Source organism: Elgaria multicarinata, chromosome 7 (assembly GCF_023053635.1).
Source record: "Elgaria multicarinata webbii isolate HBS135686 ecotype San Diego chromosome 7, rElgMul1.1.pri, whole genome shotgun sequence".
NCBI classification, from domain to species: Eukaryota; Metazoa; Chordata; class Lepidosauria; order Squamata; family Anguidae; genus Elgaria; species Elgaria multicarinata.
Window position 1 is genome coordinate 30,295,068 of NC_086177.1, and position 144,179 is coordinate 30,439,246.

General features: G+C 43.9%; 3 protein-coding genes across 4 annotated transcripts in view; 1 reads left to right on the forward strand and 2 right to left on the reverse strand.

The window, feature by feature from the left end:
• Positions 1-41,763: 41,763 nt before the first annotated feature.
• DUSP22 (dual specificity phosphatase 22) lies at positions 41,764-93,606 on the reverse strand. The gene is given in 8 exon segments (XM_063129757.1): positions 41,764-43,283; positions 43,286-43,436; positions 48,604-48,775; positions 54,483-54,557; positions 60,669-60,718; positions 72,362-72,444; positions 81,698-81,731; positions 93,262-93,606. Coding segments are annotated over 8 exon segments (639 nt in total). The 5' UTR covers positions 93,283-93,606; the 3' UTR covers positions 41,764-43,230.
• A 22,247-nt stretch (positions 93,607-115,853) lies between these two features.
• LOC134401053 (small ribosomal subunit protein eS25-like) lies at positions 115,854-116,275 on the reverse strand. Its single transcript, XM_063129758.1, has one exon. The coding sequence runs from the start codon at positions 116,266-116,268 to the stop codon at positions 115,897-115,899; it is 372 nt and encodes a 123-aa protein (XP_062985828.1). The 5' UTR covers positions 116,269-116,275; the 3' UTR covers positions 115,854-115,896.
• An 18,783-nt stretch (positions 116,276-135,058) lies between these two features.
• The window catches only part of NQO2 (N-ribosyldihydronicotinamide:quinone dehydrogenase 2), a 10,108-nt gene continuing 987 nt past the window's right edge, over positions 135,059-144,179 (forward strand). Inside the window, exons 1-7 of one of the 2 annotated variants that reach the window (XM_063129759.1) lie at positions 135,086-135,137; positions 136,254-136,329; positions 136,590-136,628; positions 137,004-137,168; positions 138,615-138,745; positions 140,442-140,555; positions 142,155-142,256. In XM_063129759.1, the coding sequence (XP_062985829.1) occupies positions 136,622-136,628; positions 137,004-137,168; positions 138,615-138,745; positions 140,442-140,555; positions 142,155-142,256 (519 nt within the window). In that variant the 5' untranslated portion in view covers positions 135,086-135,137; positions 136,254-136,329; positions 136,590-136,621. Of the gene's footprint in view, positions 135,138-136,253; positions 136,330-136,589; positions 136,629-137,003; positions 137,169-138,614; positions 138,746-140,441; positions 140,556-142,154; positions 142,257-144,179 lie in introns of both variants that reach the window. The other variant, XM_063129760.1, reaches the window with a different exon arrangement.

Genomic DNA, 144,179 nt, shown 5'->3' on the forward strand with positions numbered 1-144,179 from the left:
GAGAGACCACCACCTCCCTAGGTAACTGGTTCCATTGTCGTACTGCTCTAACAGTCAGGAAGTTTTTTCTAGCTTCCTGAGCCCATTATTCCAATATTAGCCTAACTTAAGTCTCATTCATGTCAATGGATCTGCTTTAAGTAGGACTAACAGTGGATAGAACTCAACTTTATTGAGGGTAAGAGCGCAATCCTATGCATGCTTCAACAGAAAAAAATGTCCTGCAACACCCAGCATTCCCCAGCCAGCATGTTACAGTACTTCTTTTTTTCAGTCTAAACATGTGTAGGATTGCGCCCTAACTTTGTATTGCTCCAAGCCTGTTGGCAACATGGCAAACTGTCAGGTAGCACAGAACTTTTTTCCCAACTCTGAAGGAGAGTTCTCTGCAGCTGAAAAACTTGCTTCCGGGCCAATTAACATAGCCCACTTATTTTTAAAAGGATCTTTATATCCCTCTTCTGAGACCAAGAGGACAACCCCTCTCTTACCCAAAGCTGCAGTCCTAGACATACTTGCAAAGGAGGAAGCCCCTTTTAACTCTGGAGTAAACGGGATTAAAGTGGGAGCAGCACATTAAGGCCTAGCGCGATGCTATGCATGTTGATTCGGAAGCAAACCCCACGGTGTTGCAGCATTGAAGTGCAATTCTATGCATATGCACTCAAAAGGGTTCCACTGGAACTGACTCCCTCCTTAAGTGTGTTTAGGATTGCAGTCACTGGGTTGTACCCATCGTTATTCTCAAATTACGTCTCGTTCATTTCAATGGGTCTACTCTATGTAGGACTAACATTGGGTGGAACCCGTAGCTTTTCTTTTCTAATAGTGAAGTGTGTGTGTGAGAGAGAGAGTTTAGGAATAGAGAAAAGAGCAGATTGATCCTCTCATTTTGTGTGCATCAATTCAAGGGCTAAACATGCTCCCGACAAATGTCCACACTGAAATCTGATTTTGGGCTCAAGAGGAAACGCGGCTTGCGGCTTGTCGCCGAAACGTGACAGTAGGCAGAGAGAAAAAGGAAGCTGGGGAGCGTGGGGGGGGGGGTATCTAACCAGAGGATTTAATTTCTGCAGCCTGCGGAGAGTTATGATGTGAGATCGAGAGAAGCCGAACTTGCGCAGGCTTCAGCTGCAGAAACCGCCGCCGAGGGTTCCTGGCTTTCCATTCCTAAGCCTTCTTCTCCCGCCCCTACTTTTGCAAAGAGAGAAACCAAAAAGAGGAAAAACGTACCAAGAGAGAAGAGCCGCCTCTCGAGACATCCTCCCTCTTCCCCGCCAGCCCCAGGACCGGAGAGCACGGGCAGGGCAGAGGGCGGCGACCACACACTTCAACAGCTGCCCTTTGGCCCACGTCTCTCTGCCTTCCCCCCACGCGGCGCGATCTTCCCCCGCGTAATACTAACCAGCTCACTTCATTCATAAAAATAAAACATAATCGGCAGCCAAAAGCGACGTTGCTACTAGGCTCGCGAAGGAAGGGGGAAGTGAGCGCGCAGGTCGAGAAAAGCACTCAGCCTGCTCGAAGGGCTGCGGGAGGAAGCGAAGGATATTTTAGGACACACTCTTAGGTAGGATCCACCCGGCAGTTAAGCCGAAGCAGGCCGGGGGGACCTCGATTCATAAGTGCTACGCGAGTTTAGTACCCTGCGTGGAAACCAATGGGGCATTTCTTGGTAAATCGTCTATATTATAAGTTGCCTCCAATGGGCTGTATCCAATATCCCATTCATTCCAATGGATCGACTCTTAAGTCAAACTAACACTGGATGCAACCTGATGAATGAATCTCTTCCGTATATGGCACCAGGTATACCCTGGCGCGGGGAGCAAGTCCTATCGAACCCAGTGAGGCTTACTTCTGAGTAGACCTGTATAGGACTGCACTGTTAGAGGCGTTCCAATGAACGCTTACTCGGAAGTAAGTCCCCCGGTCTTCAAGGGGGCTGACTCACAAGCCAGGGGAAAGTAATATGGCCTCTCTCCCCTCATTTTATTCTTTTTAACCACATGAAGCTGAGAGATGGAGACCGGCCCAACCAAGTTCGACCAGCCAGCCGAGGATTCGAACTCATCTCCCTTAAGTCCTAGCTCCAGGACTCGAACTATTACACCGGACTGCCTCTCCTCCTGCACTGCAAAGGTGGGAGCGGCGGTTCAAATCGGAGCTCAAAGGAAGGAGTCGACCTTCACCTTAGCTAGATGGTGCCGCGTGTCAGTTTCGAGGGCGAACTTGCGCCGGCGGGATTCCGCGCCTTCGCGAGTCGCCACCGCGCTCCCGATCCCCGCTTGGGATCCCTCCCGCGAAAGCACAGCAGTCACACCGCCCTCTTGCAGCCACGATCCTACGCACGTTTACTCCCCTTCGGCTCCAGCTGGACTTGCCGCCGGGTAAGGACGCAGACAACCGCTGCCCCCATTCACCACCCGAGCGGAAGACCTGTTTATTTCCCAAAAGAGCATATTTGACAGGGGGGGAGGGGGGAAGCGGCTATCACTTACCGGGCTCCAGGCAATTGAGCAGACTGGAGAAAAGAAAAGAAAAACTTCTTTTTTTTCTTTTCTGCCTGTCCCCATCATCCCTCACCGACCCCTTTGTCCTCCCACGCAACCCCCAGAAAGGATGAATTTCTGATCTCTCCCACCCCCCACAACTCACCTCCCCGAAAGTGTAGGATGTGTCTGGGCGACGGGGCCGGCGGGGTGTGTGTGTCACTTACCTCCCTCAATCTGTCGGTCTCTTTGTCTGTCTGTCTCTGTCTCCCTTCCAGAGCTTAATGAGCGCCGCGCTGGCGATTTAGGAAAAGGGAGGGCGCGTGTGTGGAGCCAATTTCAAACAGTGAAATAACTGAGCAGCGAGGGACCAAGAGAAAGGGGAACTTTCTTTTATGATCCCCGGTTGAGCACCCGGGCGGCGTGGGGGCGGGGCGTGGGGCGGGGCCACGCGGGTGCCTCGCCGCTCGACTGGCGGGGAGGGGGGGATTGCGTGTGCGTGGAAGAGAGAGGTTAGCTGGGTTGGAAAACACTTGCCAGGAACTCTGAAGCGAGAGGCCGGTTCTGATCAAACAGACAGGGAAATCCCGGCTCCATTCAGAGACCTGCATGTCTTAAATTAACTGTACAAGAATAGGGATCACGTATTCACGCCTACAGGATGCCTCCTCTAATCGGAAGCCTCCTCGTTTATCCGTATAGGATATGATACGCTATTACATTGTTGGTTTATCTCAATGTTTATACCCGCCTTTTGTCTTCTTGCAAGAAACCCGAGGCGGCTTACATGCTCCCCTCTCCCCATCCTCTCCGTTTTAATCCTCAGAACAACCCTGCGAGGTAGGTTAGGCTGAGAATCAGTGACTGGCCCGAAGCCACCCAGTGGGGATTCTAAACCGAATCTCCTGAGTCCAGCACTCTGACCACTCTACCACACTGCCTCTGAGTATATATAAATCTCTCTCTCTCTCTCTCTCTCTCTCACACACACACACACACACACACACAAACCCACACGTCTTCTGTGCCATAGGGTGGCTGCTCCGTAGTGCGCACGTTAGGGGGCGTACCAGCATCAGGGGATGCCCAGGAAGGCGAGGGACCTACTTACCCCAATCTCCTCCCAGAAATGAATGGAGCCAGGGATGTTTCGGACCCCTCCCTCGGCTCTAAATCCCCTGATGCTTCTTCATTACCTGATGCCCCCCTGTGTCACATGATGATGGCGAACTTATCCGGGGACCAACGCAGATAGAACTTGGACGAAATGATGCTAGAGTTGACTGTGGAGTAAGTTCTCACCATCAGTTGCCGCCCCCCACCTGGTGCGCAGGAATCCGGTGGAGGTAGAGAAACGCAGAGCGAGACTCTGGCCACAGCTAGACCTAAGGTTTATCCTGGGATCCTCCAGGGTTCACCCCTGCCTGAGCACTGGATCCCCTGTGTGTCACCTAGATGAACAGGTTTGACCCCTGGACGATCCAGGGAGAAATCTTAGGTCTAGCTATGGCCACGGAGGTGCGGAACTAGTGTTTCCTCAGCAGTGAAAGGAAAGCACTCTGCATATGGCCAGTGGAACCTCCCCCCCCCACTTTTTGGCTATGACTTTTCATCTTACAGGGATGAACCCCGACATTGATAACCAGTAACAAGGCTAAAGAAAACCCTTGTTTCTCTTTTTGGGCTAACGTATACATTACATTATTTACACTTTTAAAAGGGAGGGGGGCTTAAACTGGCCACGTTTGTTTTCAAAATAAAAATCCTCCGCCCTGCCCTGCTCCTGATCTAGATATGGTCCTCACCAGTTTCCTGCTGAAAGTTACTTTCTCCCAGCCCCTCTATTCACTACTCTCACTGGGATTCTCTTTTGGCCAGCTAGAAATGTCCAGATGATTTGGGGGGAATATGTGTGGGTTTTGTTTTGTTTGTAATCACCTACACATTCTGCATAAATCAACCCGAAAAAAATTGGGTTGTATCTGTTAGTCCTACTTAGTGTAGACCAATTGAAATGAATGGGGTTTAAGTTAGACTACCATTTACATCCCATTACACCAGCATCCTGAGGATTCCTCCAAATTCTACCCACCTCACAATCCTGCCCTGAAAGAGCTTAGGACTTTCATTGTGTCTTTAAGTGCTCTGATGACCTTCAGTAGAATTAGGTATGTCAAGTTCTACATAGGATCGGGCTGGTAGAACACCTTCTTTTGGTTGGAACATGACCAAAATGATGAATTAGGGAGCAATCCTATGCATATATGCTGGGAAATGCTGAGAGTTGTAGGACTTTTCTCTCTCTGCCTAAACATGCATAGGATGGCACTCTTAGGCTCTCTGGACCAAACCCATAAGGGCAGTTTTCTCCCACTAGGGAAATACTCATATCCATTCCAAGTTGTCCCTCCAGTCTGTTCAAAAAAGTTTGGTGAAGAGGAGATCAACAATGGGGTGAAGCTGGTCTTTAATTTTAACAAGAGCCTGTTTTTTAGTGTGGTTTTATTAAAAAGGTGATTGATTGGAATTAAGAGCAGCACTGACCTATGCTGGGTACAAGTCTCTGCAAGCGTTGGAGGCTGAACCACGTGCTCCAGATTTTGAACTGAATCAGTCACGCAACAAACACACCTATTGATTCTCTGTGTGTGCATGTGTGTGTTCTCTTATGATCTGCACAATCTACAACCCCAGGATTGCTAGGAAGAAACGACTCATGCACTCATCTGCATATATGCAAAGTTGGACCCAGCACAAGTGACTTGCATTCTTTTCAAGCCAGCCAAGTCAACTTTTCCAAGGCGGTCCCTCTGACATTGGGCAGGGATATGCAAAAAGAAAAAAAAGGGGTGGGGGGAGAGAGTGACGGAGGTTCCTCGGGGCTGCTGACCCAGTTCAAGATCAGAATTTGAAAGTCACTGGTGCGCGCACAGAGAGTGGTGTAGTGGTACATTTTGAAGTGTGGGGACTCATAATGACATCATGACAGGCACGCCCCCCCCCCCCAGGGACAGTCCAAAAATTCAGGCAGCTGTGTTGATTCACATCAACAAACCAGTTCCAGCAGTTTTCATCTCCACCTTTGGTAAAGCTAATGAGCCTTAAATGTCCATTCAGGATCAAGCCACCCCAAAATACTTTGCATCATAAGAGGGGATAATATATTGCTGCTGGGAAAAGTCACTCCCCTCCACCCTCTCACTGTGAGGATTGTAAGTAAACTCAGAAGGAATAGGGAATTTTGGGGGCGGGGTATGTGTGTGAGGGAGATGATGTGAGCATCCCTACTAATAAAAAAGTGCCATTGCTATGTCCCTGTGAGCCCTGGCTCTACTACACCACTACGCTGTGGATGGGGCTGAAGAGCAGGGAGGAGAAGGCATGGGATTCCGCAAAGCACATCATGTGGCCTGGCCAAAGATTAGCACAGTCCTGGGTGTTGGAAGAATTCAAGAAAAGGAATGGCTCCCAGCATAGGCAGACTGTGCCCATCCCTGAGTATCCGGAAACAGCATCCGCACACCTGAGAGCAGGTTCCTTCATTGTATGTCCTCCGGTTGCATGTGAGATGTCTTATTAAACAGTGGTGTCATGGTCAGTTTGGCAATGTGGGCAGTCATCATGACCAGCCCCCTAGCCTCAAGCAGAGTCCAAAAATGCAGGCAGCTGTTTTGATCCATAGCAACAGGCCAGTTCTAGCCATTTTCATCCTCACTAGGAGCAGGTCTTTCATCGCTAATGGGTTTTAATAATCTATTCAAGACCAGGGCCACCACCACCACCACCACCACACACAAATACTTGGCATTACAAGAGGGAGAAGCTCACAACTATACATAGTTGCTGTGGAAATTCCTCTTCCCCCCACTACCCTGTAGCTACTGAGCAGATTGCAGCTAAGTTCAGTGGGAATCGGGAATTCTGAGTGGAGTGGCAGATGATGTGAGCATCCGTATGCATCAAAACCTGCAGGCAATGCATCCCTGTGAGCCCTGGTTCCACTACAATGCTGCTTTCAGAGGAGTCAATTGACATGTTCAGCTGATGGTTATGGAGCACAAGTTTCTGGGTCCTTACCTTCAAAGCTTTCCATAACACACACACACACACACACACACACACACACACACACGGTTATCTCTCCGTCCTTATATCCTGATAAGTTCTTGCCCATGATCTTTACTCTTTTAGCTCCACCAGCAGAAGCCATCTGAAGATCTCCTCCTGTTCTCTCAAAAGATTCTGCCTTTCCCCCCCTTGCTGCCCCATAGGCTTGGAAGTACCTCTTGGAACACCTACATGATGCCACATCATTCACTGCCTTCAAATCCATTATCAAGACCCACTCCTAAGAAGCCTTTGGGCTCAACCCCCTAGTTCCCATGTTCTACTGCAGGCGTGTTGAACCTTTTTCAGTTCGAGGGCCAAATTCCATTCCAGAGCCCTCAGGGGCCGCATTCCACTGGTGGGCGGAACTGAAAGCAAAAGGGGCAAGGCCTAAATCATGGAACCAGGTTGGGGCAGACTGTGCTATCATTATTGTCACCTTTCCATTCATGTGAGCACACCTGCAAGTGTGCTCACATGAAGGCTCCAGATCTTTCCATACAGGATCTGTATCTGCAGTGGGATTTTTTCTTTAAGGTCTGGTCCATACAGGCATTTTCTTTCCTAAATAGTGTTATCCCGTTGCAACAAGGAAGAGTCCTGTTCACAGTTGCTGTGAATGTAATGTATTTTTTTAAAAAAATATGTATTTTTTATTTTATAATGAAATGCATTTAATATTTTAATTACATTTAATTTTACTTTACAAAATTATACCCCTTCCTTTCCTTGAAAATCCAAGGCAGCTATTTACATTTGTATCTTTCCTTCCTTTCATCATGGAAGTGATAATGATGAAAGGACATGGGGGTCCTAAGCAATCTCCCATCCAGGCACCGATCAGAGGGAGACCTGCTGCTTTCAGCATGGCCAGTGCATTATGCTGCAACTGTTTAGAGATTGATTTCAACATAACAGCATATATAGATAGATAGATAGATAGATAGATAGATAGACAGATAGATAGATAGATAGATCATCATTATCAGCAGCAGCAGCAGCATTTGCCGTAAGACAACGGTGTTGAACCTTTTTCAGCCCAAGAACCAGGTTCCATTCCAAAGAAGCTCTGGAGGACTACATTCCAGTGGTAGGTGTGTCTGGAACCAAAAGGGGTGGGGCCAAAGGTGAAAGGGGCAGGGACAATATATATATAAAAGTACCAGGATATTTTAGCTTGAAGTTCTAACTGCCAGCAACTAAGCCTTAGGAGAGCCACTTCAACCTTTTAGATTGGGGGTGGTGGAATTGCACATAAGACAGGAAACCACCAAAGATTCAGTGGTCAGGTGAAATTTGGACCCTGGGCTTGAGTTTCTTCACTCCTGCCTTGACATCATGCCCTGGGGATTAAACAAAAATGATTAACCCTGTAATTCAGCAGTTTTCCTCAGTGCATTTGGTCACTGCAGTAGAAAAAAAAGAAATGTTTACCTAGGGGCTCATCTACACCAAGCAGGATATTCCACTATGAAAGTGGTATATAAGAGGCAGGAGCCACACTACTGCTTTATAATGATATTGAAGTGCACTGACAACTGTTGGGGCCCATTGACACATACTACTGCTTTCATACTGCTTTCATAGCGTTACATCCTGCTTGGTGTAGATGTGTCAATGGGCCCCAAAAGTTGTCAGTGCACTTCAATACCGCTATAAAGCAGTAGTGTGGCTCCTGCCTTTTCTATACCACTTTCATAGTGGAATATCCTGCTTGGTGTAGATGAGCCCTTGATGAGCAATTATGGTTGCACTTGAAGGGCATCATAAATTGCACTGACGTTGCATCTTAACCCAGAATGTTATGCTGATTCACTAATGGTGAGAGTGTAATGAGTGTTTGACCGAGGAGAAAGGCATCTTGGCCCATCACAGAAGACAGTTGCATTACCTGTTAACAGATAGCAGTAAAAATCATCCCACCCACAAACCAAAGGGAGATAGCTGCATGCTTGGGAAACAAAGATTTACAGAAACATATAAAAACTTTTTAAAATAAATAAATAAAAACCTTAAGAGAATATCTGTTATTAGGTGGATTAAAAATAGGGATGTGCTCCGCTCCGATTAGAAGCGGAGAATCAGAAGCGAATTGGCCTGCTCAGCCTTGCCCAGAGGCAGAGTAGAAGCGGATCGGGGACCTGTAGAAGCATGGCGAAGAGAAGCGCCCATACACGGAGCGCTTCTCTTTTCGCGGACCGATCCGATCGCCATTTTGAAAAATTTCGCCCATAGGATTACATTGTGGAAAAGAATAGAGGATAACTGTGTTGTTTTTTAAGCTATCTTTCTGAAAATTCTTGTGCTCAGAGAGTCGTGGATGGGGGTCATTTTGAGACTACTCTCAGCTCTCTGCGTGGTGCAGGTCGCGCGCTAGAATTTTTGGGAAAATTGGGTAAAACAGCAGGAAAATGTACCTTTTTTGAAGGGCTGAGGGGCAGAGTCAACTCCCGATCATGATCACATGATCCCAAAGTTGGAGGAGGGGATAGGCAAAACAGGTAACTTGGGATTTTGGGAACTTCTCTTTCTTAGTCTGAACGGACTTTTCCCAGTGTTTTTTAAAACAGTAGCCCCACCAAATGCACAAACACAACCTGAAATCATATACTAAGCCAATAATAAGAGATAGAAAAAGCACAGCACTGCTACCCACCCTAACTTTGGGGAACAACTGAATAGATGTGGTGCAAGGGGATGAGCTCCCCTAGGGCATGGACGTGCCCTGTGCACTCTCCTGTCCTTGGAGGGCCATCAGAGCCCTCCAAAGGTAAATCTGAGAATGCCTATCATGAGTTGAAGTGATCGTTTGCTTCTTAAAGACTTGTACCTAGACAGGACCAGTCAAATTGGCAGATGATTCCCCCTCCTCTTGGGCATGTCCACTCCCCTCTTACTGGTAAAAGACAGATATAGCCTTTTAAAAAAATTCTTCTTGTTGTTTATTCAGCAACACTGCTGCTTTTAATTCCACCCCTCCTTTGTTTATTTATTTATTTATTTATTTATTTATTTATTCCATTTTATATGCATTACTGGCTTTGAAACTATCCTTGGCTCACTTCCTTGTGCCCCCAGAAATGTCTGCTGCCTGCCTGCCTTCCCTCCCTCCTCCCCTGCCCACCTCGCAGGGATGGTTTTTGTGTGTCTTGCTTTGACTCAGGGGAGAAGTCCTTCCTGTGCTCAAGTTCCAAATCAATGTGAAAGCCTGGAGCCGTTTTTCCTCCTGGGACAATATCCCACTTCTAGGCCTCTGGACCCTCTGCCAGATGTTCTGTATATTTATGTCCTAGGGATAGATGCATAAAGCTATAGAACAGAACCACGTCCCTGCACTGACCCCCTCTTGGTTGTGGCTGGTAAAACCTGGAGCGAGTTAAGAATGGTGAAAGAGCTTTAAGGATACCGTGGCTGCAAAATCCCAAGTTGTCACGTCTTTATTGATTATTTATTTATTTGAAGCATTTAACGCATGCTCCTCAGCCAGAAAAGGTGCCCGGAATACCTTACATACAATTCAGATAAGCAAGATAGTGCCTGCCTACAGGTTTTAAATCTTAAAAGACACGACACAAAAGGAAAAAGGGATGAGGAGGGATGAGTCAGAAGGCAGCTGTGCGGTACCCTGAAAGAGCAATGGAAGACCGACCTGCTTTCCTTCTGTGCTTTTCCTGAGTAAATCTAGCCTCCTTCCCAAATGCCTGCGACACCAGGGAAGAGCTGAGTCAACTGCGTGTTTTAAAAATGGTGCACAAAGATGAGCTGAATTCTGAGACTTGTAAGACCTGGAGGCAGAAAGGGAGCAAAATGTATCCACCACGTTTGCCTCACCTGTTCTACCTGTGGCAGGACCCTGTAGCTCCTCCTGCCTCTGACTCTTCGAGCATATATCCCTAAGAGCTAGGCACGTCCTTCCTTTTGAGATTCTGGGCCTACCCCGTTCTCTCTTCCTATGAAATTGCGATGCGGGTGCAGTCTGGCCTCCTGGCCGGCTTTCCAGGACTCCAGCCTCTCGCTCTCTTTTGGGGAGAAGCGGATTGCTGTGATTTGTTTACAAAATCCGTTAAACACTTCCCCCCCCCCACCTCCGCCCCCTTGGTCAACCAGGGCTCATAACAGCTGAAGGAAAGGCATCCTAATACATATCCATAAAGCTACATCGATAAAAACAGTGCACGTACAATTTAAATCATTTAATTTCTTGATTCCTAAAGGACATTCCAAAAGTCTCGCCTTCTCTGAAACATTTTGGTTGCCCGGCCCTGCTGAATCAAGCCTCTCCCCGTGGAAGCCAGGACTGTTATGCTGGGACTTGCCCCATTGTCCATTGTTGGGGGGTGGGGGTGGCTCCAGGGCCACAGAGCCCTGGATTTTAGCCCCCAGGGCCAGCTGTAGCGGTTCCATTGAACCTAAGAGAAGAGCGCATTTTACTCATTGGCGAAGGGGCGGGGGGCGGGGGGCGGGGGAAGCCCTCTGCACATTCTCAACCATGCTCTCATTCTTGTTTGAACTCCAGGCAGTGATGACTAGAAACTTGATTGGGCTTTTCTAGTTGGGGCTGGCACTCCTTAGAGAGCTGCTTTCTAGAGCTCCGAGGCGCTTGCCCAGTGCCGTGGCAGAACGGGTCAGTGGGTAAAGCTACAGGGGAACACTTTTCTTTTTCCTTTTCCTTTCCTTTCCTTTTTCCTAAAGCTTTTAAAACTTGATTTTGTTCTGACTTTATACTGTTAGTTTTACCCTACCCTGTGCCTGTTTACCCTACCCTGTGCCTGTTTGCATTCTCTTCCCCTCCTTATTGTTTTACTATGATTCTATTAGATTGTAAGCCTATGCGGCAGGGTCTTGCTATTTACTGTTTTACTCTGTACAGCACCATGTACACTGATGGTGCTATATAAATAAATAAATAATAATAATAATAATAATAATAATAATAATAATAATTTTTCAAGTATGGAAGAAGATTCATATTTAAGTTTAACTCTACTCCCCAATTCATGGCATGTTGGGATTTCCTTTGAAATGGGCCCATTGAGCTGTCTGCAGATACTGGGGTGTCCGACTTTCATAAATTCCCCAAAAATCCGGGGATGATGGGATTGGCTTGAAACTTGGCATCCATGTGGACACATGGGTAAGCCGTCATGGGACCGAAAGTGAGGTTTCTGACATGCAAATTGACGTAGTTGTAAAATGGGACTTGATTTGGGGTGAGTTAAAAGGTTAGAGCCCCGCCAAAAATCAGGGAATAATGGGATTGCCTTGAGTCTTGGCATGCATGTGTATCCCTGGATAAGCTATCATGGTGCTGAGTTTGAGGTTTCTAATGTGCAAATTGACGGAGCTATCGAAAGGGGTGTGAATGGGGTGCCCGGTTTTCAAAAATCCCCCCAAAATCAGGGGATGATGGGATTGGCTTGAAACTTGGCGTGTGTGTGTATACATCCATGAGGTGTCATGGTGTCAAACTTGAGGTTTCTAACTTTAACAGAAAAAAAGTTGTATACTTTTTTAGCTTTCAATGCAAGCCTATGGAGGGGAAAAACGGAGCTCCGATCCGGATCCGGAGCTCCGCAGCGGAGCGGAGCGGACATAGGCAGAGCGGGGGCGGAGCGGAGCGGCCCGATCCACAAATCGTGGATCTGGAAGAGAAGCGGAGCGGGGGGTCCGTGCACACCCCTAATTAAAAATATTATCTATCTATCTATCTATCTATCTATCTATCTATCTATCTATCTATCCATCCATCTAATCTAATCTATCTATTAAGGTATCATGTTTAGCTTTTAGATAAATACTTCAGGTGAACTCTTTATGGCACTGAATTAGCTTTATACAACAACAGCAACTATAACATATATTTATATTTATATAGTACGTTTCAAGGTTATTTCAGTAATCCTTGCAAAATGCTGTAAAATTGGCCACTGTTATTATTCCCAAACTGCAAACAGGACCAATCATAAATCCAAACTCTGTCTCATTTTGTTCATGTACCCGTGACAACTGTAGACTATAGCAGAGCCTTCCACAACCTGGTGCCTGCCAGAAGTGTTGGACTACCCATTGTCCCCAGCCGACATGGCTATTGCTGGGGCTGATGGGCATTGTAGTCCAATGCATCCAGAGGGTGTGATACTGTGTAATAGTAAACTGAGAGGCTGAGTGCCTATCAGTCTGAAAGCAAAAGCGGGGCACCCAAAAAGAAGGGTATGGTTTTTACACATTTTTTTACACATTTGGGGAACTCCCTAGATATGCAGAATTACAGAAGTGTATACATTAAAAGTAATAGAAATGTTTTAATGCATCAAACAATTCTACAAGGCCTTCTAGGGTTGAGGGCATAAAAATAAGAACATTTTGAGTAACTCATCTCAACATCTGGAGAGGCAACATCCAGGTTCACATTGAACAGCAAAGTCAGGGATTCCTGTCTTTTCAGCTAGCTCTTGTTTGTGGGAATGAAGAAAATGCTGCTGTCCAGTTATAGATATGCTAAAATCCTGGATTTCACAATTGTTTTCTATGGGCAGCTCTCACTTTCACCCTGGGGTGAAAAAATGTGTTTGGCTGAATGTGGGCTTTCCTACATGAGGCATTTATCGTGCATTCATAATTCCCTACTCACAGTTGTTTCTGTGTTCTTTAGATGATGTTGTGACCCTCCATTTTCACTTCTGTGTCTCAGGGAAATTTTTGATTTGAAAAAAAAAAATCAGGGGAAATGTGACATTTAATTGTGAAAGCAGAAGACATTGCCATTTTCTCTTGTGTATTTGCACTATTCTGCTATATCACAGTGCCACCTAGAGATTATGTAGTGGAAAAGCAGAAAAGGAAACACTCTTTGTGCAGTGCTTGGATCTCAGTTCTGTGACAAAACTGGAAATAGATTTTTGTGAACCGCCCAGGGAGCTCCGGTTATTGGGCGGTATAGAAATGTAATAAATAAATAAATAAATAAATAAATAAATAAATAAATAAATGAATGAATAAATAGATGCAGGGGATTAACAGCCTTGTGTAGAAAAGCCCTGTGTGAGTCTATGGAATTACTCTATGGCTGAGAACAGTTGAGACTAGGAATGTACAGATTTTGTTAAATCTGTTCCATCACTGTTTCATGGATTGTCAGGTGTCTTTCATTCCAGAGCTGACCTCGCAATAAGAGTCCACTGGCAAGAGCGGTCTGGAGCTTATCTTTTTCTTCAGCCTTGCAACCTGCTTGTTCTCACTCTGGCTCAGACAATGGTTGGGGTGAAAAGCTGCCCCTGCCTCTTTGCTTCCTGGCTCTCTGCCTGTCAAGGCAGCAGGTGGTGCCAGTGATGAGAAAAGGGATGCGGAGCAAGGGCAGCTGGTGACAATGGCAGTGAGAAGGTAGAGTCACTGAAGGAGGAAGTCCATGGAAGGTGTCTTGCCCAAGAGCCTCAGAACCCTGGAGCTGGCCCCATTCACACATTCAGACGAGAGTCATCAAAAGGTAAGGAAGTGAGTGGCAGGAAAGCAAGTGATATGCATGTGTGTGCTTGCGTGCGAATGGACCCCTTATTTGTGGGGCTAAGCTGGGGCAGCTAGAGCAAATATAGCCCTTTTGCAAGTAGGCCATTCTCCATTCCTAATGCCTTAAACCTGAGAAATATTGAGCTATTCTTTCAGATGCACACTGATTTGGGCTCCCATGTGAAAGCTGTTATAAGCAGTCATCTTAAGCATTGCCATTTCTGGGAAATGGCTATAGGGTTTTTTCCCCCCTATCCAGCACAGGCGAACCAGCACGGGTAAGCCACAGGCATAAAAGTGGAGTGCACTAAATGTGTGGTCCGCTGCATAGGTCCTAGTAATTTCAACAGGACTTACTCCCACCTAGATGTTTATAAGACTACAGCCTGAACGATTTAAGGGCCTTTTGAGGGGTGGGGATGAGAGAGAAAGAGATGACTTTAGTAAGATTTTGGTGTTATTGTTTCTTGGTTGAACTCTGAATGCAGGAAAGCCCATTTTCCTTTCTTGTAACCATTCTGTTAACCACTTACAATTTTACACCTCTTTGAAGGTCACTCCCAGGGCTTGCCAGAAATACTTACATTTCTTCTAAACTCAGACTTTCAGAGCTGGAGATGCTGGTGGGAAAGAGAGGCAAGACCTCCTCCCCACTTAGCTCTCCCTCCCTGCTTGAATAACTAAACCACAGGCACCCATTCAGGAGGTGTCACTTTCCCTATCACTCCAAGGGGGAGCCACACCTCCTGAGTTTGTTCTGGTCTTCACCGTTCTTAAAGGCACAGGCATTCCACCTGGAATAAAGCCGCGAATCTGGCTTCCAATCTAAAGTTCTTTCATTGTTCATTTTAAAGTTGATTGGTGCTGGAGGTGGTAGCTCTCCAGGTTCATCTTATAACTGCCTTTATTGGTGTTTCAGTATGGAAGGGGGTTGGAAGCTAATTCCTTTTCGTACAGGCTTTTTGCTTCTCCAGCATTTTCTCTTTTAGGAGTGCCACCTTTTTGTTTCTGGCTGGTCTCTTTTGCTTTTAACAGTGTTTGGAAACACAGAAATGCAACCAGTGCACTGTGGCCTTTCCCAGAACAGAGATGCATTGATGGGGGAATGTGGCCTGTTGAATTTCTGCCTGCCACACGTAGCTTTTAAAGGCATAGATACTACAGAAGTGGTAACTTTACTTAAAGCACACTTGAATCACATGGTTTGGCTCCCCCACCCCGGCACGATTGGTTCTCTGCAAGCTGGGAACTACATAGATGTACATATTAAACTCATTTATTTATTTAAAATCTTATCTCTTATTTATCATCATCTTCATCAACATCATCATCTTTCCTTTCCTCCTAGGAGATCATGGTTCTTCCCAGCCCTTTTATCTTCACAACAACCCTGTGAGGTAGGCTAGGCTGAAAGATAGTGACTGGCCCAAGGCACCCAGGGATCTTCATGGCTGAGGGGGATTTGAACCTGCATTTCCCGTCCTAGTCTAATTCTCTAACCACTACATCACACTCTACTGCAGCTATCACAACTATTAAAGTGGAGGGGTGGGGTGGGGGTTCTCAATCCTTTCCCCTTTGTGCCTCTTTCCTACTGCCAATCATCTTCCTCTGTCACCAGAGCTCATATGTTTTCCCTAGAGAGGGTAAAAGCAGAGTGGACATTTTTAGGTGAAAAAGAGCATAGGCAGGAAAGGGTGAAGAATAAGCTTCTCTCTTGAAAAAGAAGCATAGAAGCACTCATAATGACTGGGGGGGGGATCTACACTATTGCTTTTAAAGCGCTTTAAAGCACTTTGAAAACGTTTTGAAAACTGTATATGCAGTGTGTCCTGGGCCCCAACAGTTGTCAAAACTGTTCTAAAGCGCTTTAAAGCAGTAGTGTAGATCCCCCCCTGGGTTTGCACAACACACTAATCCTCACTCTGTGCTTGAGTGTGGGTTGCTGTTGAACCATGGGTTATTTGTGGAACTGTGGGCTAAAGTGTTGTCTGAACCCAGGACATTTTCCAAAGGGTGACTTGTTGACCATGTAGCGTGGGTTATTTTTCTATAACACACCACCTTGAAAATGCATGGATTGTTATTGGGTTGTTCAGGCTGGTTAACAAGCCACCCTACAGAAAATGTCCTGAGTTCTGAGAACACGCCAACCTATGGTCCAACAAACAATTCACAGATCAACAACAATCCACACTCAACCACTGAGTGAGGGTTAGTGTGTTGTGTGAACAGCCCCCAAAATGTGTACCTTAAGAGAGCAATCCTATACATCAGCCTTCTTCAACCTGGTGCCTTTCAGATGTGTTGGGCTGCAACTCCCAGTATAATCCAGTACTTCTGAGAAGACATGTATAGGATTAGGCAGTAAAGGACACAAGGGCCCTGTTCTAAATTATTTCTAGCACCCATATGCTTTACTCCAAATCACAGAGTCATCTCTGTGCCAATTTAAGTCTTTTTGGCAACCAGGAAGCAAGCTGGGTCTATGTAACTGTGCATATATACTATGATGCAGACAGAAGTTCAAATGGAAAGATGTTGAAGACCTAAAGTGCCTAAAATTTAATAAACACTGTTTCAGCTTAAAACAGAAGACTGCTCCTACCTGCAGGCTTACAATCTAAAAGATGTGACATAAAGAGAAGGGAAGAGAAAAGCAAGCAAACTCAGGCACCCACCAGTTCTTAAAGTTTTGAGAAACGTAACAGAAAGAGCCTGCCTCATTGGCTTTCTCTCTTTCTGTAGCTTTATTTAGGGGGGCTACATATTCGGCATCCACCAAGTCAAACTGCACCAAAAACACTTCAACCACAACCGGCCACATTCTGCAACCTGAATCAGCATGGTCATCATCATCAATGCAAGGCCCACCTCCATGTAAGGCCCCTGTAAATGGATTTGCACCTAAATGGGGCTGCACCGCTTGTTGCTCACTAAGCCAAATGCACAGGCAAGTCCGCTTGGGGTCTTGATCAACTTTTATCGCCTGTCTAAGACCACAAAAAGAAAAGCTACCTGACAGGCTGATCATGAGTGGCTGGTTCTCTCTCTCTCTCTCTCTGTTGCAGTTTTAACTGTTGTGATGAAGAGGGAATTCCATCAGGTGCTGCATGCATAAAAATGACACCTGCTGAAATTCCCTTTTCTATACAACTGTTAAAGATACAGGAGCCCTGTGCTCCTTTCCATATGGTCACCCTATGCAGCAGCCACCCATCCATGCACTCACAATGGCTTCCAGAGGCTGGTAGGTCTGGTCTTCCACCCAAGGCATGCTGTGAGTTGTAGGCATAAGCCTAGTTTTTTTATTATTACATTCTTTAAAAGTACTTAAAACCCAAGAATTCCTGCTTTTAGATTTTTCTGGTACATTGTTCAGCCAGACCTATCTGTGTGCCAAATTTCAAGTTTCTAACTCATCTGGAAGTGGGTAAACATTTCTGGGCATACTTCCCACACACATACTTTCAGCTTCATAGGTAGAGATGCGTGAAACCCCTATGTAAATTTCCCCAGGGGTTTTGACCTCCTACCTATTTGGCAGCTGTGAATTTCCTTTGAAATTTGGGTGAGTTCAGGATAGTTTGTCTACTTTCTTTAGATCAGCCTTTCCAAAACTTGTGCCCTCCAGCTATTTCGGACTTCAACTTTCATAAGCCCTAGCCAGCCTGGCCAATAGTCATGAAAAAGAACATAAAAAGAGCCATGTTGGATCAGACCAAGGATCCATCTAGTCCAGCACTCTGTTCACACAGTGGCCAATCAACTGTCTATGGGAAACCACAATCTAGGCATGAGTGCAACAGCACCCTCTCACCCATGTTCCTCAACATACTGCCTTGGATACTGGAAGTAGCATAAACATCTCTGGACAAGTAGTCACTGATACCCTCCTCCAGGAATTTGTCTAACCCCCTTTTAAAGACATCCAAACTGGTGGCAATGAAATTCTTGTGGTAGTGAATTCCTTAGTTTAACTATGCACTGCATGAAGAAGTACTCCCTTTTAGCTCTCCCACCAATCACCTGCATGGGATGACCCCAGTTCCAGGATAATGAGATGGGGAGGAAAATGTCTCCCTATCCACATTTTCCACACTTCTTTCATGTCTTCCCTTACTCACCTTTTTCTGGGAGTTGTAGTCCAAAACATCTGGAGAGCACTCAGTTGGAGAAGATTGCAGTTTTATCCCAATTGGACTGTTAGGGCTTCTCATCAAAGAATCCTGGGATCCAGTGGTGTAGTGGAGCCAGGGTTCACAGGGCTAAAGTGCCAGGACTTTTTGATGGGGAGGGATGAGGACATCATTTGCCATTCCACTCAGACTTTTCTGTTCCTTCTGAGCTTCGTTGCAGTCCTCACAGTAGCTGGGGGAAGGTGGGTTTTCCCAGTGACAGTATATTGTGTGAGTTATCTCTGTGGTAATGCAAAGTATTTGGTGGCAGCTTGATCTTGCATGGGCAGATAAAACCCATTTAGGTTTGCACAAGACCTGCCCCTGATGGAGATAAAAACTACTAGAAGCAGTTTGGGGATCAAATGTTTCTCCTTCATGCTGGAAAAAGAAACTCCTGGGGGGAAAATGAGTTGGTGGTCTTAGGCTGTTTGGAGATATGTTGTAAACCTCTCTTTCCCTTTCTCATGCAATCTCAGGTCTCTCCAGCCAAAGTCAATCACTACACCAACCACTACCCTTTGCCAGCTCACTATTCCATTACTGTCAGCTGAGCCTAATAAACTGGGTATTATGCTGTGTACTGCTGCTCTCTCTAGTGTCTGTCTGTGCAATACACAACTCTCTCTCTCTCTCTCTCTCTCTCTCTCTCTCTCTCTCTCTCTCTCTCTCTCTCTCACACACACACACACACACACACACACACACACACACACACACACACACACAGTGATCCACATAATTGCCTGCCCTTTGGACTCTCTTTGGGGGCATGGCTATGAGGGCTGTAATGAAGAGTGCCTGCACACCAAAATTTACAATTACACCACTGCTGGGAACCAGAGTTTGGTGAGATGGGGATAATGTTTTGAGATTGGTAGCTGTCAAATGCCCCTCATGGTACTATGCTTCCCAGGACTCCCTAGCAAGAAAGAATGATCATTTTCAGATTTATAGTCAAGATAAATCTGAGTCACTCTCACGGGGACTGATTGAATAATATTCATGACATTACCAAGGAGGAAACAGTTTTCCCCAACACACATAAACAGGAATGGTGCAGGAGTGAGCATGGTTGGGCAGCTGCCGAGGGCCTATATCCTAGCAGGGGCCCACTGACAAGAACCCCCTGGATTTGCTCCTTCTCTTCACCATTGCAACTTGCTTGTTCACCTGCCTCTTGGTCTGGCCCAGACAACGATGTTAAAGCAGACTGTAAGAGCAGTAGGACAATGGAACTAGTTGCCTAGGGAGGTGGTGGGCTCTCTCATACTAGAGGCCTTCAAGAGGCAGCTGGATAGCCATCTGTCGGGGATGCTTTAAGGTGGATTCCTGCATTGAGCAGGGGGTTGGACTTGATGGCCTTACAGGCCCTTCCAATTCTACTATTCCATGATTCTATGTTGGTGAGATGGAAGAGTAGTATTCCCCCTGAAGGAGGGGCCCCGTGGAGGGTGCCCTGCCCCAAAGCCCTGAAGAACCTGGAGTCGGCACACTGATACAATACCCACCTTTCTGAAAGAGGTTGTTTCTTTATTTTCCTTTTAAAAAGAAAAAACCAAAACAGTGGGATTGGATTCAGATGGAGGCGTGTGTCACTTGACTGGCCAACCTCTCTCCATGGCAGCTACTCCAAACAACATAAAATGTTACAATAGAGAGTTAGGAGATCCTGCTGAAATGTTACATAGAGCAGTGGTCTTCAACTGGTCCAGACCCTAGACCCACCTCAGACTCCCAACCTGCCACATGGGACCCACTTTTCACAATTGCCCAACATAGTGGCAACAGCTTTGCCGCAATATGGACTGATATCACGACTCACTTTTGGGTCTTGACCCGCTGGTTGAAGACCACTAATGTAGAGATTTGGGGGATCCTGAGAGTTGGCGGTGAGCTATGTTTCAGAAGGGAGGGGAATGTTTCAGAAGGAAGGTCTCTGGGAAGGGAGGCACCATCTGTAAAAGAATCCCTGCCATTCACAGAAGGCAGATCTGGACCCAACCCGAGGTCTGTGGGATGAACATCTTCACATTTCTATGCCTGTATATTGAAGTGGGGAAGAGGAAGGGGTGAACTCAAGCAAAGCTAACTATCCACTCACAGTCTTCCCTGCCAATGTCCTGCCACACCCCAACAACAATAAAGAGTGACTTGTTTTGATTTGTTCAGTTACTTTTGAAATGCACACGTACATTCCACAGTAAAAGTATGGTTAGCGAGCATCTGGAAATTCCCTGAAATGTTGAAATAAGCCAAATATGTCTGCTTTAAGAGATGGTAAATAGCACCTGGAGACCTTTAGAATATCTCGCCCCTCCCCCCTTTTATCAAGTTTATGAAAGTTACATACAATCTGGAAATTATTAATATTTACAAGAGTTCTTTTGTGTGTGCATGCACTGATGATATTCCTTATGATTTGGATCCTAGCTAAGAGTTGTATCCAGTGGGTTGAATCCAATGCTTGCCTAACTGAAGAACCATTCATTTCAAGGGGTCTGCTCCAAGTAGGGCTGACATTGGATAGTTCAGTGGAATCGTCCCCTCAGCAGAGTATCACTCACAGGAGTTTCCTGCCAGCAGAAGCGGGGAGCAATTTTCACCAGTTCTCCCCCTCCTGCATCCCCTTGCACCTGCCAATCTGTGCCACAGTAGGGGGGCAGTCACAGGGGGGCACAGAGGGAAAGGAACTTCCTCCAGCAGAAGCTTTCATTGGGTTGAAGGCCTTTCCATGGAGGGAAGGAGCTCCTCTGTTTGAGGAAGGAATTCAGGAACCAATCCTATATTTTTTCTAAACTTAAAAATAGAGATGGTTATATTAATATTTAAATAGAATGAAAAATAAAGGATGAAGGTAGATTCCACAGCACCCTTAATCAGGATTAATCAGGCATCCACACATTGCCTTGCCAACTCACCTGGGGCGAGTTCACAAAGTCTTCTGGTGAGCAGGACACTAGGATTCCTACCCCGGAGGTCTCATTTCCACTGCATTTTTCGAGTAGGTCTGAGCAGCAGGAGCGACTCCCATGGTTGCGTACCTTCTCCATAGGCTGTGCAAATGATCCTGCCTCTCTCCCAAGCCCTGAGTGACTACCAGAGGCCACAGGGGAGGGGAGGGGATTGGTGGCATCCACAAATAATGGCTGGCTACATCTGTGGAGCCTTGCTCATAACTGATTTAAGTCAGGAAGACGTACATTTGATTTGCAGTTTTTGTTATATAGAAAGATATGAGGCAGAACTGTGTATTCGCACCTCCTGTAGTAGAAGATTGCCGGGGGGCATGAGCCCAAATCATAGGGTTTCAACGTGGGATGCTTTGGTCTTGTGGCTGCCTGACACATAGTATTCACAAAGCATTTCCGTACTGCATTTCACATGCTGACATACAGTGATTCCATCAACAGAAGCTTGTGCAGGTGAGTGTTTTTATCCCATTATCGCAGTTAGAGAGGCTAAGGCTGAGCTACTTTGGGGTTTTGGTTGAGGCACAATTTAATTGAACAGCGAACTTCCCCTCTTACAGTCCCAGGCACCGTGGAATACCAGATTTTTTTTTCTGTTAGAAATACTGTTTCTTGAATATTATGCCTCATTCAGGGCTTCCCCACCTACACAATCCCCAGGGGGCTGAGGGAAGTTCTTGAGCTGCAGAAAAGAAACCTACATACATTTCTTTGCATGCATTGCTGTTGGTTTTAAACGTGTGTGTTTTTAATTTGCTGGCTCATTGTTATGTTTATTTGCTGACCTACTTTTATTTTTTATTGGTTACTGATTTATTGTTTCATATCATTATGATGGATCCAACCTTCCCCACCCCCTTTCTAAAAATGTCTCTGAACAAAGGACATGGCTAAAGAGCTATGGACACCACAATCTGCATTTCTACCGTTCCTCTAAACCTCTCCCCAAAACTCAGCCTCACACTGCAGAAATCACCTGGAAGATGCATAACAAGGTCCTCCCAAGCTACTGATTGATTAGTTTGAATTTCCCTCTCTAGGAGCAGCCCAGACCCTGTAAGGAATACCCTTCGTTGTGAAAGCAACTTTTTCTTTGTCTCTAACTGGCTGCCAAAAAGGCAAGACAAGACTAAACCCTGCATGGATGAAGTGACCAACCTGACCTATGCCACCAAGACCTGGGTGGACGAGCCAGGAGGAGTTGGATCTGTCTCATCTCTCTCCATCTGGGTACATAGCGCAATACCAACATCAGCTGAACATTCAGGGGTGAGTGGTTCTGCCATCAATCTCCCTCACCAGGAGACCAGTCCACTCAAGTGCCAGGTTTGAACATTTGTACCTGCTATTGGGCTGAAAAGACAGATGAAGGATTCTGCTGATGTACTGTGCACCCTGCTGCCCATTTTCTGGGGTTAAAAAGGTTCTGGGGTTAAAAAGGACCAAATTTACACCCATCAGTCTCCCTAACTGAGCTCGTTGACGAGGTCTCTGCTGTGGTGTTAGGGAAACCCAGGACAATAGATCTGGGGATGTCAACATTCATGTGAAGGCTGCTTTAGGAGGATCGGCTTGGGACTTCACGGTTGCCAAGACAACCATTGAGCTGTCGCAACTTGTGGTGGGCCCAACGCATTCTGCAGACATACTCTTCACCTGGTGTTTTTGTCTGACTATGAAACTGGAGCTCTGGAATTAGGGGTGGTGGTGGTGGTCTCTGTGACCCCATTGTCAAAGTCTGGCCAGTTCTTGGTGATATTTAGATTGACAGTGTCCATAACCCTCCAAAGGGATGGTGGACCAGTTAACATGGTCCAGCCTTGGAGACCAATGAAATCTAAAGGATGCCTGAATGCATTCAGGGGAGTTTCCAGTTGACATGGCTGGTGGGCACTCCTGCCAAAGCCCTGGTCTTGGAATGGTGAGATGGAACAGGCTATTTACATGATTGTTCCCAAGTGTTCTTTCCAGGGCTTTTGAGCCCAACCAACTCCTGATTTACCAGGCAATTTCTGGCAATGAAAGAAGCCAGACAATGATTAAAATGCAGTCGGCACCAATGACGAAACACAAGTGAGAGCACATTCTTATCGTGCCTACTTTGTGGTGGGAGTGGCAGCAAAGCAATTCTTTCTTTGCCTCTGTTGCATCCTTGAGCAGTCATCTAGCAGAGCTTTCCTGGGAGCTGAATGGGTTACTAAAATCTGCCCTTGCTGGGGTAGAAGTTGGGATCCTCAGTGGCCTGTTGAGACAAACTTACATTTTGGAGAGAAAGTCACTCATATTGAAATTAGGGCTGTATACGGACCCCCGGAACCGCTTCGTGCCCTGATCCAGAACTTTCCGATTGGGCCGATCCACTTCGGGTCTATCCGACCCTCCCTCGCTCTGCTCCGCGGAGCGAGATCCAGAGAGGCGGATTGAGATTTCTCCCCTTCTCTACTTACTTGCCTCTGTGGTGGGTGGCGGAGGCAGGTAAGTGGGGAAGGGGGGGCAAAATGGGCCCCGAATAAGCTCCCCTACCCCCTAACCTGGCTCTGCCGCTGTCACTGTACGGACAGCGGTGGTGGCGCCAGGTAAGCCCCCTCGCCCCCACTTACATGCCTCCATCGCGGTCCAGTGCAGGCTTCAACTGAGGGCCAGGCCTCAAACCAGAAGAGCAGGCCACAGAAGAGCAGTACCTTCTCTGTTGTGGCACCCTGTTTGTGAAAAACCCTCCCTATAGAAGTGCCATTGGAGCTGACTCTGCAGGCCTTTTGGTGCCAGTCAAAACTTTTCTGTTTGTCTGGGCTTTTTAAGTCAGTTACAGCAAAATCCTATGCATGTTTAGACAGAAAAAAGTCCTACAACTCCCAGCATTCCCCACCCAGCATGGGGTGTAGGACTTTTTTCCGTCTAAATATGCTTAAGATTGTACCCTTAGTCTGTCCTATTGGTTTTTTTTTTTTACTGCCTTACCAAAAATGTTTTATAATTATATTTTACTGTTTTTATTGTATTTTGTGGTTGTATGGCCAGTTTTGGTGGTACACATTGTCAACTGCCTTGATATCTATTCAACGAAGGAAGATTTATAAATATCTTAATAAATGATATGAACAAACAACGGCACCGCTCCCTAACCTAATTCCATCTCTATTCCGTAATGGTGGCCATTTGCTGCAAGGCCATTTTCGTCACTGGCTCTCCTATGCTCTCTAGCATTTCTTCTTCTCTCTGTGGACCCTTGCAGGCATGGATAGTAATGCTTTAATTTAAACAGAAAAAACAAAAATGATGAAATTGACACTAATCATGTCAGTTTCACCAGAGATGAGAAAAAGGGGCTTTGGTGAAATTGAGGAGGATTTCCCCAAACCCGTCGGTTTCACCAGAGCAGCAGGGTGAGATGATTGAAATGGCAATGGAGCAGAAAGGAGTGATTACTCACAGTCAGACTGTCAACAATCATATGATTATGGGATTGCATCATACATTTCCAGAGTAGCAGGTCAGTATGTGGGCCAGTATGGGGGAATTTCCTTTCCCAGAACTCCTACTGGGAAGAACTCCTACTAGCTTCATTGCCTGCCAGTCCAGGTCCGGGCCCGATTCAAAGTGCTGGTATTAACATTTAAAGCCCTAAACAGCTTGGGGCCAGGCTATCTGAAGGAACACCTCCTCCCATATATACCTGCCTGGACCCTATGGTCATCCTCAGGGGTCCTTCTCCGTGAGCCCCTGCCAAAGGAAGTGAGGCAGGTGGCTACCAGGAGGAGGGCCTTCTCTACTGTGGCACCCCGGCTGTGGAATGAGCGCCCTAAGGAGATTCACTTGACACCTACATTATATGCTTTTAGACTCCAGGTGAAGACTTTTTTATTCTCCCAGCATTTTAACAGTCTATAAATAAATTTTAACTTGTTGTTTTAAATTCGTAATTTTGCACTGCTGCTGTTTTTATCTGGTTGAGCTTTTATATTGTATTTTATATTATGGTTTTATACTGTTGTTTTATACTTTGAATGTTTTTAATTTTTGTGAACCGCCCAGAGAGCTCCGGCTATTGGGTAGTATAGAAATGTAATAAATAAATAAATAATACATATAGGGTTTCTTATTTCCAGCAATGTGCATATACCAGGGCCTAAGGAATTCTCTGCCACTCAATATTTCAGGCCTTAGCTATTCACTCCACAGAAAGACTTCAAATTCGGCGCGAACTAATGAGGCAGCTGATTGGTGCAAAATCAGGAAATTGGCCAATCATGTTGACCTACCCTCAAAGCTCTGCCCACATGTCAAAATCCGATTTAACTCCCCCAAAGACACATAGCCATAATGCGATGCAAACTCGGACATGATCTAAAAGTTGCAGTAAAACGCAAATGCAAAGGTGTGCATTATCGCAGTTAAAACCTGGCACTGCAGCAAATGGAGAGCCGCGTCATGTAACCTAAGACGTGAATATGTGCATTTGGGTCGGGGTAAACAAGCCGTATAGACAAGCCCCAAATGACTGACAGTTGAAGAAAGGGGTGGAGCTAGAAGGGGCAGGGCCAGTGGGAGAAGTCTAGAGGGGCCAGATTGGAACCCCAGGCAGGGTGGATTTGATCCACAGACATGAGGGTCAGCACCTCTTTTTAAATGAACAAGCCACTCTAGGAAGAGGTGAATGACAATTGCATCATGTAGGATCATCTGGCCTTTCCAGAAAGCAGCAAGATCATCAGACAGATTATGGATGCTATTAAAGGACAGAAGATTATCATTCTATTATTATATATAACACTTGGGTTTTGTTTTTAACTGTAGATATTGCTGAGGAAGTGGTAGGTAGCAGGATTTGGATTTTCCTGCTCAGGTTTCAAAATATCTTGGCCCTGTTCTGTATGGCTTGTCCCTGAAGTGAACAGCCACCATACCATGGTGGTTTTACCACTTTGCCTCTTGACCAAAATCTCCCCTTGGTCCAAGCTGCACCCTTCTGTATTTGTGAGAACACTTACCAGAAGAAAGAAGTCAAAGTCAATTAGGAAACAGAAGTTCACCCAGGAGTGGGTGGTGTGATTTTCATAAAAGAATATCTGAAGAACCCAGCCCCTGAAGGAGTAAATCCATTCCACAAGAGACCACCACAGTTGTCCAAAATCGAAAATGATGACTCACTGTTCTCAACAGCTATTGGGGGAAAGGCACATTTGTTCACAAACTGCCAAGAGGGGCCCATATGTACAAACCTAATGTCACATTTTAATAACAGGCTTCACATTTCAGTAATATTTTCATCAGACTTGCAGGATGTTGAAATGTATTTTGCAAAAAGCATTTTTAAATACTTGATTGCACTTGTATAACTTCAAGGAGATCAATCAAGTTTACATGGGGCTATTCCATTATTATTATTATTATTATTGTTGTTGTTATTATTATTATTATTATTATTATTATTATTATTTCTTAGTCACTGTCTCTTTAAAAAAGACTCATGGTGATTTACAACATGATTAAAACATAAAAGATTTAAACAGCTAAAAACAATTTCCACAAAGATACCAAGATCACAGAAACAGGGGCTGGAGCATCTCCCCTATGAGGGAAGGTTACATCAACTGGGGTTGTTTAGCTAAGAAAAAAGGAAGGTAAGGGGAGACAAGATAGATGTGTACAAGATTATACATGGTATGAAGAATGTGGAAAGGGAGACATTTTTCTCCCTCTCTCAACATATTATAACCCGGAGTCATCCCATGAAGCTGATTGGTGGGAGATCTGGGACAAATAAGAGGAAGTACTTCTTCACACAGCGCATAGTTAAATTATGGAACTCACTACCACAAGATGTAGTGATGGCCACCAATCTGGATGGCTTTAAAAGGGGGTTGGATAAATTCCTGGAGGCAAAGGCTACTAGCCTTTGGCTACTAGCCCTGATGGTTGGGTGCTATCTCCAGTATTCGAGGCAGTAAGCCTGTGTGCACCAGTTGCTGGGGAACATGGGTGGGAAAGTGCTGTTGCACCATGCCCTGCTTGTTCATCCCTGGCCGATGGCTGGTTGGCCACTATGTGAACAGAGTGCTGGACTAGATGGACCCTTGGTCTGATCCAGCAGGGCTCTTCTTATGTTCTTAACTAAAACATCAGTGACAATGAAATAATTCAATTGATGGATTAAAAAGTCCATCATATGCCTGCAGTAAAGGGAGGTCTGGTGTCAAAAAGATGACAATGTTAACATATTATCCTTTCAACAACCTTATAAAATAGGTTGGGTTGACAGGTGGTGATTTGTCCAAGGCTATCCAGTGAGTTTTAGGGTACTTTGAACCTAATGAGCTCTAATCATAGGTATTTGACAGCTCATTTCTGTCTAAGAAGCAAGCCCCATTGTGTTCAGTAGGACTTACACCCTCAAGTATCAAGGTCCCAAACCATTTAGGGCTTTAAACATCATAGCCAACGCCTTGAATTCTGACCGGAAGAGTATATGGTTTTTACATGATGTTCCAGTCAGCAGTCTAACTGCTGCATTTTGCACTAGCTGCAACTTCTGAGTCATTTTCAAGGGCAGCAACAAGGGCAATATGAGAGAAACAGCTGGAATAAAGACTGGTGCTATTTGTCTCATCAATGCCATACAAGATTTTCTGCTCAGCTCCCATAACATCGGCTTGTATATCATCAGGAGCCCCTTTTGCAAGTCGTTTTCAGCCTGGGTCTGCTGGTAGAATAACACATTGGAAAACCCGCAAGGCTGCTATCAAAAAATACCTGCCTTGTGTTGAACTTCACTTATCATGGCTAGTTGAAAGTAACATGTGTCATGATTTGGGATGGGTGAGACGTTCTTTCCAGATCATTTCGATCAGAATTTGTGAAGATTTGCACATTTCTTCATATCAGGGTCAGAAAAGAGTTGAGATACAGAATAATGGGCTCAAGTTACAGGAAGTCAGATTCCAGCTGGACATCAGGAAAAACTTCCTGACTGTTAGAGCAGTATGACAATGGAACCAGTTACCTAGGGAAGTGGTGGGCTCTCCCACACTAGAGGCCTTCAAGAGGCAGCTGGACAGCCATCTGACAAGTATGCTTTAGGGTGGATTCCTGCACTGAGCAGGGGGTTGGACTTGATGGCCTTATAGGCCCCTTCCAACCCTACTATTCTATGATTCTATGATATCATCATCATCTTCATCTTCTTCTTCTTCATCATCATCATCATCATCTTCCTGTAAACTGCCCAGAGAGCTCTGGCTATGGGGGCAGTATATAAGTGTAATAAATAAATAAATAAATAATCTTGAGGAATGTGGGAGAAAAGTAAACTGACAGATTTGTCCATCCAGACAGGAGGCGCTGAATGCAGAGCTCTTAAAAACCTAGGTTTGAACCCCAATCTATTCAGTCATGTTGGTGCTTACCTAGGGTTGCCACCTCTTTTTTTCTGACAGGCTCCACAGCAGGCAGGGGCAACATGGTCCTCTCCATGCTGGGAATTGCTGAACTAAATTTGCCCAGAGGAGATGGGAGAGAATTTAATTACAGATGGTGTTTGAGAAGAATGATCACATTACTTCATATTTGGGACAAAAAGAACTTGAGGTGTTTTTTTTTTTTTTTAAATGCATGTGGGAGAAACCAAAACTGACAGGTTTGTTCCATCTTTGTCATGATATCCTCATTGCAACATGATTCTTTGCTCAACCAGTGGTAATTCCTAATGAAGGCCAGTGGCTGGAAACAGTTCAGGGTTGATTCAGCTGGGCAATCTGGTGCCCTTCATAATTTTTTGGACTGCTATGATCCTTGACCATCGGCCATGCTGTCTGGGGCTGATGGGGATTGTGATGCAAGCTGAACTCATTATGGAGGGAAAGGGGAGACTCCATGGCATTTTTGACAGCAGCCCAATGTTTTCTGTATCATCATCATCATCATCATCATCATCATCATCATCATCAGGAATAAAGTCAGCGTATGTGTAGGAATAATTGTTAGATGCAGGAAAAGACCGTCTGAAAGAGGCAGTAGTGAGACCACTCCTGAAGAAAACTTCCTTGGACCCGGAAAATTTTAGTAATTACAGGCCGGTAGCAAATGTTCCATTCCTGGGCAAGGTCCTTGAGTGGGTGGTGGCGGGACAGCTCCAGACACTTTTGGATGAGACTGATTATCTGGATCCATTTCAGTCGGGTTTCAGGCCTGGTTTTGGCACGGAAACAGCCTTGGTCGCCCTGTATGATGACCTATGTCGGGAGAAAGACAGGGGGAGTGTAACTCTGTTGATTCTCCTTGATCTCTCAGCGGCTTTCGATACCATTGACCATGGTATCCTTCTGGAACGTCTGGCTGAGCTGGGAGTGGAGGGCACTGCATTGCAGTGGTTCCGCTCCTACTTAGCAGGATGGCTCCAGAAGGTGGTGCTTGGGGGACATTGCTCGGCCCCGTGGACTCTTCGGTATGGGGTTCCACAGGGGTCGGTCTTGTCCCCCATGCTGTTTAACATGTACATGAAACCGTTGGGTGTGGTCATCCGGAGTTTTGGAGTGCGCTGTCATCAGTACGCTGATGACACGCAGCTCTTCTGCTCCTTTTCAACTTCATCTGGGGGGGATCTACAATACTGCTTTAAAGCGCTTTATAACAGTTTTGACAACTGTTGGGGCCTAGGACACACTGCATATACAGGTTTCAAAACGTTTTCAAAGTGCTTTAAAGCGCTTTAAAAGCAATAGTGTAGATCCCCCCCAGGTGTGGCTGTGGATATGCTGAACCGGTGCTTGGCTGCGACAATGGACTGGATGAGGGCTAATAAACTGAAACTCAATCCAGACAAGACTGAGATGCTGCTGGTGGGTGGTTCCTCTGATCGGATGGGGGGTGTTCAACCGGTTCTGGATGGGGTTGCACTCCCCCTGAAGGAGCAGGTTCGTAGCTTGGGGGTTCTCCTAGAACCATCTTTGTCACTTGAGGCACAGGTGGCCTCGGTGGCACGGAGTGCCTTCTACCAACTTCGGTTGGTGGCCCAGCTACGCCCCTATCTGGACAGGGATAACCTAGCTTCAGTTGTCCATACTTTGGTAACTTCCAAATTAGATTACTGCAACACCCTCTACATGGGGCAGCTCTTGAAGACGGTCCGGAAACTGCAGCTTGTGCAAAATGCGGCAGCCAGATTGATAGCTGGAACAGGAAGATTTGAGCATATAACACCGATTCTGGCCCGCTTGCATTGGCTGCCTATATGTTTCCGAGCCCAATTCAAGGTGCTGGTTTTAACCTATAAAGCCCTACATGGCTTGGGACCGCAATACCTGATGGAACGCCTCTCCCGACATGAACCTACCCGTACAGTGCGCTCAACATCTAAGGTCCTCCTCCGAGTGCCTACTCCGAGGGAAGCTCGGAGGATGGCAACAAGGGAGAGGGCCTTCTCAGTGGTGGCCCCCCGACTGCGGAATGATCTTCCCGATAAGGCTCGCCTGGCGCCAACGTTGTTATCTTTTCGGCGCCAGGTCAAGACCTTTCTCTTCTCCCAGGCATTTTAACAGCATTTTAACAGCATTTAATAACGTTAAATTTGTTTTAATGGACCCCAGAATTGTTGTTTTAAATGAATACTGTTGTTGTTTTTATACTGTTTTTATGTTTTTTAAAATTTTTGTATACTTTTAATGTTTACTATTTTTAATTGTTGTAAACCGCCCAGAGAGCTTCGGCTGGGGGGCGGTATATAAATGTAATAAAAATAAATAAATAAATAAATAAATAAATAAATAAATGAAATGAAGCAATTTGTGGTTGAAGATTGCAGCTTAATGTGGTTCCGTATAAATTGTTGTCTTTTGTCACCGGTCTGTTCCTACATTAATACCAAAAGGTTTCCTTTTTCAGATGCATCATAGACATCTCTACAGTTGCCAGTTGTTACTGGTCCTTCTCCCTTGCAGAAATTAAGCAGGAGAAGCTTTTCCAGTCACAGTGTCACAGGAGTATGGAACCTCTTACATATTCAGTTTTAGAGAAGGGCTGCATTCCAGTAGTGGGTGGGTGATGGATCAAAGTCAAAAAGGGCAGGGCCAAAATAACAGCATAGTTTAGCTTAAAGTGCTTATTGCCAGTAACTTAGTCTCAGGGAAAGCATTTCAACCATTTCGACTGGTGGTAAAACTGCACAGAAGCCAGGACATCACACCAATTGGGAGTCAAAGAAAAGGGGGTAAGGCCAGCAGAAGGCGCCATTGACACCTGGGGACCCTCAGAAGGCCGAATTGGGACCCAGTGCAGGTGGGATGTAAGCTGCAGGCCTGAAGGTCAACACCTGTGCTGTATGACCATGCCAGGGGAACCTATGACTGCTTACATTTTCCCATGTTGGCAGCTAAGAAGGGGTGATATGTTAAAAACAACAACAATCCTAAAAGGAATCAGCACAGATCAAACTGGATTTGCAACCATGGATTTGCCATTTGGCTTTTGTTTACACTACCTACAGCCATTTCCAAGAGGACTGCAGGTTGTTTATTGGAAAGTAAATTCCACTAAACCTCTGTGGAACAGTTGAGGCATCTTTGAGTCAACATGTTTCGGATCAGGTTTAAGGTGGCCACTTATGTATCACCAAAAAAGAGGAAATGCATCACCAAAAAAGGACAGTGTTTTGCATATAATTTGCATAGGCAAGTTTTGAAATAGTTATTGTTTAAATAGAAATACAGTACATCTCACCATAGTGCAGAAGACTGACCAGCAGACTTGCTTGCCTGCCTAGCCTGCTCTGCAGGTGCTCACTGTTGATGGGCAATAGGTCTTCTGGTTCATTGTCTCTAACTTGGAATGGGACAGGACAGCCCTCTGGCAGCCCCTTCAAATACAGGACTGGACATATGGCTAGGCATGTCGGAATCAAATGAGTTTGATTTTCTATGAATCCGACCCTGGTATTCTGCAGTGGACCAGCTTTTCCTGAGTTGCACGGATGCCACAGACAGTTTTTAGTTTAGTTTTTTTACTTTGTGGAATTTTATTCAAATTTAGTCATAGAAACACACACACACACTCACACCAGCTGAAAAAGCAAATTTCCCCCGTAGGCTAAAGCTTGAAAATGCACATTTAGGGAGAATTTGTGCATTTTCACAAGTGCGTATTTGCACAAATGTGAATTTGTGCAAATTTGGGAAATTGTGGAAAAATCACTTCTGTCAATGAGCAGACGATGGAACAAAAGTCACCTGGCAATCTGTGAAATGCAGGCAGAACAGATTTTACAAAAGCTATACATCCCTAGACATGGTCACCCTAATTAGAAACATCCATCTTTGGTATCTTCAAGAAAAACTCACCCATTCTGAATGCCACTGTCTGGAAAAGGTTCCATGTAGTTAAAAAAGCTGCTAACCTAAACAACAGCAGATGTCTGATAATTTGTCAACTTGGATAGGAATATCAGAAGTTGCCTTGCCTTCCATGAAGTCAAACCAATGGTCCACCTAAGCTGGGTATTCTGTCAGCATTCCTCCGGGCTTTCTGGCAGGGGTCTTTCCTAGTCCTACCCGGAATAGCTAAGGCATGTGCCCTACCACTGATCTGCAGCTCTCCTCACAAAACTCTATGCCAAGCCTAGTTGCATCACTGGGGGGCAATTCTGGGCAGGGTCACAGCACATAGGGAGGGATGACCTTCCCATCCCCAGCTGTGACCCTCCCCCCACCCAATCTTCCCCACTGATGCTGCAATTAGTCTTGGGAAAAGCCCACCATTGGCTTCAGTGGCAGGCTGCATTCCACCTGAATTGCTGCAGGCACGGTGAGGAGGGGAGGCTGCGGGCCAGATAGAGAGGCTCTATGGCAAGGGTGGGAAGCCAGTTTTAGATGGCGGAAAGGGGGGGCTGAATTGCCTCCCATTGAGCCTTCCATGAGTCAGAAGATGTCAATAGGCATGTCCCTCCATGAGCCAGAAGATGCCCACTGACAACATCACTCCACCCATTTGAAGGAATACAAGGAGGACCTGCAGGCCAGAATGGGAACCTCCATAGGCTAGTTGAGGTCTGTGGGTTGGAATTTCCTCTCCCATGTGTCCTATGATGCTATGTTATCACCATAGTATGTTGCAAACAAATGCCCTTTAACATGTGCAGTCTGATTCAATGCATGTTTATCCTGAATTCACTGAAATGAGCATGCAGAAGGTTGCAGCCTTAAAGAGGAATACTAATACTAAGGGAATCTCTCTCTCTCTCTCTCTCTCTCTCTCTCTCACACACACACACACACACACACACACAGAGAGAGAGAGAGAGAGAGAGAGAGAGAGAGAGAGAGAGAGAGAGAGAACACTCCAAAAATCTGGCACCCTCATTCCCTGTGAAAGCCCTTTTGAAATTTATAAACAGTTGTAAGATTAGTAACCTGGCCCACGGTTTGAGCATTACAGAAGGAAATACATGAGTAGGTTCTGAACATATTATTACATTTCTCTGACAGTTAATTTTGACCCACAATTTCCCCCCTCCAACTAGCAGCTGCAACGACTGTTGACAGCTGATAGAATTGTAACTGCATCTCATTAGCTCCAAAAGCAAATCACCTTTGTCTTTTCATAAAGAAAAATGCCACTGAACGCCTGGTTGCTCACTGAGAACAGGAAGGACACTTGAAAGCTTGAGCTAAGAGCATGGCTGAGTGCTTCTCTTGTAATATATATTTTTTGCAACTATATATTTATTGATTTGTTGTTTTTTTTAAAATAAAGAGAATAACAAGAGAAACAAAGAGCCAAAGTACAATTAAGAAGGGCGGAAATATTGCATTAGACAAACAGTGAGAAACAGTGGAAGCAATCAATTTTATTTTATTTTTTTATATTTATGTCCCATCTTTTTCCCCTCCAATGAATGAAAAGCACCATACATATTCCTCTTCCTCTCCAGTTTATCTGCACAACAACAACCCTATAAGGTAGGTTGGGCTGAGAATCTGTGACTAGTTCAAAGTCACCCAGGGGGTTTTGATGGCTGAGTGAGGACTAGAACCCAGATCTCCCAACTCCCACTCCAACACTCTAGGCACTACACTACACTGGCTCTCAACTGATAAAGAAGTGAAATGAAGATGTAACGTCCTGGTATTGGAGCCCTATTTTAAGAAAGTGAAGAAATAATGATCTATCAAGTTGTCTGTAAGGTGTTCATTAATTGTTATTTATTTAGTACATTGCTAGCACCTACGTGAGTTCCATGATGGAAAAGAGATATGAATCTCTTTTCTATCATGGAACTTACGCAGGTGCTACAGTTACATGGAGTTCACAGATAATCTCCCATCATTCTACAGCCAAGGAAATTATGAGAGTTTTGTGGAACACCAAGATGATCAGGCAAATCACTCAACAGGACAATCCCAGACAATATCCAACTCTTCTATCATTGTGTAACTTTTATTTGAAAGCTTTTGACCACAGTTCTCAGGCAGGCAAGATGACCACACATGGACTAATGTCTGTTATGCAAATAGGCTGCATTTTTACAGAGCTCATATACCAGCCTCCCCCAACATGGTTCCCTCCAGATGTACCCCACCCATTGACCATGCTGGCTGGGAATGGTGGGAGTTGTAGTCCAACACATTTGGAGGACACCACATTAGGGAAGGCTGTCATCTACCAACAATTGAGTTAGCAACCTTGTAAGTCACTTTCTCCCTTCATGCATTAACTAATAGATTTCACGGTGGTATTCTTGACTCCTGCTTGGGGCAAGTTTTCCACTCCCTTAAGTCATTTCCCCAAGTTTCCTGTGGGATGCGCGTATGCACAGACACACACTCCCCATCCCTAGGCCATAGAATTGCCAACTTACCAGAAAAAGCATGCACCTGTACCATTGACAGCAGTTTGAATTTCAGACATCAAGAGGTGAAGCCTATCACAGCATGCTGATAAATATGGCCACCTGTTAATGCCCACATATCAAGCTGCTGTTAAAAGTACAGCTACAGGAATAGGTTGAAAAATTGGCAACCCTAAAGACCAGATGCAAAATTGAATAGGGTTCCTGTGCCTTTAACAGTGGTGTAGAAGAGGGAATTTCCTCATGTGCAATATTTTCACCTCTGCATGATGAGCTACACCGGCCAAATATTTTCCACTGCTGACTATAAGAGTTAGAGTAGTAATCAGGCATCTGATCACCCAAGGTAAGATTTTTATACCAAGGCTGTAATCCACAACTTCTAGGGTTGCTAACATCTCTATATTTCCTAATCCTCTGCCCAACACAAAATGGTCAAGGATCCCTTTCCTCTAGCCCCTCAAAGAGGCTCTACAATAGACACAAGATGACCACATCATTGGGCGTGGTTCTCCTTGGCCACACCTGATGGTGGAGTTCACCTCTGTACATCAGCCTTCCCCAACCTGCTGCCTTCCAGATATTTGGAGCTACAAACCCCACCATCCCCAGCCAGCACTGCCATTGACCATGCTGATGGGAGTTGCAGTCCAACTCATCTGGAGGGCAGCAGGTTGGTGACAGTTGCTGCTGTATATCAAGGGTGTTGAACCTGTAGCTGGCAGGCCAAATCCAGGCCTGGGGGATTCCCGAGGTGGCCCCACTCTCTTCCCCGACCCACCCGACTGCCATTCATTTGGTGGTTTCCCAGCTTTTGAGCAGTTTTCCCCCCGTTCTAAAAGGTTGAAAAAATGACTCCTAAGGTTTAGTTACTGGCAGTGAGAGCTTTAAGCTACAAGATGCTAGTATTCTTTTCTGTATTTTGGCCCCACCCCTTCTACCTTGGGTCCCGCCCACCACTGGAATGCAGCCCCCCAAGAGCTTCCTCAAAACTGAATTTGGCCCTTGAGCTGAAAGGGATTCAACACCCTGGCTGAACATCAACGTGCAAGAGAGCTTTCACTAGGGAATCCAGGTGCAAAAAAGGACAAGGCTCTTGCACCTGGACTGAATGTGCAGAAGGGGGATTTCACAGCAGCTGCAGCTCTCCCCACCCGCCCACTCCCTGCATGACAAGTTTTGTTCACCTAATATTTCCTCTTCTACACAATTAAAAACGTACAAGGCAAGCCACACTGTCCTTTGCGCCTGGTTTCCCAAGAGACCTAGGGGCTGTCTAAATGTCGTCTTTGCCCCAGGATTGCTCCAAATCCACACACCGTTGGTTATATGATGCAGCTGCCGATTTGGAGCCACCCTGGGGCACAGAGTCGAAGATGTGCAGCAGAAAAGTCAGGTACTTACCCTGACCTTTCATGCCTGAGCGAGGTCAGCGTGGGTCTTCTGCTGTCTGTCCTAACTCTGGCGCTGCGCCGGAGGTGTTCTTGGGCAGAAGGTGACCTCCTATGGGTTGCCAGAAGCCATGGAAGGCGACAGCCCCGACACATCTAATGGCTGCCTGAAAGCCCGCACTGCCTCCCTCAGTGGGGATTATTCGCAGCGATACTGCAAGGTTTAGCGGCGGAGTGATGCCAACTCAGCACTGTGAAAGCAGCCCCCTAGTTCCCCCACATGTAAAGTCAAGGTGTTGTTGCCGTTTTACTGCTCACTGCTCCAGGACTTAACAACGGCTTGATCTCCAGCCATTAGCACGTGACGTCCCTAAGTTATTTCAATGCTGTGAAAAATTCACTGTGCTGATTTCTCCTGAAAAGCCACAAGAGCAGGCTAGGCCCCTTTCCCTTGGTAATTTGGCAACCTTACTTAGGTCAGTTTGAACGCTGAAGCATCTTGGTCCACTCACACTCTAAATCTAAACACAGATTTTTGAGGCGTGCGTGGGGTGAAGTCTTCTTGGGTTTGGTGTAATTAGTGTGCCAAACACAAGGTTTTGGGGACCCCCTCAATGCCCCCCTCCCTCAGTGAGTCTACCTTCTCGCTGCCATTGCTCCTCATCCTCTTTTTCATTACCATTGCTACCACTTGCTTGTCTGGCACAGGCAGGGGCAGTTTCTCGCCATCCCTGTTCTCTGGGTCAGAGCAAGAGGCAGCTGAGAAAGCAGATGGAAGTGCTGAAGAGGAGGAGGAGGGCCTCTAGGGGGATCTTGTGACTTAGCCCCTACTGGGGTGTGTTGGCCCTTGACAATTGCCCCACCGTGCCTCTTTGATGCCAGTCTGACTTGAGGGTTATTACCCTAATTCTCCAATTCCAAGTATGGAATGGGCAATTCAAAATAATAATGATACAGCTTTTCAAGGATAACTAATATCAGTTCTAAAATCTTCCCTCCCAAAACGAATTCTGTACTAATAGAAACCTATATAAAGCACACCGAGGAGGGCCAGGATCTCTTCTTGATCATCCCAGAGTACAGGACACAGAATAATGGGCTCAAGTTATAGGGAGCCAGATTCCGGCTGGACAGCAGGAAAAACTTCCTGACTGTTAGAGCAGTACAACAATGGAACCAGTTACCTAGGGAAGTGGTGGGCTCTCCCACACTAGAAGCATTCAAGAGGCAGCTGGACAACCATCTGTCAGGGATGCTTTAGGGTGGATTCCTGCATTGTGCAGGGGGTTGGACTCGATGGCCTAATAGGCCCTGTCCAACTCTACTATTCTTTGATTCTAAGATTCTACAACAACAAAAAGTCTCATGACACTCAGAAGACTACTCCATTTAATAATTAGTTTGTTCGTATTTAAGGTGCCATGAGACGACTTTTGTTGTTTTGGCTGCAACGGAATAATCCAGTTACACCCCATCACCACCCGTAACTATATAAGTTACATGTTTTACCATCCATATATAAAGAGGGAAAATATTTTCAAAATGGAGATGTGCTTGCATTGGTAGCTATGCTTTTTGCGTTTCTGACGTACTCTTTTGCAGATGCCCACACTTGCTGGCAGCTCAGTATTATGCAATGCTTTTGCTGCAGCGGGTGTACAAAGGTCTCCTTGTACTGCCTTCATTTAATAAAACACTCATGTACGGATCTTACTGTTCTCCCGTCTTCTACAGTCATACAGAGGAAGCTGTTGGAGGTGGGGTGGGAAACCAAGACAGCCACTGGGGGGCCTCCACAAGCTGTGATTGGAAAAAAACCTAAACTCACACTCTCGGAGCTACGCTTGCGGTTTGTGGAAGCTTCGCTTCAGATGGCAATAGTGCCTCGGGGCTTGGCAGTACTTTGAACTGAATGGCAATTGTGGTATAACGATCATGTTGAAGTATCTAGACAGACAAGGAACTGTCACAGAGACACACCAGCACCACCATCCAAGGCCTTAACAGTTGGGAGACTGATGATGCAACTGATTGAAAGCAAATTCGTAGAGAAGGTGCAATGTTACTTTATTTATTTATTTATTTATTATATTTATATCCCGCCTTTTTCCTCCAAGGAACCCAAGGCGGCGTACATAACCCTCCTCATCCTCTCCGTTTTATCCTCACAACAACAGCCCTGTGAGGTAGGTTGGGCTGAGAGTCTGTGACTGGCCCCAAGTCACCCAGTGGGTTTCCATGGCTGAGTGGGGAGTAGAACCCGGATCTCCCAACTCCCAGTCCAGCACTTTAGCCACTACACCACACTGGCTTAACTGGAATGATTAAGGGTGGTTGGGAAGGAGAATGTGCACATTATTACTAACAATAGCATTAAGTACATTTATATCCAACCACTTTGGCCCTCCCCTCATAATCCAAGGTGTTTCCCACCACCACCACCATCATTTATTGTCACAGCAACCCTGTGAGGTTCGTTAGGATGAGAGATATTGACAAGCTCAAAGTCACACAATGAACATCATGTCTGAGTGGGGATTTGAACCTGGGTCTCCTCCATCCTGGACTGGCATTCTAATGGAGACTTTCTCAGCCTGGCACATTCCAGATGGCTTGGTCTACGACTCCCATTTGTGCCAGCCACCACAGCCACCATGGTGCTTTGAATGGCAGGAGTTGTGAGGGAGGCTGCTCTAATTGCTAAGCCATGCTGGCTCTCATGATGTACACCTTCTTCTCAAGAACAACCTGATGAAGTTAACATTCTCTCTCCCTCCAAATTGGGAATAAAAACATCCTCCAAACAATTGAGATCCATGTATTTCTTTTCCCATTTCTGTCCCACCTTTTGATTCACAAGGATTCCCTCAAGGCTCCTATAGCCACATAAATTCAAATGGAAATTATTATGGTCCTATAAATACACACACACACACACCATTCCTAAGAGGTGCAAATTCAACAATACAATGGGTGACTTTGAATACCCCCCTAATCATCCCCCATGAAACCTCAACACCAGCAATATGATAGGGAGCAAAGGTATTTTTCATCCATTTTCTGATTTTATTTTATTTTTAAAAAAGCTGGCCTTCCAGAGGAAAGCCAAAAAGGCACTGTTCTGCTCAGACACTTACCTAGCCTCCAATGGGAGCAGCACCCAGGGCGAGACATTTGTAGACCACAAAATGGAGTTTAGAATAAGAAACTGTGGACAAAATGAGTACGGTCTAGTCAACTTAAGGCACAACCCTATACATGTTTAGACAGGAAAAAAAGGCCTGGCTGGGACATGCTGGGTGTCATAGGCCTTTTTTCTGACTGAACATGCATAGGATCGCACCCTTAAACACTGAAGTCCCATTGATTTCTATGGGAGACTTACAGTAAGTCCCACTGAACTCAATGGGAGTTACTCCCAGATAAGCATGTATTGCTGCCTTTCCCAACCTGGTGCCCTCCTGATGTATCGGACTCAAACTCCCGTAATCCCCCAGCCAGTTTCTGGGATGAGAATTGTAGTCCAACATACATGGAGGGCATCAGGTTGAGAAAGGCCAAGATACAGGATTCCACCCTTAAGCACAGTGTGGTTAAAAATAAAATAAAATACGCAACTCCTAATTGTTGACAGGGGAGTGGGATTAACCTTCCATTACCTTGCACTTTCTGTTAATTTAGCCCAGCAACTGATCCTTATTCATCCTAGGGTGTTGGATATCCCATAGTCTAGTCGAAACCTTGACAACCAAAGCCAGTTAGTTGACTTTGAACCACCACCATCAACCCTGACAGAAGCCGAGAGCTGTCTGGTGGCTGAGAGGACGTGAGAGGAAATAGGAGCGTGTGGAAGTTTTGAGTGTAGGCCTGAAGCGGCCAACGTCTGTGAGCTTTCTTTTTCCGTCATGTTCCTTACCTAGGATGACTACCATGGTCATCTTGAATGACTCGTTGACCCAGCTCCTGTTTGAATCATTTTGTCTCTTCACTTTGTTTTTATGACGCATGGTTTGTCACACAAGATGGGTGAGCCTTTGGTCTGAAGGGAAATGCAGATTTATGGGTTTCTTTGTATGTTCACGCACGTACACTTGCTATCCCCCCCTACTTTTGAAGAATCACACTTTAGATGTGATTAGGCTTCTGAATGGTTTTGAAACCTGGAGCAGATTCACTGCCCCACTGACATGACAGCCACCAGCCTCAACTGGTCTTATATTTTCAAAAGTCAGACTATTGGGCCACCCTTGTCCATAGCTGCTTTGACCCCCAGATACCTCCAAAGTTTGGATCTGGGTGGCCACAGAATGGGCTGAATCCAGTCATGCTTAGAGAAGACCTCTTAAAATTAGTGGGATTCAAAGGGGACGGAGTCTGCTTTTAAATCTGACAAAATCTGGATCCAACCCTGTCATCTTAAAGGGGGAGTTCCAGAAACCCACAACACACGTGCCACCAGGAGAGGCAACACCGCTCTTCTCAGATTTCAATGTCGTGTAGAAAAAGGGAAAGGGAGTAGAAACCTTCATGTCATATTAACCAAGCAGTAGCGCTACTGAGAAACCTAGCAGTGTTCTTTGTATCCCTAGTCTCAGAAACCACCTGCTTGTGCTTCTTTCTCTCTTCCTCCTTTCCCCTTTGGCTGTTGTTTCCTAGCAAACCCAGGCTGCAATGCTTAAAGCATATGTTTTAGATTACAGCTCCCATAATCCCTGACCATTGGCCATGCTGAACGACAATAGGAGCTATAGTTTGAAACACTGAGTAGACATGAGGTTACCTGCCCCTGGCTTTTTGGATGCCAGACCAGAAACGGATGACATTTTGAAACAAAATGAGTCGCGTGCAGAGAGAGCAGGCATGTTGAGGACATGGGACGCAGCGTTCACAAGATCACATGGGAATTATGTGCAAGATACTTGACTTTCAGGAAAAGTCATTCAAAAACTGCAATAACTACCGCTTCTTCCAGAAGAGCTGCCATGCTCTTCTGTGAACCGCCCAGAGAGCTCCCCTGCTGGGCTATTGGAAGGATTACTGAGATAATGTATGAATTCTTAACAATTTTTAAGGAACTCTAGTCCCTCTGCTCTTTAGAAGGGACTTCCCCCATCACTTGGACTTTAGTAGAGAATTTGCGATTGCCAGTATGATTCAGGATGGTTGGTGTTCTCTAGAGCATGAGTCACAGCTCACAGGCCAGTTTGACTGCTGTGCATTTATCCAAACTCTGAAATATTCTATTCAAGTTGGTCATTCAACAGCATCCCAAAAAACAACTTGGTGTCAACCACGTCAATTTTAATCAGAAAATGTGACAACATAAACACTGGACGTTTCATTTATATGTACGTATATAAAAAAGACCTGAAGTTTTGATTGAATATATTCAATTGGGGAAGGCAATCACAGGTGAAACATCATCAAGATGATTAGTATATAAGAAAGCTTCCCTGCCCTTAGTAGTAGTGCAAGAATAACTTTTTTAAATATAATTATAGAACATCCATTATAAATGCATTTTAGTCTTTAAATACATACATTTGTGATATACTTTGAAATCCCTCCACTCTCCAACCATAAAAAATAATCTGAATGAACATCTCTGAGACAAAAGCCAGTACAATAAATACTGATAAAGTTATCTGTAATACTTATGCTCCACTCTCGAATAAAATATACAACTCTATTCGCTATATATTCCAAGAGAATTTTTTTACACAATCATTTAAAGAAGGGGATACATGTGAGAACTAGAGCTTTTCTATTGCTGAAGAGAGAAGCTGCTTTTTACAGTGCACAATAGCTTGCCTCTTCGGACACACGACTAGCTGCGTTGAAACCAAAGCTCCACTTGAGCGCAAGTTCTGCCTGATGCACACATTTCCCTACTATAGGGCTGATTGTGTCCCCTCCTGTCCCCCACAAACACAAAGATTCAGAAACTTTGAAAAGTGCAGCTGTGCCAAACCCTGGGTATGTGGTCAACCTGAAGAATAGGCATAAGTATAAAATAATTTGGCATTTCAACAGTCAGAAAGTGGCATGGTCTTTACACAGCCATTGGAAGAGAAAGCGGTTTTAGTGTTCACACAGTAAAGCCAATGTCAAATGCAAGGGTGACACCCAAGTTAAGGAGTCTGGAGTCCTGCTCCTCTCACACTGAGAGACATGCTTACTAAGAGAACCAAGACATTCCATCATGGAGCTATGAAATACAAAACACATCCTCTTTGTGCATGTGCAGGAGGAGGTAAAAGCAAGTTACCCTGCTGAGTCATTGGCTGCATTTGGACATCATCATAAACTTTGGCTTATTGTGATAGGTCTGAATTTACATGAGCCTTTGACTCACATGTCTCCCCCAACCCCAGCTCCAGCAAGTCCATAAGGAGTATGAAAGCTTCTGCTTCCATCGCTGATCAACTGTGGCTTGTTATATTATCCAAATCAGACAGAAACCTGGTCAATCTTACCCATGGTTGTTTGAAACAAGCCAACTTCAAACCATGGTTATGAACCTAGTTTGGTTCAAACAAGCACAGTTAAGATTAACCACAGATTAGGGTTCAGATACAATGTTAAACTGTGGTTAATTGAAAATGGAAGCAAAAGCTCCTGGTCTTCTCATGGCTGTGCTGGAGGGGAGGAGTACATGAGCCATAAGCTCCCCAAGAGTCATCACAGTCATGATAAACCATGGTTTGGCATGATGTCTGAATGCAGCCTCTTAAAAGTTAAGTATTCTTGTTTTCATCCATGGAACGGCGTATTAGTGGCCCTTATGGAGGAGCAGTCATTGACAAGGAGGCCACGGAGGCAAAGTTATCATCCCACTGCCTTCCTGAAGTATTCGACTGAGCTGCTGCATGTGCTTTGTACTTCTGCAGAAGGTTTTGAGCTTCTTGTTCATCTTGCAAAGGGTTTTCACCATACTCTGCTCTAAGCCACTCTCTGAACTAGAAATGTTAAAAAAAGAAAAGGCCGGGGGGTGGGGGGAGAGACAAAGCAAAATGTTTAAACATATCTGGGACAAACATAGTTGATGTAACAAGGTTGCTACAGTCAAATTGCAACCACAACCATGAGTTAGTCCAATGAATCTTTAAATACTCTATTAAAATCTATTTTTATCTACATAATCTATTAAAAATCTTGTGGCCAGCTAATTGCCCCCACCCTGCCCTACACAGACACAGACACAGACACTCTAATTAATCTGGCAGATTTTGTTTTTAGAAAAAAACTTAGAACGTTTTTTTTAAAAAAAAATACAATTATAAAACAAATAAGAATAGAATGTACATAGAAACCTGCCTTCTATCAAGTTGGACCATTGACCATCTATGCTCAATGTTGTGGCAGAGGAGTTCTTGGCTTCGAGCCAGGAGACTTTCCCACCTCTATCTGAAGAGGCCAGGGATTGAACCGGGGACCTTCTGCATGTAAAGGATCTGCTCTGCCACTGAGCTATGATCCTTGCTCATATAAAAACAGCATGGCCAATGCCATCTTAAAAGAGGAATCCCCTCCTGTGACAGTGAGAGGTGGGAGAAGGCCTCTTCTACAAGGATGCCTCCTGCAACACACCGTGAATAATTTTTAAAAGAGTGTGAAGAACGTGTGATGCTCCGGATGTCATTGGACTACAACTCCCATCATCCCTGACCATTGGTCATGCTGGCTAGGGCTGATGAGAGTTGCAGCCCAACAACATCTTGAGGGTTACACATTCCCTACCCTGCTCTAAAAAAAAAGCCTTGCAGCAAATGCAAATGTATGCACATTTAAAGAATTTACAAACTAGTATGATTAATCATTAAGGTTTTTTTTTAAAAAAGGCAACAGTTGTAGTAAATAAATGGTTTGAAATCCCAATTAGCATCCCACATACACATAGCAGGGTGGCCCAATCATTAGTCACAGTGGCCCCGTTCAGAAGACACCTTAAACCATGGCTTTAATCATAGTGGTTAAGCCAGAAAGCCAGGCTGTGTTCAGAAGACACCTTAAACCATGGCTTTAACTACGGTGAATAAAGCAAAAAGCCTTATTCACTGTGGTTAAAGCCATGGTTTAAGGTGTCTTCTGAACACAACCTGGCTTTCATGGCTTTTACCATAGTTTAAGGTGTCTTCTGAACACAACCTGGCATTCATTTATTTATTTTATTTTATTACATTTATATACCGCCCCACAGCCGAAGCTCTCTGGGTGGTTTCATGGCTTTAACCACGGTTTAAGGTGCCTTCTGAACACAGCCTGGGCCCAGTGAGACAGCTTGCTCAGGCAGCAGGTTGGGAAATGCGGCAGGGTGAGGCTGTCTCCTACTCCCTGCCTCACTCCAAGAAAGCTGTCAGGTATTAGTGGAGCACCATTGTTTTCTCCTCAGCTGAGCTCTTCATATGGCGAGTGGAGCCAGAAAGAAGCCTGAGCTGTAGGCGGACCAGCTCCCCTGGGTGGCTCATTCCTGCTCTCTGTTACGGCACCAAATGGGCTCTCAAAGAAACAACAATAATCATTTAAAATGACAACACGCTAGGAAGTAAAAAGTCTTCAGTTTTCTTGAAAGGGGGGGGATCCTGTTTTAAATGGTTGTGAGGGAAGAAAAGGTTGCCAAAATGAAGAATGGGAGTTTAGGCCTGTTTGTTTCCTCCTGCCTTTAAAAACAAAGGTGCCCTTCCTTCTCAGCAAAGTAGGTAAAAACAAACAATCCCGAAAACCCCCAAGTGTATTTGTTGTCCCCTAGCGGTTGGGATTTAAACAGGTTTGCAATGTGGTAATTAGGGAAATTTGGCATAGGGGGTACAAGTAATCAGTTCAGTACTTTTTCTACTGAGCCAGTAGAAAATCCAGTACATTTTCTACAGTTGTGGCCCAAATGCCCTATCCCTTCCCTCATCACCTCAAAAAAAAAAGAAAGAAAAGAAAAAAGAAAAGAAAATTAAAAAAAAAGGTGTTAAAGGTGTTGAGCGCAGTGTTTGGTTAGATTCATGTCAGAGTTAGGGTTAGGGTCAGGTATTGTGATGCCAAGCCATGTGTAAGGCTTTATAGGTTAAAACCAGCACGTTGAATTGGGATCAGAAACGTATAGGCAGCCAATGCAAGCGGGCCAGAGTTGGTCTTATATGGTCAAACTTTCTGGTCCCTGTTATCAATCTGGCCGCTGCATTTTGCACAAGCTGCAGCTTCTGAACCGTTTTCAAAAACCATGTTTAGGACTACAGCCAACATTTATAGGATTTAAAAATTAGATGGCAATATCGTATATCAATGACAGAATAGTATAAAGCTTTTGTACTACTGAGCGTTAAGAGTGAAGGCAGCAGCTTCGCTCTCTCAGAGCTGTTCCCTACTAGGACGCCCAAACCTGCAGCGATAGTGGCTTACTTGTTGTGGGAGGCAGACACAAGCCTTGCCGTATGTCCTTTAAATAAAACTAACAGGAAATAGCTCCCTTTGTGGGACCGGGAGAAGGGATAGCGCACATCCTCTGAAGGGAGGAAAAATCATATAAAAAAAGAAAATAGTTCTGAAATGGCTAAACACAGCTGAGAGAGAGAGAAAGCTTGAAGTAGGGCCCCCTGTTACCACTTTTCAGGGACTACAGGAGAACTCAGAGCAGCAGACAGTACTAAGGGAAATGCAAACTAAAAGCAAAATAAACTTTTATAAAACTGTCCAAAACACTAGTGGGTGAAGACACAGGTTAAATGGTGTTTCTTCATAAGTGATATTTTTAACGCCACCTAATTCAGCCTCCCACAACCTGGTGGCCTCCAGATGTTTTAGATTAAAACTCCCATCACCCCCAAGTATGCTGGCTGGGGCTGATGGGACATATAATCCAAAGCATCTAGGGGTGGAGAAGGCTGGTCCAGTAGATGCCAATGACTTTGGGACACTTACGCAGAGGTGCTACTTGGAGGTTGCGGGGCGGAAGAGTGGAGATCAGGGCATCAGAACCCTAAAACACACCTAAGACGCAATCCTATGCATGTTTAGGCAGAAAAATGTCCTATTACTCCCAGCTTGCTTAAGCTAGCATGGCTGGCTAGGGAATGTTGGGAGTTGTGATAGGTTCTTTTTCTGCCTAAGCATACATAGCATTACACCCTTACTCCCTATTAAGTCCCAATGAATTTAGAGCAGGAGTGCAGGCTGGGGTGGGGGGAGGGGCAAATCCGTCCATCCAGGGTTGCCCAGCTGGCCATACCCCTTTCCCCCAACCACCAATCTTTTGGTGGTTTCCCAGCAGTTCCCCCTCCCCACATCCTAAATGTTTTAAAAGCCTCTCCTAAGGCTTCATTACTGGCGGTAAGAGCTTTAAGCTAAAATATGCTGGGATCTTTTGGCTCCGCCCATTCTGCCTTTGGCATCCCACTACTGAAATGCAGCCCCTAAAATGAAATTCAACACCTCTTAGAGGAACTTACTTCTGATTGGGTAGAAGTTAGGATTGCACTTTTAGCCACAACACCGCAGGGTTGTTGGGAGGACTTGGTTTCCCTGAAACCGGGGCTCAATTCAGAGGCGAATCATATGGATCCCCCTAGACAAAGAGTTATGGGGCCACCCTCATGTGCTTGAACAGGGTTACCCAATCTGGTGCCTGCCAGATGCGTTGGATGAAAACTCCCATCAACACCACGCTGGCTGGGAATGATGGGAGTTGTAGTACAACCCCCATGAAGGACGCCAGGTTGAGGAAGCGTGTGCTAGAATATCCTTCTGAAAATTAACATGCACTTTTCTATGAAAGCTGCAGAGACTCACCTCCTACAGGGCATTAAATACACACTGCCCATGTAGGCTATGTTCTTTCTAAAATCCATTTGCATTGACGCAAGGGCTATTTGCCGTTTCAACTCAGACCTACCAGATCTGAAATGACTGTCGGGATTCAAATTAAGGAGGGAGACAACCGAGCTGGAAATTCCCTCCGCTCTCTATTATGTCAGTTATATTCCCATTTGCCCTAGATCTCAATATGCTGGGGAATGTTAAGCTTTTGAGAAACAAGTATTTAGAGTTGAAAAACATATTGCTGCAAATACGGCAGCAGCTTCATACTCACCAAACACATTCTAACAAAACCCATTTTCTCTCTTTTTAAAAAGAGCAAGACCAGGGAATAAACAGACACTGGGTTGGGTCCAGGCGTAGTCATACTTAGAGTAGACCCATTGATATCATTGGGACTGAAGGAGGTCTGCTCAAAGAATGACTAAATCTGGATCTAACATTGAGTCCAATGCAAATACATAGAGCTACCCAAAATGTGTTGATGAACAGAAAAGAAACACACATATATGGTATGACTTCACTTTCGAAATATGGCTTCGAGAACTTGTGAAAGATCAGATGCTCAGTATGGCCAAATAGGACCAAAAAATGACACTGGAAGAAATGGCAAATTCGAAGAAGTGTGTGTATTCATTCATTCATATCTGCTTCTGACAAGGGACATGTAAAGGATACTTCTCTTGGCGTTTTCCAGGCACCTTCTAGTTTGTTTGTTTTTCTTCAGATATTTTTAATTTAATAATAATAATAATAATAATAATAATAATAATAATAATAATAATAATAATAAACAAACAACTGGGAGACTGGTCTGCTGCAAAGTGAAATGCTGTCTTCCAGCAACATCTTTATTTGGGTTCCAAACAGTGTTTTGGAGCTCAGACCCCTCCACTGCCTTGTTCTTGGGCAAGTTACTTTTCTTTTGAGTCTCACCAGTTTGCCTCCCAGAAAATGAGTGTAAAGTGCTTGGCCATGCTCACCATGGCAGCCATTTTGTGAGAGCACCCATAACACTTTCATAAAATTCCAGATGTGGTTCCTGATACAAAAAGTTTGGGGACTCCTGCTATGGAGCACCTACAGTTTTTCATGGTTTAGCTCCTGCTCAGACAGAGTCAAGTTAGACAATAAACAACTGGGAATGCATGGTTCCAATCAGGATCAGGGACTTGTGCTCTTACTTGCAAATAAAAAAAGAGAGGCGAAGCTCAATGCTACATATTTAACTTATCATGGAGCTTAGCCTTTTAAAACTCCTGTTTCCTTGGTACAGGATTATTTCTGCTTTGAATGGAGTCGTTCAAGGGTCAAATAACTTACATGAGCAACATCATTTTTCTCAAACTCTTCTAGCTGCCGCTGGAAGCCCGCATTTGGATTGGCACATGATCGTGATGCTCGTACCATGGACAGCGCATCCTCCCAGCCAAAATCAGTGATCGTCATTACGTAGGCCACAACCAAGGTTGCACTCCTGGAAACTCCAGCAAGGCTGCATCACCACCCAAATGCAAACAGAAAGAGCAAAACAAGTTGTAAGCTACCGTGAACACTTCTACTTGGCATAAAAGAAGCAGAAAAACAAACAAAAATAAACAACATTAAATGTCATGCATGAATTAGCAAATTTCAAAATATGGCGCAAGAACAGAAGAGCATAAGAAAAGCCATGCTGGATCGGACCAAGGGACCATCTAGGCCAGCATTCTGTTCACACAGTGGCCAACCAGATGCCCATGGGAAACCCACAAGCAGGACATGAGTGCAGCAGCACCCTCCCACCCATGTTCACCAGCAACTGATGTACATAGGCACACTGCTACTGGAGGTAGCACATAGCTAGCAAGACTAGTAACTACTGATGATAGCCTTATCCCTATTTGTCTAACCCACTTTTAAAGCCATCCAAATTGATGGCCATCACTACGTCTTAGTAGGGAATTCTGTAGTTTAACTATGCGCTGTGTGAAGTACTTCCTTTTAGCTGTCCTAGATCTCCCACCAATCGCCTTCATAGGATGAGCCGAGGGCTGAGAGAGGGAGAAAAATGTCTCCCTGTTCACTTCCTCCACTTTCCACTTTCTCCATTATGTACACCTCTATCGTGTTTCCCCTTACTTGCCTTTTTTCCAAGCTAAGGCTCAGTATTCCTTACGTACTACTGAGTGGCAAACTATTCCCTTAAAAGCTGGACAATGTCTACTAGCTGGAAGGAAGCAAAGCAGTTACTGAAATACCAATTCTTACATTACATTCCCATTTTTTTTTTCTGCAGTGGTCCAGTTCTTATACAAAAGATGATAATAATCCAGATGAAGAGTAACATCTGTCAACTATAATAACCAGGAGTGTCACGAAATAGAAATGCAACCATTTCAATACACAGCAAGACATCAATCACATGAGAGGAATTTAATGATTTGGGCTCAGACAAATTGTAAAGCACAGGAATCAGAATTTACACATTTACCGAGGAATTATGATCCGAGCAAAACATATTCTACAGTTTCTGATTTCTTTTCCTTTTAACTAATTATCTCTAAACGGGCATAATGCTCTTTGCTTTAGTATCAGTTATTAGTAAATGTTGCTTTACATGATAGGATTGCTCCTCGGTGATCAGAGGCATCCAATCATCCAATGCAGGGTGGGAGGAACAGCAGAAGTGGTCTTTACCTCCCCATCTTCTCGCCCTGCAGATTTCGCTAAATGGGCTTTATATGCCATCTAGCAAGGGCACTTCAGACGGGGAAGAAAGGAGGCTGGAAGACACTTAGGATAAGTTGTATCTTGGACTCTCTAGTCTCCTCCCCTCCCCACCCACCGGAATGCCCCCTTTCCCCCCTCTCCAAGGTTGATTTTCCAACCTTGGGGAAGCAGCCAAAGTAGTTCGCTCCATGATGATCACAAGGAGGCAGGGGAGCGGGTTGGACCTCCAACTCCCGCTTCCAAGGATGGAGGGCTGTCTCCCAGCCTGGAAGGATTTTATGCGAGATTCCTATACTCCCAGGGACCTTACCACTGCTCTCTAAAGCTATTGTTTGCTTTAGTAGACTTGCCAGGCGTCAGAGGAGTTTGACCTGAACATTGCCTCAGCAATTCTCTCTTCCGTCCACCCCACTTTTTAAATCTCCATGCGAAAAGAAAATGTTTATACATCCAGTGCTAGAAAGAAAACGTATGTACCTCCTACCCAAGTGTAGTTGTCCAGACATAGTGGTGGTGCACCTGCTCTTGAGGCCAAATGCAAATACAACATTCAAGTTGCTAGTTATTTATCCCTGATTTACATCCCAAGAATCCAACTTCCCTGCTGGTTAACAGTATTACATGTTAACATCCATCTCAGTCTCTCCCAACTTAGTGGCCTCCAGGTGTGTTGGACCACAATGTCCATCCCCAAGGAGCATAGTATGATGGAATTGGAGTCCCGCATATCTAGAGGTTACCCGACTGGGAGAAGCTGATCTTTATAGTGAAAGGGCAAATGTCTGTGCAGAAGGGCACAAGATAGCAGAGAAAAAAACATTTACCGTTCATATATACATATATATATTTATCTTTCCCCTGCAGAAAATTCAAGGGCTGTGCAAGCCTTGGCCTTGGAAAGTTGAGGCATCAGTGGCCATTTTTTGTCAGAACTGCCATTTTAAAGCGCAGCCCTAAGACTCCGTAATGGGGAAAGAGCCTACAACTCCAGAACGGTGGGCATTCGTGGTCTCACCGCTGCTGCGAGCGCCTGCCTGCCAGCATGATCACCCGCCCACCAGTGTGATCCAGGATGCGCTACTCCCTGGAGGGGTCACTGCACGTTCTGTGAGCGCGCCACAGCCGCCTCCTTCCCCCAAGAACTGAGTACTTCTGAAAAAGGCTCGGCTACCAGCTCTCAGAGGAAGCAGGAGGCAACGGGGCACTTGCAGAACATGTGGCGACTCCTCCAGGAATCGCGCCAGTGGGCAGGCAATCGTGCCGGCAGCAACAGCAAGGCCACGAGTACCTGCTGTTCCCGGGGCCCCCAAGGTAGTGCATGCTGGAAGTTGTTTTCTCCATTATTGGGTCCTACAGCTGTGCTTTAAAATGGCAGTTCCATCATAAAATGGTGGTGTCACGACACGCTCACCTTGAGACTCCTTTTTACCTTTTTCTTTAAAGGATCCCAACTATAAACGCAGTGAGTATACAGCTGCCCACACTGTGGATTAATCTTCCTTTCTGTTCCCACCTCTGGGCCCCTCCTTTTACTCTCCCACTGGTTCTGCGATTCTCTGACCCCTTTTTGGTCTCACAACAACTGGCTTGACACCTTGTGCACTTTTCTAGTTACCTTTTACTTAAAAGGTACTTAAAAGAATCCCATCCAGTGTGAAACAAAATAACTTTTATTTAACAAGAATTTCATGCATTTTATCAAGCTTGTGGTTTCATTTGTTTCAGTACTTGGTTTTTACAATAAAGATGTCATGTATCTTTGCTTACTCTACCCTCTAAAGTTCTATTACAACTCCTCCTGCTCCCCTCTAATTCCCAAAACAATAAACTGCAAACCCTACATTAATCTATCCTCTTCAGCAGACTGACCCCGACTCTCTTCGACTACCAACTACTAACTGATTTTTAACTGTCATTCCCCTTCACACACTCAAATCCAACAGCCAATAAGCATTCACTCCAACATTCCATTCACTCACTCCCCCTCCCAACAGAATTAACTACTTACCAGCCTTATCATATGAAGTCTAAACAGCATCTAGGTAACAGATATATAGCATACAACAGTGAAACATCACAGGTGGTTCCATCATAAAATTACCACTGAGGCCTCGAATTTCCGAATCCAAGGCTTGCACAGTCCCAGAAAACTGTCCACTTCATAAGTCCATTAGTAACAGTGAATGGATGCCAATTGCAAATACAATATTAGGCTGCTTCGTAGGAACATATGAAGCTGCCTTATACCAAGTCAGACCCTTGACTGGTCCATCTAGCCCGGTATTGTCAACACTGACTGGCAGCGACTTCCCAGGGTTTCAGCCAGTTTTTCCTGCCCTACCTGGAGATGTCTGGGATTGAACCTGACACCTTCCACATGCAAAGCAGGTGCTCTACCACTGAGCCATGGCCCCTTAAGTGGAGGCTGGTGGCTCCAAGGTCAGTGGGGCAGTGAATCAGCTTTAGGTTTCAGTCAGAACCAATCAGAACTCTAAAGGTGTGAAGTAACTTGGACAGCTCCTTTACAGTTCTGATGGGTTCTAACTGAAACCCGGAGCAAAATCACCACCCCGCTGACACAGCAGCCACCAGCCTCCATTGGGCAACTTGCAGTTTCAGGTTGTAGATAAGTGGTTGTCAACATATCATGTGTCAATAGTTTTAGTACCTTTGTGTGTTTTTTCTTAAATTTAAACATGGCCTTGTAGGCCCCCTTCCAACTCTGCTATTCTATGATTCTATATGCTATTGTGTGTGGTTTTTTAACTAGTATTCCGATTAAAGAATTTCTATATGATATTTAAATCACATTAAATGTGATTTAATTTTCTTCCTCGAATATTTCAGGTCAAATGTTTTATGAAAGCTTTGTTGTTTACTAAATAAACGTAAAATAAACATGCCAAAATTGATCACTCTCTGGAGCATCACAAAATCATCTGATGCACACTGGAAGTTTTCTTATGCAAATTTAATTTGCATAGGGAATGTTCTGGAAATTTTCCCAGAAAACACAATCATGCTATCGAGCTGTTAAGCCATGTTCAATTAATGCGTAAAGATGAGGAGGATAAAGCGAGACTAGGCCCACTGCACACCACTCACCAAGCACGTTAGTGGGACGGTGCAGCTGGACATGCATAGATGTTCCATGGGATATGGAACCATGTGCAGCCAGAGTTCCAAATTGCATGGAGCACCTATGCATGGAAGCAAGTCCATGGCTGGCAGTGGCAAGGTTGAAAGGGGTGTTTCCTGTCAAGACTGCAAAGCAACCTAGTAGAGCAAAATGTTTCTTCATTCCGGCCTGTGCTTGGCTCAGAACAATGCTTCAAGCCAAGCAGTTTCAGGCTTTGCCAGCTGACCAAAGCTTAATTATGAGGATGGCCATAAACCCCTAGCAGATAAGCCCAGCAATAAACCCATCAAGGCCAGGAAAGGAGGGAGGGCGAGGCGAGGCACAGCCAGGCTGTATGCAGGGCTCGGAAGTTTACCAGTTCCACGAAGTAAAGTCACTGAGGCAGAGAAGAGTCCTTTTCCAGTCCAGGGTCCCAAAATCCAAGGAAGTCAATGTGTATAGGTAAGGGCAAGGCCCAGGGTCTAGAATCAGGCTGAGGAGGTCCAGCGTATAGTTATGTATCTTCCACCCTGGCCTGTGAATTCCAGCTTTTAACTTCAGCATCCTGGAGCAGCTGCTGGTAATTAGTCCCCCATCTTCTGGAAGGGTTTTGTTTTAAACAGACCGACACTCGCCTCCGTTGCTCTTTTACATCAAGCCTCCTTCGCTCTGCAGGGTTCAGCGGGAGTTGGTCCTCTGAATCCGACAGAGGGGCTGCAGCAGATCATTATCCAGCAGTGAGGGCTCTGGAGCGGTTTCTGTGCTAGACCCCTCACCCGGATCTGCAACCTGCCATTCCTCTCCATCCGAGGAAGGCATCACACACAGGCTAAATGGAGATGGATATTTCGCATCAGGCTGAGCAGCTTGCTTCTTCTCTTTCTGTCATGATTCCTGCCGACCCAGAAGCTTTGCTCCTCCTTTGCCCAACAGTGGAAGCAACGCCTGCAGCTTTCGCCTCTTTTATTAGCTGTCTTTGGCAAACTGAAGTGAAAGCTGGTCATTGTAGCCGTGTGACCATTGCTGGAGCTGTGTCCCCAAAACATCACCTTTGCCCCCGTGACATCTCCTATCATTCCTTCTATTTTGGATGTTTAGAGGGGAGTGTAGATCCTTAATGTAGCCATCCACCCACAAGAGGGAGGTTATCAGCAGGTCTGGGAGAACCTCAAGACTTGCAGAAGTCTTCCCACACCAAAAAAAAACCACCTTTAGAGGGGGAATGGGACTAAGTATTTTGGAAAAGGGCATGCCTGTCTGAGGGGGACACTGAACAGGACAATTCCAGACTGCAATATTTCGTTGCAGTTTCCACTTGAAGGCCAAACATTTCCATACAGAAAACAGGAATGATCAAGTTTAGAATACGTACCAGTGAACAAGACAGCTCTCACCAATAAGCCGGCACTCATGGATAAATTCAATGCTCTCTTTGAAATGTCTGGCCCTAAAAAGAAAAGAAGAAAAAAAGAGACCTGATATAATAAAAGTAAAGACTACAGGATTCTGGTTTAAGAAATTACTTAATTTGCCTTCTGAAATTTAGAAGTTGGAAAAGACACTTAACAGTCATCAAGTATTGTCTTGTAAATACACATAAATATTTGGTTGGCAACTAAGACATACTGGATAATACAACATCGGGATTTCACACCACATGGCCCTTGTGTGAGTTTATTAAAGCCACCGGGTTCAATGCTGGGACTGAAGATGCACTTGTACATGAAACAAAAGAGGCACAGGCTAAAATTTAAACAGAATAGCTAAGACAATGCAAGTATATTCCATAACCCCCAGACTCTGAAATGAAGAGCAGGGCTCATCCCACACACAAATGTGGCAAAATACACCCGGAAGAAAAGAAATCACCATGAGGCATTGGAGGCTGTGAGCTCTGATGTCACTGGGGTGGTGAATCGGCTCTGGGTTTCAGTCTGAAGTCTTAAAGAGCTATCCAAGCACTGTACATAGCTCCTTCAGAGTTCTGACTGAAACTACATCGCCCCAATGACATCAGAGCCACCAGCCTCCACTGCCATGAGGTAGTCTAGGGAACAGCTTAAACCCACAATCCTATGTAACTTTACCTCAGAGTAAGCCCCACTGAACACAATGGGCCTTACTTCTAAGTATTCACGCATAACATTGTCCTGTAAGTAATATAAGCTTGAAGACAACCACTAGCCTGGCTGCCTCTGGTAAAAACTGGTTTAAGCCACACAAATAAAGCAAGGAAACTTCACAAAAGTCTCATCTCTTTCTTCGGGGTCATCTACACCAAGCAGGATACTCTGGTATGAAAGCGGTATATAAAAGGCAGGAACCACACTACTGCTTTATAGAGGTATTGAAGTGCACTGCAGGATTTACACTACTGCTTTGAAGTGCACTGACAACTGTTGGGGCCCATGACACATCTACACCAAGCAGGATATAACACTATGAAAGCGGTATATGGCAAGTGTCATGGGCCCCAACAGTTCTCAGTGCACTTCAATGCCACTATAAAGCAGTAGTGTGGCTCCTGCTTGGTGTAGATGAGCCCTTCTTTAGACTAGAAGTGGTCAATCTATGGCTTTGGCATAATTTTAAAAACATGTGCTGCAATTTGTATTTAGTGTTTCCCCGAGTCAGGTGTGTTGAATCTCTCTCCGCCTGAGGGCTGAATTCGACAGGGGCCGCATTCCAGTGGTGGGTGGAGCTGAAACCAAAGGGGACTGGGTGAAGGGCAAAAGGGATGGAGCGAAAAATACCAGCAGGACTTAGCTTAAAGCTCTTATTGCCAGTAACTCAGTCTTAGGAGGGGGTAATTACTGCAACCATTTAGAACAGGGGGAAATCTGCACACCAGCTGGGAAACCACACAACAAATAGTGGTTGGTGGGCAGGGCCGGCGCTGCCATAGAGGCAGCTCAGGCGACGGCCTAGAGCGCCAAGCAAAGGAGGGCGCCGAACAGCGTGCCCGGAAGCCACTTTCCTAGAGCAGCTTCCAGGCACGCTGTTCCGAAGGGGCCTCCCCCCAACCCCAGCGTCCTGGCTTCGAAGCCAGCGCCCATCCGGAAGCCGCTCCTGGCTTCGAAGCCAGGACCCTGGGGTGGGGGGTGGGGCGGCGGCTTCAGAACGGCACTCCTGCCTAGGGCGCAAAATAGTCTGGCACCAGCCCTATTGGTGGGCAAGAGGTGTGTCCATCTGGAAAAAACCCTGAAGAGCCAGAGTGGAACCCCAAGTAGGCTGGACATAGCCCTCAGGCCCCAGGTTCTACACTTCTCCCCTAAGTCATAGTATTAGTTGCTCATTTGAAGCTGCTCCTCACACACTTTTGGGGGCATTTCATCTATGCCCACCCCAAGATGGATAAAATATGCACCACTAGAGAAAATGGCTATAACAGCTTTCAGAGTGTAAACTTCCTAAGCCTTACATCTTGTCAGGCCAGATTCCAGTTCGCTTGCTAGTGCTGGGCCGAATCCCATCTCCTATTTTTCGGGAATTTTCTCTTGCCCTGTGAAAGAGGCACTGTTTTTTCTGCCTCTTTCACAGGGATGGGTGAAATTTGGAGAATTTTTCTCCTTGGGGAAGGGGACAGGGCTTCCACATACCTTTTTTTAAGTGCAGCTGATGGGCTTAAAAACCCAAAAAAACCACTCCCCTTCTTCCAGCATTTAGATGAGCCCAGCAGTTCTTAGTGAATGCCTTTTGGTGACCATGTGACCTCTCCCTCTCCAATAAATATCCAGTAAGCACTCCTGGGCTCCTGAAAATGCTAAGGGTATTTAAAAAAAGAATGAATGGAAGGAAGGAAGGAAGGAAGGTTGGAAGGAAGACCCCGCAACAACTGGCTACTTTTAAAAAGGTATGTGGAAAACCTGTTCCCCTCCCCAACGAGAAACATCCAGCCTCTTTCGACCAAGTTTTCATCCCCCCCCCCCAAATACTGAAAAAGGAATGGTCAAAATTTTCAGCACAGCACTATTTCTAGCCTTTGGGCTCTAATTGACAAATGTAACTAGCCATTTTGCCTGGTTGAAGGGCAACTTCATGTCAGCTTTCTGGGTAATTTACATGCTGGCAACTCATTCAGTAATCAGTTCAAGAGGTCATAAGCAAGATGCATGAGAAATTAGGGATTACATCACAATTACATTGATATTTTTCACTGTTTTGACGTCTCTCTCCAAATCCCCAGATGATCTCAGTCAGCAACTTGATGTGGATGTTATCTGTATAATGATGGACAAGATAGAGCCTTCAGGAAACAGTACAGCTCAGCTATTGCAGGGCACACCAGCCGTGAGCAGCAGTGCTTTCTGGAAGAGACCATCCAGGTGGGAATGGAGCTGTTGAAGCACACCACTGCAATCCCATCCAGTGTCAGGCTTTGCCACTTCAGAAGGATGCCATAGTCAAGAGTTATCAATGGCTACTAGTCTTGATGGCTGTGTGCTACCTCCAGCATCAGAGGCTGTAAGCCTATATATACCAGTTGTAGGGAAACATGGGTGGCAGGTGCAGTTGCACCATGTCCTGCTTGTGGGTTCCTGGTCAACAGCTGGTTGACCACTGTGAGAACAGTGTGCTGGACTAGATGGACCCTTGGTCTTATCCAGCATAGCTTTACATTCTAATTGTATTAAAGGCTGCTGAGAGGTCCAGGAGAATTAACAGTGTCACACTTCTCCCACCTTTCCACCAGAATCAGGACAACTAAAACAATTTCAGTGCCAAACCCAAACCAGAAACCAGATTGAAATGGATCCAGATCATCACTGTTATCATCCACTTGAGCATCTTGCCCAATAGGGACCAGACAATAGGATGGACCAAGGGAGCTAGAGAAGCCTTTTTCAGGAAGGGCTTCATGGATGCTTAATTCATGGCAGCTGGAACCATCCCCTCTCACAATGAGGCATTCGACAAATATAGGTACACCCGAGATGTAATGATGAAGTATTAGCATAGAATCTCTTTATGTCAGCCTTCCCCAACCTGGTGACCTCCAGATGTGCTGAGCTGCCCAAGAAAATTGTTCCAAGTGACAAATTCGGCTGGCAGGTCACCACTCCAGATAGTACTGTAGACCCTTGGAAACTACTAGTAGAGGCAGAAGACAAAGATTCCATATGGCATGCACCACTGGCACCCTCGAGAACTTGTGTGATGTAGTGGTCAGAGTGCTGGACTGGGACCAGGGAGATCCAGGTTCTAGTCCCCGCTCAGCCATGAAGCTCATTGGGTGACTTTGGGCCTGTCACTGACTCTCAGCCTAACCTATCTGATTGGTTTGTTGTGAGAATAAAATGCAGGAGGAGGACTATGTAGACCACCTTGGGTTCCTCGCATGAGGGAAAAGGGCAGGATATAAATGTAACAAATAAAATAAATGTCTTTGGCTCCAATGATCTACCCACAGGGGTATAGTGAGTGTGTTCACTTCTGGTTACTGCAGTGGTGTTACTACTCTGAGAAGCCCCAGGCACATAGAGGGTGCTATATAAGCACCAGCAAGACGTGTGTGGGGGGGGGGGGGGAAGGAGGTAAGGAGGTAAAAGACTACTGCAGATCAATATTCCTGATTAGCTGAAATCATCAACTGATGCATTTGCACAATGCCACATGCTGGGATCTCTCTGTTCTCTGAGAGAAGCAAATATACTAAAAATATCTCTCGAAAGCATCAGGCCAAAGAGCCAGTGCTCTGATCTGAAAGAAAAGGCTGTGCTGCGTTTCCTTCCGTAGACACCAGGCAGGCCCTTTGAAACTACGTTTGTTTCTCTATAAAACAAATTATCAGGAAGTGGCTGAATCCCCCCTTCCCTCCCCCTCCACCTCTCGTAAGTATAAACAGGGAAGCCTAGAAGAAAAACTTGGTTCCCGTCCAAGACTCCTTGTGAAGTTGATGCAATCGCCCTTCAGATGCAAGAGAATCTGAATTGCCTTGAAATATTCAGCAAAAGCCTTTCAGATAGGCCTACCCAACCCGTAAACCACCAGCCCAATTGTACTATGGTCTGCTGGGAGCTTGACAACGCCCCCCGGCCAGTGTCAACTTCTAGCTTTTAAGGGTCCTTGGTGAAGACACCTTCATTGTCCCCCCTCCCGCAATGGGTCTGTCTTCTCAGGGCCATTGTCACCTGCTGCTATTGCTCCTTCTCCTCTTTCCCATCATAGCTCCCACTTGCTTGCTTGACAGGCTGAGAGCCAGTGAGCAAGTAGGCTGTGACATCTGCTCCTCCTCCTTCTCGCTTCCACCATTGTCTGGGCCACAGTGAGATGCAGGTGAACAAACAATGGTGAAAAGGAAGAGCAACTCCAAGGGCTCTTGTCGGTGGGTCCCTGCTGGGATGTGGGTCCTTGCCAGGCAGCCAACCATACCTACCTTTGACACTGCCCACCCCCCCACTCATGCTCCTCTGCAGTTTTCCCAGTTTCAAGCAGGCAATAAGCCCAGGATGTTTACTGAATATTTGGTGGAGCCACCTGACATGACTGCATTTGCAGGTCACCATTTGTGCAGACCTGCTCAAGGACCACTGTAGCAATCAACATGGCTCACAAATATTATGTTCACTATGTATTTGCAGATTTATCACACTTCTATCCTGGCATACCTCAAGATGTCCAGGGCAGCATATATGGCAGGGATGCAGGATAACAGGGCCACCTTTTTTCCTGATCTGGACCTTCAGCTTTTCCCAGATGGCCCCGCCTCCTTCCTGTGGCCCCACCTCTTTACCCCGACTGCCAATCGTTTGGTGGCTTCCCAGCTTCAGGGCCAGCACTACCATTAGGCCAACTAGGCAGCTGCCTAGAGTGCATACCTCAGAGGGCGCAGTACTGACAGGGTCACAATTTTATACAAATTAGCTATTTTAAGAAAAAACATAATAAGTTCAAGTTTTGTGCTTTTTATTTTTTCTACAAAACATCTGTTCTTAAAAATCAAAGTTGGCATTTTTTGGGGGGTGGGGGGTGAGGGTGCAAGTAGCTCGCCTTGCCTAGGGCACAAAATAGTCTGGCACCAGCTCTGCCCAGCTTTGGTGAATTTTTTCCCCCAATGAAAAAGATTGAAATGCTTCTCTAAGGCTTAGTTATGATCAGTAAATGCTTCCAGCTAAAATATGCTGGCATTTGGGGCACAGCCCTTTGTTCTTCAGCTCTGCCCATTACTGTAATATGGCCCCCAAGAGATTCTTTGAAATGGAATTAGGCCCATGGGCCGAAAGGGGTTCAACATCCCTGATAGATGGGATTGCTTCATTTTCTCCTCCCAACAGCCATGTGAGGTTGTTAGACATCATCTTGCCCAAGGCTACCCAGGAAGCTTTGTGGCAAAGACAGAGTTTTGAACTCAGATCTCCATGGTCTCAGTCTATGGTTTTACAAACTTATAGCCAGAAATGTGGCTTTCTGAGATAGGCATCTGTTGTTTGCCAAAAGCAAACTCGTAAAGTCAAGAAATCAAACATATTTGCATACTCAGTTGGAAGACATTCTGATGCCACTGAACAGTGCTGGGACTATCATCTGTGAACAGTGGCCCTTGTTTTTAAATACTTACAAATTCTGTGAGGGTGAATCTGCAGCAGGGATGCACAGATATTTCACTCCCTGTGAAACAACAACAGCAACAGGTCAGAAAATAAGAGAAAGGTATAACTAAAACATATTCAAAGACTGGAATCTACTTCTCTTCTAGCATGAGTGCAGCCCCAGAGGGTCAATACTTAAACAGCATTTTAAGATCTGGTTTCAGTGGCCCCATATTTTGGCCTGAGACACCAAATACGTCAAACTGAATCTTTGCAATGGAACCATTGCATTCAGATTTGGGGTTACATTTGTCATTTAAAATATCTTATCCATACTATAAATTGCTAATGTGCTACTTCTCATGAGCTTCTTGCTTTCTTAAAATGAATGTAGAAAATTAAAATGTGCATGCATGTTGAAGTGGTGGAGGCTATATTTAATGATTTTCCATTACTTTTTTAGCCAAACGAAGTGGAGCAAGCGTTAGACATTTTCGTTCTGAAGATCATTACAGTACTAAGCCGAAGTCGTACCACCTTCCAATGATGTACTCACTTTCTTAGTCAGCCCTTACCAAAATAATTTCAGCACAGAAAGAGTTAGAACTGGGGCACTCTCGGGGGAGGGGAGAGAAAGAGGGAGCAAGAAAACACAGCCTAAGAATTGCCTCACCACATCAAATCAGCATCCATAGCCTCTTCCATGTGTTATAAATGTAAAGGGGATCCACACGCCGAGGGGGCAATAGGGATGTGCAGCTCACCCCACCCACTCATGTCTACACATTGAACATGGATGTATGCATAGGGGAAGCCTTACATATGCAGGCCTCTCTGAGCATAGGAATCCTCAAATGCAGAATTCTAGTTCCTGTACAGGCCTATTCCCCTGCTCAGGTAACCTTGCTCAATGTTTGCAGACACTGAGGAGAGGGGGACCATGGAAGCCATGTGACACTGGAGGTGGAGCCGGTAGTGTATCTCTGCTGCCCCTTTCAACACAGTGATCCATGAAAGGGGCATCATTCAGTCAAAGATGTATTTATTTGTACAGGCTTTTGAAGCAAAGGCAAATGTTTTCTGGCATTGTAATGATTCATTACATATTTGTAATTTTAGAGTTTTGATGATATTATTATTATTATTATTATTATTATTATTATTATTATTATTATTATTATTATTACAACATTTATATCCCAACTTCTTTCCTCTTGCAAGGAACCCAAGACAGCTAACATAGTGCTCCTCCTCCTTTCTATATTAACCTCACAACAACTCTGTGAGCTGGGTTTGGGCCAATCACTGATGCTCAGCCTAAGTCACACCATGACCTTCATGGCTGAGTGGGGACTAGAACCCAGATTTCCCAAGTCCTAGTCCAACACTCTTAACCACTACACCACACCAGATCTCTGATTTTAACTGTGTTCATGTGTCACATTGTTTTTTATATGGCTGTCCTTGGCCTAATCTACACCAAGCAGGATATATCACTACAAAAGTGGTATGAAAACGTTATATAAAAGGCAGGAGCCACACTACTGCTTTAGAGTGGTATTGAAGTGCACTGACAACTGTTAGGGCCTATTGCACATACCATATACCGCTTTCTTGCCACTATATCCTGCTTTGTGTGGCTCCTGCCTTATATATACCGCTTTCATAGTGCAATATCCTGCTTAGTGTAGATTAGGCCCTGGACTCCTTGCAAGGAAGGGGAAGATATCAATATTGGTATCAGTCGTTCAAGCCCAGCATTTTAACAACATCCAGACAGACAACTTGGAAAAATCTAAAGCTGGGCACACACGTGATGCTCAGTGCTTTATAGGAACATCAGAAGCTGTTGCATACCAAGTTCAGACCACTGGTCATTGTAGCTCAATATTGTATACAATGATTGGTGGCAGTTCTCCAGCATTTCACATAGAGTTTTCCCCCCAGCCCTATCTTGAAAGGCAAGGATTAAAGGAGCAACTGCCCTTCAGCATCCAAGACTCCGCAGTACACAGCTTCTGAACACAGAGGTACCACCCTTCAATGATCACAGCCACTGAGGCATCCAGGAAGAAATTCTTTCAAGTACAGCAATGCTTCTGCATTTTGAATCTTAAGAGGCCCATTTATTTGACTTACAAATACTCACTGTACCGTACTGAATTGGCGTCAGTCTAAATATTATTGCTTAAACTAAAGGTTTTTCTTCTTTAAAAAAAGAGCAGCATGTAGGAGCAGATCCACTGCTGAAATCAAGTCAATTAAAAATAAACGGCACGCTCAATATTGTAGTGTTCCTTCTGCAGTTGCACCCAAGCAAGAGAAGCATCCTTCCTGTGCTCACACCCGCCTGCAGACATCGAAGAATTGTCCCAACACGACCTCTAACCAAAGCAGAACAACCTATTTCAACAAGCCATTAGTCTAGCTTACCCCTCTCCCCAAAAAGGAGAAGAAAAGAAGTGATATGTACACATAACCTTCAAAAAAAAAGGTTTATGAGATTTAGTGGGGTGAGTGTGGGAGACCTAAGGAGGAAGTAAAATGAGATTGCGCAAGCCAAGAAAACAATCAAAAGAGCAAGGAAAAAGGCGAACCACCACCACCACCAATGGAATGGATTCGTGGCTCAGATAGTATAAAAGGCAAGGCAGTGAAACACCCCATTGACTCCTCCCAATGGCTTTGGAAACATAACCACGGGTGAAATGCAGTGCGATGCTAACGACTGCTTTCTTTGGGATGGTTCCATATTATATATTTAAAAGATTTCTTTAGCGCCCTTCATTATGAAATCACAGGGCAAAGTACAAAATGCATTAAAACAGTCATTACAATACAAAGATAAAAAAAAGATAAGCTTAAATGGAAGTGCTCCGGAGACACTACCTTGAGAATAGCAACCGGAGACATTATTTTAAAATTTTTATTTTAAGTGGGTGTGGGGAAAGGTTTTTAAAAATGAATATGTCTGAGCAAAAGCATTTTCTGAAGGATTTGGAAGAAGCAGGAGAAGAGGTCAGTGAAATTAGAAATGATGCCCTCCACCACTGAACCAGTTTGCCTCCCTCCCCAAATATGATGGATAGGACAAAGGGAGGTGGGGAGAAGGCATGTAGGGTGTGGAAGTGTTAATGGAAAATGTGATATGGGTAGTCTGCAGGAAGTCCATCAAAAGTTTTGATGAAGAGAATTGTAGAGATAGAAATAAGCCTCGTTGTGTTCAATGGGGCTTACTCCCAAGTAATTGTGCCGAGGGTTGCAGACTTACAGCACATGACTCCCTACCCACTCCTTTGCACACTCTGCTGTTTAAAAGAGCCCTGGGAAATGGCAACATCTTGCCCCTTAATGCCCTTCTCCTTCTGTGTAAGGCACCCCCTATTAATCATGGCAAAGAACCAGAAAGCACAAAGTGACTTGTTTGAAACCACCTGATGCCGTGGCGTCATTGAAGCTAACTGGGTGTGGCTAGGCATGCCCAGATAGGGAACCAATTAAGAGCTTCAACTAATCTGGTTTGAATTTACAAAAGGAAGCGCAGGATATAAACAATAGGGGCATAAAATAGCATAGCAAAGGACATATACCCTGGGAAGTGGCAGCAATCAAACAAGCCTGCATGATGAATCACCAGGCATGAGCTGTTTCATGCTAATTCCCAAAAAGAAGGCACTTCTGTATAAGAATTTTCTAACATGTAAAGTGGCGAAGGAGCAAATCAATCTTACGGTAGTCCATGGTGGCCCTTGTGTCACACCTCAAAATATATTACATCAGGGCTGCATGTATAATATCTGGAGTGGCAACAGATACCAGACAACAATTAACAGAAACCAGGCGACAGCCAAAATATGACTCTAGGTCCATTCCTCTCCCCCAATTCCAAAGCAACTGAAGATGTCTGCCAGAATGGGAAGCCAATAAATTCATTTTCCTCTCAGTTTTCTATTTCATCAGACAAGAGTAACCACAAAGACAAGCCTTTTATTTCTCTTAGGCCCTGAAAGTCAAGAGAACAGTTAAACCGATACAAAGGGAGAGTTAACAAAACTAGCGCAAGTATTCTGATTTCAAGATTGTCAAAGCTGAAAGAAGCAAGAGTCAACTCAACAGCAGAATTTCAAGCATTCGTTCTTACTACTCAAACAACCAATGCGTTAGGACCAGCTTGATATGACGGACAAAACCTAAGCCAGGTAAACTGTTTAACCAGGGTTTTGCCCAAAATAAGGCCCTTCCCCTGTTGTTGGGGTTGTTGTTTTTTAGAAACAATAAATCAAATTTTCACATACGTTCCAGTTTTTCAGAGCACATTTATTCGTTTTTGGTTAACAGTATAATTGTGACAGTGAAATATTCTAAGCTAGTTAATTTATTGCTCATACAGGCTCTAAGGAGTAGACATTTATTCAGAAAATCTCAATATAAAATGTACAGTTAAAGGTTTAAATTTCCTAGGAGATAAATTTAAATAACTAAATGCTATTTTAAAAAGGATATTTTATTAGGCTTTGTTTAAAAAATAAAAAAGTAAGACAACTCACAGCATTTTGGAAATTCAGTTTCACAATTTTGTAAACCACACGGTAACCTTTCTGATTCTGAAGAGACCTCTTTTTTATTTTAATCTGGTCCTAATTTTATCTTTTATTGTTCTTTTAAAGAGAAAATGGCATAGGAAAATCCAAAAGTCAAAGATCTGCAGTAGCAACTTGACACGTTCATATTCTGCACAGTTCAAATAATGCACAACAATATCAACTTCAATGGCTAAACTAAACGGTGGATTTTTAAAAATTATGAATCCAAACCAATACCAATTGTAATTTCTTTACTTTCAAATGATCACAGATGGAATGAATATGCCACATCAAAAAACTTTCAGTTAAGTTGTTTCATTCTTAGATACATTTTCTCAACTAAAACAATACAATTCAGCTAAATTAAACTAGGAATCCAGATACGTCTTTCTTTTTAGCACAGGTTTACTGTAAAAACTGAGTTTTAGATATCCTTTTATTAAGCACATTCTATATAAATATCTTTAGGATCAGGGAATTAATTCTTTTGAATGTAAGTGGCAACCTGGTCTTTATTAACGTCAATGTTTCTTTAGCAAGTTCTTTGTAATACTATAGTAACTTTAAAACTTCAAATGCCCATCTATTTACAAATGCATGAATCACCATCTTTTTGACTGAAAGGACAAAAAACAGGATTTTTAAGCTGTCCGAACCGCATCACAAATTTCTAGACCGAAATTGAACAGATTTTTTTAAAAAGAAAGAAGATAAGCATTATTTTTGGCATTAAACTTCTCAGTATTTAAATTTATGTAAATCTTTAACGACGACTTCCAAGAAATATTTTTTCAAAAGCCAAAAACAAAACCTCAGGGTACATCGTTTTGATGCCAGATGCAAATAGAAAACCTCGAACACCTGGCAAGTTCTTTCAGGTTAGCCCCAAAAAAACCCTCCTGTGTTATTTTGACTTGCCACATCAGCAGATGAGGGATGGATGTGTTCCTTTCAGATGGGGGGGATTGTCATCAAAACGGCTTAAGTAGGAAACAGTTGGTTTCTCAAGGTTTTCTCAAGCCTAACACAACAAGAGGTTATCAAAAGTTCTGGCCAGTACTGCCACAGAACCAAACTGGGCAGGGGGGGGTCGGAGGAGAAGAAAGCCAGTAATTTGTTTCTTTGTCCTTTCAGTTGCTTTAAAGAGCATCACTCACTACGGTACATATGTTCATGACTCATTTTATTATTGAAAATATTCAAATGTTTCACCAATAAGTAAAGCCAATGTACCGTTATTTTATCATTTAAGATGAGCACTCTACTCGAAGGAAACAGATTGTGGAAATTTAAAAAAAACAGCCACCAGTAAGGTTAGAGAAATATGAAATATTTTTGAACTCGGAGAATATTATGATACAAGTTTGTCTTGACACTAACAAAGTGGTAACTGAAGCCCACTCTTGACTGTACTTCAAATATTTTGCTAGCTATATTTGCTAACCATAATTTAGGGTTGTTCATGTTGAAATCACTTTACAGAAATATACACTCACAGAATCTTACTGAAGTAAAGATGACTAGAACCAAAGTCACTATCAGCATGAGTTCCAACAACAAATAATTAAACTTCTTGAGACAGAAGTCAACATGTTCGTTTCACTGAACCCTAACACATCTCTTTGGAAATCAACAGAGCCTGGATTTACCTCAGGTTTCAACAAATTGCTTTCAGATTTTGACTCTGTTTGACTCTTTTATGTGCTCAATGTGCAGAGCACAGAAAAGGTGCAGGAATTGCAGCCAGCTTGGAGAACAGGATTAAAATACAGATGATCTAGGTAATATGAGTACTACAAAGCAAATGAAGAAATCGTTTAAAGAAAAATCTCAAATAAAAAAATGGGAAAACATTTATTAAGATTTATTAGCCTGTATTGCGCTACCTCTGAATCTCAAAGAGTACAAATGTGATAGCAAATTGATAAATATAGTCAAGTCATGATGATATTTGCAGTGGTATTCACCACAGAACTGTACTTGTGTAGATTTAAACTGTATTTACTTTCAAGGGTTCCCTATTAAGCTGTAGGGTAAATCAGAGTGGAGATTCATCCCTATTATAATCTGGAATGAACCCTTCAATTACCAGTGTTATGCCAAACCTAATCCAATATCTTCTTGACTATTTACTGAATGTATATATTTATGACGGACTACATGGGCTGTGTGACTATCCCGCCAGCTGCAGATAGAGATTATTTTTAGGTAGAATGGAAACTTTTTTCATCTTAGCACAGAATTTCCCCCAAAAATTTTGTAAAACATTAATTATACCTGACCATTTAGCCAGAAATGCAACTCCACACTCAAGGGTCAGTCAGAGGGCACCTGTGCCTTTAAAACATAATGTTCCAAATGGTTCTTCTGGAATGTCAGGGTGAAAAATACTTGAACACCCGAGGCTGAGATTCACATCTACAAAGAAGTACCCAAACTTCTACAGATGTCTACCCCATTGCCTTCAGATTCAACTCTTTGTCATGGATCCTTAAAGAAAAGTCAGTGTGACTTTCCAAAAGGACAGTACTTGGGTCCACCCATGTATGCAAAAAAGGATAATTCCACTCCACAATTTCAGCAAGTAGAGAAGCATGGTGGCACATTAGGGTGCCAACTTCATTTCAACCCCTATGCACATGCCAAATTGACTGCCTGGTGTAACCCAGACATAAACCAGATTTCTTTGAGTGACCCCATGAAAGGAATTGTGATGAGTAACTACTAGGGAGCAGTAGCAGCCCTTCCCAAGAGAGGCTCACTTGGCACCTATGATGTGGTCTTTTGGGCACCAGGTGAAGATCTTTTCATTTACCCAGGCTTTTAGAATCTTCTAAATGTACAAAATTCTTAGTGGCCACAGATATTTATTGGGAGTTCTAAATTCTGGAAGATTTACAGGGCTAGATCTACACTACTGCTTTATAGCGGTACTGAAGTGCACTGATAACTGTTGGGGCACATTACACATTCCATATACCACTTTCATAGTGTTATTTCCCTGCTTTTTATTCCACATTATTCAAAATACTGCAAGCAGTGTCAATGTGTCCTGTTGTTTATTCGTTCAGTCGCTTCCAACTCTTCATGACTTCATGGACCAGCCCACGTCAGAGCTTTCTGTCGGCCGTTGCCACCCCTAGCTCTCCCAAGGTCAAGCCTGTCACCTCCAGAATATCATCCATCCATCTTGCCCTTGGTCGGCCCCTCTTCCTTTTGCCTTCCACTTTCCCTAGCATCAGCCTCTTCTCCAGGGTATCCTGTCTTCTCATTATGTGGCCAAAGTACTTCAGTTTTGCCTTTAATGCCATTCCCTCAAGTGAGCAGTCTGGCTTTATTTCCTGGAGTATGGACTGGTTTGATCTTCTTGCAGTCCAAGGCACTCTCAGAATTTTTCTCCAACACCACAGTTCAAAAGCATCTATCTTCCTTCACTCAGCTTTCCTTATGGTCCAGCTCTCGCAGCCATAGGTTACTACGGGGAATACCATTGTGTCCTACATTGTGTCCTACACGGTATAAATGCCTAAGAGGGAAATAGCGTTAAGATGATGGAATCGTAATGATTTGATACAAGGTGTAGATCTGATCCTGGTCTACTGTGAATTTGTTATATTGATTTTGTCATCTGTTGCTAGTTTTATGATCTTGTTTGTAAATGTGTTGGTCTGAACTTTTATTGTTCAGCGCTTCGGCTGTGGGGCGGTATATAAATGTAATAAATAAATAAATAAATAAATAAATAGTAAGCCACTCAGAGATGTTTTTGTTATTGGGCAGCCTAAAAAGAAATAAAGTATATTAAAATATTTTTTCCTTTGGAGGAAAAATGAACTGACTGTAGGATGTACACTCTTGATCAACTTGGGAACAGGATGGGAAATTTCTTCCTTTCTCTAAGTTACAATACTACCGTAATACAAGTTGTCAACTACAGGCAATTGTCAATATTTATAATTTTAGCAGATTTTAACATCTATCTTTAGCCTGTCAGCTCTTGGTGTTTCTCTCTCTCTCTCTCTCTCTCACACACACACACACACACTCACGGAAGATGGTTAATTAAACAAAAAATATTAATCCAAAATTTACTAGATGCCACGTCGACTCTCTAAACACAAAACAAAAACCCTGTCCACTTTTGCCAGATGTTTGCGCTGTGGTATTCATTTCACCTCACTATGCCCATCTGCCTGTATATTCAGTACATGTCAGAAACTTCAACGAAGTTCACAGAGGTGCACATTCTACTGAACTATATTCCTGTGCTTTGGGAAATGTCAGATAGCCAATGAAAATGGATTTTGCTAGCCCTCATGACCCTAAAAGACTCATACTCCAATGCTGGAAGGATAAATCCCCATTGTCAGTCCTTCAGTGGACATGGGATTATACTGCCCTCTCCACGTTTGAACATACACTTCGCTATCAACAACAGCTCCCAGGCATTGTTTGGACATCCGAATGCTTAGCTGCTCACCTTAAACGCTGGTCAACTCGACTGTTGTCATCATCTCCTCCTACTCCTCTTCTATTGACTCTATTCTTCTTCTCATGCACTTCACAGCAATCCCGTTTTCCTTGTGAGCTGTTCTTCTTGTACCATAACTCCCCACCCTCCCCTTGTTATCAGGGCTGGTCCTGCCATTAGGCAGAGTGAGGAAGCTGCCTCAGACAACATTGGCTAGGGGATGGCAAGTGGTGGTGTGTTGGAAGACAGATCTGTATGTGCTATGCAGCCTGCCCTGCACCTCCTAAACTAGCTTGCTGTTCTCAGGTGTAGAGGAGGACGCTGTCTCATCATCACCAGCACTGAAGTACGATTCAACTACCAGGTTTGCTTCTGTATGTGGAATAAGAGGCACCATTTTCCCCTTCGCCTCAGGCAGCAAAAGGTTATGGGTTAGTCCGGTGTTTGTATTGTTTTGTTTTAAACACAATAAAAATTCAATAAGAGTATAAATAAGAACCAAAGAAAACTCTGTGTAGTTGAGGGAACTGTCTCCCACAAATGCCATGCTCAGGAACAAGGTCTGTGATGTATCAAGATCACTTTTGATCCACCTTGATGACAGACCTGCTTTAATCATTAAGTACCAAGAATTCATATATTGCTCTAGATCACTGCTTCACAAAAGCATGCTCGCGAAATGCAGCAGACAGACTGACAGACACGCAGCCATGGAACTGCCTGAAGAACAGGCATTACGTACACACCAAGGCAAAACAAAATGTTACACAATTTACTCAATTAATAATTGCCTAAAACATAGGGCTTAAATGGGGTTTGTTTGTTTTTAAGTAAAAAGCAGACATGGGGAGCCAGATCAAGATCACATCAGGGTTAAAGCCCTCCCTCGTTCTCTCCACCCCATCAGGACATTGATCCAGGTTGGAGGCACCTACACCTGGTGTTCATTCCCAAAATTGCGAATTCATTGAATGGCGACATGTTTTGGTTTTGCTCAGGTTAAATTGCAATTAGGTTGCAAACAAGAGTAATTTCCAGTAAAATCTCTGAATATCCTGGCTTTCTTGTCAAAAGACGACCCAGAAGCTTTGTCTAGTGCAGAATGTGAGAGCCAGAATTGTAGCTGGCAGAATCATATTACACCAATTTTGGTGGCACCCTCATCCTTCCCCATGGAGGTACAATTGGTGCCAGCACTGCAATCTTTTCAGTACCAGCTCAAAACCTGTTGTTGTTTTGCCCAAGTGTTTGAATTGGTTGATTTGATCAGTTTATTATATTCCCTACCTTCCTTAATTATAAATAAATAAATATGATGTGATTGTATCATGTTTATTGTATTTGTGTGCACATTTTGACTCTTGTAGACTGCCCTGGCATCCGCAAGGATGAAGGATGTCCTAAAGATATTTTAATAAATAACACTACATATTGTCATTGGATTCTCACTGTCGCTTGTATTTAAGGGAAAACAAGAACACCAAACCATCAATTGCCTTGAGCTCTGATCTCAATGCAGATATGAAAAAGTTATATTAATAGGAATTAATCAGGGCAATATATATTTTTTTTAAAAAAAGGAGTGGGAGGAAAAATTCACAATTAGAAACAAATTCACAATTTGGAGTAATGTTCCCACTTTTTGATTTGCATTCGGATGTCCAAAAATTCACAATTTGAAACAAATTCACAATTTGGAGTAATGTTCTCACTTATAATTTGCATTAATATAAAGAAAAATGCCTTTAAAATCCAATGCCATGTAAATTAAAAAGGGCCTACAGACCAACCCAAGCCTGTGGCTGTGAACGCGAGGATATTCATGGGGACTTTTTACATCTAATGGTCCAATGATAAGATACTGAAAACCAGTAAGGTTTTCCTACAGGAACAGACCAGGGATCGTCTAGTTCAGAATCCTGTTTCCAACAGGTGATCCTCAGAAGTCTACAAACAAGGCAAAATCAAGTGAAAGTCAGGTTATAACACCATACCACGTGATAGTATATCATTATATTGGGCTGGTTCAAAGCAGAGCAATGGAGAAACCTAATTAGAGTTTGTGATACAATTTTCTAGAGGGGCAGCCGTGTTCGCCTGTTGCAACAAAAACAAAGGGCAGTATCCATTAGCACTAATGCAAATTATGTTGTGCTGGTGTTAGGGACCTTTAGCACAACACTGTAGTGATGGGATTCCCCCAAAAGCCCAATGCACCAGCTAACACTAGAGGTCCCTTATGCTAGTACAGCATAATTTATGTAAGTGCTAATGTCCAATTGGATACTGCCCGAAGAGTCTTGTGGCACCTTAAAAACTAACAAACATACTCTGGCAGAAGCTCTTGTGGATTATAGCCCACTTTATCAGACGCATAGAGAGTTTCAGGTATGTAGACAAAGCATATGGTGGTGGCAGGAGAGAGGGGGGTAAGAATTGTAAGCAGTGAAATCAGAAGAAAATTAAATGCAGAAAGCACTAACAACACTAAACACATTATTAACAGTGGCCAGTCACAAAACAGCCACTGCTAACACAAACATTGTGGCACTAGGTAACCCCATTAACACATGCAGTGTGAATACAACACGCTGCAGGTTCGAAACACGCAGGTAGCCTGGCGAAGAAAACTGCCCAGATGCGTGATGTGCCGGGATCCTTCTCTTACCTCAAGCATGGGGCGAGCGCTGTCATGGATGGAAAGAATGTGCGTTATGTTATTCCGTTTCAGTTGTTCTGTGTCGCGAGCGTCTGCAGCAAAAGGAGGTTGGGAGAACAATCATTAGCCTCATCAGCTGTATCTAACTTCAGTGTTGCATTTCCTCCAAAAACTGTAACTTGTTCCTGATTAGAAAAGCTGTTGAGTTACAGATAGTACTGGGGAGGAGCAACAGGTCTTCTTGAATACAACCTCAAACCCCAAACAGAAGAATGGCACACTCTTCCAAATGACTCTAAGCCAGGGGTGTAGAACCTCAGGCCCAGGGGCCACATCCAGCCCTCTGGGGGCTCCCAGACGGCCATGCCTCCTTCCTCTGGCCACACACCCCTTTTACCCAACCAACCATTTGTGCTGTTTCTCCCACAACCATTCTAAAAGATTGAAATGCCTCTCCTAAGGCTTAGCTACCAGAAGTAAGCGCTTTAAAATTACATAGGCTGGGATTTTGTTATTTTGTTATTTTGTCCCCAGCCCTTTGGGCATGGCCACCACTAGAATGTGGGCCCAAAGAGCTTCTCTGAAACGGAATTCAAACCTTGGCCAGAAAGATATTCAACACCCGTTCTAAGCAATGGCCTTTTTCCAACAATGACAATTTTTTAAAAAATGTAGTTCACCAGCTGGTGCCCTCCAGATATTTGGATTTCAACTTCCACCATTCCCAGGCAGTGTTACGAGTGGGGGTAACGGGAATGGCAGTCCAATGCATCTGGAAGGCACCAGGTTGGGGAAGCCTGGGTTAAACTGTAGAACTGGAGCTGGAGAGACCCAGATTCATATCCCCATTCTACCATGAAACCCCCTGGGTGAACGTAGGCCAGTCACTATCTGTCACCCTAACCTACCTCAGAAACAAATAAACAAACAAACAAACATCTTTAAAAGAGGGGTGGGCAACTTGCGGCCTTCAGATGTTTTGGCCTGCAACTCCCATCAGCAGCACAAGCATAGCTAAAGGTGTGGGGACAGTATGAATTGTAGGCCAAAATCTGGAGCACCACAGGCTGCCTTGCTGTTAAAGCTGCTTGACAAGCAGAAATTTAAGAGCTCAAACTTTCCCCAATCACAGCATCCCTATTACAGAAAAACGCCTTTTAATACATAAGGCAGGGGATAGTGTGTGTTGTTGTTTTGCACAAGGGAAAACCCCCAATTTCTCCCCTTATAAGATACTAGGACAAAAGCAGCTCAGTAATGGCAAGTTATTCTCCACAACTGCAGTCAATCTAATCCTCGTAATCAGTTTTCTATTAAAAGGAGGTGGCTGTTCTTTTTCAAATGAAAATGATGGCCTGTTGTTGTTTTCTTTTTAACAGGGATAATAAAAAAATCATGTCACAATGGGGGTGGGGAATCCAGATTAAGAGTAATTTACAACTTTGTAAGACTTTGTCTAGCACATATTACAGAAGCCTGAGGTGGGGAACAATGCTGATATTAAAAAAGTTGGAACTTTTGGATTGTTCCTTTGGAATACTTCAGGGTTGTATGGAGGAGAAGGGCAGGATAATTTCTGAGTTATTAAAAAAATGCAAGAAATTAACAGATGACAAGAAAAAGCATTCCTGATCTGCTAGCATACTCTCATTGCTTTGCTTATTTCTTTTTAAAAATCTTTTTCAAAAAAGGAAAATTGTTAAATTAATCCTGGTATTAGACATTGTTCTATAAAGTGAATATTATTTTTTTGTATGTTCAATTCAAAACGTATTGCTAAAAAGAGCTAAAACAACTGCCTTGAGTGCCATTTTTGGTAGAAAAGGGGGTATGTATAAATAAATAAATAAATAAATAAATAAATAGATCTTATGTTACTCAAAAAAGCATAATGTGATATCTAGACTGAATTTTCAGGAGAGAGATCTTGGGGTTATGATAAATGCCTCAATGAAAATGTCAACTAAACAGTCAGTTCACACTTAATACCAAACCATAGTTTCATGGATTGGGAATGAGCTTGTACGCTGCACTCCATTCCTCTCCTCATGAGCTCTGTTTAATTAGTTACTTCCTGGGTCAAAGCAAACCACAGTTTGCCTTTATTTCTGAACCAGCAGGCTATGGTTTTTGCTTGCTGCTCTCCAAACCAGGATTGCAATACAGCTTCTGTGGTTTACAATCTTTGTTGGGAAGGTAAGCACAAACCATAGTTTGCCATTTTATCTGAAGTAATCAAAAGAATTGAACCTCAGTCACATAATGACAACCCACTGTGACCCGTATTTGAACCAACCCACTGCGTGGTAGCAGTGAAAAAGTCAAATTACATTCAAATGAGAGAGCCAGTGTGGTACAGCAGCTAGAATGTCAGACTGGGAGTCAGGAGATCCGGGTTCTAGTCCCCACTCGACCATGGAAACCCAATGGGTGACGTTGGGCCAGTCACTGTCGCCCAGCCCAGCCCATCTCACAGGGTTGTTGTTGTGAGGACAAAGTGGAGAGGAGGAGGATTATGTACGCCGCCTTGGGTTCCTTGCAGGGGAAAAAAGGCGGGATATAAATGCAATAAGAAATAAAAATAAAATAAATAAATGAGTAGTGGTCCTACAGAGTGGTTTGAGGGCACATGATGTAGCAGTCTTGCTGAAGCTAAGCAGGTGTGGGTCTGGTCAGTGCCTGGAAAGCTGTTTGCCATACTCAAGCTCAACATGAAAGAAAGGTGGGATATCAACACAATAAATTAAATAATTAGGAAAGGGATTGAAAAGCACAATTTTATTTATTTAAAATATTCCTAGGTTGTCTTTCAGAGCAGAAGGCCATTCAAGGCAGCTTACAACATTAAAATCTATATAATAAAAAAATACATGAGGCGGGAGCAAATATTCATAAAACACACATCAGCAATAAAACATTACTAAAACCCACAGCATAATTGCAGCTGCCGATCAGAACAGTCCAGTAAAACATAACCAGTGGAAAACCAAAGTAAACCTGTAGGTCTTCCTAAAAAGCCTCCAATGATGGGTTCTGATGGGCCCCCGATGGCAATCCATTCCAGAGGTGTGGAGCCACTGTAGAAAAAACACCCTCTCTTGTGTACTTGCCTGCATAACTGCCCTCAGAGATGGGCATGTGAGAAGGGCCTCTGCTGATGATCCTATTGTGTGGGCAGGCTGTTATGGCTAAAAGCAGTCCTTCAAGTAATATGGTCCCAACACATTTAAGGCTTTAAAGGCCAATGTCATGAATGCTTTCTAGGCTGTAGCCATATTTGAAACACCAGGTACTGTTCTGGTCACCTCCGCTCAAAAAGGATACCACACAGGTGGGAAAGGTGCACAAAAGGGGCACTTGCCCTTGATTCTCTTAAATTCATTTTAAGCTACACCACTACATGTCAATCTGAACATCACTGTTCATTTTCAAAGGTATTTTTGTACACCAAGTAATGTAGCAGGGTTGATGCAAGACCTTTCGTCATTTTCCTGGTGCTGCTTTATACAGATGTGATGGGAAAATCACTTTCCTACCAACTTTTTCTTTTCAGGAAAGAGAGAGGGAGGCATAGCCAGCCCTCTAGCTTGTACCGCTGTTTTCAAAGGCTAGTGTAAGAGACCTATTTTGTCTTCTACAAATCTCTCTCATGATCTATCAACTTTATTTTTTTTTTATTTTTTTTGACATTTTAAACAAGCACATTTTGGTACTTTTGAGTCAGGTAGCATCTCATCTCTTCCCATGAACAATTCAGTTTTAGATTTGTGGATAGCTTATTTATTTATTTACAATATTTATATACTGCTCCCCATTGAAAATTTCAGAGCAGTGTACAAGATAAAATAAAAATCAATAAAACACTTTAAAATAGATTTTAAAAGATGAAAAATGTACAGTAAACCGTGGCTAGTCATTAAGGAAAGGCTTCCTGGAATAACGTTTTCAGGAGGTGCCGAAAGGAATACAAAGGTGGCGCCTGCTTGACCTCCAGAGGCAGGGAATTCCATAGGAGGGGGGCCACCACGCTGAACGCTCTTCGCCTGGTGGACTCCAATCGGAGGATGGGTCTATGTGGTACCACCAGGAGCACAGCTTAGTTACAGTCCCTGGTTACTAAGGGAAGGTCTGCAGCTCAGTGGCAGAGCCCCTGCTCCTCATGCAGATGACCCCGGGTTCAATCTCCGACATCTCCTGTTAGGGTGAGGAAAGACTCCTGCCTGAAACCCTGGAGAGATGCCACCAGTCAGGGGTAGACAAGTCTTCTCCAACCTGGCGCCCTCCAGAGGGCCATGCTGGGCTCGTGATGATAGGAGCCACCAGGCTGGGAAAGGCTGCAGCAGATAAATGGGAGCAAAATGGACCGATGGTCCGAGTCAATGTAAGGCTGTTTCCTATGCAACTTTCATATCCTGTTTGTTGTTGTTGTTGTTGTTTGGTAACTTAGGGGTGGGTGAAGCTCAGAACACATTATGAATAGTCTGCAATTTCATAACGGAAGAGACAAGAAGAAATCTTATCTCCTCTCAGCCACATTGGGCCTGTTCAGACAACACGTTAGGCTGCTAACCCTTTTGCAACAAATGATTAGTGAGCACGTTTAAACCATGGTCATGTAGCCACCATGGCTAAGAATGGTTCACATGACACGCTAAGTCATGGTTCACACGACACCCTTAAGCCACACTCTTTAGCTCAAACATGCTTCACTACTGTGGCTTAGCCCATTGTCTGAACAGGGTCAATGTTTCCACAACAGAGGCATTGCGCATGGAAACGTGCTTTTGAATGCTGTGGCCATCCCTAGGCACTAATGGCACCCTCCATATTGGTGCTGTAAGGTTATAAATTGATCCTCAGCTCTACTTCTATAAAGTGGGGAATAAAGGACCACCTTCGCCTGTACAAACCTGCTGTTGCATCAACATCACCTACTCAAGCCAACTTTGGCTGCCTCACCTTCAATAGGGACGGAAATACTGGGAGGGGCTGTGGCTCAATGGAAGAGCATCTGCTTTGCATGGTGAAAGTCCCGCGTTCAATCCCCGGCATCTCCAGGTAGGGCTGTTGACAATACTAGTCTTGATGGATCAATGACTTGGTACAAAGCAACTTCCTATGACAAGACCTTTTCTCTCATGGCACCCCAGTTAAGGAACATATTTCCCAAACGCATTCACCTGGTACCAACTCTTTTTTTTTAGATTTTTATGTAAGATATAAAAACAATATTCATATTGCATAGAATAAAGTGTAAAACATTCATTCAATCAATATTTTCCCCAGGTTTGACACTGTCTGATGATAAATATTATGATCACACAAAATATCAACAATTCCAGTGAAAAATATGGGGCTGCCAACAGCCAGAGAAATGCTACGTCTCAAATTCATGAGTCAATTCCTTAAAAACATGAGGTTCTTAGAAATCATAACATTTAAAAACAGGAATATCAAATGTACCAATTTTTCATTTGTAGTCCATAACAATAAGGACTAGAAACCTGACTTTAGAAAATTAGCATATGACATTTCAGTTAATATACAGAAATGCAATCAATGTAAACTTTATTTTAATGTTGCTATTTCCCTGGTAAGCTAACCTGGCAGCCTTTTGAAGGATTAAAATACTGCAGCTTTGCCATCAGCACATTTATATATCACTTCTACAGGAATAGTTGACAATACTTCATAGACTGGCTTGTGGAGAAACCAGCAGAGGTTACAAAGCAGGAAGGCTGCAGCGTTTTAATAAATGCTGAAGTGCTGACTCACTTTGTAATCTCAGCCAACTTTTGTGTCTCAAGTCAATTACAGAGGGAGAAATTGAAATGAACCAAATCGGGAGACAAATACCAGGTCTCGGTTTCACCAGGCTGGGTGTATCTGACTTTTGCCACCAAGGGCTGGCATCGCGGAGTAGATTGGCTCACATACTACGCGTTTCTAAGTAGATTGCGAGTGACTCGATCCAGGCTCATTTCTTTCAAACACAAAACCACAGACCCCACATTAATTGATTCATGTTCGTTATTCCCCCTCCATGTCTCATTCAGTATTTCTATTTGTCCGCTGTTCTTTTAATTTATTTAGATTACATTTTTTTACATTCTGGTAAATCTGCCCAAATCAAGATATCCAGTAAGACACTGAACTTTTAACCCAGACCCCCCAAAACCCACAATGAAGTCAAGAAAACACACTAAGCCGCTATGTTTAGCACGTTCCCCCACCCCAAGTGTCACCATGGTTTGCAGCATGTTTTGGAGCTTCTGTTGCAACTGTAGCACAATCCATCTTTCAGGTGTGAACTGAAGCTGTGCTACCATCTCATCCAGACTGGAGGTGTGGCTAGTGATGCCCTCAGGGAAACAACATGTAATTCTGCCATTCCTTCTTTATCTGGCTGTCCCTCTACTGTTTACCTGTTCTAAAATGCCACCTCTTAAAGCAAAATTAGAAAACTGTAGAAGTGAATGGGGAAAGCTTCTAAATTTCATTTTTTACAGCTTTTTAAATATGTACGAATACACAGCCGCTCTCCACACTGGCCTTGTTCAGATGTAACACTATTTTTATTTATTTATTTATTTATTTATTTATTTATTACATTTTTATACCGCCCAATAGCTGAAGCTCTCTGGGCGGTTCACAAAACTATGGCTTAGCAAAACCTTCATCAACCAAGTGAGCTGCATGTTTGGGACTACAATTCCCATCATGCCTGACCATTATCCTGGCTGGGGCTGATCAGAGTTGTCCAAAACATCTAGATTCACTACATTGGGGAAGGCTAGTTTAGCATTATGTGAACCAGCATGGGTGAGTCTCAGGCTGACACACTCTCCCATCCTCTCTCCTCTGCCAGAGAGGTTGCAATGAGATCAGAAGCTTTTGCTTCAGTTTTTAATTAACTGCAGTTTAGCGTTATATCCACACCCTATACTGTGGCTAACATTAACGAAAAAAGCCAGCTTCATAACCCATGGTTTGAAGTTGGCTTGATTCAGTAAACCATAGTTAAGCCTAACCAAAGTTTGTCCAGGTTTGGACAAAACAGTAAAGTTTAAAACTTTAGTTGCAGTTAATTAAAACAAAAGCAAAAGCTTCCTATAAAGCTGATTGGTGGAAGATTCAGGACAGTTAAAAGGAAGTACTTCCTCACACAGCTCATAGTTAAACTACGGAATTTGCTACCACAAGATGTAGTGATGGCCACCAATTTGATGGCTTTAAAAAGGGGTTGGATAAATTCCTGGAGGAGACTATTAATGGCTACTAGTCCTGATGGCTATGTACTACCTCCAGTATCTCAGGCATTAAGCCCATATGCACCAGTTGCTGGGGAACATGGGCAGGAGGTGCTGTTGCACTTGTGTCCTGCTTGTGGGTTTCTGGTCGACAGCTGGTTGGCCACTATGTGAACAGAGTGCTGGACTAGATGGACCCTTGGTCTGATCCAGCATGGCTCTTGTTATGTTCTTCAGTTCCCATCTTCTCCTCACAACCATAACAAAGGAAAAGCAAGGAGTGTTGAGCATGTGAGCCCACTGCTCAGCCAGGCTCATTCATGTAACATTAAACTTCTGAGGGCTAAACTAGATGCGACATTAAATGCATATAGTATTTAGGTGATCCCAATGTTTTTATTCTAGTGCAAGCAAGAGAAGGCCCAATCTGGATTGGGAACACCATGTGCGGATAAGGGAGGTTATACCTTCCCACCCAACTGCTTCCCCACCTAAATTCGTCATCCCCAACACAAACACTGGGAGGAAGGGGTAAAGACCGGGGGGTGGGGGGATGCCACCGGTGCCAATCATGTCCCCCCCTTTTCATTAGCTTCTGTTGGGGGGGGCAAATTTAAGGGGAGGACGGAGCTGGGTGGGAGGTTGTTAGCCCTCCTACTCAGGCATGGTGGTCTTGATCCAGATTGGGCCTCCATACGTTTAAACTAGAATAAAAAAGGATCACCTAGAAACTTCACATTTGAGGGATGATGCAACTTGCAGTCTAACAACTGAAGGGCCCCTCATTTCCCCGTTCTGATCCATCACATACACATGCAATGCAATCTACAAGAGCAAATGAGTGCCTTGTTTTACATCAGGTTGCCAGTCATGATAAAGTTTGAGTCATGATAAAGTTAGTGTGTGTAGAAGTCAGTGAGAACGTTTCCGCCTGGTAAACATGCTTGTCCTGTGCAGCCCATGTTCATGCACTACAGCACTGAAGTTTTGTGCATAGCTAGAGTGACATTGGATAAGCTCCCAGGTGCAAGACTAAAACGTGTGCATTGCTCGTCCATTCTTCTGCAGTCACCCACACGGGCTCTGTTGAGTGAGGAAAGCAAGGCAGCAAATGACCAAAATGGAGGAGCTGATAGCAGTGACAGAGCAAGAGGGGGTGGCATCGCACCCACATCTCTACACTGGTCCTCCATATTGTTCTGCGTGGACCTGCTGGGCTCCATCCCATAGCGTGTGCGTGCGCACACACACACGCGCGCACACACTTAAAAAATGTGCAGTTGGAAATTTGATAATATGCAGTTGAAAAAAGTGGTGAAAAAAATAAGATATGTGTTTATTAAGAACTTAACAGACAAGGTCAGGGATGGCATGTAACACAAATTATATAAGGATGCAGGTGAAAGAGCCCTTCTTGGTGTGACTGGTGTTGTTGGGTCCTGTAACAGTGTTGCCTGAATAGATGTGGGGGCAGAGTTGGCACTTGGATCTATTGCATGGTCTGGTCCCTGTCTGAGTCTCTGTCCTGTGTCCTGTTGCTGGTTAGCACCCATTTCAGGTTGGGAGGTTGTCTGTAAGCCAGGACTGGTCTGCCTCCCAAGGCTTGTGAGAGAGAAGTGTCTGTGCTGATGATGGGTTGGAGCTCACTGATGATCCGTTGCAGCGCTTTCCATTGGGGCTGTAGGTGACAACCAGTGGTGTACTTCTTTTGCTCTGTCGTCCTTCCTGGGTATCCGTATGGCCCTGTCAATCTGTCTTTAAGTTTAAGGTGCTACTAGTGTTGGTGATCATGTGTCCAGTTGTGAAAGAGAAATAATGTATTTGGCTTAGGCGGGGTGTCTGACAGGGCATTTGTGCAGTTGGAAAATTTGCTTTAAAAAAAACCTTTTTTAAAGGTTTTTTTTAAAGGTTGTTTTTTAAAGGTTGTTTTTTAAAGGTTGTGTTTTAAAGGTTGTGTTTTCTTCACACAAGCAGCTGTTGGCCACATTTCTTTAGGAACACCCATCTACCACTCTGGAGGACCATAGTTATAATGGCCCCAGTTCACAACCAACACCTAGTACTACACAACAGCTGCTAATGAGACTAATCTTACCTTTAAAATTTCCAAGGAACAAGCCAGGAAGTATCTGTGAGAAAGAAATACAATATCAAATATAGATCTCTTGTGGTAATACGATCTGACGCAGTTCATTTGCATACAGGATGGAACATAACACTGTTTAAGTATCGGGCCTGAAAGAGTAGCAAGGTGAAGATATTTTTCCTTGTAATGTTCCCCACCGTTTAACACTTCACTTTGAAATGTTTGTTTCTTTTTAGCTCCAATGTCCCATGACATAATAGTAGTAAAAACATAAAATAAATGATACTCTAAATAGAGAATCTACTATACATCTCACAAAAGAATAATATCAGCTTTGAGACAACAGCTCAATTTCAACCAACAGCTAAAAGGAAAAACTAAGCCTAGAGAAACTGCTATTTATTTATTTAAAAAAGAGTTAGGCCAACTTCAAGAGTCAAAGGCTTCTCAACCCAACTACCAATTACTGAACTTCAACAGGCCTGGAGTTCACCTGGACGATTTCTGCCTTGGTTTTAGTATCCAAGAACCTTACAGCATTTTTCTAAAGCCAAAAGCGGTAATCATATGCTCAGCTATGTATTATGTGCCCCTAAGCATGTGCCAACTGCTTTTCCATCTCTGCTATCTACAATCTCTCCTTTACACAACTGGGATTAGGATAAAAATCAGGAGAAGTAAAAGGATCAGCAACTGCCATTCCAAGGACCAAATCTGGACCCTGGGGATACTAGTTGCTCTCTATTTAGCATCTTAGAGGCAAGAGTTGCAAAGTGGAAATCGTGATGTTGGAAACACAGTTGCTTTGGGGGATATAGGAAAGGATGCTTGGCCCACTAACCTACAACCCCTCCTCAAAATGGCTCTCATATAAATGTAGCTACTTACTGTCCAAGGTATTAGGGGGTAGAACATTCATGGCGAGGTTATGACCCCCAACTGAGTGCCAACCCCATGCCTGCTCTGAACTCTTTAGAAACCACGACCGGGGGACGACAACTCTAAGAACACCAATTCTAGAAAGGTTTTCTTCCTTATTGACAGATGGGGAAAGGGATGGCGGAACGAAATGTTTATTGGCATGGCATATAATCATTTAAAAGAGGGATAGGTAGAGAGAAAGATAAATCTAAAGGACCACCTCCTCCTGTTTAAAGCTGTTCATGCATTGTGTTCAACATCTACAGCCCTGTTTCATGTTCCTCTGCCTTTGGAGCCACTCAGCAAGGACATGAAAACAGGTCTTCTTGGTAGTGGCACCTGGATTGTCAAAATCCCTTCAGAAAGAGACTCAGTCGGCTCTTTCTTGATTTTTAGGATTTTTCTTATTCCACACTGTCTGAAATCTGTTTTAACCTCCTGCAGTGACAATGCATTTTTAAACTGATCTGGTTGTTTCGTGCCCCTCCCGTGCTAATGTTTAAACACTTTAAATCAACATATTGCATATTTTTTTCTGTTATTTTTGTGTTTTAAATATGGAAGCTATCAGGGGGAGATTCAGGATACACATTGCCTAAAATAAATAAGTAAATAAGCAAACAAGCACTTCAAGCATGAAAGGAGGTGGGAAGAGAGAAAGGAAATTTTTCCTCCCCCCCCCCCCTTATAATATAAGAGTACCTTATGCCAGCTTTATGTTCCTAAATTACCTTGAGCCCAGAATACATTTTGACACTTGCTTTTGCATTTGATGGATTCAGGATAAGCAAGCAACCATGCACGCAACCATTTTAAAATCAATTCAGCCAAGTGGACGACTTGTGCACATGGAGAGATATTCATATACAATGGCTCTCTCCGTAGAATCACCACTCACCACACCACTACCAGCTGTGCGGTGAAGTGGGGTGGGATTGGATAGGGAGCCCATCAATCAGGGCCCATTCCAGATTTTGGAGCGCCATTGGGCAAGACACCCTCAATGGGCCTCCTCCCTCAGCGAGTCCACCTTCTCACCGCCATTGTCACCAGCAGCTCTTGCTCCTCCTCCTTTTCATCATGGGTAACGCTTGCTTGTTAGACAGAAAACCAGTAAACAGTGGCATCTAGCACCTCCTTCTCAGCACCATAGTTGTCTCTGCCAGAGCAAGAGGCAAGTGAAGAAGCAGGTTGCAATGGTGAAGAGGAGCAGCAGCTCCAGTGATCTTTTGTCAGGGATGCCAGCCCCTGGCAGGTGCCCAACCCTACCTACCCTTTGCACCAGTCCTGATAGAAATAACTATTCTCTACCAAAGAGAGCCAGTGTGGTGTAGTGGCTAAAGTGTTGGACTGAGAGTCGGGAGATGTGGGCTCTAGTCCTCACTCAGCCATGGAAACTCACTGGGTGATTTTGGGCCAGTCACAGACTCTCAGCCTAACCCACCTTACAGGGTTGTTGTTGTTGTGAGGATAAAGTGGAGAGGAGGAACCTAGTACATGGGTTCCTTACAGGGGAAAAGGCAGGATATAAATGATACAAATAAATATAAAGAAAATAAAGAAAACCCAAAAAGAACACCTTTTGCACAGAACGGTAGTTCTAGTATTAACCAAATGAGACAATATGTTGTTTTTATTTAAATAACGGTCACCTGGAGGAGGGGCAATCGGGGACCCAGTGTGCAGCCCTGATGATGCCCACCCCACCCCACATTCAAGCTAGAACTGGTGCCAACGGCACCATCACATGACTGATTGGACACTTAAACCCACTTGTGCCAACTGCTTGTCACATAGGGCTGATCGGGACCTCGGTTTTATCATGGCTGAGTTCAGAACAAAGGCAGAACTTCAAGCACACACACACACAAAGGCTGCAGGCCACATGGATCCAGCCTGACCAAGTTATAAAAAAAAAAACCCCACAAAACCAGGCATACTAAAAAGCCTGCCAGCTCGAACAAAGAATGTGCTCAAGATTTAGCCTGCCTCTCATGAACTTTACCAGATCGGCTCCTTTGACAACGAGACATAAGGGGGCAGGAAACTTGTTCATCATTTCAGGAATGCACGCATGCTGATATCAGAGGTATGACATTTGCAAGGAATACGTGGCTTGAATTTTTTTTCCAATAGGCCAGCAGCAAGAGCCGGATGCCTATTAAAGTAGCAGAAGCTTTTATATGTCAAATTTCACCAGAGGATCCTGACAACCACTACATGTGTGATAACTTGCACATTTTTACAGACACACACACCACATTTCTTTGCTTCTCTCCAAGAAGAAGCACACAGGCATATGACCTACTTATCCCAAAAACGTATCTGGGCTATGGGGCAGCCCCACTGCCATTTACCCACTGTGGTTGCCTTCCCCCCCCCCCCGAACACTTCTTAAAGCAGGCCTTATTGCAGGAAGTAGGTAGGGCCCATCATTCCCATTAACATGTAGTGCTACTAAAACACAGGGACTCTCCACAAAATTAGCCACCCCTTTTAAGACCCTTGGCACACTTTGCCTCATTTTAACCGAGGCCCTCTCCTAATTGATACATGGCATGCCATACTTTATGGATGGTCTCTCACACATCCTCACTACGTAAGATGCCTTGCCCCCAGCCCTACACATGCCTTGGACGAGGCTGACATGGAAACATGAGGCACCCATAATTATGAGGAGAAAATTATATCAGCTGCATGGTACAGTAGCAAAGAGTAACAAGTCGGAATGTGGAAGCATTTGATTAATCCGGAAATATAAGTAGCAGTTCCATCTGATGGCTATAGAAATAACCATCAATGCAATTCAATGCACTTTAAGTGCTGGTCATTGAATTCTAAAGCACTATAAAATGAAGTCAGGGACGGTCTTGATGCATTAACGGCAGGACTGCCAGACACTCCCATTTCAGAACACCAGAGTTCCACATAACGTGTATCCATTATTTCTACACATCCTATATCCATCAAAACAATAGATGGCCCACATATTTCAGATGCTTAAGTTCCAAAGTGACCTTTCCCTTTCCTAAATATTTACATGGTGATCCCACCAGTTAATTAGGTGGCCAATGGCTCTGAAGAACATAGAAATAGGCACTGCTGCACAGATATAGCCCAGTGAGATTCAAAACCAGGCCTTTTTAACTAGAGTAAGGGTGCAATCATATTGGGATGGCCAGATGCCTCCGAACTCAGCAGCTTTCAGCCATCCAAACCAGAGCGGGAGGAACAGCAGAAGTGATTTTTCGCCTCTGCAGCCATTCCGCTTTGCTTCTTCACCTGAGACCCTGCAAAGTGAGAGGGAAAGAGGCTGGGGAGGCCTGGGGATACTGCATAAGCCAGCCTCCCTAGTTTCCACCCCTCTCCCCACTGGCATGCCCCCTTTAACTACTCTCTGAGAGGCAGCTGGTGCATTCTCTCCATGCTGGCTGTGAGAGGAGCTCAGATTCCTGACTTCGAGGTCGGAGTGCTGTCTCCGACCTCAGATCCAAGAATCCAAAATATTCTATGCCCCCCCCCAACTCTGTCTAAGAACCATAGGATTGCTCCCTCAAATTAAAAATGTTGAAACTGCCAGCCATAACAATATCCCTAAAGTTCATCAAATCTAATAGAAAGACCACAAATAATGTCACAGCATACATATAAATTACCAGGGATGTACAATCATTACATAATGAGAATACACCCTTCTGGCTCACGGTTTATTACATATCTCTATACTACTAAAGGAGAGAGGGTTTATCAGCTGTAACAAGCCAACGTATTCATTATTATTATTACTACTACTATTAATTACATTTCTATACTGCCCATAGCGGAAGCTCTCTGGGTGGTTTACATAGACACTCTACAGGCCATCATTACCATCTGGGCACAGGCATGTACTACAGCAAATCCATCATAAGGAAAAATTTGCTACACTTCCCTTTACTCTGGGGCTACAGGCAGCAATATGTACATTGGCCTTGCCCAACCTGGTACCCTTCAAAAGTGTTGGATTACAACTGTGTGGCTGGCTGGGGAATGTTGGGAGTTGTAGGCCAACACATCTGGAGGGCACCAGGTGGGGGAAGGGCAGTGGACATACTTTCAGAACACAACATGCTAGTCTTGAGAATCCATGGGCAGGTCCTAAATTTGACAAGATGCAAACTGCTTTTGATTTCTCTTCAATGATACCAGGCCAGGGGTGAGGTGGGTTAAGATAAATAGAAGCGGAGGTTTATAGGGTCCCTTTCAGCCTTTCACAAACATCTAAACTTTAGATTCTAAAGAAACATCTGTGATTGTTTGATAGCATATATTTGATTTTATTAGATCACACACCCCATCTTAGTTTTCTTCTCTAATTTTCCCTTCTCTTTCTATTTTCTCCCCCTCTCTCTTTCCCTTTTCACTGTGTTCAGATATATCATACATGATTTTTTTTACTGTGCTTATTAAATTGTAAGATAATTCTTAAAACAATTATTGCAGTGCCTAGTTGTGAAGGGCTGCTTAAGGTTCAATCCTACACGTGCATGTTTAGACAGAAAAAAGTCCTACAACTCCCAGCATGCCCCAGTCAGGAGAACCACAGGTTGCCTACCTTTGCTTTAGAAAGCACTGCTCCTAGCTGCTGGCTCAGGCATACTGGGAATTGTAGGACTTTTTTCTGTCTAAACATGCATACACTCACAGCACAATCCTATACATGTCTACTCAGAAGTAATTCCCATTATAAGGCTGGAATGCTATGCATACTTACCTGGCAGCAAGTCTCATTGAAACCGACAAGGCTTACTTATGAGTAGACATGTATAAGATTCCACTTCAATATTAGATTGCTCAGTATATCCACATCACCAATTACAAACAGCTCAAACTCATATTTACTCAGAAGGAAGACCCACTAATTTCAATGAGGCATACTTCCAAGTACGTCCCATTACTTTTGGGGGAGTAGGCCCACAGAATACTGGATATTACAACTTCAACACCTCTTAGCACAGTGGTTCTCAACCTTCCTAATGCCGCGACCCTTTAATACAGTTCCTCATGTTGTGGTGACCCCCAACCATAAAATTATTTTCATTCTTCTCTACACGATCCATTGTCATGGGATGGTTTGCTAATGAAAATAATACGTAACAATAGCTTTAATAATACAAAAGATGATGCATGACATAGTTCAGTCAATACAGTTTCCTAACACCATTGGAAATATGTGTTTTCCGATGGTCTTAGGCGACCCCTGTGAAAGGGTCATTCGACCCCCAAAGGGGTCCCGACCCACAGGTTGAGAACCGCTGTCTTAGCACATCAACACTGTCATTAGAAAAATGTATTTGAGAGAGTCTGATACTACATTCAGCTAACCTTTCCTTAACAAACCTTCACTTTTAAGGGCAAAAAGATGAAGGAAAGAAGGCAGGCTGTTTCAGACTTGCAGGCCCTCTGCCATGCATATATAGACAAACCATTCCCCGTTAGATTTTGATGTGGCTTCACAAACTGTATTTTGGGGTCAGGAAGAACAAAAATGTATTTTGAGTTAACAAGGGTAAGGAGAACTGTCACATAAATCACCATCAATTTTCAATGTAAACTGGAAAAATAAAGCACTATTAGCATCTTAATGATATAGGGCGGGATACAAATGTTTTAAATAAATATATAAATAAATCTAATTCCAAGTTGAAGCAAGTATTATTGCCAGTAAAACAGAAGTTAATTTGTGCCATTTAACTCCATCAGAATGCTAAGGGAAAATCCATCACCCTACAGCAAGATTTGGGGGAGGGGGGCAGGGAAGCATATGATCCATTCTCCCTGCCCCCCCCCCAACTCTCCCATTAACACAGTGGAGTGTAAATTTGGGTCGTGCTTAGCTCCAGATTAACACAAGAGGTCTTTTAGGCTGCAGTCCTAAGCATACATGGAAGTTACTAAGCATACATGGAAGAAACTAATGGAACTTACATCTGACTAAGGGCCTGTTCAGACAACACACTAAGCCATGGTTAGGACACTAACCCTTTTTCAGCAAATGATTAGTGAGCATGTTTAAACCATGGTTATATAGCCACTATGGTTAGAAATGGTTCGCATGACACACTAAGCTATAATGTTTAGCTCAAAATGCTTAACCACTGTGGCTTAGCATATCGTCTGAACAGGGTCTAAATGTATTTAGGACTGGATATAAGTGTGGGGTCAGCCACAGAAGAGACCAGAAGCAAGGTATCATGTGAAAAATGAAGCCCATATTTAGACTTGTTCAACACCTGTGATTAAGTTTATCCCTCCATCCTATGCTCTCTCTCTCTCTCTCTCTCTCTCTCTCTTTTGCTCCAGTGGAGTGCTAACTTAACAATCCCAGGGATGCTGGGAGTCGTTGCCCAACACATCTGGAGGGCACTATGATTCCCAGAGCCCAAGTTGGGTCTTAAGCATTAGATATGAAGTGGAGGAGGGGGAGAGAAGGATTGCTGGACATCATCATCATAAATTTAGACCAAGCCACCAGTACATATGATGGCCCAGAGGAAGGGCCACAGCTCAGTAAAGAACACAAGTTTGGCATACAAAAGGGTCCCAAATTCAATCGACAGCACCACTCTGCCTAAATGCCTGGTGAGCCGCTGCCCATCAGAGCAGGCCATATCGAGCTAGATCTGGTCTGACTTGGTATAATGTCTTATAATGTGAGCTGGGCAGGTCCCTGCTCCCTAGGAGCTTGCAATATGAAATACATCAATGAGGAAAACAGAGGGCACAAGGACAAGAAGGGATCAGAGTGCCTGAGGGGAAGCAAATGCCATTAATTCCACTTCAGGAAAGTTCCAAGAGCGGACATGCTGCCGTGTGCGGAATTACCGACCGGTCAGACACAGGGCGAGAGCGGACAGCAGCCAGATGATCCAAGAACCAATTGCGGCAACAGCAGGTGTTAACAGTCTCTGGGGGTTGTCCTCGTCAGAAACTTTAAGGGGAAGCAAGTAAGCTGGCCTGGCTTCAGAACAAAGGGAGTTCTAAAAATTGAAGTAATCCACCGCTGGCGGATTTCTCTTGCCCACACCATACACGGCTACGGCCAAAGGATATGCTCCATTTACCAACTAAGGTCATTTATACTGATAAACCAGGTCATCTCCAGGGGAACCCAGTTTTGCAATTTCGCCTCTGATCTCCTTAGGACATTAGTATGGCATTACGGCACCAAGCATAGTATCCCTGTAACTCATTGATGAAAAATATGGCCAAAGCCAGCTCACAAGCCCACTCGCTCAGCTGCCACTGCCTAAATCACACACTTATGATCCTGGCCACAACAGGGCACCTGCTGACCCCTGCCCATGACTGCTTGTGCCAAGCCTATGCATGCAAAGAGAAGTATCACATTGCAGTGTGGGTGGGACTTCCCACAGCCACACCCACCTTCCATATTAAGCTCCACCCATGCCTTGCTTTCATCACACTTTGGGCACAGCTATCAAACTGATCAGAACAGGCATTTAAGGTGCTCCTTCTGTGTGTGTTCCCACCCCCATAAAAGAATACGTGCCTTACAATTCAACGAAATTACAGTCACACAAGTAGAGTTCGTGCTTTTCAAAGCACTTCTATCTTTTTCACAATCTGAAGGAGAGTTACTTGATCCATAACAATTAAACACAACAGCCACAACGAATTCAGTTGTACTATGTTCAAGTGTGGGCACTGGCCAGCGATTAGTCAGGAAGGAAGTAAACAAGCATCTGATAGATTAAGACCCTAGAGTCATTTTTACGGGAAGCTCAAGGGCGTTGCTAACTTTTTAGGTGCATTTTTACATCTGCTTATTTAATGGGCAAATAATAAAGTTATAAATAATCTTATTCAAGATATTGTTTAGATGAGATTAATCAAATTATACACATTTTTAAATAAGAAAGAAATCTAATAACTACTAATTATTCAGATGTTTTAAAATACAGAATGCTGATAAAATATCAGCCAGTCCTTCTGACTATGAAGCAGTCATTTTTGACTGACCATCCTAGGAACAGGGTGCTCAGGTCCCTCAGTAAAACTGTAGGTGTCTTGATGACCCAGCTTCTGTTGGACATGCAGGTGTCATTGGTGCCTTTTTTCCAGTTTAGACTCACGGGCCATCTACAATCATTCCTGACAAAGCCAGTCCTTAACATGGTCAGGCATGCCTTAGTTATCATAACACAGTCATTGTGAGGCTACCCTTCAAAAGCTTTCAGAAACTTCACTTGGTACGAGATGCTACCACCAGACTTTTGGCTGGGGTTACACCTCTTTTGTTTGACTCGCACTGGCTGGTAATCCATTTCAGTGGGAGAACTTACTCCACGTACCATGGCTGAATGAGACACTATGGGCAGCTACTAGGAGCAAGGACTTTTTGATGCTGGCAACTACCATGTGGAATGCCCTCTCAAGAGAGGTTTGCCAGGCCCCAAGACTTAATTCTAGTAGGTATTTGGTGGTTCCAGGCATTTTTTAATTAAGTGTTCTCTTGGCCTTGTAAATTAGTCATGATGGCTATATGTTACCTCCAGCATCAGAGGTAGTATGCCAGTTGCTGAACAAGTTGGAGGGTGCTATTGCACTCATGTCCTGCTTGTAGGCTTCCCATAGGCATCTGGTTGGCCACTGTGGGAACCAAATGCTGGATTAGATAAGCTTTTGGTCTGATCAAGTATGGCTCTTCTTACTTTCTTATGACTGAAGTTTTATTTGATGTTGACTTGCTTGCAATTTTTTTTATTGTATTCCTTATTTATTGTATGACTTCCTGTAATGTAAACCACCTGGAAGTCACTTTGTGAAGAAGCATTTTAAATAATAAATACAATTAAAGATGGGTCACAATACTAATACTGTTTCCGTGGAAGCTCCGTTGTAATGAATACAACTCACACTTCCAGGATGTACTTATAATTGGAGTTGAGGAGGGACTGCTGCAGTTAGGGACTTTACTAAGAAAGGTTATACTAATTTATATTATATATAATTAAATCACCTGGCCACCTCCCACCAAAACCACTTTTCACCAATCGAGCTTTAGGACGTTAATAACAATACAATACAAAAGTCTTTATTGGTTTATACTATAAGCTTTCTAGCATTAGGCCATTGCAAACAATTACAGGGATGCAGAACATCTTTCAGCCCAAAGGCTAAATTACACTTAAGAAAAGCTCTTGGGGGGCCCACATTCCAATGGTGGGTGTGGCAAAAGGGGTGGGGCCAAAATACAAAAAATGCTTACATATTTGGGCTTTGAGCTCTTACTGTCAGTAACTAAGCCTTAGGAGAGGCATTTCAACCATTCAGAATGGGAGGGATAGCTGCACAAAAGTCAGGAAACCACCAAATGATTGGTGATTGGGGGAAAGGGGTGTGGCCAACTGAGGAATCCTGGAGGGCTGGGATTTGGTCCCCTGGTGCACAGTTCTGCACCCCTGGATTACAGGGGAGTGTAAGACTGACATTAAGGCACACTTCACACATTCATTTATGTCATCCATGTTTAAACTGGATGCCATCCCACTGCTTTTCAAGTGGCCATAACTGAGTGTGGCCTAACCACCCAAGTTCCCCCCCTTCCCACCCACCCCCCAATTTGGGCACTGCATCTCATCACTTGGTAACTGCACCACCAAAAGCCATCTCAGATTAAACACCACTGAGCCAGGTTTCCTACCAACTTCAACACAATACTTCTCAGGCAAAGACAGTTCACAGATTCAGGTGGTGTCCATGCATCCATGAACGAACCCTTGTGGAAGGCAGAATAAAGGAAATATACCAAAAAATAAGCAGCGGCGGAAAGAGCAAGCAGTGGACTTTGCTTTTTGTGCTAACTTCATCAAAAATAATATAAAAATATCGAAGATCCCTATTTATTTGAGCAATTTAAAGGGCACGCACCAGCCACCTTCACGCAGTTGCTGAAGAACCAGCTGCAAGTCCTTCCACCAGCTGAAGCGTTTCCGTCAGCATATGCAAATAAGGGAGATGCAGATCCTCAAAGGAAGTAAACTCACGTGAAAATGCATGCCTATATAGATTGTTTAGTGGTGGGCGGCGGCGGGAGCAACAACAGAGATCTGCACGCGTGGCGATTAATTTCCCCTCCTCCTTTCCTGTCTTTAGGGCAAGGATCCCTCCTGAGCCAAGACATGAGAATTTGGTCCAAACGCAGGGGCTGCAAACCTGTGTTCACTTACCTGGGAGTAAGCCCTATTCAACTCGATGGGATTTATACTCCTCAGTAAACATGTATAGGACAGTATTATGCATGAGCGGCAAATCGCACTAAACGCAATGCGATTTATTTCCGAATAAAGCATACATACACGGGATTGGGCTGCACGTGCGTATGGCATTTGCCCAGAGACACGCACGCACGTTCCCCCGTTTCCTCAAACGCCTTCGCTCCCCAACCAAACGTTTTTCGGCTTGTAAGAATCCTAAACCCTCTACTCTAGAAAATTCCTCAGGCAATTGTTACTTAACACACCCATTTCTACTGTTCAAAAAACAAGGATCGGAAACGTGGGAGATCATCACAATTGTTTTGCTCTCTTAAGAGAGCACAAACACATTATTATTATTATTTTTAAAAAAGTAGATTAAGCAGCGTTTACCTTGTTCATCCCATTCCCCATGGTTCTAAGCGATCTGAAACTTTAGCACCAGAGACTGGAAGGAGCCTGATGGCTGGGAAGCTGCAAATCAAAAATGCTGGCCGGGAGGGGGAAGGGGTATTTGTTCCGTATAAGGGAGCAACTGAATATAGAAGCTATTACACAGTTAACTATTGTTGTTCTATGCAGGGTCCTTAAGCATCGCCCCCCTCCCCTCAAGACTAGCTGGGACTTTCCTCCTAGGTATCAGTGTTTTTCGCTTGGCCGTCCCTGGACTTCACTGGATAAAAGCCCAGTTGAACTAGTTACAAGCTTATAGTGCCAGGAATTGCGTCTCTCTTTCGCTCCGACCCTTCTTCCTTCACCACTCCCACGTGTGATTAAAATCCAGGCGCCGAGAGCGCTGCCCCAGATAACACCGCCAACGCCTCTGGGACTCGTAGTTTTCGTGCTCATCAACTTACCAGACTAAAGCGCAGCTCGACAACTACCGCTCCCAGCATGCATCGCGCGAAACATTGGCTCCGCATTTCGGAACGCGTACACAGAAGCGTGGGAGCCCCGCCCACTTTCATTCCTGGAAGGATGAGTAAGAGGCGTCTGTGCGGCCTCAGTATGGGCTATGGGGGCGATGGCGCTTGTGAGGTTTCTGGCCAATGGCAGCCAAATTACGCAACATATTTTTATACAGATATTTCTATTTTTTGCTATTTATGCAAAACAGAAGTAGTGAGAAAATAGTCCAAGCCTTCAATTTACGGGGCCTTTTCCAGTAAATTGCTTGTCTGGGAAACCATTTTCTACTTACATGTGTCTGGATGTTCCAATTTTAGCAAAGTTTTCAAATACTTTCAGACAGTGTATTCAGGGGTTGGAGACAATATATATATGGGGGGGGGGGTTTCCCGCCTGCCCTAGTGTTCAGGGCAGCATTATTGGCTGTGGTATGCACAGTAGTCCTGGTATCATCTTTGCCAAAAGTTTTTGTACGATCCCACCAACCCACCCACGCCTGTTTAACCTGAAACAGGCCACCAAGCCTATGTCATCCAAATTTAATCAATATTTCTCTTAATATTATTCTTAATCTTTATCAGCATTTCTCTTAAACAAGACTGCACAGTGTGTTCTGGAATATTGCCAGATATTGTTGCCTGAACAGGAGTTTTTCAGCACAAGCCTGTAATGTGTACTGAAATGAGTGGGGCTCATTCACAGGAAAGTAGAAGATAACAGCTAACGGGCATAGTGGGCGTTGTAGGGTGCTTTTTCTGTCAAAACATGCATAGGATTGCACCCTAAACTGCAGGAGCCAGAGCACATGCTGTGCACATGCTGAAAAGCACGTGTTTTGCATGCTGAAGGATCAAGGCTGGATCCTTAGCATCTCCAGGTAGGGCAGGTAGGGGTAAAGCTGCTGCAAGTTCAGTGTTGACAGTACTGGGCTAGATGGAATGGCAATCTGGCTCAGTATAAGACAGCTTCCTATGTTCTAAGTTCAAAAAATGTTACTGCACTGTGCTTTAAGCACCATGGGCATGTCTACACCATGCCTATATCTCGGGGTAGTCCTTGGATCGTCCCTGTACGTCCACATGACAAACATGGGATCCTGGGGGCAACCTGGGACGAGCAAGGACTTACCCTGGGATATCAGGAATTGCAGAAAACCTGACTTTTCCATGGCTCCGGGACTATCCCATGGAGCACGGCCATGTGGCCGCTGCCCCCAGGTCATCCTGTCCTCCCTGCAAGTAGCGGGACACTTGAAATGGGTACGGAGCTGCACGGCGGCAGTCCGTGCCCATCAGGGGTGGGGTGTGGTGTTGGGTTTTTTTTTGTTTTTATCTTTTGCTGTGGAGCGCAAATGCACTCCTCTCATTGTTTAAAAAAGAAAAGGGAAGCCAGTAAGTCCGTGATCCTCCCCCTACACCCTTGTGGTGTAGACATGCCCTATGAATCAAATGAAAACCCAAATATAGTTTATGGAATTGTATCGTTTTAAAACTGATCTTCTAATTTATAAACCTAACTTTTTGGTTTGAAGCATCTGAAATCGCTAGCAACATAAAACAGACCTTTCCTCTTCACCGTCCTTTATTATTCTGTCTTGTTTTTAATATCCTAACTGAACAGTGATGAAGAGAGCCCAGGACCAACAGGTATGGCAATACTGACAAAATGTTAATGTTGTTCTGACAAGTCACAACCAGGTTCCGGTTGCTATTGTAGGTGGCAAAGTTACCCACAGTCAAACTGGGAACTGGGGTTGGAAAACTGAACTATTTTCTCCAAAACTCAGAAACATACCTTAGTTTCTTCCAGCCAAATTGGATCTCATTACGCTCCTAATGCAGACTGATCCCTTCGCCAACACACACAAACACACACACACACACCTGCCTTAGTGTATTGGCTGCAGTGGAATGGAGGTCTCTCTTTCCCTCCCCTTCTCTGGTAGCCAATGTCAGTGGTTTTGGAAAAACGAAGCGTGCCTGCCTCACACCTGAAGCAGTGTGCCAGGTGCTTGAGTGGGGCAAGATAGAGACCTCCAACCATCCCTGGAGCAACAAGGACAATAAGTGGGAGGGAAGACTTCTTCTCCAACTTGGATTAAAATGCGAACCAGATAACCACTTTTGGGGCTGTAATGCTCCTCCCTGTGTTTGAGGCAAGCATTATACGCTGCCGAGATGTGTATTTCCAACACAGAAAATTAAGTTTGACATATCTCTTGTGAAACCCTGCCCGATATTTAGGAATGAAATTCAGTATATCGAACAGATTGCTGTTTGCAGGACACTGCTTATAGTCTGCGATGTCAAATGACAACCCAAAACTTCCTTGGCAAGGCGATCAATGGCTGCAGCCTTGTCCAACCTGGAACCCTCCATATGCCCATGCTGGCCAGGTGTGGGGAGGGGGGGCTGCTTGATTCAGCTGGCTAGAGCACTTTCTCCCAAATGATTCCTGTGCTACTTTATGTGTAAGCCGATTCGTCGTAACCAAAGGAGCAAAGCACAGCCTATTTGGACAAGAGAGGAGTTTGCTCTTTGGTGTCCTGGAAGGGAGAGTGAGACTTGTTTCATACCATCTCAGAGGGTTAATAAGCCATGGTCGCTTGTTCACCACTCAGTGTGTGCCAGTCAGAGATCCTTGTCAATCTACTGCAAATAACCCGGCTGCAGGGGGAATAAGTCACCGTGGCTTATTTCCCCAGCCACAATCATGCGAACTGGACCACTGTTTGTGGGGGGAAACTGGCTATTTTCTGTACATTTAATTAATTCATCGATAATTTTACTTTAAGCCATATTTCTATTTGTAACTCAGGCAATGAACTATTTTGGGCCAGTGCTTTTTGTCTCTGTTCTTCTCAGCTGTGTAGCACAAGCTACAGCAGACTTTTCGTTGCGGTCGTTGGAAGAATGCCTCGTTCTTATCAGAGCATGGCAGATTATTGAAGGATGACACTGGTATTTTGACTGCTGAGCTGGATGTAATTCCAGCTATCCACTTTGGTTATATAGAGAATGGATGGGGAACTTCTGGTTGGTGGGCTGAATTCAGCTGTGTGCGTGTGAATGGTGTTTGAGTGGGGTCCAGCCAAGCGCATCGGGGCAGGGGGGGGGTGTCACATGTCAGTAGTGAGAATGACTCACTGTTGATATGCTGCTCCCAGCATCTGGGTCAATGTGGCCTTTGGGCCAATTCTTTTTCCTGCCCTTGATGTAGAGAGAATCAGAATCACTACAGGGTCTCCTGGAAAACTTTTACATACCTATTTTCCCACTACTATCACAAGTGTGGCTGTGAATTGAATTACATATGGTGGAATGGATACAGCATTTCAACTAGGATGTGAAAATTCTAGGTTCAAATTTTAGCCCCAAAGCTCCGTGTGTGAACACTTAATTATCTTTCAACCTAAATTCGATGAAATGGCTCTCCTTTGAAGAGTGAGATAAAAACATGATAAATTAGTAGCTAATACTGGAGCAAAGGTTGTAATTATACCTATTTCCTTGCTGGAATTAGAGCTTTCTTCTTTACAATGGATCTAATCTCTCACACACCCCTAAATTCTTCTAATTTGGGTGTTACTGTCAGCACTTGTCACATATTTTGCATGGCTTTGAACTCACATGCTTCCGCTGCCTTGCCCCAGTGTCCACCCCGTTAAGGCTATTTGTGGAGTTGAATGACTAACTTTGTTTTTTACTGTGCAATCCCATACATATCTACTTAGAAATAAGTTCCGTTGAGTTTAGTGGGCATGACTTACAGGTAGGTATGTACATTATACGCACTGAGATGTGGGTCAGCCCCATTTAACCGAAGGGAATTTATTTCTGAGTAGACACTGTAACCTAACTGAATCCCACGGAACATGGAGGAATCAGTGTAGCCAATTCCTTGCTTGTGAGCTCTAATAAAGCGCCTCTGTAAAGAACCTCTGAACAAATTTAGAAAGCGTATAAGTCAAATTTATGTAGAATATTGTTTTTGAAAACAATTGAAAAGCACTGATTTAGGGTCTTTTAGTTCTGATTGCATTGTTTTATGTTGTTGTTTGCTCCTGGCTCTTCATAGTGATTTATTTTTCCTGCTGTCTTTATTGTTGTTTTGTTGTTATTGGAGGACGCTTTGAATGTTATTCTAATAGAAATGTGGCTTAAAAGAAAAACTATCAATGGATAAATTAAATCTACAGAAAATGGCCAGTTTCTCCCCCTGAAGCTGCAGCCACACATAGTGGCCCAGTTTGCATGACAGAGGCTGGGAAAATGAGGCTCCCCATTGTCCATGTTCAGAAGACATGCTAAGTCATGATGGTTAAGCATTTTGAGCTAAACATTATGGCTTAGCATGTAATTTCAACCATTCCAAATCATGGTGGCTACATAACCACTGTTTAAACATGCTCACTAACCATTTGCTGCAAAAACATTTTAGCGTGTTGCCTGAACAAGCCCACTGTATAACAGCAGCATCAATAAAATGACAAACACATGCCCTAATTATACTGCTGAAATGAATAAGGGTTGGGGTAACCAGAAGTGGGATTTTAGGTGGAAAGACTGTGAGCTCCATTCAGTTCTGGGATTCAAAACAAATTTTTGGGATCAAAATACTTGAATTCTAAGGGCGCAATCCTATGCATGTTTAGACAGAAAAAATCCTAAAACTCCCAGCATCCCTCCAGCCAGCCATTCTGGTTGGAGCATGTTGGGAATTATAGGACTTCTTTCAGTCTAAACATGCATAGAAACCTAATCACTAACAATACGCTAACCCACACTCAGTGGTTGAGTGTGAGTTGTTGTTGACCCATAGGTTATTGTGTTGTCTGAATGCAGTAATTATGCAGAGTTGCTTGTTAACCACCCTGAACAACCCAACAACAAACCATGGGTTCTCAAGGTGACTTGACTGAAGAAAATTAAGCGACACTGCATGTTTAACAAGCCCCCTGCTGAAAACTTGCTGCATTCAGACAACACAATAACCCATGGTACAACAACAATCCACACTCAACCACTGAGTGTGGGTTGACGTGTTTTGTGAAGACAAGCAGTGTATGTACATATACACCAAGGAGTAGCTGTACATGGCACAATACTGTGTTTATTAGGTTCAGCATGACTGCAATCCTGTGCATTGTTACCATTGAACTCAGTGGTGCATCAGTTCAATTAGTAAAACACCCTGAACTTTCACAAAAGATCTCCAGCCACCTGAAATGCAACTTTTAGCTTTTGGTTAGAAATGCAAGCCATCTTGCTAAGAGGCATTGCTATTTAAGCTGCCCAAGTGAAGTAGGAAGCCCATCAAAGAAAGGGAAAGAAGCTGCCAGCCACTGCTTAATTGTTTTCTTCATTCTCCGACTTCCTCTATGCCAGGATGGTAGAGAATGCATAGCTCTCCAGATGTAGCACTACAATTCCCATCAGCCCCAGCCAGCTTAGCCAATTGTGAGAGATCCTGAGAGTTGCAGTCCCAACAACATCTGGACGGCCACACATTCCCCATCCCTCTAAGCTAAACTGTAAAAACCAATAGCCAAACCTGAAAGTCTCATTATCCTCCCATTCACTTGCCAGAGCAAGAAGAAGCTGGTAATTACCCTGGCACTCTGGCAGATGACATCACAGCCCCTGCTCTAAAAAATATTCTCAGAGTTGTGTTCCCTTCCACTACAGTACTAGCAGGAAAGGGTGTCAGGCAGAGATCTTTCCCAATCTTGTAACCTGAGATCGTTTTAACGGAGTGGTGACCGAAAAAGCATTTGCTTTACCACTGAGCTATGCCATACCACACCATACCACTTCCCAGGCTGTGATTAGGAGATTGGGCACAATCCTATGCATATTTAGACAGAACAAAGTCCTACAACTCCCAGAATTCCCCAGGGGTTGTAGGATGTTTTCCAGCTAAAGATGCGTAGGATTGCATCATCAATATCCTAAGCAGGTCCCAAGTTTTCCATTGCCTGCATTATGAATGGGTGGATGCAGGCATGTGTGTGGTAGGAGGGAGCAGCTTGGGTTAAAGGTGCTGTTACAACTGGAGCGCAGTAAATGCATATGAATTAAATATGCTTGCGCTGAACGTGCCCAAAGATCTTCCTTCAGAAAGTAACAGGAGGTTTAGCTGCAGATTCCCACAAGAAAAAGTCACCCTCAGTCAAGTCATTTCACTAGCAAACAAATCACTTGACCTAATATTTCTGTAAGTAAAGAAAGCAGACACTTCAGGAAATTTCACAATATCCTTTTATATTATTGTTGTTGTTATTTCACCTGCTGTGATGGTTCCTGTATTTGTCACTGTCACGCAGAAAATGAAACTTATCTTCATCTTGAATATCTGAACAGAACTGAAATGCAGAGAGACAATTTCATATGCAGGGACATTTTCACTGCTGAGTAATTTTACTGTTTAATATAAGCTGATGATATCGGACCAAATATTTGAGAGTAAGTCACTATAGAAATGAAGGTAGGTTTCCTGAGTAGCTTGAGGTATTAGGCTGAAATATGAAGTCTGTTGCAGTTTCAGAGATGAAATCATGTCAACCCGTTTTCAGAGTTTCACTGTTTCTCCAGTATTATGAAACAGGTGTGCTTCACCAGCTTGTGTTGGCTGTTTCAACACAATTTTCAGCACAGAGTCAGCCCAATAGTGTTGTCTAATTTGTGGTTAAATACAAGAGAACAGGGAGTCTCAAGCAACTGAAATGGTGTGCACAGACATTGTATTATGATAAATATCAAAATTGGGTGAATATTCAAACACGAGTGAGTGCTGACTATTACGTCTAGCTGGCTGTTAATATTCATTGGTGAATCCTTGAGTTTGGGGACATTTGCCAATTTTGTCAGTCATTGGGTTGTATCCGATATCTAACTCAAGGTTAGGCAACATGGCACCCGCGGGCATGAGTGCGCACCCAGATCCCAGACGCCTTTCTTGGTGCCTGCTAATGTGGCTGGGTGTATATGTGTGTGTGTGTGTGTGTGTGTGTGTGTGTGTGTGTGTGTGTGAGAGAGAGAGAGAGAGAGAGAGAGAGAGAGAGAGAGATTATCTAGATGCAAGGAGCCAGTGTGACACAGTCTATGGTTGGCGTTCTAGAGTGAGAGAGAGAGAAAGTCAGGGGTGTTGTGTTTGCAGAGGAAAAAAAGAGTTTGCTTTCTGTAAAATAGCTTTCGATTGGCATTGAAAACTGGGTTCAAAGGAGTTGTTTTATGTGTTGGGGCTCAGACCTCACTGCTGTTTTGCACTCAGTTTTTGTATGCTTCTGTACTGTAAGCAAAGCAAACACACACACACAGTCACCCACAGAGAGAGAGAGAAGATGTATTTTTTTGTAATTTTTTGTTTAGTTTTTTTTATAAAGAAGAAGGAAAATAAGAACACACTCACAGAACACAGGGTTTAACTAAGGAAAAGACAGGGGGAAGGGGGGGAGAACACTCCAAAGGAAGAATTATAAGTTAATATAAATCAAAGAAAGGCAAAAGAGAGCACAGGAAAGCTAAGGAAAAAGTAAGAAACAAACACACACACACAGAAAAATCCAAAATCTCCAACTAACTCCTCCAAAGACAGCTCAAGAAAAACCCACTCCTCAATGACCGAAGTCCTAGCCCACAAAGATAGAGAAAGAAAAGTTTCTCTGTATGCCTGTGGCTTAGTCCCCCCTCCAACACTGGGATTGGAGGATGCTTCATGGGGTGATCACTTATCAGCACGATTGAGAGATGAAACTGTCTATCAATGCCAAAAAAGGCTTATTTCCCCCTCCCACTTACCCATTAAAAAAAATCATTGCAACCCAAACGCTGAATTTCTTTTCTGAAAATCTACACAAATGACCCCCAATCATCAATCTCTAAGCATAGTAATTTTCAGGGATCTAGCTTTAAAAACAAAAGTTATAGGTGTTTTTTCACCCAATACAATCCTATGTAAAAAAAAAAAAAGTCCAAAATGGCGCTCGGCGCTCTGGATCAAGGCGAAGCGCTCTGCAACTGAGCAAACCGCTTTGCCTCAATCCGCTGCCCCCCGACCTGATTCGGATCCGCCTTTGGCAGAGGCGGATTGGGTTGCTCTGCTCCGGATTCGCTGATCCGAATCAGAGCAGAGCACAGCCCTAGTTTTTGCCTTTATCTTGCCATCACTGAAGCAGGAATAATGGCTCATGGCCTTTTGGGTGGTTGTGACCATGGATATGTCCCATGTTGCAAAAACACTTCCTGTGGCTAAACTGCTACCTAAATTTGATTGCTGACAAATTTAATACACACTGGCCCCAATCCAGAGATAGGCATATACAACAAGGTGTTGAACACAAATCATTACAGGAGGAAAAAACTATGCAGAGGCTTCATATAGGTACACAAGGATATGGATTCCTAGGAGATGGATTAGATTCATCTGTATTAAGCAGGGGCACCATGGAGTAGATTTACCCTGTCTAGTGGTGTAGTAGTACATTTTGGAGTACAGGTGCTCATAGCCACACCCCCAAGGAGAGGCCAAAAGTGCAGGCAGCTGTATTGATTCATATCAACAAACAAATTCCAGCAGTTTTCATCTTTATCAGGAGCAGTTCTTTGTAAAGCTATTGGTTCTTAATTGCCCATTCAAGACCAGGCCACTCCAAAAGACTTTGCATTATAACCGGGATAGTTTGCAACTGAGAAAATTGCTGAAATTTTTTTACGCTCACCCTGCCCAGAGCTATTGTGAGGATTGCAGATAAACTCAGAGGAAACAGGGAATTTGGGAGGTGGAGGCGGCCAGGGCCAGGCAAAGCTGGTAATAGGCCTGGGCCAGATGGGAAATGTAGGCTCCATTTCAAACTGCTCATTAAGTACTTTTTAATCAGTTCTAAATACATATGAACTAGAACGATTTTTTTAAAAGGAAATGGCAAGCACTTTTATTCAAGATGTATATAAGACATCTTTGCCTCTACCAGGGGGACTCGGAGTAGGCCCCCTCAAAATCGTAGGCCCATGCCAACTAGCCCCACTGCCCCCTCTTCTGACCAGCCCTGGGGGTGGCAGCTGATGTCAGCATCCCTGCTAATAAAAAAGTGCTGATGTTTCATACCCTGAAAGGCCTGGTTCTGCTACTGCATTGATACAGTCCCCATCAATTTGGTCCCATATGCAATGTGTACCTCCTCTTGGGTAAGCAAACTCATTAGAATGGGCCAATGAGTTTTCCAGATCTGAAGCCCATGGAAGAGAACTGCAGCAAGCTCACTGAATATTTTTTTTCCCATGGAAGATCATCATACACATTGTCCTTCTTTGAACTTGCTAGAGTGACTAATTGCATGCAGTTCCCTTTGGATCAAGACTTAGTTATCAAGGATGCTCTTCTTCCCTTGATTTCTTAATTTGCCTTTTTAAATTGGCCTGCTCCAACTCTCGCCTGCACTTTCTTGCCCTACTGTGCAAAACTGTTCTTCGTAAAAAAAAAAAAAAAATGCGTCTAGAAACCCATCAACTAGGAGATCATTTCATGTGTCTGAAAATGTGGACTTCAATCCACAAAAGCTGAATGCTGCCATAAATATGTTCTTAATTATTTAAGGTAACACAGGCTGCTTTTTGGCTTTGTCTACCAAGATCACTGCTGGAGTTGATCACCTAGAATCTGTGTTGGATTCAAAAAGCTGTTTTGTTTGGCAGTTTCATGAAGAAATTTGGCATAACACTTATTTTGGATGGGATTTAGAAGCAAAGGAGCATCGAATGCAGGGATGGGGAACATGTGGTCTTCCAGATGTTGTGGGACTGCAACTACCATCAGCCTGCATACCCAATGGTGAGGGATTATCCAAGATCATCTGAAGATCTACATCCCCATCCCTAATCTAATGGATCCCTTCATTTTCTCCTTACCAGCTAACTGCAAGGTTAATCAGGGCTGGATCTGCTCAATATGCACCGTAATAAATCTTACCTACGTTACCTGTGTGGTGATTCACACCATCAGCCAAGCAATAACTGTATGTTTATTTGGGCACCAGGAGCACATGTAAACCCACAATACAATATATGAAGTAATATGATAACAGCAGTACACGTGGTATGTCCTTACATTTGTACACTCAGTTCCAATGATTCTTGAACCCAAAAAAGAGGTTGGGAATTAAAGGATCACAGAAACAACATATTGCACAATCAGTACTATGCATGTATAACCATTGTTTATATTGTACAAAGAACATTAGTTATAGGGTTGATGAGAAATGATAGCCTCGTGTGGCGCAGAGCGGTAAAGCAGCAGTTTCTGCAGCTGAAACTCTCCCCATGGCCTGAGTTCGATCCCAGCAGAAGCTGGTTTCAGGCAGCCGGCTCGGGTCGACTCAGCCTTCCATCCTCCCGAGGTCGGTAAAATGAGTACCCAGTTAGCTGGGGGAGAGGCAATCACGGCCGGGAAAGGCAACGGCAAACCACCCCGCTATAAGGCCTGCCAAGAAAACGTCAGCGAAAGCTGGAGTCCCTCCAAGAGTCAGTAATGACTCAGTGCTGGCACGAGAGGTGCCTTTCCTTCCCTGATGAGAAATGTAATAAATAGAAATAAATTATATTGCATGGACAAAGCATAGACATGGTCACACTGAGCCATACATACAATATATGTGTTTGGCTGACAGGGTGAGCCACCCTTTAGTACTATAAAAGAAATTAAGGGCACATTCAAGCAAATGTTAAACAATTATTTCAGTGAGAGAGACTGAAGCATGAAAAACTTTTCCATTGACAGTTAAGGGTTTGTACCCTTAATGATTTTGTTGTTGGGTTGTTGTTTTTTTGGTAACACACAATTACTATGTAGAAGATTTCAGCAATACAACACTGCTCAAATTCTGATTGTCTGTAGCTGTGCAATAAATGTATTCATTTTGGAAGGGTTGGGTCCAGACCTAACCATTCTTGGAGTAGACCCATTGAAATCAATGTGACTGGAGTGAGCCATGAGTCACTTGTCTTATTGGCTTCAATGGTTCTACTCTAAGCGTGACTAACTCTGGATCATTTCTGTTAAATGGCTGCCTTCCACAAAACAACGTTCCTATTTATGAATTTACCAGAAATGGTAGAACTGTTTGTAATCAAATTTTATTGACATCTACAGATAGTGAGGTGGAATTTACAGGCAATTGCATCTGAAGCAGAACTTATCATGCATTTAGGCAGAAACTCCACAACCACCCGTTGTAAGAAGACCTTGGCTTCCACAGCAGTGGTTTGTAAAAATTACATAGTGTAAAGTTCAATCTAAGCAATCAGCAAATAATTATGAAAGAAAGCAATATGCAAAAGGATTTCTAGATCAAATTCTTCAGATCATGTAAAATGTTTCCCTTTATTAGTTATTAAAAGGTGAAGAGTACGTGGTAAGGCATAGATCTTTAATCTCTCAGTTCCAATAATTCATAAGCGCTAACCATTTCCTATCAGGTTCAAATCTATTGCCCACAATATTGTATCAGGTTGGCCAGTTTCAGCATGAATGCCTAGGGTGACCATATTTTGGAAACCAAAAAGGAGGACAACATGGTCGCCCCCAAGGGAGCGTGTCCAGTACCAAGGGGGCGTGCCCACCCGAACATAGCCTTGGTCACATGTCTGATTTTACAGTACACATTTAAGACAAATCTGTTCTACATAACATCTTAATGTTAAAATCACTGAAATAAAGAACAAGTGAGAGATTTAATGTATCTGAAATTAACTTCACTCACTCCTACTTTTGTAGGTTTTGCTGTACTTTGAAGCTTTTGTTATACTCTGTGTGTTACATTCTCCCCTTCCCTCAAATATCTTTTCTGACTGTATCTTCACTCATTGCAAGCTGCTGTTGTTGTTAACAGGGTTTGCTACTGCCCCCAAATCTGTTTCAAATTTGGTACGGCTAAAGCTCTACCTAAAAGCTTTCATGGTGCCAACTTTCAGCTCTTTATCTTTAAAAATGACAGTTTAAAAAATAATTATAAAACCTCAATTTTTAAAAAATTCCTTAAAAAATCAATGGATGAACTGATCTGTTTCAAATTTGGTATGACTAAAGCCCTTCCTAAGAGCTACCATTGTGCCAAGTTTCATGACTTTATCTTAAAAAATGACGGAGTTATAAGCATTTTTGTTAATTCCCATTAGAGCTGCTCTTTGAAAAAAAATCCGGATTTCCCCTCCTCCCGGATTTGCCATCAAAAATCCGGGCAAATCCGGTCATATGGTCACCCTATAATGCCCCCATAAATAGGCATCCATTCACCCAGGCCCCAATTCAAAGCTTTGCTCAGCCCTGAATTTATTGGTTGATGTGAGGCAAGTTGTAATGCTTCAGCTCCCTGTCTGTAATACAGGACTAACAACACTAGCTCAGCCTGGTACCCTGCAGATGTTTTCAACTACAACTCCCATCAGCCCTAGCCAACAAGGCCAATGGTCAGGCATGCTGGGAACTGTACTTCTAAACATCTAGATGGCACCAAGTTGGGAAACGCTGGGCCAGTCTATATTTTGAAGCCAGTGATTGATGAGGTAATATATACAGAGAACATTCCTTAAATTAGTTTTCTGTTTATTTTTTATGGTGTGTAATCTGCTTTATCTCCCAAAGTTGAGGGCAGGTAATGAAAACTAAAAGGGAATTATAAAAAGGGTTTTAATGGGTCGATTAGAAATATGTGGCTCTGATGCTCACATATGGCAGCGGGCCTTGCACCAAACAGGTATGTTTGCAAGGATTTCCTGGCCAAACCGTTTACTTGTTGCATTTCTTTTCTTTTCAATAGCTGAAGCTTTCTGGGCAGTTCACAAATCAAAGGTTTAAACCATGAAATATATCAATATAATAAGGCAATGTCAAATGTAAATCAAATTAAAACAGTCACAGAATAAACCAACAGAAGACGAGAGCAGCAGCAGAAGGACCTAAAAAGCAGTCAAATGTTTTTTAAACAGAAAGACTAAAAAAAAAGCCTGGGAAAGTGAGAAGGGTCTTCACCAAGTGCTGAAAAGCCAACAACATAGCGGCCAGGCAAGCATCTATGGCAGGGATGGGCTGCCAGAGGAGTGTCCTCCATTTAAAGGCCTACTCTGTTTGAAAGGCTCTCCTGTCCAATTTCCAGTTTAAAGATAAAGAATGTGAGAACTGATGCCCATCAACTGTTCACACATGGACTGCGGGCTGAATAGGCAGGCACACAGGTCACAATATCCCAACCTATGGTATTTCTATTTAAATTATAACGATGTCTACATTTGCATCTCTGCATATAAATTAGCACAAGTAGAATTTATACAAATCATTCTCTTGTCCTTGTTTTTGGTGATCCATTTCCTCTTGTTTGTCAGTGGCCATCGGAGGAGGTAAAAAGAGTGGGAGAGCTATTCTTGCCATGGCTTTGGGGCTCAGTCAGCAGAGCTCCCATCTCACCTTTCTCACGCCATCCTCTTCTTTCTCAACTAGGAAACCCTCGTGGTTTTCACCCTTCTTCATATGGAAGGTGCTCCAGGCCATTGGGGGTGTCTTCATGGTGCTGCTTTGCCACTCCTTCCTCATAAAACCGTGCTGTCTTGGGGTGGGGGGGATGCCCATGGCAAGAGGGAGTGCGGGCTTTCTGGCAGCCGTTTGGCTCCTCTGACTTGCCCCCTGACCTCTTCCTGGCCTTCTGGCAACCTATCAATGGTTGCCATCTGCCCCGGAACACTACCACCTCAAGGCTGAAGCAAGGTCACAGACAAAGAGCTCTTTGCTTTACCAGTCAACAGGCCCTGTGCGGTGATTCCCTCAATGGGAAGGGAAAAGACCGAAGGAGCGGTAAGCAAACACGGGTGAAAAATGGCATCGTCTGAAGAGACACATTTGTGAAATTCCATGATGGAGGCAGGGCAATGACATGATAGGAAGCTCAGCTAGAAGCACCTTTAGTCATAGACTGACTGAGGAATACCTGTTCAGAGCCATCCAGTCCCTTCCTTTTGTGGTTTAACAAAGGAAACCGCCAGAGACTACAAGGAGGCATGTCTTTCTTCCTCACCTTCTCCCCATCCACTTCTCTGGGGATGAACTCATCAAGGTGTGTGACTGTGAAGAAGCTGGCAATTTGGGGGAGGGGGAAGACTTGGAATTAGGGGAGTGACTTTGAACTCTGTAACCATACTTTACTGCTTGTCTCTCTAGAGATCTGGAGCTTCTCTATAGGAGTGATTTATTGCATGCTTATGATTGACCACTCATGGAAGTTTGTGGGTCCTTTATATGATGCCCTCAATGTCCAGGACATCTCCCATGCCCACCCCACCCGGTAATCTTGGTTTAAAAAAGATCAGAAATAATGCTCTATTTAAAATTATCACGCAACATCATGGGCCACGAGATGGTGCTATTTCATTTAACTTTATGGAGCATTGCCAAGAGGGGAAGTTTTCAATTACAAATCATGTAGTCACCATTGACCACTGTCTAAAGGAGCCATAGTCAATGCAGAAAGATTCCAGGAGAATAAAAAAATGGTAGGGGATGGTTTTTTCCCTTAATGTAGAGACGTTCTTGATGTGGGAACTGTGACTTTTGGGACAAATGTGAGATGTTCACACTGTGAATCCCCATCTATGCTCAACCTCTATATTTGTATCTCAGTACACCGTATATCACAAAATACCAGCCAGTCCCCGGTAACCTTGTTCCAAAGGAATCAGACCCTGATTAACAGATGTGCACCCCTGAAGAATTCGGGTGTTAGGGCATCACATAATGCTTAAAAACAGGGCTGGGGAAAGTCTTTCAGCTCAAGGGCCAAGATTAGTTTCAGAGAAGATCTTCAAGCCCGGATTCCCGTGGTAGATTGGTCCAACGGCAAAAAGAGTAGGCCCAGAATACTAAAAATGTACCAGCCTTTTTTTTTTTAGCTTAAAGCCCTTCTTGCCAATAACTAAGCTTTAGTTAGAAGAGGCATTTCAGCCTTTGAAAATGGGGGTGGGGGGAGAGAGAGGGGAAAACTCCAGGCCATTCTCTGCGCCTTCGATGCCATCGATCAAGCTTCCAGGCTTCAGGGAAAGAGTGGGCGAGTTCATATCTGCAGCATACTTGATGCTTTCTGTTCTGACAAGTCTGTCACCTTCTCAGAGCCTTCCCTCTCTGAAGACGTGAGTGTCTCCCCACAAGGGCTGGCAGGACGGAGATGAGAAAGCCCCTACTTCAAGCCCCAGCAGTTTCTGTTATGCTTAAATTGCAAGCCTATGTTTGGTTGCCTAAAATCACGGTAACATTTTTTTTTCCTGCTTTGGTGCATTTTTGAGAAGGCAGGAACTCATTTGGGCTCTATTGCACAAACCTTGCAATTGACCTTGCAATTGCAGCACGCCCATTGGAACATCTCTGGGCTGCACCTACCACATACAGGTACTTTGAATGTTGACAGGACAGTTTGTTTTCCATGGTATGTCACCTCTTCTCCTCACATATACATTCTTAAGGACCCATACTAAATAAGATCTTCATAGAGTGTCCTGCTTCATATCCCATCATTGTAGGGAGTGAAGATGCAGGGCAGTGGAGACTTAAAGCAGCTTTCCCCAACCTGAGGCCCTCCAGAAGTTTTGGACTTCAATTCCCATCAGCCCAAGCCACCATGACCAATGGTCAGAAATGTTGGGAGTTGCAGTCCAAAACATCTGAATGGCATCAGGTTGGGGAAAGCTGAACTAAAAGATCAGCTCTTGACACATGAAATTTCTGAGGCTCTCCTCCACCCGCTGCCACTATTAGGAGTAAGGCAAGTAGTGTTTGGAAATGGGGCCTTTTCAGTGCTGGCACCTGACCTTTGGAATGCCCTGCACAGAAAGCTTAATTGCTGCCTCTTTATTTTCTTTGTGCCACTAGGTGAAGACCTTTTATTTGCACACATTTTTAAGGTATGAGTATTTTAATTTATTTATTTTTAAAAGGTTTATTAGTTTTCCAAAACAAAATCAACAGAGGAAAAGAAAGAGAAATAAAGTGTTAGAAGAAAGGAAATAAATAATTTTAAAAATGCATTGAATTTAAATTTAATTGATTTGTTAACACTAGAATTTGGTACTCTGTGCAGCCTTTCAGTCTGTGTGGTTCGATTTTATCTGTGTGTCTACTTTCATCTGCATTTCTATTCTTAAGTTTTTTGAATCTATGTCAATCTTCTTGACTGAAGAGCAGGAAATAAACTGTCAGATAAATAAATAAATGTCGGTGACTGCCGTGGGATGGTTGAATAGCTTCCCAGAATATGTTTACCAGAGCCCATTCTTGCTGATATTCAACAAGGCTAGGAAGAGTCTTTGAATACAGCATCTTAATTTATTTTATATTTTGATATTTTTCCTTCTTAACACATCACGTTGCTTCAACTGCAGGTGTTGGGCTATCATCTACATAGGTGTTTAACAGCTGACCTCTGTGAGAAATGGATCAAGTCCGTACAACTTGTGGCAGATAACGATGCCATCTGAACACCGATTTTTCCAAAATGGAGCCTAATAACATTGGATAAAACCCAAGTTCACCCTCCTCTCCAGCCCCCCACTCCAAAATCTCCAGAGCAGATTTTGTGAGCTTGAGAGGGAGAAAGAATCACCCCTCCCCATTCCACCAATGGAAGCCATTCAGTCATTGGAGGGGTTACTTTGTACCAACCAGGGTTATAACCAATTTTTTAAAAAGAAAAATCAACTGTTTTTTAACCATACACTAACTCTAGACAGCTGAGGGGATAGGAGGCTATACCAAGATGCTCTGTGTGTGTCAAGTCGGCTGTGTAAGCCAGGGAACATACCTCAGAAACATGAAAGACGTCAAGGATTGAACCACATTTGCAGTCTGCAAAGGGTCTGGAGAATAGCTAGAGAGTCGTTCTTCTTAGACATGGACTGGTCTGTGAATGTATCCATTGCAGAGCCTGGGAAGGGCTGAAAGTTACAAGGTTATTGGAAGCAACGGACCAGATGTTCCTACAGAAACTTCATGCATACTCCTGACACCACTTCATTGCAAATGGGAGCATGGACCCCAAACCGTTGTTTTTATACTGTTGTTTTTATGTTTCTGGTTTTAAATTTTGTGTACTTTTTAATGTTTACTGTTTTTAACTTTTGTAAACCGCCCAGAGAGCTTCAGCTATGGGCGGTATATAAATGTAATAAATAAATAAGTGTGCCTGAGCATCAGAGATCGGTCAAAGCTCTGAAAGATTCTAAGAACAACACAGTGGCCCACAGCCTCATTCAGGATTCCATCTGTCACACTTTTGGAGTGCACAGTCTCTGGTGCTGGAGCCGTGCTCGATGGGAATGATGGGAGATGTAGTCCAACACTGGAGGGCACCAGGTTTGGAGAAGGGTGGGGTAAAGAGATTCTTAGGGGTGCAGCAATTTTATTAAACAAATTCCAGTTAATTGCATCAATAACAATAACATCCACTATACTTTTACCTTCATATGAAATAAATGTAAATTATCCCTCTATCTCAGCAGGACTTTTTCCATTTTACAATTATCAGTTTTAATATAGAGTGTAATTATTTAAAATTTAAACCTGAAGGATTGGAGTGTAGATCTCTAAACATGTTGAATGCTACCTCAGAGACATCTGTATCTTTAATTGTCCATCAGAATGAGCAGTCTATCATTCAAATCTACTACACCAGCATATGCCCTTCAAGGGAACATGTTTTATAAGAATCCAGCATGTTACCACTCAGAGGTTCAATCAGTAACACTTAGGGAGCAATCCTGCGTCTCAGCAGTCCTGAGTACGGAAGCCGCCAACTATCTTCATAGCGCCCTTAGTTATGCTTAGAGGAGACCCACTGAAATCAGTGAGACTTAATATAGTCATGATGAACTTAAGTCCCATTTATTTCAATGGGTCTACTCGAAGCATGACCGAGGCTGCAATCATATACACACCATTTAATTCAATGGGACTGACTTTTTGAGTAGACATGCAAAGGGTTGTGTGGTAAGTCTGGCTCCAACCCTCTAAAATGGAAGAGGAGGCCATTGGCGGCATCTTACGTGCTAATAGCCTTCAATGTGGAATACCATTTTAAATTTGAATATTTTTGCAATAAGAATTAATAGTCACTGTTTGAAGAGGAAAACTTCAATATGGATTAAAGTTGGGGGACTCTGGAAGGAGAAATATATCCTTGAATGATTTGCCAGCAGTATTTATCATTTTGACAGTGTGCTACATTTCTTGTGGGTGTTAGCAATTCTTTTATTAGATCTTTTTTAAAAACAAAAACCAAATCTTCCCACTTGTTTCCCCCCCCCACTTCTATAGAATTGCATAGATGAAAGTCACAACGCTGCATAAATGAAAGCGACCAAGGCATTGTCTGCTGTACATATTCTTGATAATGTACACATGACCTGTCTGTGTGAGCGTGTGTGAGAAATGCCCACTTTTTACCCAACTTTGCGCATTGCTAATTGCTATTTAAAAACATATTTTTCCCTTCTGAAGAGCAATGTTAGAAATTCCCTTCTCTCCTCTGCTTTTCAAAATTATAACCTCCAAGAGAATTTGTCCACGGTTGAACAGGCTAGGGAGCCTACTTTACTCTCCAGAAGTTTCCGTCTCCACATGTGGCCGTTTTTGCAGAGGTCCTCTACTTCGTAGTCTCAGTGTATCAGTTTATTAGGGACTCCCCCCTCCCTTGTGACTACACCTGAATTTCCCAGAGCGAGGGGAGTTCCCCATATCCCAGGGGACTCATTGAGAAACACATGCAGAGGGGGACAGCACTTATTTCCCAAGAGGCTGAAGCGAAAAAAGAAAACCCCTTTCAAGCTATCCTTTTACTAGGAGTTGTTATTATGAAGACTTTGAAACCTGAAAGAGAGAACCACCCGAAAAGTTCATGAACTCAAAGGACACAGTGGGGTCTTGTAAGTTGGCCCAGTATCCTGCTTTTTATTTGTTTATCTGAATATAATAAAATCTCTCAGAGAACAGTCCTTTATTTGAAGGGCTGTCAGGTGACAGGCCTCCTTTGAAGTCATCTTCTGCTTAATGGGATGTCCAGCCCAGGTTTAAACACAAAGAACCATAAGAACAGAGAGCATGGACCTAGAAGTTGCCCATCAACATCTGGACAACCGGCTGAGCAAGCCATACAGATCACCTGGTTGCACTCTTCCCTGCTACGGTGAGATGCAGGGCAAGACATTGTGCTGCCTGAGGTGAAGGGCAAGATGGTGCCCTTCTCATTCCACTTACAGAAGCCAATTGGACTGGCTGTTGAATCTAACTTCAACTGTAGGGACAGAACAACCTCTTCCACTGGACCTGAGGTCAACAGACTACCTTAGGGAGACCAGGCCAGGGCAGGGCAGCCTAACTTAGAGAACTCAGGTTGAATGCTGTGCATGGGGGGACTGCCATCATTGCCCCACCCTCCATCATCTGAGTTGGCTGCCTCACTGTGCCTAATGGTAGGACCGGCCCTGGAGAGATGCATGTGGATTCCTGCACTGAGCAGGGGGTTGGACCTAATGGCCTTATAGGCCCCTTCCAACTCTGTTATTCTATGACTGTATGAAATTATAGTAATTATTTCTACATATAAATTGACACATGCAAATTTCATGTAAATCCATGCACACACACCCTTTTTTTTCCTTTTTTTTTGTATATGTGGGCACCCAACTTCCTGGCCATTTCTCAGAGGCAGAGGGGTTTTTTTTAGGGGAAGTCATGCCAACATGCAGATCTTCCTCAGCTGAAGTTTTATAGAAATGAGGACTAAGGCATATTAAAAATGTCACAGATTTAGTCCAGACTAATTCTGGATTAAATGTGTTACACAACAGGTGTGTGTGATGGAGGGACTTGGGACAGAGATGCTGCAGATGCCTCATTTCCAATAGCAAGGAAAACCCTGTAGGGGAGTAAAAAATAGCCAAAGGCAAGGGTGGAACCAAGTAATCTTCTACAATAATATTATTAGTAAAAGTTTTATTAAAGTGCTAAGTGCCTACGTGTTTCGAACGCGGTTGTGTTCTTCCTCAGGGCTTTATACCGTTAGTGCAGTTGTCTGCAGAAGCTGCTAGGTTTCATGTTTTGAAATTCCTATTGGGTTTCATGTTTTGAAATTCCTGTTTCAAGAAGAAATAGGGGGTTGGCTTTTAACTAACGTACCCACTTGAAGCAAAAGTAGAGAGTTCCACAGTTATGAACCTCCCAGAGAGCTTCAGCTATTGGGTGGTAGCGAAGCTAAATAAATAAATGGGCAGAATGCTATCAGTTGGGAATGACATTTCAGTGGGGGTTGAGAAGAGGGGGACACAGAGAGAGAGAGAGAGAGAGAGAGAGAGAGAGAGAGAGAGAGAGAGAGAGAGAGAGAGACTGGGGGTTGGGGGGAGCGAGAGAGATGGCTCGAAATGAAAAGAAAAGCCTGAAGGAAGTCGCTGAGTGGGGGAAAACCCTTAACCCAACGGTCAGGGAGAAAAATACTCTTCGCTGCCCACTGCCAGGCACTGAGCCCTGCAAAAGAAATGTACTGAAAAAGCAGGAAGTGGAGCAGGGCAGGGGTGAGGTGGAGGGACACAGAGGCATGATACAAGTTTGACTGTTGAGACACACACAAGGGGGTGAGGGGCCTTGAAGCCAAAGAGGAGGAAGCACTCCAGGCCGCCACGTGGTGTTAGGAATATAGCATTTGATGTTGTTTGGGTTAAATATAGTCTGTTAAGTTTGTGAAAGCCAGAAGTGTTTCCATTGCTAAGCATTCAGGGCCAGGGACACACAGAACTGCTTTGGATAGCTCCAGACATGTGCAGCTCATGGCAAATGTATCTCTTCCTGGGTCCACCTTTGGAAATTACTCAACTTTAGGTCAAATTGGGTTGTTTTTCTTTTTGCTGCCCTAAGCATACATAAGTGCCTTGCTGTGGTCCATTGCCCTAACATCCCGGATTAGTCTGTGCCCAACCCTCCAGCTAATTTCTACTTACAGTTTCCTACAGGAAAATAACCTGGGGCTGCTCTAATCGAAAGTGTCTTCAGCGTGGAGCCACCGAAGGCGATGGTAACTGAACTCATGAATGACCCCATCTTCTGCCAATAAAGCAAAGAAGGACTTGGTTTCATACTTCTTGTCAATCTCTAGCTACAAAATAGTCATAAGCTCCTCACCCAGAGCAAGCATTCAGATCAGAAATGATTTGCTTTTTATTTCTTTGATTGCAACTACATTTCTGGAGAGAGCACATCATTCAGCAGTAGAGCACAGCCCCAGCCAGGGCTGGGGTCAAGGCTCAGCGTGGTGAGGCACTTGCCGAAGGCCCACACTCCAGCAAGGGGCTGGCTGCCAAGAGCCCCTCCTCTTCATCATTGCAACCTTCTTGTTCGCCGAACTCTCACTGTGGCCCAGGCAATGGTGGTGGTGAGAAGGAGCATCAGTAGATGCCCCCGCCTGCTTGCTCACTGGTTCTTTGCCTGGCAAGCAAGCAGATGATAGCAGGGATGGAGAAAAGGAGGAAGAGGAGCAGCAGCTGGTGGTGATGATGGTGGTGGTGAGAAGGTAGATTGCCTGAAGTAGGAGGCCCATTACAGATGTCTCATCCAAGGCACCCCCAAAACCTGGTGCTGGCACTGACTCCAGTGTGTGGCATCCACGGGCGGTGCCAGACCATTTTGTGCCCTAGGCAAGGTGAGCTACTTGCACCACCACCACCCTAAATTGCCAACTTCGATTCAGCTGTTCAAGAAGAGTTTCTGAACTATTATATTTTCCTTTTATTATGTTTTTTCTTTAAGACAGTTCATTTGTATTAAACTGTGACCCTTAAAGGTCAGTACTGCGCCCCTCTGAGGTCTGCACCCTAGGCGGCTGCCTAGTTGGCCTAATGGTAGTGCTGGCCCTGGTGGCATCCTTTGGGCAGGTGCTGGGGCTCCACACCTACTGCTGATCAGACACTTGCACTGTGCTTTCCCTTGAACAGTGAAGTGTGCTTCCCCTGCTCTGGGCAGTGGCCTTCTAAGTTTCTCGCAATGCCCCTGACCTAGCACTGTTCTGAATATACACAAGAGTCTAAAAGCCACTTGAAAACCTTTTCATGCATCCACCCCAGCAGCTGGTGCATCACGCCCTTTGGTGTTTCGAGTGTAGGTGACCTGAGCTCTGTGCTTGGACACTAGTTTGATTAGATCTTTGCTGAGTAGTTCCTGGAGTGCCGCTCTAGCTGAAGAACCTCGAATCTTCAGTCTTTCAGAGACCACAGCTGGTGTGATGAGCTTGTAATTTGGCACCTCTTTGCCGAGTTTGTCATAAGTAGCTTTGTCAAACAAAACAAGGTTGTTCAACTTGTCTCTTACTTTCCCTTTGGACCACTTCTTCTTCTTGATTTTGCCACTGGACTTGTTCATGGGATCCTTGTCCTTTTCGGCCAACTTGCCCGCGTCCTTCTTCTTGTCCTTGGGCGACATGGTGCGGTCTTCGCAGGTGGCTCGTGAGCGATGATGGAGCCTCTGCTGCTGCCTCAATGAGTTCCGGACTGACCCACTGTTTTGGGTGGTGGCCATTTTGATTTCCCACAATGCCCCAGATGTAGCATTGCTCAGGGGCATTGTAGGTGTTCCTCAAAGCAATGCATGTTGGGAGCAATGAGAGAAATGAAAATGGCAGCGCCTGATGCTGTTCAGAGCATTGGTGTTGCCCGCTACTGCCTGCCACCAAAAGGCACTTTGCTAAGGTAGGGTGACCAACTGTCAGGATTTCCCCGGATTTGTCCTGGTTTTTGTTCTTTCCATGGTGTCAGGGGGGATTTTCTATCATTTTCAATAATGTCCTGGAATGACACACCTTCCCCTTTAAGGCTGCCATTAGCATGGCAGGAGGGAATGACATGCTTTCTTGAGGCACATCATTCCCCCACCCCGAGCTCCAATTGAGGTCTTAAAGGGGAAAGTGGGTCATTCATGGACATTATAGAAAAGGCCCCAATTGGAGTGGATGGTGGTGGTGCAGAATGAAATACTTTCCCCTCCTCCACTCCAATCGGGTTCTTTAAGGTGGCAGGGAATAACGTACTTTCTGCAGGACTCAGAAAGCTGCTTCCATACACACACACACGGTGTCCTCTTTTTTCGTTTCCCAAATATGGTCACCCTAGCTAAGGCCCCCTTCGAACCTGGAGCCAGCCATGGCAGAGTGCCTGCTTGGTATGCAGAAGGTCACAGGTTCAATCTGTGACATCTCCCGTTAAAAGCTTCAGGTAACAGGGTAGGAGACCCTTCTCTTCCTGAGACCCTGGAGAGCCACCAACACTCAAAGTAGACAGTAGACAGTAATAAACCTCAGCTCCTTGTTAAGCAAACCTGCATGATCTGATCTCAGGAGAATGGGTCAGCTTAGCTTTTCCCAAATTCATGCTATTGTCCTTTTGGTCCGTTTGCTAAGAATATGATAATAACCCTTTTGGGGTGTCAGGTGGCTAGAGATTGGGAGCCAGCAGCATTGTAGCGCAGTCAACCAGGAAAATCTCTCAGCTCCTGAGACAAGAGCTATTCAGAGTTTTTCTTGCTCACTCAACTGGTGGTGGCTCCTCTACTCACTGATAGACCTCATCTATAATGACAAAGCTAGAACAAGTAGACCCAATCTATGATTGAGGAGGAGGAGGAGGAGGAGGATGAAAATATTATTAATCAGCGACTTCCACCCCCATGGTGTCCCATGATACTCCAGAGATCTCACATGGGGGTGACATAACTTACTGTTCAGGTTGGTCAAGTTCTAGCAATTTTAGATGTAAACAGGCTGGTCAGGTTTTTCTAGCAATTTTGATGTAAACAGGATGTGTGCTAGAGCTGGCCAGGTATCTAGCAATTTAAACAGGGGCTGAGGTGGCTCATTAATCATCCACCACTTCACCCACCCACCCACCTGCTCTGTGTAACATTTTCCAGAGATTGTACCCAATTATTAGGAAGTCGTATCAGTCACACTTCTGTGAAGTCCAAAACACTTCAGACTGCTTATCTCACACAGGGAGAAATCTCCCCACTGGTTCTCTTTTCTTTTCTGCGCTTTGTGCTTTATATTCACCATATTCTCCTTCTTTCCCGCATACGTGGTGATTCATCCCCGCTGTCCTTTCAACGGGCCCCATCACTTGCTCTCCTCTGCGCCTGTCATGTGAATTGCTTTTCACCTCAAACCGTGGTTCTGCATGACGGCCCGAACACAAAGCGTAGGGGTATTTACAAGAATGTGGAAACATGACTAAAGCACATCTTTGAACTATAAACTGCATAGCCATCCATAGCCATAGCTTAGCTTGAATTAACTTTTCCAGTGATTGTGTAAAAAGACAGAAAAGAAATGCTTATTAACATGAAGATGTATCACATAACAGTGCAGCATCATACTCAGTATAACACCTTCTGCTGAGAGTGTGGTTTGTAACAATATGGTAGGAGAAATGCTTGGAAGAATAATATTAGTCTTACAGTGAGAAACACAACTTTACTATTAAATAATGTTTTCACTAAGAACTCTTACCACTAGCTTTTGTTGTTGAATGTTTGCTCAAACCAAAATCTGAAATGTGTTGTGTGTTGGTAGTAATTTATTTATTTACTTTGCTTTAGCTTTGATGATTTTTACTCTTATACATTCTAAAAAAAAACCACCTGCCTGTCTCTTGATCATCACCCCACTCCCCTATATATATTATTATATAATTCAGAAAATAAAATCGCATGCATGTTTCGTCAGAAAAAACTACAACACCCAGCATGTCCCAGTCAGCTATGCTGGCTGAGGCATGCTGGGGGTTGTAGGGTTTTTCTTTCTTTCTGAACATACATAGGATTGTGCCCTATGTGTATCAGAAGTTTGGGAAAGACTGCCTTCAGAGCAAAATACTGTTGATATCAGTCATATTGTACCCAGCAGGGAGACCTCTTTGAGAAGAAAGGGGACCTGAGCCACAGCGAAACCAAACTGTGAAGAATGAAAGTACCATCTGCATTGTAATAAGGAGCCTTTTCTCATTGGAGTCCGCTTATTTTTCATAGGTCATAGATAATTAAGAGGACCTAAAACGTAAGAAGTGAGGGGAAATGTTTTTTCTGATCTTCTCCTTTTTATCTTCACAACAACCTTGTGTAGAAGGTCAGGTTAAAGACTCTCCCATGGAAAGTTTCAGCTCTTTGGAAATTCCGTTCTTTTGACATTTGCACACCTTCAAATTTTGTGATGGCATTCTCCAGTCCAAAAATGAATACAAATATGTGTATATTAGTTAAAGTAATGTTAAAAATGCATTAGGGGAAATCACAGGTTTATTATAATAGGGCAAAAAATGGGTTTATTAGGCCAAATTGCATACAAAAGTGGATCTGTTAGGAGAAATGTGCACAAAAGTGTATACAGACTTTCACAAAAGTGGGTAGAGATTTTCATGCAAACATTAAAAAAAGGAATTTTCAAACTGATGTGGAAATGTGACAAACAGAGCTTGTTTGGAAAAATGAGAAATGGAGAAAAAACAAAATTGATGGATGCGTCCATCTCTACTTGAAAATCCCAGCTCTAAGGGCACTTCCAGATGACCAGCTCCTTGAATTAAAAGGATATTGTTGTTTTTATGCTTTTGGTGGTTTTAAATTTTGTATACTTGTTTTTAATGTTCACTGTTTTTAACTTCTGTAAACCGCCCAGAGAGCTTCGGCTATGGGGCGGTATATGAATGTAATAAAATAAATAAATAGAAATACCAATCAAAAATACATTGTGTAGCTGTGCCATCTATGTCGTTCTCCTCACCTTGGATAGCTCCTTTAGGGTTCTGACTGAAACCTGAAGTGGAACTGGCAACATCTGGAGTCCAACAACATCTGAGGTGCTACAGGGTTCCCCACCCAAGTTGTAGAAAGTTGCCTGTCCACTGCCAGTGATCAGCAGCAGATTATGACAATGGGCAGAGACCATTTGGCTGGTTGCTGCTGATTAATTTACAATAGCCTTCCCCAGCCTGAAAGCCTCCAGATGTTTTGGCCTTCATCTCCTATCAGCCTAATCCAATGTTCAGGAATGGTGGGAGTTGTAGGCCAAAACATCTGGAGGCCCCAGGATTGGGGAGGACTGGGGTTTGAAGCTTAGTTGACATTTCATGGTGGAGACTTACAGGTTCAAGTGAGCAAAACAGGGATAGCCAGATAAAATCCTTTCTGAGATCACTGTGTGATTTTATTTGATTTGCTCTTCCAGTTCTAGATTTGTAAGGCTCTTTTATCTATTCCTATGCTATTTGTTGTTTTGTGATTGTATTGTATTCCTTTAAATATCTGCCTAATAGACGGTTGTGAGAACTCTTTAGTACCATATACACACAAGATCCCACGTGTATTCAGCATTATACCATCCAAAATAATTGACAAACAACTATCGGCACTATACAATCCAAAATAACTTCACATACATTGTCTCAGTAAATCCTTACAGCAACCCTGTCAGTTTGGTAGTGCTATTTATCCCCGTACTTAACACTGTGCCGTGGGGATGGGGAACCTCAACCTCGTGGGCCAAATCTGGCCCTCCAGGGGTCCCAAACCTGCCCTTTCAAAGTAGGCCACACACCCTTCCCCTGACTACCAATCATTTGGTGGTTTCCTAGCACTTGTGTAGGTTTTTCCCCATTCCAAAATGTTGAAATGCCTGTCCCAGGGCTTAGTTACCATCAGTAGGACTGCAAGCTAAAGAATGCTGGTATTTTGGGTATTTTGGCTCTACCTACTTTTGCCTTTGGACCCACCCACCACTGGAATGCAGCCCCTGAGAGCTTCTCCAAAATTGAATTTGGCCGTTGGGCTGAAAGATGTTCTACACCCTTGTTGTACAGGGATGGGGCAGGGAAAGGAAGGTCTGAGGGTTCAAAGCTCCCACTCACTCTAGAAGTTAGCATGTCCTGGCCATACAAGCCTGTGATATGATTTGGTTACATGGGAGGACACCAGAATAATATCAAGGTCATCCCTGTCGCACCACTTGATATTCACCTACGCCTGTGGTGATCTAGGGATGACCCCTCAGTTATTGAGGAATATCACTGACTGCTTTTGCCATGGTTTTTCCAGCTCTCTCGCTACAATCGCAAAGTTTGTGGCTGGTGTGCCCCCCATTCCCAAAGTTGCTGCTGTTTGGCACGAGCTCCCAGCTCAGTGAACGGCCAACCTGCTGTCAGGGGCGTGTGCAGCAGTTTTGGATGTGTGCAGGAGTGGGTGGACGTCATTTTCAGCATGGTTTTTTATTGGCTATTGGTGTCTTTTGGCGTTGACCTTTTTTTTAAAGACAATCATATCAATGTGCAGAAGCACATCTTCGACACAGTAACTATCCCACACACACGTTTTTGTGTATTTGCGCTGGTGCGCATCTCGGAGGAGTTATTTTTTTTTAAAAAAAATCCATACCCATCTGTCTGGTCCCACCCACTTCTCCCGACACACCTTCGCAAGCACTATCATGGGGCACACGTCCTCCTGCAATGGCTCTCCTTTACTCGCGGGAAACTTCTCTCACATGTTCTCCAAGAAGGATATTGCGGAAGTGGCAAACCTCACAATTCTCCCTTCTCCATTGCAAAACGACAGTAGGTGTAAATTAGGCCTGATTCTCACAGACTTGCTACTAATCTTCTGTGCAGCGGTAAGCAGTGGTGCCATTAGGGCAGGACTTTGAGACAGAAGTCGAGGTCCCCATTCAACAAAACAGGCAGGAGGGCCTCCCAAACACTGCAAGACTGACTTACTGCATTTTGAAGTGAAGTGAACACTCATTACCATCTAAAGAGGAACTCCCACCCATAAGACCATGAAATCCATAATCTAAAATGACCTAACTGCAGTACTGGCAGTAATATCTTGCCTGGGGCAGCAAAATAGCTTGATGATAAAGCTGGAACCGCTGGGCCCAAAGGGGATCTGAATATTGAAAGCATACCAGGCCCAGAAGCTCCTGCCAGTCCCTCTGGCCCTCTCTTCTTGGGAGGAAGACATGACAAACATAGCAGTTTGCTTCTATAGGACAGATATGCCTGCTCTGTGACAGAGTAAGGGAATTCCTATGAACTAAAGATATAATGAATTGATAAAATAATTCCTTTTTCTTTTCTTTTCTTTTTTACTTCAAAGGGCTTTGGGAGGCAAGAGAGGAGGGTTCCCCCACACACGCACACTATCAAAGGGATGTAAAAGACATAGAGGTCCTGTCTACAAGTTGCATATGGTTTGTTGTTGGTCTTTGTTTAACTGTAAATACATTCAGTTGATGTGCAACTGTAGATAGAAACTGTTATGGATTACACGCTCCACTAGTATGGGGATGGAAATGGCCAGTTGCTCGGTTGTGCAGCACCCTCCAGTGGTGCATATTTGAGTGAAGTCAAGCAGTGTCTTGGAATTTAAGTCTCAGATTTTCACTTTTTACTTCAGCTCCATGTCACATGGGAGACATGTGAGCACCATCAACCTGCAACATCCCCAGTCATGTGTAATTGAGAGGGTGGTAGTGATGCCAGTTGCCTTAGCTGAAATGTCCTGCCCCTGCAAGTGAACATAGGAACAGAAGGACACAGGAAACTGCCTTATGCTGAGTCAGACCATGGGTCCATCTAGCCCAGTATTGTGTACACTGACTGGAAGTGGCCTTCCAGGCTTGCAAGAAGGGTGGTCTCCTAGCCCTTACTGGAAATGCCGGGAATTGAACCTGTCACCTTCTGCATTCAAAGCAGGTGTCTTCCCACTGAGCTTTGCCCCCTCTTCAACTGGCGGCCAATAAAGCAGAGTGAAGGAGCTGCTAATATTAGCAGAGAGATGCAAGTGGAGTCATGTCTTCCTCCACATATAGTTTGAGCTTCAATTGGTCAGCACTAAAGTAGCCAATGTTCCAACCAGCCACTGCAACTGCACCTTTGACAGCTGCAGACACAGTCAGATAGTAACACATCCTTCCATGCAATAAAAAAGCTCACAAGCTGATTTCTGAACATCAAACTGCCATTAAAGGCACAAAAGGTGGCCAGACAGGGGTATTCTACCTGAGCAAATAGTAGTCTTATTCCAAAGTGAAACCATCAAATTCATGTGTTCATGTGGATTTCTGTGAGTGGGTTCACAAAACACAGTAGCCCACACTCTGTGTTTGAGTGTGGGTTGTTGTTGAACCATGGGTTGTTTGTTGAACCATGGGTTAGCGTGTTGTCTGAACCCAGGACATTTTTTGCAGGGTGATTTGTTAACCATGGAGTGTGGCTTATTTTTCTCAAACAAGCCATCTTGAGAAACCATGGTTCATTATTGGTTTCTTCAGGGTGGTTAGCAAGCCACACTGTGGAAAATGTCTTGAGTTCAGACAACACGTTAACCCACAGTTCAACAAGTAACCCACAGCCAGAGTTGGCATGTTGTGTGAACAGCCCCTATGCCTGAGAGCCTTTCTGCACATTACCTTAACTGTGTGGCTAAGAGCCACATCAGGGGATTTAATTTTTTAATTCTAAGCATGGAAGGGAGATGATTTTCATTTGGACCGCATCACACAAGAAGAGCAGCTTTAATCCTTCTCTCTCCTGCCACAATGCTGACGAAACGTGTCTCCACTCTGCAGTTAGCGATAGAGAAAAAGCTCCCATTTTCACCAACACCCTCCTCACTGGTGGGGGATCTGATGACATTCCACAGAGAGCAATCCAGCCCTCAGACCCAAAACAGTTCACCGTTCCTGCACTGGCTCATTTACAGGAGACTTCAGATTTCATCAGATGCACACAGCAGACTGGTAATTCAGTGGGTAATGGCATATGTACACACATGGGTTGCAGTACACTGGAAGATAAGTTAATAAAGTAAGAATTAAATATAACAAAAATGCAAAACATACACAGTCACTGAACTATTACTTATACATAACCTGTATATTTACTGAAGCACTGACCAGAAATATTAGAACACAATTGACAGGTTAATATAATACAGAACCAAAGACTTGTGATGGTTGCTGCCTTTTTATCCTGATAGACTTTGGCCATAGCTAGACCTAAGGTTTATCCCTGGATCGTCCAGGGGTCAAACCTGTTCATCTAGGTGACACACAGGGGATCCAGTGCTCAGGCAGAGGTGAACCCTGGATGATCCCAGGATAAACCTGCACAAATGCACAAATGTTGTGGCCTTTGTGCATTTAAAAACTGCCCTAAAATTCAAAATAATCTGGATTCTTATTATCCATAGCTGCACTGTCCTAGTTCCTGAACGAAACCTACACAGCTGAGTAAGAACAGGAGTATTCTAGTTGGGGGAAGGGAAAAGGGTTTAGGGTTTAGGGTGTAATTTCCCCAGTCTTGAAAAAAAAATTAAATCTTGACAGGTGCAGTATGGTACTGTCCCAGCAACAATTGTATGCAACAAAATTAGATTCAATACCAACTACTGGTTCTTTCCAGATGGCTTTTAACAGATTTTTTTTACACTGTATGTTCAAGGGGTTGATATGTTTCCACTGTTTCAGGGACCCTTTTTTGTACCGAAAGGTCCAGGGGAAAAGGCCAACCCGTTCTTTGTTTCTCTTCCCTTTGTAACCAGCTGCAAGCCATCTTGGATTGAGGGGTGGGGAGGTTGGGGAGCTACAAGAATGAGGGAGCCCTGCACTTAAATGTCAGACCTGGAGATATCTTCTATCAGCAATTCCCAGGCCATGGACTGGGACAGATGTGGACAAGTATTTCTTTGAAAGGGTTCCAGAAAATACAATTTGCCTCCTAAAAGCCTCACACAGCCCTCAAGATTCAAGATGTTTTTTAAAAAAAACATCAACAATAACATGTGTTTATTTTTCTGACAATCACACAAAAAGGAGGTCTCAGGAGTTCATTGGACACCATTTGATGCAAATGATGTTCAGAGTCAGCCCTGCCATTAGGCAGAGTGAGGCAACTGCCTCACGCTGGGGGACAGCAGTCCCTCCTAAGGTCCCCTGCCACACACCCTGTCCTAAACTCCCTAAACTATTTGCTGCCCTCAGGCACGAAAGAGGACCCTATCTTGTTGCAGTGTTGAGATAAGATTCAACTGCCTGGCTTCTGTCCATGAAATGGAAGGGGGTGCCATCTTGTTTGCCTCAGGCACCAAAAAGTCTTTGGCCGGCCCTGTTGGCATTGCCCTGCTGCTTAAATGCTGTGCCACTTTTAGTGTGAAGCGCTTAGAGATTTTATATTAAGCGGAAGAAGAAGAAGAAGAAGAAGAAGAAGAAGAAGAAGAAGAAGAAGAAGAAGAAGAAGAAGAAGAAGAAGAAGAAGTTGTTGTTCATCAGAAATCCTCACATCATATCTCTTCAGCTACTTAAATTTTGCATGCATGCCAAGCTACAGTTAAAGGCACATAGGAACATTGTTAGTAGAAAAAGCTGGCAATTGTGATTCCTAAATATTGATAGTGACAATTAAACAGCTTCAGACGCACCAAACAACTCTAACACTTTTCACGGAGGGCCAGCGTTCAAGTTTGCTTCTGTGTAGCAGGTTATAAGATTGCACTTTGGAGACTGGAGCAGGCAGGCACCATCAGAGCCTGCTTCAGTTGGAACACACACACCCCCACACAGGGCTAACATCTTCACCTTGTGGGGAAGAAGGAGCTGTTGGTTTGCCCCTCCATTGGGGGATGAGAGGACGGAGCAGGGCCTTCCCACCAGCCTAAACAGTCTCCTTAATGTCTTTTTATTTTCTCCCTCTTCCCTCCCCATCCACTTTTCCTTGTGTGTCATGTCTTTTTTTAGAATGTAAGCCTGAGGGTAGGGACTGTCTTCTTTATTTTGATACATTGTAAGCCGCTCCGAGAGCCTTTTGGCTGAGGTGCGGGATAAAAATACTCTAAATAAATAAATAAGTCACTATTTATTCATCCTTTGTCCTCACATGTGCAATATGCAGATAATAATGCCTAACTACCTTACAGGGTTGTTGTGGGAATTACAACAAGATAATGTATATTTATTTATTTATTTATTTATTATTTAAAACATTTGTATCCCGCCCTATATCATTAGGATCTCAGGGCAGCATACAGATAAAAGCATACAGTAGAAAAACAGTAAATATACACAGCTAAAAACAAATTAAACCATGAACCAAGTTAAAACAATATATAACTTTAAAGCAGTAAAAACATGTATCTCTTTGTATATGTATCTCTTCGAACATTCAAATCTATATCTGTCCTAAGTGGAGTAAAAGAGGGAGTAAAAGAAGCTGCACATTTCAGCTTCCACAGTGCTGTGTATCCTTAAGTGGGAGTCATTACCACTGAACATGGTGGGACTTGTTTACAAATAAAACATGCTTAGGGTCACAGTGTTAGCCTAGCTCCCCCCCCCCCCCCGACAAGTGTATTAGCCTGTCTTTGATACATATTGGTGATACATATTGCCAGGATTCGACCATTTTTGTCTGTTTCTTCTGCCAAGACTCTCGTTCATGCACTGGTTATCTCTCGGTTGGACTACTGCAACCTTCTTCTCTCTGGCCTTCCTTCTTCTCACATCAGTCCGCTGGTCTCTGTCCACCACTCTGCCGCTAAGATCATCTTCTTGGCCCGCCGCTCTGACCATGTCACTCCACTTCTGAAATCTCTTCATTGGCTTCCAACTCACTCCAGAATCCAATATAAACTTCTCCTGCTGACCTTCAAAGCTCTTCACGGTCTAGCTCCTGCCTATCTCTCCTCTCTCATCTCACACTATCGCCCCGCTCGTGCTCTCCGCTCCTCTGATGCCATGCTTCTCGCCTGCCCAAGGACCTCCACTTCCCTTACTCGGCTTCGTCCTTTTTCTTCTGCTGCCCCTTACGCCTGGAACGCTCTTCCAGAACACTTGAGAACTACAAACTCAATCACTGCTTTTAAAACTCAGCTAAAAACTTTTCTTTTCCCTATAGCCTTCAAATATTGAGTTTGTTCTGACTCTATACTGTTTAGCTTCACCCTACCCGGTGCCTGTTTACACTTCCCTGTGCCTGTTCGCATTCTCCTTCCCTCTTTATTGTTTACTACAACTTATTAGATTGTAAGCCTATGCGGCAGGGTCCTGCTATTTACTGTGTTATCTGTACAGCACCATGTACATTGATGGTGCTATATAAATAAATTAATAATAATAATAATAATAATAATAATAATAATAATAATAAGTATGCAAAGGCCTATAAAGAAATAATAACCTTCTCCCATACTTTATAAAGTTTCCCTGCGTTATTGCCTGGAAGTATTGTTTACTCATTTGGGCTATCAACAAGCCTGCAATAATCTTCTACCAAATGGGATCTGGCTTCCAGTCATGAAAGAACATGTTTACCCATTTTGTATAAGTGTGTGGTTCTTTATGCTTAGACTCTATTTTTACTCAGGGTAATGATTTTCCCTCATTTTTGCTGCTGAGTCCCTGTTACAATTGACCTCAAAATCTGAGAGAAAAAGCCACACAAAGCCCGGCAGCCATCTTTTGGCTTCCTTTTCCTCAGTTACTCAACCACATCACTACCTCCACTGCTATGCTACTTTTTTTTTTTAATCCCCCGAAGGGTGCTGATCTATTATTTAGAAAGGGAGACTCTGGAAAGAAATACCCTATTTCTTCGATTCTAAGATGCACTTTTTTCCCCATATAAACATCTCTAAAAATGGGGTGTGTCTTAGAATCGCGGGTTTGTCTTAGGTTTTTTTGTGTTTTTTTTTCTGTTGGTGGTACTGAAATTATTGTGCGTCTTACAATCGATGGCGTCTTGCAATCGAAGAAATACGGTAGTAAAATCAACTGGGCCAATTGGTTTTGCATGCCAACAAGCATTGTGACTTACTGCTGACGTGCTGTGCAGAAAGAAACTGTGATTTTACAATATCCTTTAAAAGAAAAGGAAACAGATTTCTTTTCAGCAGTCACGATTGTCCCACTAAAAGATCTCATCTATTTTTGTTTAAATGAAACAGGGATAGCCCTATCTGGAGAATATAATTCTTTCTGTTCTGAAGTTCAGGCCATGAGCGCCGCTGTTCCACATGTAGCTAAAATGACTTACGCACAAGAGTGCAGGCACAAGGGAACCCCAGGGTTTGCAGAAGTAAAAACAAAGTTTGGGGAAGGACCTAAAGTGAGGGGGGAACTCCCCCCCCCACAACAGTCCAAGGATAAGGACTGAGCATGCTCAGTGATTACAGAATGCTGACATACTGTTGGGGAATGAGAAGAAAACCTGAGGCGGGCGTGGGCGGGGATTGAACCTGGCACCATTGGGGTAGCATCCAAGGTTAGACCTACCTAGAGTTTACCTATTGAAAGGAACAGGATGTAAGTTAGTCATGACTAGTTTAAATGCCATTTATTACAATGGTAGGATTAAGGTTGGATGCTACCTCCTGCCTGCAGAGCGTGTGCTCTACCAGCTCGCCATCAAAATGCCTCAGAAGCAACATTTGGAGCACCTCCAATTCCATGCTTTTCAATGGGGTCAGTGCACACATGTGGTTGCAGGCTATCAAGTGTCGCAATGGTCGAGTGATGAGGAATCAAGTGATGGCTATGCATGTGTGAACTGGTCCACCGATGATGCTCAACAGTCACAGCTTGGCCCACCGATTGCCCTTTTCAGCAGATGGTGCTCCCCTCTGTTTGCCAAGCACCCTTTCTCCATAGTTTCCCATCAGCAGAGTTCCCCCTTATAAGTTCTAGGTATGCATGACGGGGGGGGGGGGGGAGGGCAGTGAAATCTAGCCAGGGAGCTAGATTGCTTTCTTTGCTCAAATGAATGTGCTCAGAATCTGAGAGCAAGGACGCTGGAGAAATTCGAGATGGACTAAAAACAGTTCAGATGCAGAATTTGCTGCTGACAGGCAGAGTGCATGGACGTTCAGATATTTTTTTTCTTTCCTGAAATTTATGCAAATGTATTTGTAGGAAAACATACAGGTTTCTGCTGAGACTGGGAAATATACATGGGGAAAAGTTGAATGGAATGGCGTTGGCAACAAGCACAGAGAGTGGGGGGCAGGAGGTGATGGCAGAGAGTAGAGTGAGTCGAGGCGGTCAGATGAAGGGAGGAGAGGGGCAGCAGTGAAAGCAGGGAGGATGAAGGAAGGAGCAGAGTCCTTTAGCATCACCAGACCTGAAGACACCCTGAAGTCTGGTACTAGCCCTGATGCAACTGCTTCCTATGCTAGCACCAACAGCCACCAAATTTCTAATTTCAAAAAGATGATCACATTTCAAAGGCATAGTATTGTTAACCCATTGCAGCGAAGAATCTTGCGGTACCTTAAAGAACCGGTGTGGTGTAGTGGTTAGAGCAAGGGTGGGGAATGTGTGGCCCTCCAGATGTTGTTGGACTGCGTCTCCCATCAGCCCTATCCAGCAAGTCATTGACCATAGCCATTCCTCATCCATGGGTGAGAGTGATGGACTAGGGTGGAAGAGACCCAAGTTAAATCCCTACTCAGTCGTGAAGCGTTCTGGGTGATCATGACCGAGCCGGTTATTCTCTTGCAGCCTAAACCACCCTGCAGGGTTGTTGCAATCATAAAAGGGGGATAAGAGGGTCATCTTGAGCCTCTAACAGCAGGAAGAGGGGACGTGGGTCCCCTAGATGTTGTTGGAGTGCAATTTCCATCATCCCTGAAGATTGGTCATGCTGGCTGGGGTTGATGGGAATTGGAGTCTGACAACATCTGGAGGCCCACATGTTCCTCACCCGTCTTAAATGAATGACTAACAAAGGGCCTATCCCACTTCATCAGGTGCATATAGTGGTCACTTGAGTAGGTAGGTATATTTTGAGTAGGTAGGCACTGATTGGAGAGGAGATAATGGAATAAATCTTCAGCTACTTACCTACACTGCAAATAAAAAATGGACAGTACCTTGGGAGATATTGTGTGAAAACTTTAGTGCACAGTTAACACTCTGTTCTTATAATATTTATATATTTTTTATTATTTTTCATTTGCAATCAGTGTTTACAAAACATAAATTAACAGAACAAAAATTAAAATAACTCTTTACAATTAATCTAAAAGCTTACGCATCTTAATTCTTCTATTATTATTATTATTATTATTATTATTATTATTATTATTATTATTGAGGGATTCTCTGGCACACTGCTCCCCTCCGAATGGGCAGTGTGCAGGCAAATCTCTGCTATTATCTCCAACCTCTGATTGGAGATAACAGGGAGGGATTCCCCATAGAACAGGGGTTCTGCACCCGTGTTCTAACACCAGATTACTACACAACTGAGTTAGGTTGAGCCAGTTAAGAGTTCAATAAGTAAAAGAGAGGGAACATTTTGGGACTTAGTCATTTCTGAATCAGGCCTTGAAATTCTGAACAAACAGTAGTTCCTAAACAAAGACAGACTTCTATCTAAACAAAGACAAACTCAAAAAAAAGTTTGTGAAATAATACACTGTTTAAGTTAAGATGTGGGAAAGAATACTGCAGTGAGTCAACATTCCTAAGAGAAATGGTAGATTTTATTTTACAAAGCAGAGATAATCCAATTTGTGTGGTTTAGTCAGTGGATGCTTATAGGATCATAAGCAGATAAGAAGAGCCATGCTGGATTAGACGAAGGGTCCAGCATTCTGTTCATATACTGGCCAACCAGATGCCCATGGGAAGCTTACAATCAGGACATGAATGCAACAGTACCCCCCCCCCCCCGCTCGTCTTCCTCAACAACTGGCATACTGCCTCTGATTAGTAGCCATTGATAGCTTTATCTTCCATGAATTTATCTAATACCATTTCAAAGCATCCATATTAGTGACCGTCACTACATGTTCTAGTGACAAGTTCCTTAGAGCTTCTCTACATTAAGAGAAATCACATTGCTTATCCAGGGCTTTGTGCTTCCTGGTTTTTTGACATGATTGTTCCAGGCTGCGTTACATGGGCAGAGAGAGGTGACCATGTGGTTTGAATTGAATATTTCCCCATCATTCACTACAACTGAGACACTTGAATTGAGGGTTTTTTTCATAGCAGGATTTCCAGGGGATACCGCAGGAGACATCCTGGTCATTGACAACATCGTGTAATGGACCCAAAAACTTCTGTGAGTGGCCAATCACGAGCATGCAATAAATTGTTCATTTACAGGACCCCATAGTTTATGCACTGCATGGAGAAGCATGTTCTTTTATCTGTCCTGAATATCCCAACAGGGCTGGCCCTCTCATGAGGCAGTCGGGGGTAAGGCTATCAATGGCTACTACTCATGAAGATTGTATATCACCTCCAGAGGCAGTGTGCTTCTAAACGCTGGGGCCTAGGGAACATGAGCAGGAGAGTGCTCCTTTGCTTGTATCCTCTTATGGGCTTCCCAAAGGCAATAAATATGAAATCAAGTTGGCCACTGTGGGAAACAGGATACTATACTAAAGAGGCCATTGGTCTGATCCTGCACAGCTCTTCCTATGCTCTTATGTAGCGATCATGTCTTGAGAAATATACTGATGGGCCTGCATAAGTCAACTGCACCTTCCTGTCCAGCTACTGTTCTCCTTATAGAACTGTAACAAGGGTGCATTCCGCTTAGGCTGCAATTCTGTCTTCATGCTGACAGTAATTCCCACTGAATGTTCTTGGCAGGAGAATCAAGGAAACTCATATGCCCCCAGCATGATGGGACCACAATTGACCACCGTGGAGAAAGCTACTGGAAATGGTTTCAAGTCTGGTGCTGCTCATGGGACTGTCTGAAGTGGAGGAGGCGGAAATTTAAAATGAGCACCGTGCCAAAAATTCCCCCCACATTTTTTTTGACCTTTGTCATTCCATTTGATAGAAAAGAAATTCAAAGGAGAAGAAAATGTTGGCGAAATTCTCATGGGCTGGGTTTGGGAGTTTTGTGCTTTCCTGACTTATGAGGTGGCCGAGGCAAGTGCGTGACTGTCCTACCTTTTATTGTACAATCATCGTTCTGGCAGCCGGCAACCACCTTGACTTCCCACACTTTGATTTTATATGGTGGCCGCCTTCCTTCTCTTCACCCACAGTGTCCCAGAATGATGCTAGGTATGGGACATTGTGGAGGATGCCAATGCAGTTGCTGTTGTTGCCACTTGCAGTGGCAGAGCAAACCCCCACCGCCACAACCACAAGGAAAGGAGGCATAAACTGTGCTACAACCCCTTCCAATGGGAAGCCCTACCTGTGAGAAACTGTTGGGGAATTTCTCCTCCCCTTGAGAATTTCAGTGAAATCCCTATTTCTCTGCCCACAGGTAGGGTGGAGAATTTTGAGAGGCCATTCGTGCCCAGATCTCTGAAAAAATGAAACACGAGGGTCAAAGAATTTGGAAAGTACTAGTAAGCCATGCCCCACTCTTTCGTCAGGCTGCCATCTTATGCACACCTCCCAGGGATTAAGCCCCACTAAATGCAGTGGGACTTACTTCTGAGGAAAACCTGCAGAGGATTGTGCTGTCATGTTCCTTGATATGAGCTGTAGGGCAGGGTGGGGAGACTTATATTGGCATTGTTGTTTATTTACAAACTAGCCACTGGGCCTGGCTTCGCAGGGGATGGAGTAGCCCTTAGCTTCATGCAGTGAAGCCTTCAAGCAAACTTACCCAGTTGTCAGAACAGGACACATTGTGCTTGCCCCATCTGCGTGAAACCATGCCTGCTGGCACCCCTAGATGAAGCCCCTGCCATTGTGCTCTCCTATAGCCCCCTGAGAGAGGGGTTTGTCAATTCCTTTCCCCTGAGACTGGGAAAATGCAGATGTATAACTCTGTCCCTTGGTCTACTAATCTCCACTTCAAACAGAATGGACTACAAAGTTATGTGTTGGTTAGTTGGGGTGTGCGTTGTATCTATGTATGAGGGAATGGTTTGAGGGGGATTTTTTTAAAAAAAAATCCTAAAAATCAAGGGGTGAAGGGATCTGTTTTAAAACTTAGCATGGCTAAATCCCTACTTAAGAGCTACCAGAGTGCCAAGTTCCATCTCTTTATCTTTAAAAATGACAGAGTTGTATGCATGTTTGTGAATTCCCATTGAAGATAATAGTGCAGTTCTCCAAAAATGGAGCGGTTTTCTGATCACTAATCCAGGGGTGTGGAGAGATGGACCCCCTCCAGAAATTGGATCGGAGAACCCACTCAGTGGAGCTCTGCCCCGAATTTCAGGATGGCGCAGACCTGCCCTGCACACCCCTATTGGTTAGGGAAGCGTGGCCCCGGTAGCTGAAGAAGTTACTGCAGGCTTCAACCACGAGGCCATATTTAATCAAAATTAATGAATGCATAAAAAAACCCAAAATAACCCTGAGGCGCACACTCCTAGGGTCCCCTTAGTATACACGTGAAGTTTCAGGCGTCTAGGGCAGGATCTACAGTAGTGACAACTGTTGGGGCCTAGGACAGATGCCATATACAGTTTTCAAAACGTTTTCAAAGTGTCATATCTTGCTTCATTTAGATCTGGCCCTGGTTTCACAGTCTTGGCGTTGTGGTGCTGACAGGCAGATGGACACACATCCTCTTTTATTATTGAAAATGACAGAGCATATTGGAAGCAAGCAGAGTTACAAAAATAGGCAGCAAACCTGCTAATCCTGCATCAAGTTCCCAGAGATCAACAGTGTGGACCCAGAGCAGCTGTTTCTGGTCCAGATGAACTCGCTGCTGTCTCTGCCACATGTAGCCCTTCACCTGTTTCCAAATTCAAAACCAACCAACCACTTTTTCTTCCCTGCAATTAAATGGCACATTTAAGAAAACAGCTTCAGTCATTCACTCTTTTTGAAGACACTGTTTATTAGCAAGCCATCCACTTGATAAACAATGGCCACAGAGCAGATTTAACATCCTTTGACTGGAGATGTTTGGCCCAATCCACAGATGTGAATATTTCTAATGTCACCTCTGCTGTCCCCATACTTATTTGGTTGTTACATGTATATTTCACCTTTCCTCCAAGGTGCTCAAGGCAGCATACAGTATATGATGCCACCCTTCTTTTTCCTTACAACAACCCTGTAAGCTAGGCTGAGAGATCGTGACCGGCCCACGAGCTACATGGGTCTTCCCACTCTCAGCCTGACACGCTAGCCATGTCACCACTAACTATCTGATGAAGTGGGCTACATTCCATGAATGCTTATGCCATAACAAACATGTTCGTCCTTAAGGTGCCACCACAAGATTCTTTGTTGTTAAGTCTTCAATGGACTAGGGAGCAAGAGTGTTTCGGATTGCAAATTGACATCTTTGGTGTTATCTTTATACCATTTATACCATTTTATAGAACATATTGATAATTTGTTGGGTTTTTTAATTGCATTTGTTTTATATTGTTTTCATCTTGTACTCCAGGTGGAGATGCTTTTATACTTAAAGGCAACATAAAACTTATTTTACATTAAAAAAATAAACAAACGATCATGTTTACTCAGAAGTAAGTTTACTCACACCTGGCTTACTCCCAGGTAAGTGTGCATAGGCTTACAATCTGCAAAGTCACCATTTTCCAAATGGGGCTTTTACCATGCCTTCCAGCAAGCCCTTTTCTCCCCCACGCCCTCCCCTGGTTGGGAGGAGTAACATCGAGTCTGCAAGTGCCAGGAAGGCAAATCTGTGAAATTCGAAACTTCACATACCACTTTGTGGTTTTTTTTTAAAATAGCAGTGTTATCAGTGGAGGCTGCGATTTCAGTGGCGCTATGAATCCATTCGGGGTTTCAGTCAGAACTCTAAAGGAGCAATCCAAAGTGCTGAGCCTATTTTGGGGGTAGGGTCCAGTACCTCTGGATAGCTCTTTTAGAGTTCTGACTGAAACCCCCGAATGAATTCACAACCCCACCGAAACCGGAGCCACCAGCCTCCACCGACCATTATGATACTGCTCCTATAAGATACAAGAAACTCGGCCGTTTGGAAGCCATCAAAAGACGTTCCTACCAGCTGGATCTTTTACAGAATTTCGCCACCCCCTCCCCTTCTTCTTCTTCCTCCTCCTCCTTCTAACAAATCTGCTTTGGACATAGGAACGCTGCAAGGCAGATACTGCACTAAAACAGCAGATTGTGATGCCCTGCCTGGGATAGAACCGGGAGGAGAGAGCGGGATCGTCGATGTCGCACGCCCATTGGTCCAGTTTAGTAGGTGTAATAACCAAGGGGGCGGAGTTATAAGAACCTTCCTGGTCCTCTTCAGGCGCTACTAGTTGCACCGGTCTGCTGCATCACGGCTGATTTGCTTAGATCCAAGCCTGGCCATCTTCGCCAGCAAGATCCTAAGGTAAGGGGAGCTGACATGCAAAAAGATAGGAAGGAAGGAAGGAAGCAGAGGCGGTTTTGAAAAAAACCGGGATTATGCATATAAAAGAATGTTATGTTGGGATTGGGGGGAGGAAACCTGCCCTTTATTTTAAAGAGTTATATTCCAGCCCATCGCAGCATCATGGAATAATGTAGCATAGCTTCTGATAGTTTAGTCCTATGTGCAGGTTTACTCGGAATTAACTATCTCTATATTCAATAGGAAGACTTGTGACTGTGAATGGTGGTTAGTTGTTGATGCTACTGCTGTTATTGTTATTTAGTCGCTGAACCCTGAAAAAACTAACTAAACCGAATCTTCATTGGGATTTACTTTTCCTAAGTGTGCAAGGTTGCAATCCGGTTATAATAAAACATTATAAAGCGCCTGAATAGGTGGGAGATTGCTTAAATGTGTGTGTATGGGGGGGAGATGTATGTTAGCTTCTTTACAAACTTTAAGAAGTGTTCAGTCCTTAGCAATTTTAAGAAAGTTTAACAGGCATTGATTAGTTCCCACCTGCTCACATTAAACCGCCCAGAGAGCTTTGGCTATGGGGTGGTATATAAATTTAATAAATAAATAAAATAAATAAATTAGGGACTGAATGGAGGAATGGGATAGAAGAATGAATGAGCCCATGAAGAGAAGCTATAGTAGCAGCCTACTTTGCAGTGGGAGGGCTATTAAAGTGACTGGTTGGATCTCTGAGCTTTATCACACTAGCATTATACTGTGCAATCAATGCAAACTGCATGCAAAGGACTCAGAAGTTTTCCACCTTATAATCTGCTTTGATTGTGAAGTACTCCCATGCATCCTGCCGTAATTGTGCTATAAAGCCAAAAGATTCGCTGTATTTAGCCCCTACGTTTTGAGCGTATCTTCCAAGCTGCCGCTGGGGCGCAGGAGCAGGATTTTAAAGAAATGCTTACATCTGCGTAAGCTTTAAAGATAAAGACACCAAAATTGGCACAGTAATAGATATTAGGGAGAGCTTTAAACATATCAAATTTGGATGGAATTGGGTCATCCGTTGATTTTTTATGATTTTTTTACATTTCCCCCCTTAAACTCACTTCCTGGTATGCAAAGGATCGCTGTCACCTGGTAGCAAAACCAACAACAACCGCGAAAGCTTAGCGCTACTGGGATAATCCAAGGGAAGCAGGTACCTGGGATGAAGCTTTTTAACTTGAAACCTGTGATCCTATATCCTCTTAGAATGAAAAATTGTGTACATATTTGCTCCTCCTAAATTGCTGTTCCATTTTTATTACTTGGAGGTGGCCTGTTCCATTTAAAATATATTTTCATTACAAAAAAATAAAAAACTGAAGGAGAATAAGATTTATTGTCCCATTTTCTTTTTGTAATACTCTTGACAAGAGATTTTCAAAATGGGTTCACCACCTATCTTTGGTTTCTTAGAGGCAAAGGCTTACAGAAGAAAAGAAGAGAAAATGGCAGGTAAGTTGCATTTTCTTTCTCAGTTATTAAAATGGTATCAAAGTAGAAAGTGAGGTGTAACATGTCCTCAAAGTCTCCCCATATCCCGTGTTGTAATTACACATTACAACAAACACACTTATTGCTTAATATAGAGAATCAATGTGGTGTAAAGGTTAGAGCAGTCTTTCCCAACCTAGTGCTGTCCAGATGACACTCCCATTTGTCATGCTTAATTTTGAAGACAAAGCAGCTGCCAACTCAGAACATGCTGCTGATCCGGATTGGGGCTCCATGCCAGTTTCCTACGGAAAATCACCACCATCCCAAATCCCAGCACCTATTTGCCTCTGAAGGTGCTATTTACAATTTGTTTTCTTTCTTTTTTAACTCCAGGGAAAAAAGTATTAATCGTCTATGCCCACCAAGAGCCTAAATCAATGAACGGGTCTTTAAAAACTATTGCGGTGGAAGAACTGAGTAAGCAAGGCTGCAGTGTCACTGTTTCTGACCTGTATGAAATGGAGTTTGAACCACGGACAACAAGAAAGGATATAGTTGGTATGTATGGAATATGCTGTAGAAGAATATTTCTCTTTAGAGTTTACAACAAAGAGTCCTGGGGCACATTAAAAGTTAATTAATTTTACTTCAGTATACATTCTATCCATTGCATCTGGAAAAGGAAGTGGTTCCTAGCCCACACAATGTTATGCAATTTATTATTATATTTATTTGTATCCCGCCTTTTTCCCAGTACTGGGACTCAAGGCAGTTTACAATAAAGTTATTTAAGCCCGGGTGACCAGAGGAGAGACCAGATCTACTACTAGATCTCTGGTTGATTTGTAGTAGATCAGCACGAAAGATTTCTGATTCCCAGTTGGCTAACAATAAATCTCCCCACTCTCCTACTTCCTAAATTATAACTCTGAAACAAAAACAAATAGGGGTAACCAGGATTTGATTTCTGTGAGCTCCATTCAAGTTCTGATACTCGAAACAAATTTCTGGGGATAAGAATTTTATAATTCAAAGTGTCTGCTTTTTGTAGCAGGCTCTGGTTGGTGAATCCTGGGGTTCTAGTAAAAACAAAACTAAGTAGATCTTACAAGCCTGATGTCTGCCTGTCCCTATTTTAAGGCATGTACAGGGATGACCATATAGTATATGCAAAGGGCAACAGAGAGCATAATCACACAGGGGGAAATTGTGTTTGCTCACCGTTGCTTCTCTGCCCACGTGTTTGTCCCTCATTACTTCCTCATTGAAAGCGGAAGTAAACAACTTGCACGTGGCCCATTCAGTGGGCTGTTTTGATTCCGCTGCTTCTCCTGCACACAGCAGGAGATAGCGGCAACTTCCCACTTTAAAAATGTCAGACTTACTGGAGTGTTTTTTGTCATGTGAAGAAGCCTAGGAGGGGTGCGGGAGGCAGATGATGTTGTGAGAGGAAGCCGCGGAAATCCATGAGTGCCCAGTTATGAGCATGCAATAAAATGCTCATCTGATGGAGCTCAGAGAGTGAGAATTTGGGAGGTGCAGCATTCCCTTCTCTACACAGTGACTACAGGCATAGCTACACTTCAGTCTTAAACTAGTTTGACAATCTTTCTCTTTCTCCAGGGAACCCACTGGGATAAAATGGCCTGAATCTTAAGTGGGCCCAGGGACCATTTTCTACCCCTGGACACCCCCCCCCATTACAAAAAAGGGGGGTTGCCAACAAACTAGGATGGATCCTGAAAAGGACACTTTTGGCTTGTTTTCAAGCTAAATTTGCCTCTTTTCAGCAAATTGTTTGTTGCTGAAATGTGGTCGAAAGCCACTTTCCACCTCTTTTTTCCTTTTTTGCTAGCATGGTGGTTGTGGCATCAGTAGAGATCGGGGGGGGTGCATGTGGTCCATGCGCCACATGTTGCCCACCCCTGGCCTAAATGGCCTCCTGCATCTGTTTGGATGCAGCACTTCTTACAGGAAACGTTGTGTGTTTGGTTTCTCCCCCAGGCGATTTATACAACCCAGAACAGTTTAATTATGGAGTCGAGGCCTGGGAAGCTTGCAAAAATGGGTGTCTATCTGAAGATTTGATTGAGGAGCAGAGGAAAGTAAAAGAAGCCGACTTGGTGATTTTCCAGGTCATTATTTTTAAAAATTATTCCCGTGTGATCTTCTAACTCTAATATAGACGATGCCAGACAGGACTGACACTTGGTGTTTCAGCGGTGACCCCACAGCCTGTTGATCTAATCCTTGTGGACTGCAAGAAGATCTTGGGTCTGTGCAGCCCCTTGTTTAGGCAGTCTAACAAAGGACTTCCCATTATAGATGGAGAGCGATAAATGATGTCGTCCATTTGCCCTTTGGTATGCTCCGTGGTGGTGTGGGTGCTTATAATCCAATGGCCCAGATTAATCTTTGAACAACATGCATCCAAATTCTTATATACATTTTATTACAAAGTATATCATTTATTTATTTTATTTATTTATTACATTTATATCCTGCCTTTTTTCCTCCAAGGAACCCAAGGCAGAGTACATAATCATCCTTCTCTTCTCCATTTTATCCTCACAACAACAACCCTGTAAGGTGGGATGGGCTGAGAGTCTGTGACTGGCCCAAAGTCACCCAGTGGGTTTCCATGGCCAAGTGGGGACTAGAACCCAGATCTCCCAACTCCTAGTCCAACACCTTAGCCACTACACCACACCGGCTCACACTAGTATCATACAGGGAATAAGATCCAAATATACAATGTCCAAAAGCGAATGAGCAATAAACCCCACCAAAAGATCCGACAACTTAAAATGTGCATTTGCGATGTTGGAATGAGAGGCACTTTTGTATACATATTAGAGTTCAGTAGTTTCATTATAGTAGTTGTGTGCATTTGTCGGCTGACAACATTTGCAACTGTTAGCCTCATTTTGTTTTACTCAGGTTAGTCTTTGACAGGAAAAGGAGGTTCCCATAGGGTAGGAATAAGGCTGAGGGGAATGAAGCTGAATGATGGGAGATTCAGGACAGATAAAATGGAGTACTTCTTCACGCAGCACAAAGGTAAACTGTAGAATTCGCTACCGCAAAATGTAGTGATGGCCTCTTCAAAAGGGGATGAACGCATTCAGAGAGGATAAAGTTATCAATGGCTGGCATTCTTGCTGACTAGATATGGCCTCCAGTAGCAGAGGCAGTATGCCTGTTGCACACCAGTTGCTGGGAAACATGGCCAGGAGGTTGCTATTGTACTGTGGGAAGAGAATGCTGGACTAGATGGACCCTTGGTCTGATCCACCATGTTTTGATGTGCTTCCAACAATGTACCTTGGGGTATTTCTGATAACAGAGCTTATAATTGTGCTGAACTGGCATGTCTGGCACTTATAGTCCACACAGAGACTGTGTCAATCCTTGTGCTGATAGTTAAAAGCAGACTTGGAAGATCAGCACAGGAGGCAAGCCCTTTGTGAGGTGAAACCTGTAATCTTAGTTCCAGACCTTCATTTATTACATTTATTTCCTCATTTTTTTCTTCTTTCAAAGAACCCAAGGTGGCTTGCATAGTTCTCCTCCTTTCCATTTTTTTCTTACAACAGCCCTGTGAAGTAGGTTAGCCTGAGAGTCAGTGACTGACCCAAATTCATCCAGTGAGCTTCTATAGCTGACTAGGGACTAGAACCCAGATCGCACAAGTGCCAGACCACACTGGCTTTCTTATGATAGCAAATACCTCTTATTTGAGATACTTCCTGCTTGTTTCCATTGCTGAGGAAGCTGATGCTCACAAACATCCTTACAGCCAACACTGGTTTTACTTTTATTTTTATCCAGTTTCCTTTGTATTGGTTCAGTGTGCCAGCGATCATGAAAGGCTGGCTGGACCGAGTCCTGGTCCAAGGATTCGCTCATGATTTCCCGAAATGTTTTGAGTCTGGGCTACTCAAGGTACGTGATCTGTAAACTCTGGTTATACATTTGGATCATGTTGTCTACCTGTTCTTTAATCCCATTCAACATGAAGGCTGATCCCATTCAACATATGATGAGTTTTTTAACTGACCTCAGAATAGTTGTTTTAAATTATATGCTTTTAAGTTTTTGTATATTTGTTTTTAATGTTCACTGTTTTTAACTTTTGTAAACCACCCAGAAAGCTTTGGCTATGGGGCAGTATATAAATGTAAGAAATAAATAAATAAATAAATAAGGCTGCAGTCTTATTTGCCCACTCACTGGGGAATAAGCCCCAACGAAGGCAGGGCAAATTCCTTCCAAGTCAACACATGTAGAATCAGGTTTCATGATTTGTATAAGTTTTTAGCACCCTCTATCCCTAAGGCTCAGGCCAGATTTTTTCACATGCTTATTATCCTCATGACAAACTTCTGAGGTAGGCCACTGAGTTGTCTATTTACAAATCACGAATTCAAGCTGAAGGAGAGCACCTAGCACATGCCTCTGCCTGTTGAACCACGTTGGCCGTCTTAAACAGAAGTCTGTTTTTAAGATTCTCCCATCCATTAATGCCATTGAATCAGGGGCGGGCCATTTGTAGTCCTCCAGATGTTGTTGGACTGCAACTCCCATCAGCCCTAGCCAGTATAACCAGTGGTGAGGCATGATGGGAGTTGCAGTCCAACAACATCTAGAGGGCCACATTACCCACCGCTGCATTGAACGCTCTCCTAAAGGTGTGCTGCCGGCAGCCATCTTTTCAGTTTTAGGGCCTATTCGCACAAGGCCCACATACCTATGATAGCTTACTGAATGTGAATAGGAGGGCTCCTAGCGCTACCAATTGAAAGTCATGATGCAGCTATTCCACCTTTTCCTTTTTATTGGATTTTTCCTTAATGGATTTTTTTGTGTGTGGAGAGAAAAAGGTCGAAGAAGTGGTGGGAAGAAACAGGCGGGTTGCAAGCGGAAGTCATCTGTTTGAACACACACAGAATGAGGCAACATGGTGGCACAGTATGCGAAGTGCCCTGGAAGACGTCGCACTATACGAGCTGATCCATGCTTCATACCGAAGACCAAGGACACCAAACATCTCCCACACTAGAGGCTCTCCCACACTAGAGGCCTTCAAGAGACAGCTGGACAACCATCTGTCAGGGATGCTTTAGGGTGGATTCCTGCATTGAGCAGGGGGTTGGACTCGATGGCCTTGTAGGCCCCTTCCAACTCTGCTATTCTATGATTCTATGACTCTATCTGGCAAAAGACATAAAACGTGAAAAGGAGATGCATCTCCAAACAGGCAGCGGGTTTTATCCAAAGGAGCAGAACTCTGCAAACTGGACACTCCTGTAGGCAGCTTGTGTGTGTGTGTTTCACCAATTTCCCCTATGGCTCCTATTTTCCCTAAATGTGCTCTGGAAGCTTAGGGGCTGCTCCAGAACTGTATGGGAGGTAGCTTCAGGGACAGGTGGAGGAGAGCACGTTGGTACACGCAGCCCATCACTGCCCAGAAAGACAGCGTAGGAGTATTTAAATAGATAAATAAATTCAATAAAATACTATGTTTTTCTCATTTTATTCCAGAATAAACAAGCCTTACTTTCATTTACCACTGGAGGAGACAAAGAGATGTATTCAAAAGGAGGTGTCACTGGGGATATCCGTCATTCTCTGTGGCCCATGCAGGTAATGTGGACATCCACGTGCCACCTCAATCGCGGGACGCCTTCTGGACTCTGGCCAGACGTTTTGATTACCGCACACTGCTATCGCTTTTCTTTGAACAGATTGTAAGCTGCTCAGCAGTAGCAACAGCAGGGCTGATGTCTGTAGGCAACTATGCGCAAGGTTGGGCTCAGATTCAACATGGCGCTAGCGTGATAAGACTTGCTTCTTCTCTGCTTCTCCCTGCAGCTTTCCGTGTGGCCTAAAAATCTACTCTGGAGGGTTTCTCACCCCTCTCTAATTGTAGCAGCCCTTAATATCCCTTTAAAAAAGGGTTGGAAGCAAATCATGCGGCAGAGTAGGAGGAAAATAGTCTTGCCTGCCCCATTCGGACAAAACCTAGGCCACCTTTATACCTTCCCCGCAGTAGCTGAGTTGCCACTGGCCTGCGATTCCCCTCATGCCACTCCCACTAATATATACAACTCCTTTGGCTCAGACAGATGACATGGTTGGGGAGTGTCACTATTATTTATTTATTTATTTAGCACCATCAAGGTTTACAACATAGCAAAAGAATAAAACAGCAACACCCTGCCACATAGGCTTACATTCTTAAGTGATATGCAACCGTCCAGTTTACTGTAACCATATCTATGAGAACTGCATGATCATTTACTGGGAGCAGCTATTACAGTGTTTTTGAAGATTATTACTTTTGGACAAGGCCAGCCTTACCATTGGGAAGAGTGAGGTGGCCTTCTTAGGTGGCAGGGGAACACGGTGGGTGCTACACAGTCTGTCTGCTCTCACTCAGCTTGGTTATCCTTGGGTTTGGTAGAGGATACTGTCACACTGGCAGCGTTGAAGCAAGATTCAGTGATTGCTCTAGTTGGCTTCTGTATGTGCAACGGGAGGAGGTGCCAATTTATCCTTCACCTCAGGCTGCAAAATGTCTTGGGTCGGCCCTGCTTTTTGGAGCATATGGCTTCAGTCTTGTAACATCTCCACTGGCTTCTAAATCATTTCTGGTCATAATTCAAAATGCTGGTTAGCCCCAAATGGGTTGAGACAAGGATACTTGAGGGACCACTTCCTCCCACTTGATCTCATCGTTAGAGGCTTTGTTCTGTGTCCCGTTGGATTCTAAGGTGTGATTGGCTGGGATGTAGGATAGGGCCTTCTCAGTTGCAGCAACCCGATTGTGAAGCTCTGTCCCTAGAGAGTTTTGGCTGGGTCCCTCTCTTCTGAGCTTCAGGCAAGCTGTGGAAATTTTTTTTAAAAAAAAATGTCTGGCTTTAGTAACATCCAGGGGTTTATTTCTCCCCCACCCACCCCCATTGGCTGGTTGTGCTTTTAGGCTGCAATCCAATGCACACTTATCTGAGAGTGAGTCCCATTGAACTCTGTAAGGCTTACTTCTGAGTAGAATGTATAGGGTTGCAGTCTTATGTGTTCTCATTCTGCTCATGGTTTTAACTGTATTTTATTGTATTTTAATATATTTTAATGTAAGCTGCTATAAGGGACCTATTTCAGGCTGAAGAGTGGGGTATAAATACCAATAAATAATGCCAAAGTGGTCCTGAGAAATCTCCGCTATCAACCTGGCCGTTCACTGAGATCTACCGATCAGGGCCTCCTGGTTGATCACCTGCACAGGTACATCCTGCCTTTGGAATTTTCTCCCTACTGCAGAGTGATGGGCACAACAGCACCACTTGAAAATTATCTGTATACCCAGGAATTCACTGATTCTGATATCTAGCTCAACAGTTGCTTTTTTAAAATTTTATTTTAATCTTTTTATTTTATTTTAATTTTTGTTTTGAGTGCATTTTGGGCATTGCCCTGCAATTTGGTACTGAAAGGCAGTACATAAATCCAGCAGTGTATCCTTCAAGCAGAAGCTGTACCTCCACCTGTTCATTTCTGAAGGTCTGG

Excerpts from the sequence above, each read along its gene's own strand:
- LOC134401053 (XM_063129758.1), bottom strand. The coding sequence starts at position 116,268 with ATGTCGCCCAAGGACAAGAAGAAGGACGCGGGCAAGTTGGCCGAAAAG.